Here is a 137,074-nt window from a genome sequence, read left to right on the forward strand (position 1 = left end):
GCCCATGGCAGGGGGTGGACTGGATGGTCGTTTAGGTTCCCTTCCAACTCAAACCATCCTCTGATTGCATGATTCTAGGAAAAGACCTTAAAGATCATCACATGCAACCATTTACAGAGACCTTTGGCAAAGGGACTTTTCCCAGTCCTGAATAGATCCAGCATTTTTGAGTTTTGTTTTGTTTTTTCTCAGAATAAAAAACATCAGGTACGACTTAGGCAAAGGGAATGCATTTTACTAAGAAAATAGAAGACTAGAACACACATTTCAATAGAGTTACAACGTTATAAAGTAGGAAGAAACCCCAACCACTTCACATTTTACATACAGTTTTAGTTTCAGCTGAGCAATGACCCTCCCAGGCACAGCCAACCCCGCACAGACCAGGCTGGAACTGTTCTCACAGGCGCCCCAGCAGGCTCACATTGATTTCCATAAGGTAGATATGTTTCAGATAGCAGTAAATGCAGGTTATTTCGCTTTGTTGACAAGGCAGCCATCTTTAGTAGTCCTAAGAGTATATTTATTCCTGTTAGGAAGGATCTGGCTGAAGAATGGATGAGCCGAAGCCGATGGCAGGCGGAGAGCTGAGCTCAGTCTGGGAGCACCAGCAGCCAGCAGGACACGGCGACAGAAGCTGCTCCTCCAGCCGCAGCCGTGGGGCCCCGGGTGAGTCCTGCCATCCCCACGGAGAGCCAGAGGCACGGGGAAGCGCTCGGAGCCGTGCTGGATCGTCCCAGGGAGCAGGCAGGGCAGGCAGGCCCACACACAGCGAGTCAGATGCGCCTTCAGCGGCGGCAGCTGAGCGGCTTGGCCCAAACCCAGCTGCCAGGCCAGCGCAGCAGAGCTTTGCTCTGCATCTCCTCCTGCCGTGCAGCACCGGTCCCTGCCCGCCGCCCCTGGCTGTGACGCGGCGGGGCAGCCCTCGGATCGCCCCGAGAGCAGCAACCACAGCGGCTTACCCAGAAATGACAGTGGCTTATCCAGTGAGACTGCAGCCCCGGCTGCTCTCACGCTGCTCTGAGAGCTGCAGAGGGGCTCAGCTCTGGGGGGTGGCAGAGGGGCTCAGCTGTGCCCCTCCGCAGCCAAACAAAACCAGCCGGGACCGCCGGGGCCGGAGTCAGCTGAACTGAAACCTGGGTGGGAGCTGTACAATAGTGATCCCCACTCTCCCACAGGAACAGTCACCACGCAGGGGAGGGCTGCTAACGAGAAACTAAAAGGTGTATCGTTCATCTGGGCAGGTACTACCAGAGGAGTGTGACAGAGTTACTTTATCCCCGTAAAACAGCGTGCTGGAAACAACAGTACAAGAGGAAGACACGCACCGACCACAGGAAACCTGTTACACACCACTCTGCAGGTAAAAAAGTGTCACTTGGTTTGAAGCTTGGAAAACAAACACAACAGATCAGGATGCATCACTGTCCACAAATGTAACTGAGAACTCGCACTGGGGGTTTAAAATGTATCAGACACAACATTTTAATCGTCTCCTTCTACATGTCACGTTGGCAGCTGGGCAGAGGGTTCAGGGACACACAAACCTTTGCAACAGCTTTGAACAAACCCACAGGTATTTTATAAAGAAAGGCTGTGCTTCATCAGACACCTTTACTCTCCCCTAAACACTCCTACACGTTGCTGCCAAGAGGCCCAGTCCTGCTGATTTTAAGGAAGCAAGGATTGGACAAATCCTGGAAGACTGGCCTCAGCCAAGCTCCTGATCCTCTCAGAAGGGTTCTGCATAGCCCAAGGAGACATGGAAGACAGTCCTTTACAAAATCATTTGGAGGGCAAGTCACGGGGGCTGTGTGACAAGCCACAACACTGGTGGTCCTTTAGGTGACATTTTTTTAACTTACACTATGTAACATGACAAAATGCATCCTGGTGACACCTGTTTCCCTTTGCATACTGTCTAAGAAAATTTTCTGTACAGATAAAGACCAGTAAATATTTTGAATAAACCAGCAAACAGAAAAAATCGTGTTAAGTAGAATATGAAAAAAGGAAACTGGTTCCTTGCTAGCCAGCAAGATTAGCAGTTGCAATTAGTTCAAGGATTAATTGTACCTGAAAGAAAACTGAACATGAATCTATGTATCTTAAAATCCTATGTATGAAAAAAAATTAATTCTGGAGAAGACGAAAGAGAGAGTGAAATGGACTTAAAACTCTGTGAGCTGACAGGTTACCTGCTGCCAACAGGAAACAAAGGCTGCGCATCGAAGGGAAACCCCACCATGTCCACAGTGCAAGCTGCAGGGGATGCTCAGGGCCTGGCACACAGGAACGGGATCTCCATCCCTCTGGGAATGGGATCTCCATCCCTCTGGGAGCAGGACGTCTCTCTGAGAATGGCATCTCCCTCCCTCTGGGAATGGCATCTCCATCCCTCTGGGAACGGGACCGCTCCTGCCCAAAGCAGGGCCCTGCAGCCTCCCCAAGCCACAGCTCCTCCTGAGCCACAGCTGCAACCCTTGGGAACAAACCATCAGCCTGAAGGGACATGGGATCGGTGCATTTTGTGTGCTTTTGTCACTCATGTGCCTAACTGGCTGCTGGCAGGACGGAGGAAGCTGTGTGTTCCCAGCACTCCGGAATCCAGTGGTGCAGAACTCCACTGGCACAGTACAACAGGCTTCAGATAGAGCTGGATTTTCAGAAGGCAAAAACAATTCATACATTGAATAAATAATTTCTTTCTCAGTAAGATCACTAATTTAAATACGATACAAACAAGGCATAGCAAAAATAGATGAAAAAAGCACTCTTTGTAAAAACATCCTACGTGTGTGTGTGTGTGTTGGTGTCTTTTGTACATTCACTTGCAAGTGCAAGCTCCTGCCCATGTGCATCTCAGCACTCAGCAGTGAAGCACTTCCAGCCCCACCACACAACACTTTACCACAGCTTGAACACCACAGTTTTTTCCCCACATCACTCTTTTCTGTGTTTATATAATCAGTCCTCTTTGCCCACGCAGGCAGCACCTTCCCAAAGTTTACTGTTCTTTGTGTGAATACAATTTTGGAGCCAGAGATCAGGCTGTAGGTGCCTGAGGGGGTGCTGAGACCATTTTCCCTGCTCTGTTCTGGCCTGTTCTGTGGAGACTGCATTTTCCTGTGTAGCTGAGGACACAGGAGCAGTGCTGGCCACGGGTAAATCCTGAGCAAGCTCTGCTTTATCTCTTTGGATGGCGTCTGCCAGTGCAGCACTGCTGGCACACCCATGTGTTTATTTACTCCTGCCCCTGTCCTGCCTTGCTGCAGCAAACTGGAGCAGCCTGGTATCTCTGTTTCTGCTCCTGGCAGGTGCCTGTTCTCGGGGCAGGGAGCACAATGGGGCAGCCACAGGCTGTGGCCACCCCTGCCTGTCCCTGCCTGTCCCCGTGCAGTGACCAGGGCCCTGCGGCCCCGCTCCAGGGGAATCGGTGAGTGTACACTGTGGCATCAGCAGCAAACCTGCAGCACTACCCTGGCAAGGAAAAACTCAGCTGGGACCTCCTGCTGTCACACGAGGACCCTGACAAACCGCGCCTGTAAGGGCAGGAAGCCGGAGGGATCAGTGCAGGGCTTGTAGCACTGCAGCTTTTGGGGCCAGGACTCACAGTGACAGAGCAGGCGGGACCGAGGCCGCAGGGAACATCCAGCAGACTCACTGGTGTGAACAGCATTCCTGCTCCAGCCCTGCCAGCACCTGGAACCAGCACTGCCTACCGAGTGCTGCCTCCAGCTGAGTCTGCTTTGGAGCTTTCGAGTCAGCAGCGTCATAAAGCATCACACACAAGTCTTGTTGTGAGAACGAGGGAGAAAACAATCCGGCTTAAATAAAACAGAAACTTGAAAAAATTAAAAAATTCAGTAAAGATCCTTTGGTAAACCACTTTGCAGTCCATTGCTTAAAATCTCCTAGTAAAATCTTTAAAAAGATTTCCATAAATTACTTCAGGTCCTACCTCTACCCAATAAAATTTAATCTGTGACAGCACGGCTTTGTTTTTAAAAGCTATTAAGTGATCAGTATTATTTTCAGGACTTCCCAAGGACAATTTGAACTAGCTCACATTTTTCCTGAGAACAGATTTCATGGAGTGATGAAAACAAAGCTGCAAACTTTGCTGCAGACGCCACACATGTACATCTCGCTGCTCCTCAAGGAGACAGCAGCCAATGCCACAAGGATGTCTGGACATGGGCATCTTTAAACACTAAACAAAACACAAGGCCCATCAGACTCTCTAAGTTGTCTTTAACTGCCCTTTTGTTTTTTCTAGGACAAGAGGTCTCCCTTGATGTCACAGCTAATGCAGTGTGACAAGACTAGGACAATTAGAAGACTGATTATTAAAGGCAGAAATAAGTAATTCTGGATATCAGCAGTGATGAGAGAGCTACAGTTTATCATCAAATGCATGTAGCTAAAATATCATTAATGGAATTTTTCGGTGTGGTGCTGGCTCTAAGCTAGAAATACAATGTTATTGTTTAAATTAATTCTGGAGGGCTCTCTCATCCCTGTGGCAGATGCCGTTTTCCGTACAGTTTACCAGGTACTTGGGAGAAATCAGGTGAAAAACAGGGCGTAAGGGGGGAAAACAAAAAAAAGGCAACGAAACGAGCACAAATAAATTAGAGGAGTGAAAGCTCATGATTGTAGTTGGTCTGAGGAGGGAGGGAGGGGATCCCTGCAGAGTGGCGGCGCTGCCTGAGGCGCGGCGCGGGGCTGGTCAGTGCACCTTGGACTCGGGCCAGTCGTACACGTCCGGCATGAAGGACTCGTACTCGTAGCTCCACACCTTGGAGCGGATGTAGCGGTTCTTGTCGGCCGGCTCGGGGTAGTGGAAGGCCATGTTGTTGGCGTACAGGAACTCCATCACCTGCGGAGGGGAACAGCACGGCTCGGAGCCCGCGGCACCGCGCGGCACGGCCGGGAAACGCACACTGCACAGACACAGCCTCGCGAGCAGAGAGGGGGCATCCCGGGCACGGAAAGGGACTGCAAGCACAGACAGGAGGCACAAAGCTGCTGACAGGCAAAGCGGTGCCAGCCCCAGTAAATGACGCTCACAGCTTCTGTCAATTGGATTAATAAAAAGATGCCTGCTTGCCTCGTGGGCAAAGCAGAGATACCAGTCTTAGATGCATGGACAAAGCAGAGCTACCCATCAAACAATGCATGGGCAAACAGAGCTACCAACCAAACAATGCATGGGCAAACAGAGCTACCAACCAAACCATGCATGGACAAACAGAGCTACCAACCAAACCATGCACGGGCAAACAGAGCTACCAACCAAACCATGCATGGACAAACAGAGCTACCAATGAAACCATGCATGGACAAACAGAGCTACCAACCAAACCATGCACAGACAAACAGAGCTACCAACCAAACCATGCACAGACAAACAGAGCTACCCATCAAACAATGCATGGACAAACAGAGCTACCCATCAAACAATGCATGGACAAACAGAGCTACCCATCAAACAATGCATGGACAAACAGAGCTACCCATCAAACAATGCATGGACAAACAGAGCTACCAACCAAACCATGCACAGACAAACAGAGCTACCAACCAAACCATGCAGGGACAAACAGAGCTACCAACCAAACCATGCAGGGACAAACAGAGCTACCAACCAAACCATGCACAGACAAACAGAGCTACCAACCAAACCATGCATGGGCAAACAGAGCTACCAACCAAACCATGCACAGACAAACAGAGCTACCAACCAAACCATGCAGGGACAAACAGAGCTACCAACCAAACCATGCATGGACAAACAGAGCTACCAACCAAACCATGCACAGACAAACAGAGCTACCCATCAAACCATGCATGGGCAAACAGAGCTACCAACCAAACCATGCAGGGACAAACAGAGCTACCCATCAAACCATGCATGGGCAAACAGAGCTACCAACCAAACCATGCATGGGCAAACAGAGCTACCAACCAAACCATGCACAGACAAACAGAGCTACCAACCAAACCATGCACAGACAAACAGAGCTACCAACCAAACCATGCACAGACAAACAGAGCTACCAACCAAACAATGCACGGGCAAACAGAGCTACCAACCAAACCATGCACAGACAAACAGAGCTACCAACCAAACCATGCACAGACAAACAGAGCTACCAACCAAACCATGCACAGACAAACAGAGCTACCAACCAAACCATGCAGGGACAAACAGAGCTACCAATGAAACCATGCATGGACAAACAGAGCTACCAACCAAACCATGCATGGACAAACAGAGCTACCAATGAAACCATGCATGGACAAACAGAGCTACCCATCAAACAATGCATGGACAAACAGAGCTACCCATCAAACAATGCATGGACAAACAGAGCTACCAACCAAACCATGCATGGACAAACAGAGCTACCAATGAAAAAAATTCTCATCTTGTGTAGGCCAAGATGAGAAGTAAATATAAACAATGTTTAGAAGCACAATAAACTGCTTTTGCTTAATTCACAGTGAATCATGCAGTGTCCTTTGTCGTCTCTCCTGAGCACCTCAGTGTCTTTACATCCCCACCGCCTTAGCTGGGATCTCTAAACTGAATTTCTGGAATCAGAGGGGATCAATTTTGGCCCATCGTGGCTGCCAAGCTGAAGCATCCAACAAAGGGAACGTTTTTATACATTTCTCTTATTGCAGGCACAAAGAACCGGGTGTTGCCCAAGCACCTCATATTCAAGGGTCACACTCTGTGCAACTCAGCAGGTTAATGTACACATAAACCACTTTTACTGCAGTGCAATTTTATATTTCATACTCACCTTGACAGCAATATAAATAGAAACTTCCCTGATATTGGACAGTGGAGGATAAAGTCTTCCTTGTGCAAGCTCTTCATCTGTCAACTGCTCTGCCAATGCCTGAGTCAGAGAAACAAACACTTTTCATTTACTAATGTGACTTTATTTACCAAATGTGACTAATAACGTGCCAGAACACCTGAGAGAACCAAGCTGCAGTGCTCTTAGCACAGTGCTCCCAAAGCACTGCAGCGAGGCACTCAGGATTTGAGGAACTGAGAATCAGCACACTCACTGCAAGCATTTAGCAAAACGAGCTCTGGAACTTTGGGGGATGAATCCCTCCCCCAGAGCCACAGAAAGCCCTGGCCACAGAGCCAGCTGCAGAACCCACGGCAGGGCAGGGGACAGCCCTGCTGCCACAGTAGCTCACACAGGACTTGCTACCTCATCACAACCACAATGGAACCTGATTCTTGCCAAAAAGCAACTTTGTTTGGTCAAAACAATTTTTTTTTCTCATTGTGGAGGGACAAGCCAACAGAATCCAAACAGGAAACCACTGTGTTTTACCAGGGTTTGAGAGGAGCGCCCATCAAGCCATCCCTGTCTGTCAGAAGCCACAGCCTGCTCTGCTGCCAGACTCACCTTGGCAGCCTCCAGGAAAACCTTATCACTGATGTGCCTGACGCTGCTGAGGATCACAGCCAGAGCCACGCCTGCAAGAAACCACTGCCAGTTAGGGACACTTCACTGTAAACGTGCACTTTAAATTGCAGCCTGCTGCCAGGAGCTGCCACTTATCCCAGTGTTATCCCTGAAAACCCTACTGCAGCTTTCTGCACACACTGGTGGCTCGGGCTGAAGATGACCGTGTCCCACCCCCTGCCCCACACTCACAGCACTGCTACCACCCACGGGAGCAGCCACGGCCACAGTAGGTGGCTTCTGGAAGGGCTGGAGCTTTGCAGCTCAGGGAGGGAAGGGCAAGGCACAGGAATACCCTCAGTGCTACTTTTCTACACCACTTGTGCAGATACAACTTCAAGAACTATTAACTCTGAGAGTTATTAACATAACTGCAAGTGCGTATCAACATTTATTTTCTCATTCCTCCCCAAACGAGCAGCAGCTCCCAAAGCCTTTAATAGCACCCTTCTGTTTTCTCAGCCACATCCAGCTGGGTTTGCTCCTTGTGGATGCATGTGCCCCACATCCAGCCCGGACTGCCTGTCTGCCATCCAGCCACTCATTCGCCCAAGCTCTCAAACGCTGGCACCACCTCTGCACGCTGCTTCACTGATGTGCCTCTGCAGCAAGGGAGCCCAAGGGTGACAGTTCCATTGATTACCTGGGAAGATGTAGGCGTTGTTTCCTTGGCCTGGTTTGAAGGTCCTCCCATCCCTCAGAGTGACCAGCTCAAAGGGGCTGCCGCTGGCAAACAGGCACCGGCCCTGGCAGGAGCAAGGGAGGGAGGGAGGAAGGGTCAGTGGGGCAGCTGGGCACAGACAGAGCCTGGAGCCAGCGGGAGCTGGGCACAGACAGAGCCTGGAGCCAGCAGGAGCTGGGCACCGACAGAGCCTGGAGCCAGCAGGAGCTGGGCACAGACAGAGCCTGGAGCCATCGGGAGCGGGGCACAGACAGAGCCTGGAGCCACCAGGAGCTGGGCACAGACAGAGCCTGGAGCCAGCAGGAGCTGGGCACAGACAGAGCCTGGAGCCAGCGGGAGCGGGGCACCGACAGAGCCTGGAGCCAGCAGGAGCGGGGCACAGACAGAGCCTGGAGCCATCGGGAGCGGGGCACAGACAGAGCCTGGAGCCACCAGGAGCTGGGCACAGACAGAGCCTGGAGCCACCAGGAGCTGGGCACAGACAGAGCCTGGAGCCAGCAGGAGCTGGGCACCGACAGAGCCTGGAGCCAGCAGGAGCTGGGCACGGACAGAGCCTGGAGCCACCAGGAGCTGGGCACAGACAGAGCCTGGAGCCAGCGGGAGCGGGGCACAGACAGAGCCTGGAGCCATCGGGAGCGGGGCACAGACAGAGCCTGGAGCCAGCAGGAGTGGGGCACAGACAGAGCCTGGAGCCAGCGGGAGCGGGGCACAGACAGAGCCTGGAGCCAGCAGGAGCGGGGCACAGACAGAGCCTGGAGCCAGCAGGAGCGGGGCACAGACAGAGCCTGGAGCCAGCAGGAGCTGGGCACAGACAGAGCCTGGAGCCACCAGGAGCTGGGCACAGACAGAGCCTGGAGCCATCGGGAGCCGGGCGCCACAGGGAACACGGGGCACTGATCACCCTGCCCTGAGCAGGACACGGGGCACTGATCACCCTGCCCTGAGCAGGGGACATCGGGCACAACCGGATGCTTGGAGGGACTGACACATGAAGCCCTGCTGTGTTAAGCCTTTCCAGCACCACTGCGGGGTGCCGCTGTGTTAACCCTTTCCAGCACCCTGCGCAGGATGCAGTGCTGCTGTGTTAACCCGTTCCAGCACCACTGCCGTGCTGCTGTGTTAACCCGTTCCAGCACCACAGCCACAGGGACTCTGCAATGAGCAATGGGCACTGCCAGAGCAGGCTGGAGCACAATAAAAGGTCACTTTCTTACTGGAGGGTGTGGGGTTAGAGGGAGGAACCGCTGTGTCAGACTGCTGCTGCTGCTGCTGCTGCTGAGAGCAATCAGAGCAGTGAATAACGTGGTTTGCTTATCCTTCCTTTGGAAACGATTTCAATGTGCACAAAATAGCAAAACGTCACCGAGTGTGAACCACACCCTCTAGACAAATGAGCCCCTTCTCAAGCAGTAAAGCCAGTGAAAGTAAAAAAAAAATCTTGACTTTCTTTTGAGTAACAGGTTTAGGAACATGAGTTTAAAACCTTTAAGGCTCTCAGGACTACTGTGTTTGAAAACAAATTACCAAAGAGGCTGGAGGCTCTGGAACTGCGTTTGGGTGTCAGGGCATACCCACGACAAGAGCCTTTTTGTGCAGGGAGCAAAGCAGATGGGTGCAGGAGGGGACAGGACCAAAAGAAAAAGCAATTAAAAGGCAGCAGAAGCCCTCAGAACACACAGGGGCATCGACAGCCTTTTACAGGTGCCATCTAGCGGGAAAAAACGAGGAAGGAAAGGTTAGGGGGGCGTCTTTGTTTCCTTGCTGCCTCTGGTGCAGCCTGAGACGCCCCCCAGGCAGGATGAGGCTGTCCCCGAGGCCTGGGGACACGCGGGGTGACAGCTCTGATCCCCGACAGCCTGACAGACTGCATTAGCTGCAGAGTTCCACAGAGCCACACAGCAGTCAGGGCTCTGGAGCCCGTTCCCAGGTAATCACTGCATCTCCAAGGGAAAACACATTCTGAGGGGCAAGCTGAGGGCATCTCAGAGAACCAAAGAGCACCGTGGAAACAGACAGCTGGGGGGGCTGCAGGAAAGATCAGAGACATAAACATTGCAGAATTTATGAGTAAGGACTGGAACAAAGCTACACCAGCTCGTTGACAGTGCTCAGTTGTCCAAATAACCCATATGCACAAGTAACTGGGAACACGGAAAATCATTAATAAAAGAGCATACAGATCCAATACAGGAAAAACCCAAACGTCTCCTCTCCACTGGGCTCAAAGTTTGCAAACAGCACTGTGCTCTTCCAGCTCCTGACTCAGGGAGCCCCTGCCCCTGACAGGGACAGCCAGGGTGAGGGCCAGCTCCTCAGGCACAGCACTCAGCATGGCACACTCTGCCTCCTGCCCTAAAACACCTCTTCATCTGCTGGTATTCCATCATAATGCAGGCAAAAACCAGGCTGGCTCCCCCTCTAACTGTGCTCCTGGCCTCCTGCAGCTAGAGATGGCAGCAGTTTTTACATTTATTTATGCCAACTGAAGTCTTGCCTGCACAACTAGCTCCTGTTTACCTTCTATCCAAGATACTGGAATTTATTTATTTACTGGAAACTGAAACACTGCCCAGCTCACTGCTCTGGTTAATTCAAGATATCTGAGAGATATTAAACCACCTTAATTTACAAGTGTGGCAGGGAACGGAGCTGGGAAGGGGCTGGAGCCCCAGGAGAGGCTGAGGGAGCTGGGCAGGGGCTGAGCCTGGAGCAAAGGAGGCTCAGGGGGGCCCTTGTGGCTCTGCACAGCTCCTGACAGGAGGGGACAGCCGGGGGGAACAGGGACAGGAGCAGAGGAACAGCCAGGGCAGGCTCAGGGTGGACAGTAGGGAAAATTTCTTTACCTAAAGCTCTGTCAATTCCTGGCCCAGCTGCCCAGGGCAGTGGTGCAGTCCCCCTCCCTGTAGGGGTTTAAAAGCCATGTGCATGTGGCACTTGGGGACATGGGACAGTGGTGGCCTTGGCCGAGCTGGGCAATGGTTGGACTCGATGGCCTTGGAGGGCTTTTCCAGCCCAGATGATCCTACTGATAAGAGATAAGATGCAGACTTTGCTCAGAGGCTGCTACAGCAGGGCTCCTGGAGCAGCAATTCCCTGAGCTGGCAGCCCCAGGAGTGCGGGACAGAGTCCGGGTGCCACACGGGGACAGCAGAGGGCCACCCTGGCAGGGGAACGCTGCCGCTGCCGGGGCTGCCTGTGACGCTGAGCCCCGTGGGCAGCGCAAGGCAGGAGCTCAGTCTGCAGCAGCAGACAAGGAGAGCTCTCCACCCACCCATTTTCACACACCACTCACTTGGTTTGGGGCTGCATCAAAATAAGAGAAAGAGAAAAGAATGAGAGCCCCCAGAAGCCGCAAGACAGGACCAGCACAGGGATCCCAGCAGCTGCTCAGAGCCCCAGGGTGCTGCTGTGTCTGCCCCACCTCCCTCCCCGTGGGCTCTCTGCAGAGCCTCCCAGCCTGGCACAAAAACCAAAATACTGGCTTCACAAGGCTGGGATGGGCTGTTGGGATAACGGTAGAGCTATTAAGGAAAAGCACCCCAAACCCCTGAGTGCCAGCCCTGCAGGATGCAGTGGCCCAGGGCAGGGTGCAGAACCAGGAGTGTTTGCTCCTGGCTGACTCATTCCAGCACCTGCTGGTGCCAGGGTGCCAGACACAGCCGCTGTGGCAGGGACACGGGCCACCCCTACCCGGGGACACGAGGGGACAGAGGCCACCCTGCCTGGGGACATGAGAGCCCCAGGGCCACTGCTGGTGGCACCTGCGGGACTGGTGCAAGCCCCACTCCTGCCCTGCTCCTTGTCCAAGGACTCTATCAGCCATTGCATGGCAAAGCTTGCACTGAGTCCCTACTGCGAGGCCAACAGGCTTCATTAAAACAAAAACTAATTAAAAATAGCCGTGAGAAACAAGAGTTAATTGATCACAGCCATGTAACAGTAACGATGCTCCTTCTCTAAAAAAAGCAGTAACAAGACTCAGGCTACTTTAAGCTTTGCAAAAGCTAAATACTACCTAAAAGTTACCTACAAATCCAGACCTCTTTTCCCACCAGCCCCATTGACTGTTGCCAGAAGGGGAGGAAGAGCTGCGTCCTCACAGCCCTGAGCCCAGGCAGCGAGAGAACAATGCAAGCCCTGGTGCTCAGGCAGTCCCCAGCAGGGCAATCCCAGCGGGGCAGAGCAGCCCCAGCCCGGGCTCACCCACCTCTGTCAGCGTGTAGGCCTCCTCTGCCGTGCACTCGGCCTTGGCCGTGGGGTTGCTCAGGGCAAATATGATGGGCCGCTCGTTGATGGAAGCCATGGCTTTGAGCACGTCCGGGGTGAAGAGACGCCCTGCCCCAGCCACGCCTGGGGAGAGGGGACACACAAAGCCACAGTCACGGCTGGCTGCCCCGGGCAGGGACAGCCAGCCCACCCCGCGCCCAGGGCAGCCCTCAGCCTCCCCCAGGCACAGCTGCTCTGGCACGGAGATGGAGCCAGGCACGGCTCCTGCCTGGCTGGCACCCACCATTTCCACAGCAACATCTCCTCAGTGTGCTCCAGAAGCCTACTTCACCCTATTTTTTGGTATTGATGACTACAAGGAACACGGTCCTGGATAAGCAAGAGGGAATTCCAGGTGCTGTGTGGATGATTCATCCCTGCAATGCACACCTGGAACCGGTGCTCCTGACCACACCCAAACCCAGAGGTACAAACACACAGCTATGATGTATTTGTGCACTGCCTAAAAACCCCTCTCCTTTTCCAAATAAATCACGTGCCAGGAAACTGCAGTCACAGCAGGAAATACCTGTAATCCTCTCTGCTCTCTGCAGATAGCCATAGCTGTGAATACCCACAGATGCCAGTGACCCCAGAGGTGCTGGTGATCTGCAGCATGGAACTGCTGCTTCCAGCTGAGCTGCTGGCAGAGCCTGACCACAGTGGGGACTGCAGAGGGTCAGAAAACACCCACACAACTCCAGTTAGGGAACTCCTGAGGGATGGTTGTGGCTGCTCTCTGTCACTAAGGACACAAGGCTCAGAAGGAGCACCACAGCCCAGTGTATGTTCAAGTAGAAAATTGACCTCACATTTCCATGTTTTTTACATCAGCAGAAATGCAGCTGGCTGTCACCAAGCTGCCCAGAACCCTGATAACAAATTAAAGGCAGTAAAAAGCCAGATTAGAGAAAACTAAGCTCACTCACCGATGATAGCTGAAGGCCGAAGTACATTCACTGCCTCTACAAATGTCTTTGGTATGGCTATGTCCTTTGGAGCCCTGTGGGCAAACGGCTCCTGGTGGGGATCCGCCTTCTGCTCCCGGCCCTGCAGGAGAGCAGAGGTTCCTCTGTGAGGGGAGGGCAAGGCAGGGCTCACCCGTGCTGGGCATCCCAGGCGTGCTGCAGCCCTACCTGCACCAGCAGGCCATGCTTGTCAAACATCCACACTCTCCTGGAGGCCTCCTCGTGGGAAACACCCCTTTCCATCATGGCCATCACAATGAGGTTGGCGATTCCCAGGGCGGCCTGGCGGCGAAAGGACTCGGGTTGGTGACAGGGCACACGAGAGGTCAGCCCTCAGAGCCCACAGAGCCCCTCGGGGAGCTGCTCCGAGGCACAGCAAGCGTCTCCCAGTGTGGGGCAGCCCCCTGGCAGCCCTGCAGGCAGGACAGCAGGCACAGCTCGCCCAGGGTGTGAGCTGTGCCGGCCCAGCCTGGCAGGGACAGGGTGCCCAGCCCTCCTGCCACCCTACCAACCCGTGCTGCGTGCCCCGTGCTCCCAGCCTGGCTCCTGCCCCTGGCAGGGCTGGCAGAGGGCAGCAGGAGGCTGGGCTGGCCCCCGTCCCCTCCCTGGCAGGAGAAATGAGGCACAGCAGGCCAATTACTGCCACCAGCGCCGTTCCCAGATGGAGAACTTCTCAGATAATTAAGTCATTTTGTCAGCACCACAGGAGCAATTGCGCTGATGCACCGAGAAGCACAGGGCTGCTCCTGGCACTGCAGCACCAGTAACTGGTGCCTGCTGCAATCTGAATCAATCACCTTGCTGAGAAGAACTCCCTGTACTTCCCTCCGGTGCTATAAAAATCAACAACATGGTCTCACCACACCATGATTTTATGGTGAGTTTCCCTTCAAATACACAGAATCCCTGGTGCTTCCTTCGAGGCCGTGCAGGGAAATGAAGAATGTGAGTCCCTGCAAACACCTTTCATACAGCCCTGTTTAGGGCTTTCTGCTAATGCATTTCAGCCGGCCTTGCATGAAAAGCTCTGCAATGGAGTTCAGAGAAGGCAAAACTCCATGATGAGAAAACACACATTTTAAATGTCTCTTGCTGCTCTGGGCCCTTAAGAGGACTCACCTCTCCTGCTCCAAGGAACAGCACTTTCTGGTCTGTGAGTGGTTTCCCAGTGGCTCTCTGGGCTGCCAGCAGTCCTGCCAAGGCCACTGAGGCTGTCCCTGTGAGAGCAGAGCAAATCTGAGGGCAGCTGAACACGCCTCCATGGCAGGCTGTGGCTCTGGGAAGAGTTCCTGCAGGGATGTTCGGGAACACAAACAAAGGGTGTACCTTGGATGTCGTCGTTGAAGGTGCAGTACTTCTCCCTGTACTTCCTCAGGAACCGGAAAGCATTGTGGTTTCCAAAGTCCTCAAACTGGATGAGCGTGTTCTGGCCATACCTACAGGGGATGGCAAACACCCCAACGCTGCACAGAGGCAGGGGAGAGCAGCAGGGCCCGCACGCCATCCCTTGTCCGCGCAGCAGGCTGTCCTCAGGAGAGCCCAGCAGCGCTGTCCCTGCTCCGTGCCTCGCACAGATAACCCAGGCAGCCCCAGGGTCACCGGGGAGGGACAGCCACACAGCAGGGACGGACACGCAGCCTGCCCCGGCCTCTGGTGGCTGACGAAGGACAGCTGCGAGGGCCGCTCTGTGCCCTACCTGTCCGTGATGGCCTCCATGAACTCGTCGATCAGGTCATCGTAGACCTGCGAGCGGTCCCTCTTCTGGTAGAGCCCCATGTAGAAGGGATCCTTCAGCAGGGTCTGCAGGAGCGAGCCAGGGAGAGGGCAGGTGAGTGCCCTCGCCAGGGCACAGCCAGCACAGCCCTCACCCGGGATGCTGCAGGCACACAGCACCACAGCAGGGCCCTGTGATCTCAGCCGGCTGCATCAATACTGTGAGCAATAAACTGCTTCAATAAATCTAATTCCCATTCCCAGCTTCTTAAAAGTCAGGTCAAAACTGACTGCCTATTTTGCAGCAGTGTTCCAGCACTCCAATTACTTCCAGATGCGCCCTTTCATGGACAAATCAATGGGCACTTTTAAATCACTGTACAGTGAACTCCAAACCTTTTACCCTTTGCATAAAATATTTGGGTTTATCTTAAGTAGCAATGCTCAAAAAAAAGAGAAAAACCCTAGAATCCTGTAACTCCCTTTTCCAGGAACTCTTCCACTGCACCCTTTTCTCCAGGCAGGGTTGGGCTGTGTTTGCCCCAATCCTGGGGTTCTCCTCCCTTTTTGGGGGCATTCCTTTTGAGCACATTCCTCAGTTATAGTAGGGAACTTTTTTAAAAAATACCCCATTTTCACAGAGGTAACTCACTGTGTTATCAGTCCCAACGTCGATGCACACAGGCAGGCATTTATCTGGGTGTATCCCTGCACAGGCTGTGTACAAACACAGCTTTCCCACTGGAATCCCCATCCCGTACACCCCCAGGTCTCCAAGACCCAATATTCTTTCTCCATCAGTGACCACAACAGCCTGATGGAAAAAAAAAGCAAAAAAAAAAAAAAAAAGGCAGGTCAAATCATACACGAACACTGAAATTTATGAAGATCAGATCAATAGCAGCTGTGTTTTTTCCCCAGGTGAAAATTGAGGTAAGTTTGCACAGTCAAACAAAGAACAGATCATGAGGAATATTTTCCTCAACCCATAAATCTCACATTTAGGGTGAAACATTTATCTTCAAGATGTGCATTACCTCAATGAGCTGCATTCTGCCAGCATCACTAAAGAGCCAGAATGCATTACTTAATATTTATGTTTCCATCAGATACTAGTAAATCTCAAAAGACTCAGCTGAGATGGAATAACAATTAGAAACTAAATCACACCATGACCGTACCTTGACGTCGTTCTCTGGCCAGTTGTTCACAATTGACCTTATGTGGCCTCTGTCTGAGATGGAAATAAATAATCCCCTGAAAGAAAAAAAAAAAAAAAAAAACACAAATCAGAAATATTTTGTGGGTGACAATTAGAAATATGACCTTGCTTTTGTAAAACTAAATACCAAACAGGACGATTTAAAATTCAAAGCCTTACAGCTGCTGAAATAAATGGCTCTAAGGACAATATCTGTTCCTGTCCCAGGGCAGGGACCTGAGGAACCCACCTGAAGCAGCCCTGCACAGCAGAGCTGAGGGTGATGTCCATAAAGCCCTTTCAATCTACACTCCCTTCCAGAGGCCCTGTCCTGACACACATCCTCAGAGCCACAGAAGGGACCCTGATAGCTGAAGAGATAACCCTGGAATTACAGAGCTGTGTGGCACTTGGAAGAGCTGGAAATGGTGCTGAAGCTCTGCACTTGGGAATATTTATGCGACCCATCTCCATGTCTGCTTCCAAACATTCTGTTTCTCAATACACACTGCGTCCTGAGATAGATTTTAGCAAACGTTTACTGCCCTGACGCGGCACTAGCTGCACCAGGATGAAAATGACACAAACCACTTCTAAGTCTCGGGTGAGAAGGCAGAGGAAAGGACAAAAGCAGCGTGTGTGGCCTCACTTTGGTCTCCTGAAGATGTGTCCGTACTGGGAGCAGGCCAGCCCCACGGTGGGCGTGTACACGATGGGCATCAGCCGCTCGATGTCGTCCTGCAGCACCCTGTAGAAGAGCTTCTCGTTCCTCTCCTGGATGCCCATGATGTAGATGTACCTGCAATTAACCAGCACAAGGAGAAACACCCCTGGCTGTGTCCCGCTCTGCGTTCCCTCAGAAAGGCCCTGTCCCGGAGTCAGGCTGGGAGCGCTAGGGGAAGCTGGGAAGAGAGCAGCAGCGAGATGGAGGCGCTGGAGGGACACCCTGTGTGTGTGCTGGCAAGGGAACAATGACAAATGTGACTAAACACAGAGCAGGGATTTACTGGATTTACTGCAGGGAGTCTCAGCACCCTTGTACACAAAATTACAGTGAAGTAATTTTCCATCCAGAAGATGTGAATCCCAGCACCAACACACACGTGCAGCAAACTGAGCCCTACCACAAGGCTCACTCTGAAGGACTTACGTGGGGGTGTAAATTAAATCTGAATTTCTGCAAGTTCACCCACCAATCTGCTGTGTATCAACCCATACCCTGTCCTGCTGACCCAACAACATGAAGATAATGAATTTGCAATCTGCCTCAGGCCACAGCAGCTGGGCACTCGGCCAATACACATGACAGGACTGCTTTGGACCAGCAAGCGACATGCTGTGGATTTAAGAGCCATCTCTCAGTTCTGATGAGAACAAAAGAGCTTTGATGTGGTCCAGCGAGCCCCAAGCCATCCCAGTTCTCCTCCTGCCTGTGGGAGACTGTATTTTCACAGGCAGAGATACACAAAGATTATGTGAAAACAGTAACGGGATGCTAAAAACATGGCATCCAAAAAATAAAACACAGTTCACCAAACCAGTGTGTTAAGTAATAAAATACATTAAAAAAATACACATTATGAGACTTAAAATTCTACTCTCGTAGTTCCCTTTTAGCAGTAACTACTGCGTATGTTAAACACTGTTTTTGGTATCTCAAACGCTCAGTTTACCTTCATTATCACATATTTTTACAGACTGGGCAGAATGCCACCTGCTGTGCTCTAACCACCTGCCACTCCATCTTACCCATCACAGAAATACGTGCGACAGGCTGCAGGCAGGTTTGCAGCTTTGTTACTGATTTTCACACGCTCTCTTTTGCTGCTTTACGAACATGGAATATTAAAAAAAAAAGGTAAAATAAAAAAAGCTTCCCAACCTCATTTGGCTGCGGGATGAAAGCAAATGAAAGCAACAGCCAAGAACTGAAACCCCAGCGGAGGCACTGGAAAGTTTGGTTACCCCCAGACAGTATTTTCCCATTTCCATCCCATTTCCAGCCCCTCGCTCGCACCACGGGACACAGCGCTTACTTCTCCAGGGGGTCAGTCATTTTTGCCAGGTTCTTGTGGAAGCGCAAGGCCTGGATGTCCTGTGTCTCTATCTTGGGAGGCAGGAGTCCCTGCAGGCCCAGCATCTGCCGCTCGTGCAGGGTGAAGGCCATGCCCTGGAAGGAGAGGCCAGCACAACCATCATTCCTGCCCAGGAGCGCCGACGCTGCCCCCTGCGCTGCCTGCCCCTCCTGGGGCTCTCCTCACCCTCGGGGCCACTCCTCTCCACCCACACTGCCACACCTTGCCAGATCTGAATCTGACTGTCCTCTGTGGGGCTGGAGAGCAGCACAGGGGTGCTGCTGCTAAGGGGTTAAAAGCGAAATAACAGCTGCTCTTGCAATTGTTCCACTGTCACCCAGGCTGGTCCCTGCAGTCACACACAGTTCCTGCAGCTCAGATTTTTATCTCAATTGCTCCATTTGCTGCTTTTCTCAGTAACACAGCCTGATGCCCAAGTCACCGAATTGCCCTAATGCTCCTATTAAGATCACAGTCCAACCCAAATACTTCATTTTCACTTAGGGGTGGATCTAATCCATTTGTCTGCTACCAAAAGCCTCATTGGTAGGAAATTAGAAGAGTTCACCTGCAAAAACCTCCCTCTCTTCTCCATTCGGGAGAGCGGTCAGAGTTTGAATTTATTGCTATTTAAATACTAATTCGAACTGTTTCTCAACCTTCAGATTCTAACTGCCAAGCTAAAAAAAAAAAAAAAAAAAAAAAAAAAAAAAGAGCTTTCTAAGGTTTATGCCTTGTAATTACACTCCAAATTCCTCCTGCCCTCAGAAAGGTCAGAGAATCAGATGATCCTTGTGGAGGGGTCCCACAAAGATCATCCGTGTTCAGCTCCTCAACTGACAAGAAATAAAAATCAGTACTTTTCCCTTGACAGTAAAGGCATTCATTCAGATTAGAATACAAATTTAGAATACAAATATTTTCACCTCTGCTTATATGAGAACCGACTCTTCACAGGTGTCTGTAGAACCCATACCCATTAACAAAAATTTCTAAAAATAGTCCAGTTGTAGTGTAATTCATCATAGCCAAATAGTTTCTAAACAAAACTCCTTAGAGAAAAAAACCCCATCGTTAAATAATTACTATTTTTACATTATTTTCCTCTTTCCTGTTTAGGTCATATTTAATATTGGTTGTTTTGACTACATTGACCAAAGCAATCCACCTGCTCTTCTGTACTGATTCTACACTATGCTCTACAGTAATAAAATACTTGAAGAGCTAGAAAGCAAGAAAAAACAACAACACAAACCCAAAACCTTCAGTGTTTTGCCCTCTTGCAGAAAATATCAAGTATTTAACCGTAAAATGAATCTGTTTTTCTCTGTATTTATTTTCATGTCTGCCAACCTTTCATGCAATAGATTTGACACTAAATACTGATTTCAATTTAACCCTTCACTACTAGAACAGCAGAGCTTTTCCACAAGTAGTCAGGAGTCACTTACAAACCACTGTTTTCTTTCCCAGTCTGTTATTCTTCAATATTCTTCCAATACTAAATACATTTCAGATGACGTTTCATTCTTTAAGTTTTTAACATTGCTGCTGGTTTTTTGATTTCTAATTTTGATTTCTAATTTTTGTTTGGTTGCTTATTTTTGGTGGGGCGCAGCTTTAGCCACTTCAGTGGTATTTTTTTTCCAAACACTGATCTGAACAACCCAACATTTCCACAAAGAACACAAGCATGTAAAGAGAGAGAAACTGTCACAAGAGAAGAACCCACAGAATCACACTCTGGGTGCCACAGAGGTTTTTCCTGTGTTGCAAAGGATTAGTTCCACTCCTGCGTCCTTCACGAGAAATATTTATTCTCTGCGAGCAGAAACGCAAGCTCCACACAAACTCCTCTCAGCCATCTTCCCTTTTCCTCGACAGCCCTGGCGTGCTGCCATCAGCAGTTTAATGCCTTTAAAAGCAGTTAAATGCCCCCAAAAGCAGCCCTTTCCCACACAAACTGCTGGCAGTGCCGGTGGCTCGGCCCCGAGGCCGAGCAGGGCTGGCAAACATTTGCAGGATGTTGACTTTTACTCTAGACAACACAGAAACACAAACGGTGCCAAACATTTACAGTGCTTAGAGGAAGAAGAAGAGGAAGGGAAGAAGGAGTTCAGTCTCTGGCCAGCAAGGCCACTGGGGTTTGCAGCCTGGGGAAGTGACCCTGGCTGCACTGACATCTCACTGTGACCCCAGAGAAACAGCTCACTGCCAAACCTACATGCTCCCCTGCAGAAAGCCTCGAGTCCTGAAAAACCACACCCACCAAAGCTACAATCTCTGCTATTACCACGACACCAGAATGTGGCTTTCCCCACTTCCCTGCAGAGGGGAACCCGTGTCCTTACAACACCTGGGCCCCCAGTAACGCCCGGGAGCCCTGAGCTTAGCTCCACGCAGAACAGAGACCCATCTTTATTCAGTTTATTCTCACTCTTTCCTGTCTGCAGGGATCTAGCTGGGCAATGTCTCTGGAGTTACAATAACATCAAACAGGATGAATTTTTAAGCGACACTAAGTACTTTCAGCTGTTGATTTACATGACAATTACATCTTACCATGCTGAAAGAGGCTTTAATTTCTGCCTAGGCCTAAATCAGGAATCAGAATGACATCAGCCTTCACACAGAAAATCAGCCCTTGCTCCAACTGCGTAAGAACAAGTTTAGTCCAGAGCAGAGAGATAAAACCCCTGAGTCCTTCTAACACTTGCAGTATCTTTGTCCATGACCATGAGCTTGTTTTGGACTTGGATTTGGATGTGGATTTGGGATTGCCCTGCAGCATCTCCCAGGATGGAGCTGCAATATCAAACACCCAGCAAAATTCCAGCCAGCCCCAAAAGATCAGGGGGCACAGCCAGACCCAAAAGATCAGGGGGCACAGCCCAGGGGATCAGGGGCACAGCCAGAGCCAGGGATCAGGGGGCACAGCCCAGGGGATCAGGGGCACAGCCCAGGGGATCAGGGGGCACAGCCCAGGGGATCAGGGGCACAGCCAGAGCCAGGGATCAGGGGCACAGCCCAGGGGATCAGGGGGCACAGCCAGAGCCAGGGATCAGGGGCACAGCCCAGGGGATCAGGGGCACAGCCAGAGCCAGGGGATCAGGGGGCACAGCCCAGGGGATCAGGGGCACAGCCCAGGGGATCAGGGGGCACAGCCCAGGGGATCAGGGGCACAGCCCAGGGGATCAGGGGGCACAGCCCAGGGGATCAGGGGCACAGCCCAGGGGATCAGGGGCACAGCCCAGGGGATCAGGGGACACAGCCCAGGGGATCAGGGGCACAGCCCAGGGGATCAGGGGGCACAGCCAGAGCCAGGGATCAGGGGCACAGCCCAGGGGATCAGGGGCACAGCCCAGGGGATCAGGGGACACAGCCCAGGGGATCAGGGGCACAGCCCAGGGGATCAGGGGACACAGCCCAGGGGATCAGGGGCACAGCCAGAGCCAGGGATCAGGGGCACAGCCCAGGGGATCAGGGGCACAGCCAGAGCCAGGGATCAGGGGGCACAGCCCAGGGGATCAGGGGCACAGCCCAGGGGATCAGGGGCACAGCCCAGGGGATCAGGGGGCACAGCCCAGGGGATCAGGGGGCACAGCCAGAGCCAGGGATCAGGGGCACAGGGGATCAGGAAGCACATCCAGAGCCAGGGATATGAGGGAGATGTCTCAGCCCAGGCAGCCGGCACCGATTGCTCAAAGGCACACAGGAACCCACACCTAAGGCCCAAGCTCACCCAGCTTTCCCCGGGATTAAGAGCTTAAGCACTCCCACAGTCTGGGTGTAAGCAGCAGGATCACTGTTTGCAGGCTGGTGTCCTCTCCCCAGGTGCTGCGTGCTGACTTTCACTGCCATCAGCCTCCTTAATCCCCTTCTCAGCTCAGGACAAGCAGGGGTCATCCCCAGGCCAGCACAGAGGAAGCAGGGAGCGCATCCAGGAGGGAGCCCAGCACTCCTCAAAGCCCACAGATTAATTAATTAACACTCCACGGACAAATTCACTGCCATGAAAACAACCTTCTGCTGGGAGGGGGAGTGAAAAATGCTACTGGAGTGAAACGTTGATGCTATTTTAGTTAAGACAAGCTCACGCTGAGCCACCATGAACTTCAGTCCACAAACTCTGGCACTGGGACTTCGCAGCAACTGGGCTCCATCACACAAAGCCCCTGCTGCTATAAATACCAGCACACACAAATGCCAGCTGCGTGCCTTGCCTGGAGCAGCCCGGATGCTGCAAGATGGATTTTTATAGCACCACTGAGTAAGTAATTCTGAGGGGTTTCCAAGCAGAGAAGTAGTAGTGGTGGTAAGTCTTCCCCGCCTGCAGTCTTGCAGCCACATCTATGAGAGTGTACTTTTAACCAACCATAAATGCCCTCACAGACAGCAAAAACCCCATCCAGGGATCCTGACAAAGATGTACATACAGTTTATATCCAAACACGGCACTGCCTGGAAAATTAGTTATTCATGAGATTTAAAAAATGCTTTCCTTGTAACTCCTAGTAATTGTTTGAACAGATTCAGCAGGGAGCCCAGCCTTTGAAGCAGCATCATAAACATCTTGAAAACAAAGTAGATCTTATGTTGGATTGTGAGCTGCTTCCCTTGACTTTGCTCCCTTGGGCTAAACACGAAGTTCACTATTGCACAAGATGCCTTTAGTGGAAATTAATAAAGTTCATTCATAAAGTTCATTGTATAAGAATCAAAGGTGTCTTTGCTATCTCTAGCAGAGAATAAAAGTTTATGAGAACAGAAAACCTCTCCTGATTCCTTTCCTCCTTCATTTTTAAACTGGATTCTCTCCCTTTGTCCTCCCAGAGCAGCAGTCTGTACCCCGGTGGGTGTCTGGCACAGCAGGGCAACGCACAGTGACACGGTGCAGATCCCATGGGATTGCCAGCACAGGCGCCACCAGGCAATGCACAGTGACAGTGACACGGTGCAGATCCCATGGCATCTCCAGGCACAGGTGCCACCAGGCAATGCCCTGTGACACAGTGCAGATCCCATGGCATCTCCAGGCACAGGCGCCACCAGGCAACGCACAGTGACACAGCCCGGATCCCATGGCATCTCCAGGCACAGGCGCCACCAGGCAATGCACAGTGACACAGCCTGGATCCCATGGGATTGCCAGCACAGGCGCCACCAGGCAATGCACAGTGACACAGCCCGGATCCCATGGCATCTCCAGGCACAGGTGCCACCAGGCAATGCACAGTGACACAGTGCAGATCCCATGGCATCTCCAGGCACAGGCGCCACCAGGCAATGCACAGTGACACAGCCTGGATCCCATGGCATCTCCAGGCACAGGTGCCACCAGGCAATGCACAGTGACACAGTGCAGATCCCATGGCATCTCCAGGCACAGGTGCCACCAGGCAATGCACAGTGACACAGTGCAGATCCCATGGCATCTCCAGGCACAGGCGCCACCAGGCAATGCACAGTGACACAGCCTGGATCCCATGGCATCTCCAGGCACAGGTGCCACCAGGCAATGCACAGTGACACAGTGCAGATCCCATGGCATCTCCAGGCACAGGTGCCACCAGGCAATGCACAGTGACACAGTGCAGATCCCATGGCATCTCCAGGCACAGGTGCCACCAGGCAATGCACAGTGACACAGTGCAGATCCCGTGGCATCTCCAAGCCTTTTCCCACCCCTTCTCTCCCCAGGCAAAGGTGGCCCCAGCTCCTGGACCCCTCTGCACGGCAGAACAGCCACCACTGCGGGCTGGCTGATGACCCACGCTGAGCCAGCCCACAGCAGCTGGGGCAGCTGGAAGCACTCCCCAGCAGGAGAGGGGAAAGCCAGGAGCAGACAGGCTCCACTCCCTGCCAAGGAAGGGGCCCAGCCCCTCCCGGAGCTGCCCACTGCAAGTCCTGAGCACTGTGATTGCAATGGCATCCCTGGGGACATCTCTTCAACTGCTGCTTTTCCAGCTGAGCAGATGTGGAGAGCTGCTCCTGCTCTCCCCAGGGCCATTGATCCCACAATGGTGTAACACCCCCGGGCAGTGCCCTTCCTCCATCCCCCAGCCCAGCACAACACCTGGGCCAAGGTAAATGAGGCTGGATATCCTCCCACCACCTTTGGCACCTGGTTACAGATTAAACAGCTCCGTGTGCCCAGGTGGAACTCCTCCTGACAGCACACAGATCTCAGGGGAGCTGATAAAACCTGCAGGTGCGTGCAGCCCCTCTGTATCCAAACCGCCTGGGCGGGACACAGACCTGCAGTGGGACTTTTGGGCTGGGGGCGTGTGCTCAGTTTCTGTCATTTTCCTGCCTTCTGGGGTCTTTCCTCCTCACTGATCACAAACTGACAGCAATGTACTGATAGCACTGCACTTCTTAGCAGCCATCACCATCTGCATTCCCTCCCCACATCCTGTTCATCCTGGCTTCTCCAGGAAGGCACAGGGGCGCTGCGTATTCCATGCCCCGGCTGCTCAACACAGCTGGATAAGCCAAAATCTAAAATGTATTAAAATAAATTAAATGTGTCAAACCAGCACGGTGAGAAAGGGCAGCGCAAGGGAGCATCTGCTTTTACATCTTCAAGCTCATACAATCCTTTGTTTACACTCTCTTGTGCTATCCTTTTTATTTTGTCAAAATAGCTTTGACTTTGGCTGAGTTTTTTTCTGTTTATTTTTTATTCTGAATTGGAAATGTACTGTTAGGGTATTTCCTACAAGTCAGTGAGGTGATGTTTACAAGTTTGCTAAAAAAAATCGTCTCCTTATGCAAAGGGAAATTTATCACAGTTTCTGGAAGTAGTCTGAAAGCCATGCACGAAAACAAATTGGGCTGAAAAAGCTGTGAATGAACACAGATGAAACTGTGAGCAAAATATAACATATGAGAAGATGACCACCTGCATGAAAGATAAGAAACTGGTAAAATTCCTCAGGATCAGTCTGGGATTATTAACCTGCCACCAGTGAATGTTTCTTTAATATTTATCATGCATTTTCATGTACATATCTATTGCCATTCCAGGCAGACACATGCACACAAATATGTGCACATATAAATCCTAAAGGTACCTGCTGAAGCCAGAATTGTGAGAGGCACTGTCGGTGCAGGGGGAGTTTTTGGACACCATCAGGAATTTCTCCATGGAAAGGGAGGTCAGGAACTGGAACTGCCCAGGGAGGGTTGGAGTGCCCATCCCTGGAGGTGCGCAAGGAGGGCCTGGACGAGGCACTGAGTGCTCTGGGCTGGGTGACAAGGTGGGGATCGGGTGACAGGCTGGACTCGATGGCTGGGAGGGCTTTTCCTACCCCAGGGATTCTGTGATAACCTAACAATCCCGAGGAAGAGTCACGGAAAACTGGGTAATGGGACCCACAGTACAAAATACCATCACCCTTCTTCACCAAAATAACCAACCGAAATAACCAACTGAAGTACAGAAAGTGTCGCCAACTATGCAGTGACAAATTTTCTGCGAGGCACAGAAAACAAACACACAGATAACATTACAGGTCATGTATTTCCAGTGGAGACAGGAACACTCTGACGGCACTCCACGTGGCAGAGCATGGAAGAACAAGCCCTGCCCCATCTGAAGCCCTGCACCATATCAGTAACGATTTAATTGCCCGCACTAAACCACGGAGATTGTCCTCACAGTGCTCCAAGCAAGCTGGAAATGCTGCCTGGGCACAGCAGGGACCCCCAGCAGAACTGAATACGCTGGAGCCAATTAACTGCACTGGGAACCCTGTCGGGGAGCAGCAGCCACACAGCACAGGGCTCTGATGCAGGAGCGTGCCACAGCAGCTGCTGGCCCAGAGATGCTGCTCACTGCCTCTCTGAGCCACCCTGGCAATCAACACCTCCAATCACCTTCAAACACCTTCAAACACCAAAACCCAAACCAGCTGGGGTGGCTGCGCGTCCACCTGCAACACACAGCCCAGGGTGGGCAAGAAAGGAAACACACACAGCCCAACACACAGCTCAACACACAGCCCAACACACAGCTCAGGGTGGGCAAGAAAGGAAACACACACAGCCCAACACACAGCTAAGGATGGGCAAGAAAGGAAACACACAGAGCCCAACACACAGCTCAACACACAGAGCCCAACACACAGCTCAGGGTGGACAAGAAAGGAAACACACACAGCTACACACACAGCTCAACACACAGCTCAGGGTGGGCAAGAAAGGAAACACACACAGCCCAACACACAGCTCAACACACAGCCCAACACACAGCCCAACACACAGCTCAGGGTGGGCAAGAAAGGAAACACACACAGCCCAACACACAGCTCAGGGTGGGCAAGAAAGGAAACACACACAGCTACACACACAGCTCAACACACAGCCCAACACATATCTCAGGGTGGGCAAGAAAAGAAAAGCACACAGCTCAACACACAGCTCCACACACAGCTCAGGGTGGGCAAGAAAGGAAACACACACAGAGCCCAACACACAGCTCCACACACAGCCCAACACACAGCTCAGGGTGGGCAAGAAAAGAAAAGCACGCAGCTCCACACACAGCCAAGGACTGGCAAGAAAAGAAAAACAATTGTAAGAGAAAAACCTGCTCCAGTGGCAAAGAGCAACAGATAAGTTTGCACAAGGGTGAGGGCTGGTTCCTGCCCCTGATGCTGTCCTTCTGCAGCTCTTGCTTTAGGGACACGTGCCTTAGGGGAGGCCAAACGTTCTGCAGGGTTGATAGAGGATGTAAAAATTAAATCTAATCAAGTAAAGCATGATAACCTCAACAAGCTGACAGCAAGAAATAACACCCTTTATCTGTTTCTGTACATAGATAATATATGTATCTATCTATACACAAGTGAGGCACAAGGGGTAAAGTACTCGGTGTGTTTAATAAATCATTTATATCTTTGCTGAATATCCAAAATGCATTTCCATACAGATACTGCATCCAGCAGTATCACTCAGTGAGCTTTCTGATCCATTCCAACAGGCGTCAGCAGGAAGGACAGGCTGACACAGCAGAGACAAACTAATGCAGAATGGGGTTCCCTCTCACCAGTGTAACTTCTTGGAGGCATTAAAATATTCACAAAATCAATTGCCATTAACCAGAAGCTCCCTACTCCCTTCTACTCCTCAAAAAAAATTGCATTGTGCTCAGTCCAGCTGAGAATTCCAGGGTTAAAAAAATGGAAGGATATTACCACTAGAAAAACAGTAAGAAATTACCTATTGTTCTTGTTTCAGAATACTATTGCATAATCAGCATTTGGAAAAGCTTACAGGGGTTGAAGTAATTTCCATGGCCATGTCAAAGTCTCCAGAGCTCAGAAAGTCTCAAGACAATCTGATCTTGACAAATCACCCCAATCTACTCTTTTCTCTTTCCCTGACACAGCAATCTCAACTTCAGTTTTGCAGTCAGCCAGTCTGCACCTTCCACAGCTCTCTGTCCCTCTCTAGGCAGCCTGGGTTCATGCAGGATTGAGGCATCTTGCACTCTGCTGTCCAGGGCAGAAAGGGAAGGGTAAAATAACCCAGCTCTGCTCAGAAAATGCCCTGAGTAGAGATAGGACAAATGTCAGATTCAGGCAGACTTGCCACCTTTCTTGACCACTTCAGACACCTTGGACAACCACCTCACCTGATTTCTTACCAGTGTTAATTTACACATTAATGGCTGCAAGATTCCTGAAGGCCACTACAACTCCAGTGGGGAAAAAAAAAAAGAGCTTGAGGATAGACTTGTGCAAACAGGAACAGTTTTGTGAAGGGAATAAAATGCTACTTTCTTAGAAGTCTGCCTAAAAGCACAGAATTAACGTGATACCTGTACCTCCCAGTCAGCTCCCATCAAGGTTTATTTTTAGATGCTCTTTCAGACTCTGCAGAGGGATATTCCCTAGGTGATGTGGCTCAGCCCTAGCTCTCGGTGTCCCAGGAAAGGGCCAGGGCTAGGACAGAGAGGCTAACACTTCCAATGGTTAACGAATTCAGAGTTAACTCTTGCAAACTCTCAGGTAAGATCCTCCTGTCCCTGCTAAGGCTCTCCCTGGGCTCAGCAGCCCCTTGAGTGCAGCAGTGGCAGTGAGGACAGAGCCAGGCTGGCCGGAGCAGCCAGGGCAGGAGCTGCTGCCTGCCTCGCCGCCCCGCCCTGGCTGTGTCAGAGCACGGGCTAGGACAGAGAGGCTGTGTCACAGCACGGGCTAGAATCCACTTCCTACGGTGAGTGAATTCAGAGTTAACTCTTGCTCACTCTCAGGTCAGTCCCTCCTCTCCCTGCTAAGGCTCTCCCTGGGCTCAGCAGCCCCTTGAGTGCCCAGGCAGCAGTGGCAGTGAGGACAGAGCCAGGCTGGCAGGGGCAGGAGCTGCTGCCAGCCCTGCCGCTCCGCTCTGGCTGTGTCAGAGCACAGGGGGCACAGGACCCTCAGCAGACACAGGTGAGACAGACAGACAGGACACGGACCCACCTTGTTGGTGCGCGGGTTGAGCATGAGCGGCTTGCCCTTCTCCTTGGTGTGCAGGCTGCGCCGCGCCATCGCGCAGGGCGCCGCGGCCACGCGCAGTCGGGACAGCATCCTCCTCCTCCTCCTCCTCCTCCGGAGCACCTGGAGAGGCAAAGGCAGCGCTGAGGCACCCACAGAGCCAGCAGAGCCCCCCACACACCCACAGCGGGCAAGGGCAGCACCCAGGCACACACAGAGCCAGCAGAGCCCCCCCCCACACACACCCAAGGGCAGCACTCGGGCACACACAGAGCCCCACACACCCAAGGGCAGCACTGAGGCACACAGAGCCCCACAGACACCCACAGTGGGCAGCACTGAGGCACCCAGAGAGCCCCACAGACACCCAAGGGCAGCACTGAGGCACACACAGAGCCCCACACACACCCAAGGGCAGCACTCGGGCACACACAGAGCCCCACACACACCCAAGGGCAGCACTCGGGCACACACAGAGCCCCACACACACCCAAGGGCAGCACTCGGGCACACACAGAGCCCCACACACACCCAAGGGCAGCACTCGGGCACACACAGAGCCCCACACACCCAAGGGCAGCACTGAGGCACACACAGAGCCCCACAGACACCCAAGGGCAGCACTGAGGCACACACAGAGCCCCACACACACCTACAGTGGGCAAGGGCAGCACTCGGGCACACACAGAGCCCCACACACACCCAAGGGCAGCGCTGAGGCACACACAGAGCCCCACACACACCCAAGGGCAGCACTGAGGCACCCACAGAGCCCCACACACACCCAAGGGCAGCACTGAGGCACACACAGAGCCCCCACACACACCTACAGTGGGCAAGGGCAGCACTCGGGCACACACAGAGCCCCACACACACCCAAGGGCAGCGCTGAGGCACACACAGAGCCCCACACACACCCAAGGGCAGCACTGAGGCACCCACAGAGCCCCACACACACCCAAGGGCAGCACTGAGGCACCCACAGAGCCCCACACACACCCAAGGGCAGCACTCGGGCACACACAGAGCCCCACACACACCCACAGTGGGCAAGGGCAGCACTGAGGCACACACAGAGCCCCACACACACCCACAGCGGGCAAGGGCAGCACTCGGGCACACACAGAGCCCCACACACCCACAGCAGGCTCCTGCTGCCACGGGGAAGCAGTGCAGCGTGAGACCCCTTTTAACACCATGAAGGAACAGCCCAAAAGCGCCAGGAGGAGGGAAGGGAAGGAAGGGCTTGGAGTGCTGAGAGCACAGAGCGCAGGGACGCAGGGATCCTCCGGCAGCACAGAAATGCCAGCAGGGAGCTCAGCTGTCCCTGGTGACCTGTGGAACCGGCACTGGCCCAAATGCCAGCCCGGACAGCACAGCCTGGGCAGGTCAGCCACAAAATCCCCACTGAGAGCCTCCGGAGCTCTCCAACAACGAGACCTCCTGGCCTGGACAACAGGAGATTCTCTCCTGGCCTGCAGAGAAACCGTGTCTGCCAGCATATTGAAACCCTGCTACAACAACATGTGGAATTAACATGGCCAAGAACTCCACTGATCTGTGGATTCCAGGCTTAGATTTTTACAATTCCAAACTTCAAAAATAGTTTTAAAAAAGTTTATTTTCAGAGAGACTATATCCTTTAAAGTAAAGGATGTTCCCCTAAAAGAATTAAAAAGTGTTAATATAACTCAAGTTCTAATCCTGACAGGCGTTAGCAACTCTTGAACTCACTTTACTCCGTTATTGATCACACGCTCTTTGGAGCAGAAATTACCATTTATCACGTGCTCATATACGGCGGGACCAGCAGGGAATGTGCAGTGGAGATCTCTGGAATCCCAAAGATTATTTCGCTGAGCCAGAGAGACAATGGAAGCAGGGCAGGACCTCCCCAGGACCAGGGTCTGTGTGGTGACACAGCGAGGGGACAGGAGAGGGGACCTGTCACCCCCAGCCCAGCTACACACAGCCCAGGCAGGCAGGGACAGTGAAACAGCACATGAGATATTTTTAAGGAATGAAATGATGCATGGCTTGCATTTTTGATTTCTTCCAGATGGGAGACAAAATTGAATTAAAGAACAAAACTTCATTATCTTAAATATCGCCTGAATACTTTAGAAGACCTGCTCTAATCAAATTCGCACATAATCAGCTTTTAAGATGGCAGACTGGTCTTACAAGTCACAATCTGAGGATTTTCTTGAAAATCTCTCCAAGCATTAAAAAAATACACAAACATCTAATATTTTTTATCAAAGTTTCTCTTCTACCCACTACCAAGCGTAGAGGGAAGCTGCTCTGCATGCAGAACCATCCCTTGCCCTCAACCTTCACTTGTTTGTTGAGGCCTGTGAACGACAAAACTCCCCTCAAACCCGCTGTGTTGGTTTGTTTTGGGGTAAAGACCATAAATTTGCTGTGTGGAGTGGGACAGGAGGCAGGGGAGGAAGCCCTGCCAGCAGCACAAACAAATGTAGCCTGAGACGCGCTCATTCCTCCCCAAACCTGCTGGTGGTGGAGCGAGCCCTCGCTCGGGAAATCAGGACCAGACTCGGGACATTAACTCTGAGCTGCAGAACACATTAACTGTGCTGCCCTTAGGATCACCAGATTCAGTTCTAGCCGGTTTCAGCTCTGGATGCTCACTGCCGTGCCCCCACGGCCGCAGGGGCATCTGCCCTTTGTGGCAGGGAGCCCAAACAGGGTCTGTGACTCCAGAGCCACAGCAAAGCCATCCCAGGGTCCCACCGGCCTGGGGCCACCGCGGCGTCAACCTGCCACCAGCAACGACCTTAAACAAGGAATTAAAAACTAGCACAGGCACCACACCCTACCACACTCTAATTACACTGAAATTACTTTGTTGCAATTAATGAGCATTTAAGAACCAAACAAGACTGCGGCCCAGATTCACCCGAACTTGTCAATTAACTCTAATCAAGCGGGCAGAGTGGAAAAAGCTTTTCAGAGGTGATACAAATCTTGTTTTCTTCCCGGACGTGTGAGAGAGGAGACTTGCTCCTCTCCAAGGTGTCACACCAGCACCTAAAATTATTCTCTTGATGGAAGTATCTGGATTCATAAAAGGGGAGAATCAAGCTTCATTTTCCACCGAGCCCTCTGTTTAGATCCAAGAGATATGATCCCAGTTAATTTATATCCATCACAAAACCTGACTGGCCACTCAGCTCTGAGCTCTCCCTGCCCTGCTCTTTTCATTGTTCCTTGTTTATTTCCTCTCCCATGCTGTACATCTCATCCAACTCCTTTTGTCACAGACTTCTGAATGTGGTTCAGCCAGGGCTTGCCTCCCAAACCCACCCTAACACGGCCTGCCCTGGCCCCACAAAGCAGGAAATCCTCTCCCATGCCCGTCCCTATTGCCGTGCAGGGCTGCCAGCAGCTCTGCCCGCATGGCCGCGGCCCCCTGTGACCCACCCAGCCCTGCCGGCCACCAGCCTCGCGCCCTGCTCCCTGGGGAAGCACACAGGGACACGGAGCCTCACGGCTGCTGGGGGGCCACAGGAACACGCCTGGGGAAAGGTCCCCAAAAGGTCCCGAGCCACCACCTGGTTTCAAGGAGATGGAAGGGCTGCACTGTGCTGCTGTCTGGGGAGGCTTTAACGTGGCTTGTGATGGGCTTGTAGGAGAGAGGCCTCAGAGGGCGGCAGTTAAACCATAAAAACAGGAGAGATCATTTTGGCAGTAGAGGCTGACAGAGAATCCCACAGTGGTTTGGGTGGGAAGAGACCTCAAAGCCCCTCCAGTGCCACCCCTGCCATGTGCAGGGACAGCTCCCACTGTCCCAGGCTGCTCCCAGCCCCATCCAGCCTGGCCTGGGGCACTGCCAGGGATCCAGGGGCAGCCACAGCTGCTCTGGGCACCCTGGGCCAGGGCCTGCCCACCCTCCCAGCCAGCAATTCCTAATTCCCAATGTGCCAGAATCTGTGCCTGCCCTCTGGCAGTGGGAGCCATTGCCTGGGTGCTGTCCCTGCCTGCCTTGTCCCCAGGGGCTGTGCAGCTCTCCTGGAGCCCCTGGAGGCCCTGGCAGGGGCTCTGAGGTGTCCCTGGAGCTTCTCTGGTGCAGCTGAACAGCCCCAGCTGGGCCAGGCTGGCTCCAGAGCAGAGGGGCTCCAGCCCTGGCAGCAGCTCCGTGGGGAAGGGATGAGAACTGGGGGAAAGAGCAGCACCTGCCCCGATGTGAAAAAACACGGAGAGGACTGAGGCTGTGCAATGTCCTGTGAGGAGGAATTAGGAGGAAAGCAGCAGAATGGAAAGAGGAATAAATTCCTGCCCAAACCTGTGTCAGCATAACCAGGATCTCAGCTCTCCCTTCAGTGCCTGACAGTGGTGAGAACTACACAAGACTGCGGAGCACCTCTAGGCTGAGTCCAGCGCAGCTGAGAATTTTTGAGTTGCTGTGTCACAAATTAAGGGGATTAAATCCTTCAGCACAGCAGAGGACAGCTCCCTGCTGTGCCTTATCAGGAGGCATCTGCCCAGGTCAAACTAATTACCAATATGCACAAGCGCCCTTATCTGGGAGCAAATGTTCTGCTGCTCCAATTATGGATTTGTTAAATGGCAAAACCTACTTTTAAGGGAAAGGTTCATCACGTTCTCAAAAGGCAGAATTAGGCTGGCCAGAGAGTCGGGAAGCTGAGAGCCAATTAAAGCAAAGCCAGCTTCAATTAGTGCCCGGGCTGCCTGACCTGTGGGTCTGCCCTCAGCACCAGCAGTGCCTGTCCCTGCCCGGCAGCTCCTGCCGCGTGACTCTGCACCTGCCTTCAGCTGGAGGCGTGGGGAAACACAAACGCATCTCCAGCGCTCCCAAAATCCCGTGTCAGGTTTGAGGCACGGGGAAACACAAATGCATCTCCAGTGCACCCAAAATCCTGTGTCAGGTTTGAGGCGTGGGGAAACACAAATGCATTTCCAGTGCTCCTGAAATCCTGTGTCAAGTTTTTGAGGGCTGGAGAAACACAAATGCACGTCCAGTGCACCCAAAATCCTGTGTCAAGTTTGAGGCATGGGGAAACACAAATGCATTTCCAGTGCCCCCGAAATCATGTGTCAGGTTTGAGGCGTGGGGAAACACAAATGCATTTCCAGTGCCCCTCAAATCCTGTGTCAGTGATTTTCCAGCCCGTCTTTCGTGTACAGAAACTGACCCGTGTTGAGGAGCTTTTCTGCACTGACAAGCTGAAATCATTAATTCAAGGCCATGGAGGCCCCACAGAATTTCCAATCTTTAGGGCCTCAACCATTTCTAAGCCAACAGACATTGTCTCCTGTGCCCCCACAGCCATCCTTCTGAGCCTGCACCACCACAGGGCTGGAGTGGATGCACCATACACTCCATTCTCTTTTATTATTTTTTTTTTCATTAATAAACAGCCCAGCCTGGCCCACCCAAGCATGACACAAACCAGGCACGCACTAGCTGGCTTCATCACCTCAGTAATGATAAAGCAGTCTAAAGTTATTACATCAGGCGAGCACGGGCTCTAAGCGTGTCTCCCCACGGACTTCCACCTAAAGAAAGCAGCTCTCCCTGCACCCACCACCCCTCAGCAGGACACGGAGACGCTTTTGCTCCAGAACAGGGGCATCCCAGGAGGAAGGAGCACGCGGCTCTGCACAGCAGCTCGGCACCTCTGCCTCCCCGAGCCGGCCAAGATGCTGCTGCTGAGGAAAGCCAGCAGCAAACAGCGGCAAAACTACCTCAGGCTCCCTCCAGCAAAGTCCTGGGCCACCACTCTAAAGGGCATTTCTAAGGCACCTTGAGATCTGCCGATTAACAGGAGCAGTCATGGGCAGAAATCACTAATGAAGCGTTTGGCAGAGGCAGGCGGGTTATTTTGGAAGCAGGTCTTTAGCATACTGGAATTGCTTTTCTTCCCGCTCGTTCTGAGGCAGCCAGTTCAACAGGAAGAGAAGTCAGGCGTGGAGCACTCAGGCAGAGCGAGCAAGCTCACCACTTGAGGCTGGAAACATTCCCTGAACAAAGCACACTTCTGTGAACTCGGATGGGAGCGATTTCAGAACTTTCCTAAAAAGAGTACTTGTCAATTACTGCAATTTACAATACCATCAGCCTTCTTGCAGCACGAGCAGAAAGCAGGCCTGAATTGTTTGGTATTGGGATCTTGGTTGGTAGCAGCTCTTACCAGACAACATTCTTATACACTTACTGACCTAAATATTCTGATTCTTAAGCACCAGAAAGTCCATTATCTTTTACTGTGGAAACTGCAGAAGCAGTATTTTTGGCCAGGTCTGACAAGATGTATTGACATCCTTGATTTATTTTAATTTGTGCAACTAGGAGGGCTGCTGGTGGTAAAGGTGAGGACAAAGACCTCATCCTGAACCCCCTCATAAATACTCCAGGAATAGCAGAAAGGTACCCATGCTCTGCTCTGGAGAGCTGGCACATCCCTCTGCTGGAGCAGCTCAACTCAGAAACACTGATACTGATTTTTTTTGGATACAGGCTGAGAGGTGGACAAGGATGTTCCCAACATCTGCTGCACTTACAAATGGGAGTTCTTCATGGGAAAGCAGCTCAGCCCCGAGCACAGAGAAGCCGAGCTGCTGGGAGATCCGTGCAGGTGAAGTGTACGCCCGCCAACCTCTTACAAACCTCAAAAAATAAACACCCCACCTAAACCACAGAAGAACCTGAGAACCATGCACCACGGGCTACCAGAGCTGCTTCAGCTGCAGGGAAGGCGCTGGCACCACCCGTGAAGATGAGCATTCAATTAGTGCTCACTCAACCACGGCGTTCCACCACGCACTTTGACAGCCTCTGCCTTAGTTTGCAGAGCAAAAAGCTCCAAATCTTGCCTGCGCTCAAGCTGCTGACTCACAAGCCACCGCACAGGATTATCAGAACTTCCCTCCTGTGACTGTAACACGCAGTTTCTTCTAAAATACAGGCTCGGGTTAAATTTCTACAGATGTTATAGCGTCTAATAGGGCATTAGACACTGCTGGCTGCGCACACACATGGGCCACCTGCAGAGCTGCACACTTCTGCCCAGCTCTTTCATTTGCCCATATGAAAATTACAGGTACATAGAAAACCTCCCTTTGATGTTCACTAATTTTTGGAATTACCAACACAAACACACCAAATAATCAGCACTTGGTGGTTTTGATCTTGCTTGGCTGCAAGACTGTCCTGTTTCACCAACCCTTTATCAATGTGCTGTACGTTTGGTTTGCTTTTTCTCCTGTTAATTATGCGATTCTTGCCATGACACAACACCCCGGGCTGCTCAGACAACTCCCCTTAGTCAGTATTTTTTAGCGGAGCGTGGAGCCAGCGACGGCGGCGTGTCAGCCACAGCCGCTCCGCCGAAGGAGCAGCCAGGAGGCCGAACCCGAACAGCGACTCCGGAGCGCCGGGCGGCGCTTCCTGCTCCAAGGCCGCGCCAGTTGCTCCGCTCCTTCCCAACTTTCACTCTCTAGGGCCACGGGGAAGTTGAGGGCAGGTCGGGCCCGGCGCGGGGGGGCGGCAGCAGCGGCTGGGCCCGCTCGGTGGGCGCTCCCCGGGCCTCGGGCAGCTCCCGGCGGGCGGGCTGGCAGCTCCATTTGTCACCGTCCTGACAGGGGTAAACACGCACGGGCGCAGCCGGGGCTGCTTCCCCCGGCTCCTCGCGGGCACCTCCGCACCTGCCGCAGGGCCCGGCGCTGCCTCCGCGGCAGGCCGAGTCGCGGGGCCTCGCACCGCCGTGCTGCTGCTTCGGCACTACCCCCCGCGGGGCCGGGCCGGGGACACGGAGCATCCCAGGCGGGCTCCATCCCCTCCCCGCGCCCGGGCGGCCTCCAGCCCCTCAGAACGCCCCGTAGACACGGGTTTATAAAGAGAGAGAGAGAGGCCTGTGGTGCGCCGCCGCAGTTGTATAATTGTTACCAGAACGGGATCTACCTCCTCCTGCGGCTGCTGCCCGCTGAGCGATGCCGGCCGAGGACCTGTTCCTACTGAGCGAGAACAGCGCCCGCCCGCCGGAGCTGCGTCCACCGCAGAACCCGCCACTGACTGAAGCCTACACCGAGGCGCCGGGGAGGGACACCCCGGGAGGCGGGTGTTGGCCGTGACTGGCAACTCAAGCAGCCAATAGAAGGGAAGGGAGCTCGCCGGCTGCCGTGCCGTTTGACCAATGAACGTTTTATCCCGCCCCGGCAGAGGGGAAAAGGGGACAGGCACGGCGAGGTGGGATCTGTCACAGGTTAATTGGACTGGCGAGACAGCCAATCAGCGCTGGGGGGCGGGGAGAGGGGCGGGGCTGGGGATGGGAGTGTGAGGGTCGGGGAACATGAGGGGAACGTGAGGGGACGGAAACGGCGATGGGGAACGGGGAACGTGAGGGGACGGCAATGGGGAACGGGGAACGTGAGGGAATGGGAATGGGAATGGGCAACAGGGAACGTGAGGGAATGGGAATGGGGATCAGGAAACGTGGAACGTGAGGGGACGGCAATGGCAATGGGGAACGGGGAACGTGGAACGTGAGGGGACAGCAATGGCAATGGGGAGCGGGGAATGTGAGGGGACGGGAATGGCTATGGCAGTGGGGAACGTGAGGGGATAGCAGTGGCAATGGAGAACGTGGAACGTGAGGGGACAGGAATGGCAATGGAGAACGGGGAACGTGAGGGGATGGCAATGGCAATCAGGGAATGTGAGGGGACGGGAATGGCAATGGGGAACGGGGAACATGAAGGGAACGTGAGGGAGCAGGAATGGCAATAGGGAACAGGGAATGCAAGGGAACGGGAAACATGAGGGGAGCATGAGGGGATGGGAATGGCAGTGGGGAATGGGGAATGTGAGGGGATGGCAATGGGGAATGTGAGGGGATGGGAATGGCAATGGGGTATGAAGAATGTGAGGGGATGGGAATGGCAATGGGGAATGGGGAATGTGAGGGAAATGTGAGGGAAATGTGAGGGAACAGGAATGGCAATGGGGAACGGGGAATGTGAGGGGAGCGCGAAGGGACAGGAATGGCAGCAGGGAATGGGGAATGCGAGGGCACGGGGATGGCAATGGCAGTGGGGAACAGGGAACGTGAGGGGATGGGAATGGGAACAGCAATGGCAATGGGGGACAGGAACGTGAGGCAATGGGAATGGTAATGGGAAACAGGTAACGTGAGGGGACGGGAATGGCAATGGGGAATGGGGAATGTGAGGGGATGGCAATGGGGAACCAGGAACCTGAGGGAATGGGAACAGGGACGGTAATGCCAAAGGTGAACGGGGAACCTGAAGGGATGGAAATAGGAACAGCAATGGCAATGGGGAATGGGGAATGTGAGGGAATGGGAATGGTAATGGGGAACCGGGAATGTGAGGGGATGGGAATGGGGAATGGGAAATGGGAAGGGATGAGAATGGTAATGAGGGATGTGAGGGAATGGGAATGGGGAATGGGAATAGGGAATGGGAGGGGATGGGCATGACAATGGCAATGTCAGTGGGAATGGGGAATGTGAGGGGATGGGGAATGGGGAACGTAAGGGCATGGGAAATGGTAACGGGGAACGTGAGGGGATAGGATCCATGAGGGATTGGAAGACATAAGAAGATGGAGATCTGTGAGGGGACGGGGCTGTGAGGAGCTGGGGTCCATGAGGGGACGGGGCTGTGAGGAGCTGGGGTCCATGAGGGGACGGGGCTGTGAGTGCCGTGTGGCCCCCAGCACGCTGGGGACCGTGGCTCCACAGGGGCATCCTGCTGTGGAGGAGGCTGAGGGGGAAGGGCAAAGCAGGAGGAAGGAGCAGAGAGCGGTGGCAGGGAATGTGTTCACTCCACACAGAGTTCCTTGTGGCTACATGGAAGCTGCTCCCCGTGGCCAGGGCCACCGTGCTGGATGCCCTGCATGGAACAGGGCTCTTCAAAACATGCAGGGCCACAGTGCTGAGGTAAGCCCTGCCTGGTCTGCTGCCTCACAGGGCCTGGAGGGCTGAGGAGCCTTGGACTCAAACAGAGGGCTTGGCAGAAGTCGTCGAAGCAGCTAATACTGCAGGTCAGCACTGAAATTGCAGGAGAAAAGAGCAAACCCATCACTTTTCACAATAACACTTGGCTGTTTGTCCACACAATGGTCGGTGGAAGTGACACCCATCCCCAGCTCAGCCTCCACAGAGTTTAGAGAGAGAAAGTACAGGGGTGTGAAACACAGCAGCTCAGCTCATCCCAGACTTTGTCTGCCTCCTCTCCAGCCCAAACTCAGATGTTTTCCAATGCTGCAGGTTTTGAGACTTAATCACAGAATCCAGGAATGGTTTGGGTTGGAAAGGACCTTAAATCTCACCCATGTGCAGGGACAGCTCCCACTGTCCCAGGCTGCTCCCAGCCCCATCCAGCCTGGCCTGGGGCACTGCCAGGGATCCAGGGGCAGCCACAGCTGCTCTGGGCACCCTGGGCCAGGGCCTGCCCACCCTCCCAGCCAGCAATTCCTAATTCCCAATAGCCCATCTCATGCTCCCCCTTTCAGTTAAAAAGAGAAATTTTTCTTTTAACAAGAACTTTTATTAAGTAAGAATTTTGATTCTCTGCCACCGGCACCGAACACGATTTGAATAGTTTGATGTACAAGGAGCACGGTGCAGTTAAAAGAAGCAGAGTCACTATAGTAACAGTATCAGATATGTAAACCTACTTAATCAAAGCCCCCTCTCCTAATTATGATTTTGAGGCCTGTCATGAGGAGCACATTCGGCTGCTTTCCCCCTCCTCCCCTCCCCGACAGCATGACTGTGGCAGGTATGAGACGTTTCTGAATAATGCTGCCCTGCTCCTATAAACAAAAGAGATTGCGAAAATAACCTGCAAGGTCATGCCTTTGTGCCAGGCTAAAAATAGCCCAAATTGGAGGCATTTAAAAACGCCTGGCTTCCTACCCAAATTGCACAAACCCCTTCTGCTGTAAACCCGTGGCCTGTGGAGGATATTCCCCAGGATCACCTAACGAGCAGCTGGGCCCTGCCGAAACACGCTGTGCGGCCCTTTGCTGTGGAAGAAGGGCAGCCTGCAGAGCCGGGCTGTGATCAGTCACACCGAGGAGGGAGAACCCGCGCCCCGGGGGCTGCGCTCTGCGGCCCAGAGCTCCCAGCAGCGGCGGGGCCGCAGGCAGGAGAGCTGCCAGCGCCAGGGAGCCCCGGCTGCCCTCCCGCCCCGCGGCACTGCTCTGGGTCACTCCCAAATCCAGGCTGCCAGCCTTCCCCGGGCACAGGTCACTGTGCAGAGGGGCCTGGCCTGTGCTCTGTGCCCCAGCACGGCGCCAGCTGCCTCGGGGGACAGCGGGACATGGAGCCACAGAGCCATTTGGGTTGGAAAAGCCCTCACACCCTCAGTCCAGCCACTCCCCCGGCACTGCCAGGGCCACCACTGACCCATGTCCCCAAGTGCCACATGCCCATCAGGGGATGGGGACTCAGCACTGCCCTGGGCACTGTGCCAGGGCTGGACAGCCCTTTCCATGGGGAAATTCCTGCTGTGCCCACCCTGAGCCTGCCCTGGCCCAGCCTGAGGCCGTTCCCTCTGCTCCTGTCCCTGTTCCCCCCGGCTGTCCCCTCCTGTCAGGAGCTGTGCAGAGCCACAAGGGCCCCCTGAGTCTCCTTTGCTCCAGGCTCAGCCCCTTCCCAGCTCCCTCAGCCTCTCCTGGGGCTCCATTCCCTTCCCAGCTCCAGCCCGTCAGTGTCTCTCTCGGTGAGCCTCAGAACCAGAGCAGCAGCTGCTCCTCCCTCCTCCGCAGGGCTTTTATCGCCGTATTTGGTGCTCTCTCGGAAGTTTCCCCGGGCACACGGAGCTCTGCCGCTCTGCCGCCGCCCGGAGAGCAGCCGTGAGCCCCGGAGCTCCCGGGCTCTGTGAATCCAGCCAGCTCCGAGCTGCCGCCCCGCCTGGAGCAGCCTCCGCGAGGGTCACGGCTCGCCCACTGCGGGGTGGGAATTCATTCAGAAATTCCAAATGCAGCAGATGGCTATTTCATGATCACTCCACATTTCTCGTGTGCACACAAGAATTGCATTTTACTGGGGTTCCCTTCCAGCGGGAGCCAGTGGTTTGTGCTAAATTAAAACTCCCCAAAATCGGCTCTGTTTGAAGGTAGTTCTCTTAAATCACACCAAGGTGGTTTCTCAAGTCACTTCCACCGTCCTAAAACTGTATTCTATTTCTCTTTGTGGTCTTCCTAGACTTCTGGTCATCTTCTGTTTGTTTTTTGTTGTTTTTTTTGTTTTTTGTTTTTTTTTTTTTCTTTGTTGGAAGAGAATTTCCTTTTTTTCTCCACTTTTCTCGTGATAAACCACAGCGGTTTTAACCACTTCATGCCTAATAAAGTACACAGAAGACTTTTGTTCCCCATCCTTGAGATAGTTTTGACTCTCCTTTCCATAACATTTTCAGCTTTTCAAGTATCTTATTTAAAGTATCACCACCAGCACTGGACCCTGTGTTCTTGTTTTTCCTGTCACTGATCCTTGATGCAAATAATTAAGCTAAAATAATCTGTTCTAGTTGCCTAGATCTGTCCTTCCATTCCTTCCACGGTGCCTCACTGTCACTCCCATAAACCCACTGATAATGTAGCTGTGTGTGTACAGCTGATACAGAACAAATAATTATTTAAGCAGTGATACTGGCTTTTATCTCACTCCAGTCTCACAAGGTTTTGCAGCGTGGACTAGCAGAACAAGCCATCCCTCAGAAGGCCCCCGTGGTTTGATGAAAACTGGCCTCTTGGCCTTCTGCTCTTTATTTCTGTTAAAAAGCAGTGCTGATTGTTCACTCTGACACGCCTGATGCAGAGAGATGACCCTGCTGACTCTTCACATTTACATGAGGAAGTAGAGATGAGGGCTGCCCCGAGGCAAGGTTTGTGAAGAAAAATAATGTCTTTTATTACACCAATTCCACTAAAAGATATTACTGCTCTCCACCAGCCTTGCCCCTTTTGCTTCTTTAGAGCAACAACAGGGCTAAGTGTGTTTACACTGTTTCCGTTCTTTGCATTCAGTTTCTGACTGCTAATTTCATTCTGTTTTAAAGCATTTCTGTGTAAAATTTCTCATTTAGCCTTTTTGGGTGCGCAGAAGAGTGTCAGGCCTTGAGACCAGCTCACATGGGAGCGGCCCACAGTGGTGCTGGGTGACAAATTCCTTTGTCAGTGACTCTCACTGTAGGTTAACAGGTTTGTCTTTTGCTGCTTTTCAATTTACGTTTCACTTTCTCTTCTTGTGACCCGCAGCCTCTTTTCAGGCCAGTCTGACCTCAGGACAGGCCTGATCTGCTGAAGTGCTGGACAGCCAGGTGAGAAATCCTGAGATGGGCTGATCAGGAGAAATTCAGGCTAGATAGAAGGACAAAGCTCTTTATGGTGAGGATGGTGAATTTAATGAGGTAAATGACGATGAGGGTGATGAGTTTGGCCTGGGTTGCCCAGAGGGGTGACAGATGTCCCGTCGCTGGAAGCATTCAGGGCCAGCTGTGTCGGGGCTCTGGAGGCGCCGCAGCGAGTGGCTCTGGCAGCGGGAGGCTGGGCCATTTCAGTGCTTTCATCCCCTAACAATCCTGCTTTTCTGCTGGGAATGGCGGTGAGCCCCTTCCCCTGGGAGCCGGCTGTACCCTCTGCACTGAGGGCAGGCGCGTTTGTTCATCGGCGCTGCGCCGCCGCAGACACACGGGGACCTCTCCCTACCCCGCCCTCATCACCGGGAGCCTCCTGCCTTAAGTCACCCCGCAGCAGCAGCGCCTCTGAGCCGTGTCCCCGGGCTCCGTGTGCCCCGTCTCGGCTGACGGGGGCCCGGGCGCGGCGTCCCTCCCGTCCCGAGCAGCGCCCCGGAGACGGAGCGGAGCGCGGAGCCGAGCGGAGCAGTGGGCCGGCACCGCCCTCTTCTGATCGCTCCGGGCGTGCCGAGCCGCGGCCGGCGGCCTTTGCCCGACCGCAGCGGGCTTGAAAAGCACCCAAACAGCGAATTTCACCGCGGGTTTGCGAGTCCGCAAGTCTCGCTGACCTCAGACACCTCAGGAGGGAGTCTAACCCCATCGCAGGGTCTGGTGACACTGCGCTCGGGTTTACAATCTTGAAATCAGCGCTTTTTTGTCTCTCTTACCTCACAGGCTGTGGATCTCGCTGCAGGATGAGGGTGGACTTGCAGAGACTGCTCAGAGCCAGAATGAGCTGGGGTGTGAAAGAATCAGTCCCGTCAGCCCATGCAAACTCGAGGAGCTGTTTCTGCCCTTGTCTGACGGACACCTCACTCTGAGCCTGGGCTCCCAGGCACTCAGTCTCTGCTGAGGACACTCTGCTTTTGTCTCCATGCCGCAGCAATTGACGAAAATAACAGGGAAACCTCCCAGAAAAGATCCATTAACCTTCACAGGTGTCAAATTGCACTGGCTGGAGACGCTATAAAGCGCGTTTTCTGTACTTGTTAGCACGGTGTCATAGAGTCAGCCCTGACTTTTCTGTGTCTAGCGAAGGATTGGCATCCCAACCACTGCAAAACGACTTCATTTCCTACAAAGTGAGGAGAGAGCTGATAGGCAGAGTGCCATCCTGGCAGTAGTGAGAAATGGCTTTTCTCTTTGAGTCATCATTCCCCCGCTGGGCTGCTGAAGCAGTGTCACAGCTGCTGGCCCACAGCGTTCCCTCTGTGTCCTGCTTGAACCCCTCGGGGTTTCATCCTACACATGCTCTCACGGGACATGTGCTGCTGGCTGAACCTTAAACTTCAGCTTCCCCCGTGGGAAAGGGCTGATGTTAGAACACTGAAACATTTAGGCTTTAGGAAAATACCTGATCGAGGGTATATCATGGTGAGTTTTTGTATCTCACACAAAGAGTAAAGGACAGAAATCCCTTACATCAATTGTACATTTTGTCACATCACAGAAGGCACAGATTTGGGACAGATCTGGGTTTGGGACAGTGTCAGATGTCTCAGTTATGAGGCATCTGGGTAGGGAGATATGAGAGTTACAAAAGCTCTGTTATAAGGTGAGCTTTGGCGCTTATTCAGAAGCCCTTCTGTAGTTTAAATTACAGAGAACCTAACTCAATCAAGAGTTCATCAACGATGTTGTGAAAGGAAGTCTCCAATTCCCGACAACTTCACAAACAGGATTTTTCTCTTTCCTGAGAGCAAGGGAACTTGAGCCTCTTAGAAATCCAGCCCTACTTAGCTAACTTGTTTTGTTTCTTTTTCCCCTCCTGGTTGAAGCTTGTTTTCCTCGCTGCAAGGATCGGGTGGGCTGAGGCTGAAGGGAACCAACACCTGAAGGTGTGTGAGGATTGAAGGGGCAGGACAGAGCTGCAGGAGGACCCATGGCCCTGCTCTGAGGTCTAAGGCAGGAAGCAAGCCACCAGACAGTGAATATTAGGAACAACTTACGCTCCCGTGCCTGTTCCTGACCCCTTCATGTTCCTGTTGTGAATAAGAAGCTTGACTAGGCCAATATTCAAGCAGCAATCAATTTATTATTTAATATGGTAAAGTATGAGCAATAATACAGCGCTGGGTACAGTGGGGGAAGTTTTCCCTCCAACTGCACACCGATACTTGAGGGTTACAGGTATTTATAGGGGTACTCATCAGTTTTTTCAGCAGTTTCTATTTCCAATCTTTTACTCATCAGCAATTTTTATTCCAAATTATTACATCACAATTCTATACACTATTGTGATTTTAATTTCTCAGGATGTATGTCAAAGGAGTATCCCCAGATGGTGACGGTCTAGTTTCCGAAAGAAGAAAGAGGAATCCCATCTGGTGGGGTCAAGCTCCCCAGATGTGTGTCCACCTTTTAATTGCAGAGACTCTAAATCTCCTAACAGTGATGTCCCGCTTCCCTTTGCTCGAAACCATAAACCCTTGAGGTGATGTTCATCTTCCTTTCTCAAGCTGTTTTTCTCTGCTTCAATAAGGCATGAGATAAGCATATTTCCTTTATATATATTCCAAAGCTACAGTTTCAAGGATACAAGTAATATTCTAAAATTATCCTTCAAAAGGTTCTTATTGCAGAGCTTTTTATGGATTAAATCAAGCAAAAAGCAACATCCTTAACACCTTAATTCCAATGCTCCTAAATCAACCAGGGTTAATTGCAAACAAAAGATAGGTTCAAAGGCCTTTTTCCATGCTTTATTCTCCTCAGTTATTATTAGAATTCACAGCTCTCCCATTGTCGGGGTCCACACATTTTGCATTCACAAGTACACACGTCGCCTGTTTGTGCCTGACACGAAACACAGCTGTGCATCTCACAGTCCCCAAAGCGTGTCCCAGGAAGATTTGCTGTTCCCTCTCCTTTGCAGCCCTCGGCTGAGGCTGTGTGCCTGGCAGGGTCGGTCACCCCTGCTGTCCCTGGGTGGGTTTTGGGCACTCCTGGCATCTCTGCTGCGATTGAACAGTGCTGGGCTCCCCATGGGACACTGCTAGCAGAGCCTGCGGGGGCTGCCACGACCCCCAGCCCCACCACGGCCACCCCTGAGCCCCCGGCGCGGCCAGGCCCTGCTGGAATCCAAAACGCAGGAGCTCTCCAAAGCCCAGAATCAAACACAGGATTTGATCTGGGACTCGGAAAAGCTCCCAAACTGAGGTGCAGGAAGCGAGAATGTGGATTTATGGTTTAAGGCAGAGACACGTAGATCTAAGTGGAGGAAAGTTTAGAGTTTTAGAGTTTAAGATATAGAAAAAATAGAAGTGGTTACAGAGGTGAACAAGGAGTTTAGGATGCAGTGCTGTAGGTAAGATATAGAAAAAATAAAAGTGGTTACAGAGGTGAACAAGGAGTTCAGGATGCAGTGCTGTAAGTAAGATACAGAAAAAATACAAATGGGCTCCTCAGAGTCCATCTATCACAGCTGATGGTGAATGGCCATTAAGCTAAAACAATTCACATGGAACAAATAAAAGAGGCACCTGTTGGTAAATGATCTCCAGACCACATCCCAAAGCAATCGGATAATTATTGTTTTCGCTATTTTCTGAGGCTTCTTAGCTTCCCAGGAGAAGAAATCCTGGCAAAGGGGTTTTTCAGAAAATACGACAGCGACACATCCCTTCTGCCACCCTTGTCAGAGGGGACACTGAACGAGCTGTCCAAGCTGAGGATGGGAACTTGTGTGTTTCAGCCTCACTGACACAACCCAGCAGGCCTGGCCAGTGTGGGCTGGGTCTCCAGAAACAGCAAAATTTCCTTTTCTGTTCTAGCACCTGCTGCCAAAATGCCAGCCCAAGCAAGCGCAGTGCGCAGCCTCTCGCAGGCAGGCCACAGAGCTGGCTCGAATGACCTTGCCCACCTTTCTGGGGATGGCGTGCTGAAATGCTTGGCTGGATGAAACCTGCCAGACACAATTCAGCAGGACCTAACGCCTCCTGGCTTTCTTATGGGAGCGGGGAGCCCTGCAAACCCAGGCCTACACCTGCTCCTCGCAGCTCACACCTATCCCAGCAGCTGTGATCCCATTATTTTTCCCAGCAGGGGGAAAAGCTTGGTGCGAAACCATGGACCAGCCCTGCACCTCCCTGGAAATTTTCTGCGCGTCACGGGCACTGGAAATGGAGATCTGCTGGAGGATGTGAGGTGAGAGCAGGGCTCTGGCCCTGGGGTGGCACAAGGTCGATCTGTGGGGATAACCCAGGCAGTGGATGGGGAAAGCCAGAACCCAAGTTCGATGAATTTCCCTGCAGAGGGCAGCCTGTCCTTGCCTAAGACGGCTCGCGGCCTCAAGAGCTGTGCGACTCTGAAATTAAAATCAAACATAAATCAAACTGTTTTAGGCAAGAAACACAGCTATTCCCACCTTCCAGCAGCTGGGGAAGAGCTGCCTTGCAGAGTGCCAGGCCTGCCCCGAGGGCATCGCCCAAAAGGAGAGTTTTGTCTGGCCGCAGTTCTGCACCCTGACACTCCAGCTGGAGAGAGGCTCCAGCTGGCACTCCTTGGGCTCACCACTCTGCTCTGCCATGGCTTCCCCCTGAGGGTTTCTCCCTTCCCCCGCTCTTTTCCCTGTCCTCAGAGAGCAGACCCTGGCTGTTCCATGGGGGTGGTGAGCAGGGAGCTCGGTGTGCCCAGAGCTGGTGAGCCGAGCAGCTGGAAGCAGTGGGCTCCGTGCCTGCCCTTCCCCGGACCAGCTGCTGTAGGTGGTGGGTGCCCGGCAGGCTGCCACTTGTTCTGACTTCAGTCCCCTGAGCCAGGCGCCCTCCCACCCAAACCATTCCATGTTCTGTAAAAGCTTCACCGTTGGAAAAGAAAACCAGATCACACCTCACTCTTTTAATCAGTCGGCCTCAAAGCATTTTTTTTTCACCCCCTCCCTGGTATTTTGCAAGTGAGATGGAGGACACGCACACAGAGCTCCGCAGACCTCAGGGAGGAGCAGGCTGCAGAGCAAGTCCCAGGGCAGCTCTGCCTGGCTGCAAATCACAGGCTGGGAGCCCCGGGGCTGGCTGACAGAGGCTGGGTGTGAGCACAGCGACGCTCCTGTGGAAATCCAGCAGCACAGAGAGACCCTGTCGCTCCTGGGGGAGCGGCTCAAAGTGGCAGACGAGAGGAGGGAGCAGCTTGGCCTTTACTGACAGCTCCTGTGCTCCAGGGATGCAGTTTGGAGCAACTGCTGTGGGAGCAGCCCCTTGCCCGGTGCAGAGGGGACAAACAGGTCTGCCCACGTCTGGCTCAGTGGGTGCGAAATGTCACTCGGTGCCTCTGGAGACACAGGGTCACAGCCACTGTGAAATGTCACTTGGTGCCTCTGGAGACACAGGAGTCACAGCCAGAGGAGGACACCAGGGCTCCTGCTGTTCAGCTCCTCTGCCAATGCCTCCCTGGTTAAATATTTCAGCGTGCTGCCCAGCAGCTCACAGGCTGGCATTTCTGCCACCGCGGCCTTTGGTTCCCCGTTAGTTTATCCATCAGAGGCTGAGGGACAGCACGGCCTGTCTGAGGAGGAAGAGGTGACACAGGGACTGCCACGCAGACACCACTGCCACATCCGTGTCCCCAGCAGGCCCCTGCTGCTGCCTGGGCCATGGGGCAGCTCCCCCAGGCTCCGGGGCACTCAGGGGGTGCTGGGGCACCGCTCTGGGGTGAGATGGACATGGCTCAGAAATGGCACGGGCCATGCAGAGGCAGCGAGAGCCTCTGATCTGCTAATAATTTTGGGCAGAAAAGCTGATTCCTCTGCATCCTTTGGAAGGAAGGCAGTGAGCTGTCTGGGCTGTGGGACACAGAGCAGGCTGAGTATGTGGCAGGAGCACCCCAGTGTGGGGCCTTGTTTTGCTGCAGTGACAGACTTCTGAGCCTGTAATGAATAAACATCATACCATCTTCTCTGGAGAGAGGATTTTCTTCTTCCTTCCTTTCACAGAGGACACTTCCACGGCACACACAAGGAAAATATGGAGGCCCCTCCAATTGGTGTTTAACTGCTCCCAGGAGGGTTCTCTCTGGTTTATGGACTCCCTGAGGTGCCTACAGCGGACAGACAGCAGCAGCACAAGCATCCCTCCTGCCTTGCCCAGCCCTGCCCAGCCCAGCTGTGCCCAAGGGCTGACTCTGGGGCCTGACGGGGTGCCCTCAGGTGAGGCTGTGCTGTGCCCTGCAGGGACTGCCCTGGGCACTGGGGAGTGCTCCTTGGTAGGACACTGTGCTGCACATCCACGCACATCCGTGCACCCAGCCCTGCAAAAACGGGGGCTGCTTGCTCAGGGGTGCAGTAACTCCAGCATCAACCACCTCCAGCAGGCTGGAAAAGCTGATGTCATGTGCGAGGAGAGCTGGGGTGCTCTGTGCGTTTCACCTGCAGTCTGCTGGCCTCTGCCAGTTGTACCCCTGCACCAGCACAGAGAAGTTAAGCTCTCCTGAGGGATGAATTCCCACCTCCTTGGGGGAAGGAGGGTGAGGAGGTGAGGCTGACCTTTGCCGTGAGAAGGCAAGGTGGAGCTGTGAGGTTGGAAACAAACACGTGTGTTTATGTGCACGCAAAACATGTGTGTTTATGTGCACTGGAAACACGTGTGTCTATGTGCACACAGAACACGTGTGTTTATAGGCACTGGAAACACGTGTTTATGTGCACACAGAACACGTGTGTTTATAGGCACTGGAAACACATCTGTTTATATGCACACGAAGCATGTGTGTTTACGTGCGCACGAAGCACATATATGTATGTGCACACGGAACACATGTGTTTATAAGCACATGGAACACGTGTGTTTATGTGCACTGGAAACACGTGTGTTTATGAGCACATGGAATACGTGTGTTTATGAGCACACGAAGCACGTGTGTTTATGAGCACATGGAACACATGTGTTTATGTGCACATGGAACATGTGTGTTTATGTGTACTGGAAACACATGTGTTTATGTGCACACAAAGCACATGTGTTTATAGGCACTGGAAGCACATGTGTTTATGTGCGCACAGAACACGTGTGTTTATGTGCACTGGAAACACGTGTGTTTATGTGCGCACAGAACACGTGTGTTTATGTGCACACGGAACACGTGTGTTTATGTGCACTGGAAACACATGTGTTTATGTGCACACAAAGCACATGTGTTTATGTGCACACGGAACACGTGTGTTTATGTGCACACAAAGCACATGTGTTTATGTGCACACGGAACACGTGTGTTTATGTGCACACGAAGCACATGTGTTTATGTGCACTGGGAACACGTGTGTTTATGTGCACACGGAACACGTGTGTTTATGTGCACACGAAGCACATGTGTTTATGTGCACACGGAACACGTGTGTTTATGTGCACAGGAAACGCGCATGTTTATGTGCACACAAAGCACATTTGTGTATGTGCACATGGAACACGTGTTTATGTGCACATGGAACACGTGTGTTTATGTGCACACAGAACACGTGTGTTTATGTGCACTGGGAACATGTGTGTTTATGTGCACACGAAGCACATGTCTTTATGTGCACACGAAGCACATGTGTTTATGTGCACTGGGAACATGTGTGTTTATGTGCACACGAAGCACATGTGTTTATGTGCACACGGAACACGTGTGTTTATGTGCACACGGAACACGTGTGTTTATGTGCAGAGGAAACACGTGTGTTTATGTGCACACAAAGCACATTTGTGTATGAGCACACGGAACACGTGTTTATGTGCACACAGAACATGTGTTTATGTGCACATGGAACACGTGTGTTTATGTGCACACAGAACACGTGTGTTTATGTGCACAAGGAACGCGTGTGTGTATGTGCACTGGAAACACGTGTGTTTATATGCACACGAAGCACGTGTGTTTATGTGCACAGGAAGAACATGTGTTTATATGCACAGTAAGCCCGTGTGTTTATGTGCTGAAGCTGCCCTTGCCACAGCCTGGCCAGGTGCAGGCTGTTCCTCTGGCCCCCTCTTCCCTCCTGAAACGCCTGATGGACGAGCAGGAATGTCCCAGGGGTTGGAAATCTCTGGTGGACACAAGCGCTTCATGTAGCATTGACATACGCAGGAATTAACTCTGTTTTTCAGAGTTAATTCCTGCGTATGTCAACAGGAATTTTTATGAAGCTTTGGAGAGGGTATACCCAAGGCCATCTTTGATAGCGCAGATGGCCTTGGGTATATTCTCAAAGATGGCTATCAAAGATGGCCTTGGGTATATTCTCTCCAAAGCTTCATAAAAATTCATATAAACGTCCTAAAACACCTAATTTTCACTGCAACATTAATGAAAGCAACCATTCAGAGACCCTTTTGTTACACCTTATTCTGCCACAACCCAAGACCAGGCAGCAAAGACGGTGTGAAAAGGTTGTGTTTGTTAAGGCAGAATATTTTTATTTTAACAAATAAAAACATACTCTGAATTTAGCAATATGATTGTATAAACCAGCTTCCCCAGTGCCTAGATGGCAGTTTGAAATACCGGGGTGAGCACAGCTTCAGAAAGTGAAGATGCTCTTTGAGAGGACTCCATTCACCCGGATATTGTACAGGATCAGACTCTGCCTTTCAAAATGTCAAAGGCAGCAGTTCACAAGCAAACACCATATGGTGTGTTTGTTCTCTTCAATTCCTCTTAGAACCAGCTGAAAGAGAAAGAACATTTCAGAGCTGAAATGTCTGCATGCCACACTGTACAGGGTTCTCACTGCAAGCTCTCAAAAACTGTAGATGATGGCATGAAATTGCTCCGAGGGACAGAACTGATCATTTGCAGTCCAGTCTCCAAAAAGCCCACTTGTAAAATGCACTGACACCATGTTGTGGCTTTGCTCTGGGATCTGGGAGGGACTTGCACAGGACAGAGCTCCCAGGATGTCCCCGAAGCCCCTTTGAAAGGCAGCTGAAGCGGGTGTTTCTGTCACTGCCGTGGTGGAGCTCTGAAGGCCTGGTTAGTGCAGCTCTGTGACGGTGTAACAGCTGCTGAGTCCCAGCACGATTAAAAATAAACTGCAGCAAAAATAGTCACAGATTTGTGACTGAGGAAGAACAACCACTGGGGCAGCACAGAACCATTGGAGGCATCCCTCTGACGTTTAAGGGGGTTTTTAAATCACATTCCTGACGGGTTCCCAGGCTGCAGCCCATGGCCAGTGGGCGGAGGAGCAGATGCTGGTGAGAGGCCACCAGGAGCAGCTCCTGCAGTTTCAGGGAGGGATTTTCTGCTCCCCCTGTTGCTCTTTAATTTAAACCCAGAACAGCTGGGGCCCACATCTCTGAGCCCAGGGTGTCACCCATCCCAGGGCCACGTGGGCTCGGGGGCCCCCGCAGTGTCACCAGTAACAGCAGTGCTCTGTGTTTCTTTCAATGAATGCCCTCTGCAAATTTACTGAAATACCCTGCGGGTGATCTTGTACCCATCAAGAAATGATTCTTTAAATTGCATGAGACACAGATGGTGACCAATCCTAAATTCCCTCCCTGCGACCCTGAGTGCTCAGACAGCCTGAACCTGCCAAAGCAAAGCTGGGTTAGAAGCATCCCAACACCAAAAATGCAAATATTCCTGTGGTGCAGGTCTTTGTGGTCACTCTTAAGCATGGTCACTCACTTTTCCAACCTGAGTGAATCCTATGATTTGCAGAATTCTGTGGATTTTTGCTTCAGTACTGGAGTAAACATTTCAGAATAAACATAATAATAATTTATAAAATAATTACACACAGCCACACAAGGAAGGCTCAGGCCTTACATTTTATTTCTGCAAATGAGAGACAAATCTGGCTTGTGATCAGCTAAGCACACTCAGGTAACAAATTAAAGCCATCCCTCTTATCCCCTTTTCCCAGCATGTGATGCTGAGGTTTTAGAACAACATTAAATAAGAGCTCACAAAGCGAGATGGAAAATCCAGAGTGGCAGCAACACGCTCTGTTTGCTTGCTACCGAGTCCGTTTTACACCTTAATTGTGGGCCCACAAGACAATACTCGAAAGCAAAACTGTTTCTTTCATGTCCACAATAAATAGTCCTGCAGGCCTCTGGAGGAGAAGAGACAGCCCATGGGAAATGGCTTCTGGTTCCAGGGGACGTGGCCGCTGCTGCCCGGCCGGGAGAGCGCGGTTTGTGCGGGCCGAGTCCTCGTGCTCAGAGGCCCCACGGCAGCACGGGCTGCTCCACCTCCAGAGGAGTTTCCAGGGTCACCGAGCTGCTCTCCTCCTGCGGCCCTGGCTCTGCTGGCCCTGGGTGCTGACCCCAGCTGGCTGCAGCTCCGTGCCTCTCCGTCCAGAACCCCGGGACACAGCTATCCTCAGGTGCTGACCCCAGCTGGCTGCAGCTCCGTGCCTCTCCGTCCAGAACCCCGGGACACAGCTATCCTCAGGTGCTGACCCCAGCTGGCCGCAGCTCCGTGCCTCTCCCACTGGGATGGGCTCCAGCCAGAGCCCCGGGACACAGCCGAGCCCCTCTGCCTGCTCCGAGCCCGGCAGGCCAGCTCCAAACTCTGCTGGCTGCTGCCAGTGCGGTGCCACAGGGCCCGGCTGCACCGAGGGCAGTGGGACATGGGCAGTGGGATTGTGGGCGGTGGAATATGGGGAGCAGGGCTGTGGGCAGTGGGACATGGGCAGTGGGATTGTGGGCAGTGGGATATGGGGAATGGGACTGTAGGCAATGGGACCATGGGCAGTAGGACATGGGGAGCAGGGCTGTGGGCAGTGGGACTGTGGGCAGTGGGACACGGGGAGTGGGACTGTGAGGAGCAGGACCGTGGACAGTGGGACAGTGAACAGTGGAACTGTAGGGAGCAGGACTGTGGGCAGTGGGACTGTGGGCAGTGGGACTGTGGGCAGTGGGACTGTGGTCACCCAGCCATGGTCACCCAGCTATGGTCAGCCAGCTGTGGTCAGCCAGCTGTGACTGCCAGGCTGGTTGGATCTGCTCCAGCTTGGGGGCAGCTGCTCCTGGCGTTGGAATGTCCCCCCACCAGCAGTGAAAGTGCTGAGCTTTAGTTGAGGTATATCAATCATCTGCAACACACCAGAAACCAAACCTCTGTCTCTGTCCTGTTTCCCCTTTCTAAACCACTCTGGGGGATGTCCAAACACCCAAAGCAAAGACCAGAAACAAATGGCTTTGCCTTTCTGAGCCCTTCTCCATCAGCTTCGCCTTCCAAATGCCTTCCCCACCCCTGCACCCGGGCTGGCAGCCCATCCCATCCTGGCAGCTGGCTGCCTTCACACCAGTGCTGCTGACTGGCTGCAGCAGTGGCGTTTCCATCACCCCAGTGTGAGATCTTCACAGTAGGAACACGATTTTGGGCTTGTCAAGGCCTGCTGCAGCTAAACCTGCTCCTGGTCCCAGCAAGGACAGACCCCAGGGCTAATACAGGAAACACTGTTGTTAGGTATCTGAGCCTCACACCAGCTTCTTCACAGCTCAGAGCATTTAGCAGGTTGCTTGTTAAAAGGGTGGAAATAATGAATATGGGAGTAGTTAAATATGGGCCTGGCAGTACTAAATACAGCAGTTTCTGTTGTACAGATGCAAGCAGCGCCGCTGTGCCGGGCAGCAGAGCAGCAGGACGCTGAGGAAAGCAGAGGCTGTCTCGTGTGGCACTATTTACACATCTCCATTTAAAAAGCTGCCGAGTTGGGTTAAATATAAGTATAGAACATTTCTTCCATATACAAACTCTTGTTAGCTGATTAATCATTAAGGTGCTCAGAAGTGTGGATGAAAACAGAAGGTACAGTAGATCAGCTGTGTCTTCACCTATGTACACACAGTTGCCTGCTGGCACCAGCCTCTCCCACAGAAGCTGGGAGCCAAGCGGCCGGTCACGAATCGCGAGCCACAGGAGCTGTTGTTCTCTTCATGAGATCTTTGTCGGGAGGACAGCCAGTGGTGCTGTGGTTCCTCGCTCACAGCAGAGTGTCTGGGAGCCCTTGCTGGTCGGCGTGGCTGGCGGTGCCGGGCGGTGTCACCCGTGGGACGCGCCGCTCCCAGCCCTCCCTGCTGGGATGCTGCTGGTCTCGTGGCAGCTCTCCGAGGCAGGACCCACCGGGGTGCGTCCCGCAGGCCCTCCCGAGTGCTCGGAAAGCTCAGATCCCCGTGCATCCCCTGCTGCGCCCCGTGCAGCCACAGGGGAGATTTTGGCGTGAGAAACCACAAACCAGCAAAATGCACTTAGCAAAAATTTTGTCTTCTCCTCAGAAAAAAATAAAACAAATCCCCAATGGCCCATACTTTGTAGGTCAAATTTCTTGTCCATTAACACTCTCAGAGAGTTTTTTGTTTTTTGTCTGATGGCCAAACTCTACCTGTAGTTCCATTCAGTGCTGACTGATGGCTGGCATCACTTTATTCCATACCTGTGCTCACACAGGCGCCCTCAGAGAGACTCAAAGTTTGGCATTTTGGGAACCTGTCCAAACAGGAGGGTATGTGACCACACTGAAAATGTTAATTTTTGTCCTTGTCCTTTCAAGTTACCATACAAAAAGAGAGGAAAAGAAGTCTATTTCACTACTGTTTGCAAACCTACCATGTACCGTCGTTCTCCCCCTCGTACATTTAAGTTTCAAACAGGTCCCAGAGATCGCAAGGCAAGATTGTTAAGGCAGTGTAAGGAACTCAGTATTTCACTCGCACCTCTCGATCCCCTTAGAAGCACTTCTAAGGCATCCAGGGGGGCGTGTGGTTTGTGCTTGCCTTTCCTGGCAAAGGCGTTTGGTACGGCGCGGGCAGGGGACGCGGCGGGGCTGGGGCCCTCACCACCGCTCCTTCTGGAACACCTCTGCCTGCACCATGTCCCCGGGGTGCTCCGAGATGCACGCCCCGTTGATCTCGTTGAGCTTGTTGTCGGGCAGGTCCTCGGGCTTTGTGCAAAGCTTCAGCGCCCTGGAGATGAAGACGTCCAGGTCGAAGTCGGGGTTGGCGTCGCCGCTGACGGCAGCGGGCTCCTTGTGCAGGCGGTGAGGAGAGGAGGGCAGGCTCCGCTCCTGCATCTCGGGCAGGGAGCCGGGGCACTCCAGCCCCACCTGAGTGCTCTTCACCCACTGCGCAATCTCCAGGAACAGGTTGGAGGGCTCCTCTTCCAGCGACAGCTCAGCCGCGGGCGCTATGGTGGCCCTTTTCCAGTGGGATAAATCCAGGATGAGCTTGGGCTCTGAGTAGTGGTGGGGCTTGCTGTCCCTCCACAGCAGCTTGTCCAGGTAGGAGGGCGATCCCACCTTGTAATCGCACGACTTCCCGCAGTCGGCATCGAACACGCGGTCCATGGAGGAGTGGGAGAGCTCCAGGAAGCGCTCCGAGCTGCTCTGCGAGTACTTCCGTGGGTCCACCTGCGCCTCCTCCGCCGCGGGCTCCGAGCCCGCCCGCGGGTCCCGCTGCACCTCGTCCATGTCGTGCTGCTTGTCGTGCCTCCAGTCCAGGTCGGAGGAGAGGCTGATGTGGTACCTGCCAAAGACACGCTGCTGTCAGACACGGGCAGCAGCACGGCCCGAGCCGCCCGAGTGCTCCTGCGGCTCCTTGCCCTTCTGCTAGCTGGGTTAACCTCTTACTGGCAGCACAGAGAGCCTTCCTCTGCCTCAAAATGCCAGGGGACCAGTAATTGTTATTTATCAACAGCCTGAGATGCAGGAAATAGAGCCCAACAACCAAACCGAGTGGTCCCTTCCTTTAGATATTGATCACCTCCCCTCCACTTGGGACTAAAACATGATTAACAGCAATAATTACCAATCTGCCCCTCCACTCAGGACTAAAACATGATTAACAGCAATAATTACCAATCTGCCCCTCAGCCAACAGACAGGAACCTCAGCTGTGCCCTTCCTGTTTGGTGACAGAACAGTAAAAGACATGAATTAAAACTGACCGAACCAGAGGACACAGTCTCAAGCCACGCCAAGGGAAATGTAGGTTGGATATTAGGAAAAAGTTTTTCACAGAGAGAATTATAAAGTTCTGGAATGGCCTGTCTGAGGAGGTGGTGGAGTCCCCATCCCTGGGTGTGTTTAACAAAGCCTGGATGTGGCACTGGGTGCCAGGGTTCAGTTGAGGTGCTGGGGCTGGGTTGGACTCGACGGTCTTGAAGGTCTCTTCCAACCCAGTGATTCTGTGAATTCTGTGAATTCTGTGAACAACCCCACTGAGGCTGGGCATCACCAGTTTGCTCTGATGTCAAGGGCCCAGAGCATCCCTGGAGGGTCACCTTGCTCAGTGACAGCTTCTCCTGAAGTCCTGACAGCACCCAGGGCTCTCCCAGTGCCCCCTGATTCCCTGGCTCCTGGCTGAGCTGCCTGTGGAATGTGCTATCCCAGCCGCTGGGGCCCTGCCACAGCACCCAGCCGCTCCTCAGGTGTCCCACAGCACACAGCCAAAGTCACCCGCTGTCCCCAGAACGGCTGGCTCGTGCTGCAGAGCCCCCAGCCTGGCATGGGTGTCCCCACCTGGGGGCAGGACAGCCTCAGCCCCTTGTGTCACAGCAAGGAGAAGGTGACAGGGAGCCTCCAGCCCTGAGCTGCTGCTCTGGGGCAGGGATGCTGGGGCTGTGGGTGTAAGAGCTGAAATGAGAGATGTGGGGCTCCAGGGGCTCTCCAAAATGCAGTTTATTGTATCCAAGAGGTCACAGCAGCCCCGGGTAGTGGGTGACAGAGCTGTGCCTACAGCTGTCAGCTCCAGCTGCAGGCAGGCCTGGAGCCCCTTTGGTTTTGGTTACACTGCATTATAGACTTTTCTTTGCTGAGCATCTTAATAGAGTAGAACCAATCTATACCTGAACTGTTATCTATAGCCCATCATAACTACTGTAATTACCATATTCATGTTACTGTTCTCCAATCACTCAAAGTTAGTACATTACTTCTAGTTTAAGCTAGAAGTTGTTTTTCAGTTTTCTTTCAATGGAAAATTCTGAGACCTTTTTTCTCCTTGCCACATTTGCTGCCTTGTTTGTCTGTGCCATCTTTCTGCTTGGTAAAAACATCTTCTTGTTTGGGGTGGGTTTATCCATTGCTCTAAGCCATAAAAACCCCTTCTAACTAACACACCCTTTGCCTCCTTGGTTATCCAGTAAGACTGACTCAGCAATTCTTTTCTTTTATATCAAAACTTGCTTCCATCTCTATTCCTTCACCAGACTCCACATTTAAAAATCTTTCTGCCAAGCATCCATATCTGTGAGACTTTCTTGTCAAACTTTCGTCCTTCCCAACGTGTGGGGATGCACTGAGGGTGGGTATCCTGCTGCCAGCCCTCCTCCCCGCCTGAGTGAGCCCCCAGACCCCACTCTGATGACCTTGCCCTGGCTGTCTCCCACATCTGCTCGCTCAGGCACAGACACTGCAGGCCAGGGGAGGGAGGGGTGCCTTCAGGTAATTTTTCAGTGCTGGTGGAACCCAGTGAATCAGTAGGGTGAGGAGATTTAACTGCTCTGCAGAGGGGAGAAATGTTAGAGCATCCTCAGCCAGTTCGTCCCCCACAGCCTGAAGGGGCTGTAGAGAAAACTGAACCTTTTAAATTAATTCTTATCTGCTTATTTTGTCCTGCCTGTCCCAGTGCTGGGACTGGCCCAGTGACTGGGGTAATCACCTGGAATGTGAGAGACCTCAGCTCAAGGCTTGGAGCCGTTCTAAACTTCCAGTGCAGCTTCCAGCAAGCCATTTAAACGTCAGCTCAACTCAGGGTTTTGTACAAGGCCCCCAGATATGTGTTCTTTGGGGTGATGCACCTTGAAAAGTGGTGAATATAGCACTCCAAATCAGGCCCTGTGCCCAAAAGGTACAAGAATCAAATTATTTTGTACCTGTACTGCAGGGACAGAGGGCAGAGGAAGGGGCTGCAGAGCCACTTTGACCCACATGAAGACAACCTAGGCTGAAAATCAAGAGCAGAAAGGCACTCAGTGATGTACAGGGATGTGCAGGCTCAGCTTCTGGTCCCTGTGGAATCCAGGAGGAGCCTCTGGGCAGCTTCAGCGAGGCTCCAGCTTGGGCTGGAATTATAGCATGGCACAAAGAGGGAAAAGCAGGCATCTTTCAGGGGTGAACAGGCATGGTGGAACGCAGCCACACCAGAGGCGTTGGGGAAGGTGAAACAGGAAAGCCTTATCAATATGATTGCTTGGCAAAAGATTTTGAGAATAGGGAAAGTGAGATTGAAATGAAATCAAGCTTTGAGATCCCTCAGTTACTGAACAACTGCAAAACAATGGTGTGGCTGGCTGAAGGTAATCCCCTTTTGATGGAACAACACCCTCTGCTTGCAGACAGGCCCAAGGGGCAGAGCAGACCCTACAGCTTGGCAGAAGGGGCCCAAAGAGGAGTTTTTAGGGTTTAAAATGTAACAGAGTATGGTAATGTAATGATTCCTATAGGCTGTTTGTAAATGCCATAGGATTTGCATGTTGTACTAGATTGATTAGTGAGAATTAGAATATTCAGCACAGAAGAAGATTTATTGTATTGTAACGGGAACCTCACTCTCTTATTCTCTTATCCTCTTATCCTTTCTCTCTCTCACATCCTCTTTATCACTCTCTTTACTTCTCTCAGGCCTGCTCTGAGCTGTGGCTGGCAGCTCCCAGCAGGGCCCTGCACCCAGGCCCTTTGCAATAAACCCCAAATCCCAGCAGGCCCCTGCACCCAGGCCCTTGGCAATAAACCCCAAATCCCAGCAGGGCCCTGCACCCAGGCCCTTGGCGATAAACCCCAAATCCCAGCAGGGCCCTGCACCCAGGCCCTGTGCAATAAACCCCAAATCCCAGCAGGGCCCTGCACCCAGGCCCTGTGCAATGAACCCCAAATCCCAGCAGGGCCCTGCACCCAGGCCCTGTGCAATAAACCCCAAATCCCAGCAGGGCCCTGCACCCAGGCCCTGTGCAATAAACCCCAAATCCCAGCAGGGCCCTGCACCCAGGCCCTGTGCAATAAACCCCAAATCCCAGCAGGGCTCTGCACCCAGGCCCTGTGCAATAAACCCCAAATCCCAGCAGGGTCCTGCACCCAGGCCCTGTGCAGTAAACCCCAAATCCCAGCAGGGCCCTGCACCCAGGCCCTGTGCAGTAAACCCCAAATCCCAGCAGGGTCCTGCACCCAGGCCCTTTGCAATAAACCCCAAATTCCAAATGGCCCCTGCAACCAAACCCTTTGCAATAAACCCCAAATCCCAAAAGGCCCCTGCACCCAGGCCCTGTGCAATAAACCACAAGTTCCAAAAGGCCTCGGCAGCCCAGCCCAGCCGTGGTACCTGTCCCAGTTGGACATCTGGCTCTGGTTGGCCTCCATGAGCAGGATGTCATCGATCTCATCCTCGATGCGGAACGGGTGCTGCGACACCGGCTCATCCTCGGGGCAGGAGTAGGGGCTCATGTAGGGGTGCTGCAGGCCCATCTCGGCCGTCAGCCGGTCCATGGGGTTAAATGTCAGAATTTTCTCCAGAAAATCAATGGCTGTGAGGCAGAGACACACAAGCTCACCATTCCTCAAAAGCAAAAACAGTTCTCTTGCCAGGACGAGCCTCGCAGAGCCCCCTGGCAAATCCCCGTGGACCCAAACGAGGCACTTCTGTCCTTGCTGGGGTCCCCTGCCCCTCACAGAGCTGTGAGCTTGCAGGGGAGCCACCTGCAGCCCCCAGGTGTCACCTCCTGTCACCTCCTGCAGCATGGCCAGGGAATGACTGCGAGAGCACCCTCGGAGCTGTGCAGGGGTCACACACACAGAGCTACAGCCCCAGATCTCAGCACAGAGCTGAGATAACATCCCAGCCCAGCACAGAGCTGAGATCCCAGCCCAGCACAGAGCTGAGATCCCAGCACAGAGCTGGCACCCCAAACCAGCACAGAGCTGAGATACCACCCCAAAAAGGCCTTTGGAAGGTGCTGGGATCTGACTCCACACCCTCAGATACACTTGACAAGCACACTGTGTTTCAGACAGCTGATTTCACCTCTTAGGCCCCACTGGAGTGGATTAGATTTACTGCAACTTTTAAAAGCCTTTGGTGTGACCGATGCCATGAAATTATTTTACCCATTAATGTTTGAAGAATTCTGAGTGGCTAAAATAATTTTAGGAAGACTGTGCTGCATGCACTCTTTCTGTGATGAATTTTAAGTGCAATTAAACCCAAACGTAGAGGGCTGGCTATGATTGATTTGGTGATTCCACTTACTGAGGTTATGTGAAAAGGTAAAATCCTGCCACTGAAGTTGTTGCTTATCCAGTTGATCCTTTCATGGGAAAGTCCCTTTGAGTTCAGGCAACAAAAATAGGAATAATGCCTTTCTTCAGATACAGCTTCGTACTGAAACTTCCAGGAACATCCCACTGAAGGTGCAATTGTGTGAATGGGATGGTTTCTGTAGAGGCAGAACCCCTCAGCAGGAAGGACAGCCACACGTGTTGCCCCAGAGCTCAAACATTAACCAATTTCTGGCTGTCTCCCGTGAGATTACCTCATGGCTCAGACTAATTAAGCAGGAAGGAGTCAATTGCTCTGTAAGGTCACAAAAACCCATTATGGGTTATATATTGTGATGCACCACGGGTCAGAGAGGCAGGGAAATGACAGTGAATAATGTGAGGGGCAGGGCTGACCTTTCCTCCTGCAGCCACGGCAGGGAATAAATCTGCTGCTGCTCGCTGGAGGCTGACACAGCCCTGGGCCCATGGATATTGTGTCACCAAGGCCAGGCTCGGCGCCTCTCACACGGAGAGTCACTCCTGAACATGAGATGAGCCTGCTCCTGAGCTCTTCCCAAAAGCAGGCCTGGTTTAACCCTCAGAAGGAGCTCAGGGGAGCACTGGTCAGCTCCTGTCTGTAACATCTATCTCAGGAGTGGGGTGTTTGTGAGGAAAGCCTGTCCTGCAGTGCTGCACAGCTGTGCTCAGGCCAGAGGCATGGGGCTGGGAAAGAGCCTCTGGGCTGAGCCAGGCCTGGCACCTCTCACATGGAGAGTCACTCCAGGATGTGAGCTGGGCCTGCTCCTGAGCTCTTCCCAAAAGCAGGCCTGGTTTAACCCTCAGAAGGAGCTCAGGGAAGCACTGATTCATATTCCTGTCTGTAACACCTATCTCAGGAGTGGGATGTTTGTGAGGAAGAGCCTGTCCCTCGCTGTGCTGCACAGCTGCAGACTGGAAAAGAGCCTCTGGGCTGAGCCCTCGCTCACAGCTCGGGGAGACACATGGGATGTACCCCCAAAGGGCCCTGGAAGTGTGTTTTACCCTTAGGAGACACCTGTGAGCAAGCCACAGCATCACAGCCCGGGGACAGGCCACCTGTGAGGGGACAGCACTGGGGACAGCATCTGAGCTACAGCCAGGACCCCCGGGGATGTGCATCCCCTTCCCCAGAGCTCAGGCCCTGGGCCTTGCAGGGCAGCAACCCTGGCACCCCAGAAGCAGCTCTGGGGACACGGCTGGTGTAGTGTGTGGTTTTATTTGTCATGTTTACTGTTTAATTTCTGGTTCATAATCCCTCTGTATTTTTCTCCCCCTGTCTTTGGTGTGGCACAGACTTGCTTTTTGATAATTCAGTTTAGTTAAGTGTGGTTTCTCTGTAACCTAGTTACTCCCTGCCAAGTTTCAAACCCCCTCCCATATCCAGGTGTTAACCTCTACTGTCCCAAGCCATTCCCCTCCCTTGAAATCCTCCATTGGCTTGCACGTTGTATTCCCTGCCTTCTGTTCCACCCCCAGCTCTCCTGATTACCTTGAGACTGTAAGAATTCCCCCAGTTTAAGAGCTGTTGTTTTCCCTCAGTTCAGGGCCTGGGACCCTGGGATCGGGGAGTTTTACCATCAAATAAAGTTACCCCAGTTCCACCCCTGGCCTGTGCTGCTGCCTTTGTTTCTGTGCCGGTTTCTGTGAACCTCCCTGGTAACTGGGATTCTGCAGAGCTCAAAAGGGGGGTCTGTCACGCCCCTGTATCACCTGGCCAGGACTAACACACACCACAGCAGTTTTGGGGCGCACAGCAGCCGGGGAAGCCCCGGGGGCACCGCGGTACCTTCACTGTCCACCTCGGGCAGCAGCTTGCGCAGCGGCTTCCGCACCTCCCACGTGCTGTTGATGAACATGGGCATCACCTTCAGCAGCTCCTCCTTGTCCTCCTGGTGGATCACGGGGATGGTCTCCAGGATCAGCTGCATCTGCTCCAGCTCGTGGCCCCCTGAGCAGGGAGAAGAAGGAGAGAGCAGTGAGACCAGGGGTCCCCAGGCTCCACCTCTAAAGGATTGCAGGTGTCCAACCCCAAGAGGAAAGGTGTTTTCTGACCATATTCCAGGCACCAAGTCATGGCTCTGGTGGTGGCAATGCCCACGGCTGCCCTGTGCCATTTCATGTTCTCAGTCCTTTTCCCTCAGGACATATTTATCCATAAAACCCCAAGCCCCGCTCAGGGCTGGCTGCCCGTCACTGAGAGGAGAGCAGCAGCAGAGCCAAGCAGAGCACCCCATCAGTGAGCACCATTCCCACTCTCCACGCTCTCCTGGATGCCACCAAGAGGTGACATCCGTGGGGATTTCCAGCCTTCCGTGCAGGCAGAGGAGCCTGGCAGGAATGTGGAGCTGCGCCACTGGATTTCTGCCTGCCAGGAATGGTTAGAAAATTCATATAGTTAGGAATGGTCAGAAATGCCCTGTCCACAGAGGCAGGACCAGCACGGAGCAGCCTGGGGCAGCCAAAACAATAAGCATTTTCAGGTGTCCTAGGTTGACTACATCAGGCTACCAAGCCCCTGCTGGCCCAGCCGTGGATTTCAGTGGTGAGCAGTGCCCATCCCATCCACAAGGAGAGCCAGCCCCAGGGATGGGCAGCACTGCTGATCAGCCAGCAGGGAGGGAAGGGAGGCCCCTCTCATGACAGGGGGACTGAATGCCCTGAGGCAGCCCTGTTCCTGTGGAGGTCCCTGGCATTTGCAGGGTCCCCCCTCCACAGCCCAGAGCTCCAGTAGATCAGCACGAGTTTTCCAGACTCACACCCGTGGAGCTTGCTGGAACGCAGGACACAGGAAATATTTCTCTGCCTGCTCTGTGGGGTCCTGACCCCCAGGGAAGCACTGCCTCAACCTTCGCCCATGGAGAAGGCTCCCAAGGCTTTGGATGGATTGGTGTCCAAAAGTGTGTGAAACAGACAATAGTGTAGTTTATCACAGGGTGAGAAATTTAGAGTTTTGGGGTTTTAGTATAGAGGTAGATAGGAGGCAAGATGGAGGATCTTGGCTGTTGTCTGAGCTCCTTCTCCTTCTCCTTCTCCTCCTCCTCCTCCTCCTTATTCCTCTGCAGTGCTGGTGGCACAGGGTGATTGGGTGAGGGAAGCCTCAGTGCAGAGGTTACGTGGACAGATGAAGGATTAGTGATGGTAGAAAGGTGGAAATAAAGTATGTTTTAAGAGTTTATTAGATAAAACAGCTTTAGAAGACCTTGAAACTGCACATCTTGTGACCAGTTTTGCTGAACTTTCTTGCGCGCTAAGTCTGGTGCAGACGGTGTGTTGGACTTCTGATAAGATAACAATTAACAGCAACCTGAAGACCAAAAAAAGTCTCTCAATCCTGGCACAGAGCTGTTGAAAGGAGGTTTTCCCCCATCAGGGGGCCCAACGAGAGCAGCACACACAGCGCTGACCCCAGCACAGCCCCTTGGGGACAGTCAGTGATGTTGGCAGACTCTCTCCCATCCAGCCCAGAGAGGTGGCCACGGCCACAGCCAGGCCACATGGCACAGCTCAGTGGCACAGCAGTGACCTCAGCAGCCCCAAATGCTGCTGACAGAGCCCAGCTGGTCACCACCACCACACACAGCTGCTCAATCAGCGAGGCAGAGCAAGGGGAAAAGCAGAGGAGACAAAGGGAGGGACGCCCTTGCCCTGTCAGTCCTGGCAGATTAATCCACTTTCCTACACAAGGACTAATTTTAGGTCACTCAGAGATTCGCAGCGTGACTCCAGGGGAAACTGAAGATATCTAGCAGGAAATGAGCACCTTGTTAGCCAGGCTAATTCCCCAGCTGTGATCCAAATTACAGGGTGATAAAAGTCACAAAGCCTCAGCGGCTTTTCCCTCAGCGCAGCCCCAGCCGAAGATACCTGGCAGCCAAGAGACACCGCGTTCAGTCACACAAAGGAGCTGCTAATGCAGCGCTGGAAGCCTTGAATTATGGCTCCCAAGAAACCCCATTCTCTTACATTATCCTCTATTTATGGAATTCCCAGGGACCTTTTTCTGAAGGTATTAACTCCTGAAAAGGAGAACACGAATCAGGGGCAGAATAAAGGCAGCAGGCTGTGGTTACCCAGGGAGAGAAGGAGCTCTGCACCACATCTTGAGGAGAGAGCCTTCTCCAGGGAGCACCCAAGCCCTGGCAGTGAGCCCTGATCCCACGGGAAAAGCCCCTGTGCCATCTCTGGCTCTTGGCCACAGCACAGCCCCACTGGTGAACCCCACGGAGATTTGCAAGGACAGATCTCTTTTCCTTTTTCCTCCTTTTTCCCCTCTTTTTTTTTCCTTTTTTCTCCTCTTTTCTCCTTTTCCCTCCTTTTTTCTCTTTTTTCCTCCTCTTTCCCCATTTACTGCTGCTTCCACGGCTGCTGCTTTGGGTGGAAGGGACACTGGAGGGAGCTGCAGCTCCTCAGCCAGGGACACTTTTCCCCGTTTTCTGTGCTGCGGCAGGGGAGCTCTGCCAGGCCTGCAATCCAGGCTCCAGCTGCTGGGAATGTCCTGCTCTCCATGAGCTGTGACACAGCCAGAAAATCCCTGTGGGAGAATGGAAGCAGTGAGCGACATCTACCCCGAATCACCAATCACCTTCGCTTACCTGCCTTGCTCAAGCACCGCGGATAGACTGCCGAGTTAATTATATTGATTTATGCTAAGCACTCAATTTAAACTGCACTCTCTGGAAACCATTTACCCAGGGCAAGGCGCTGCTGCAGGATGGAGCTTCCTCGGGACCACACTGCTCTCATTTCTCCCATTTCTCATTTCTGCCCACCCAGGGCTCTGCGCAGGGCTCGCCCTGCAGGCAGTGTGAAAAGTGCATATTGTATGGCTCTATGCAGATATTTACTATGTGTATTTTGATGTATTGATTAGTAGTGCTGTATTAACATTTTAATAATATGATAAACGGAATCTCGTAGTTAAAAGGTAACTTTTGTAGTTAAAATAAGTGGGATATATTTTTTTTAAGAAAGGAATGAGGCACTCGCAGCAGATAGCAGCCCCAGGACACCTCAGTCTTTCAGAGAAAAAGAATCTACTGCTCTCTTATCAGAAGAAATGAACTTCTTCCTGCCTCGAAGGTGCTGTTAAGATTAAGAGGAAGAAGTTAACACTGCCCAGACAGAATCCTGTATTTGAATGGAATTTATGCATCATGGATGAGCTGTATGAATATGCAACAGGCTGTTGTTTTAAGGGTTAATCCTTTGTTAACGGGTGGTTTTTTTTGGGTTCATGCTGCCCAGAAAAAGGTACCCAGACATCCATAACTCTTTGTCTCTATTGTCTCATATTGTCCTAATTCAAATTGTCAAAATTATTATTACTCTAATTATATTACTATTTTATAACCATTTGATTAATATTAAACTTTTAAAATCCTAAAAAGAAGTGACTGGAGTTTTTCACAGGGAGGGAAGGGAGGCTGCAGCTCTGGGATGGTCTCACCCCGCAGGAACAGAGGCTGCAGCTGGCTGCTCTGAGCTCCTTCTCCCCAGCCAAGAGCAGCAGAGCTGCAGCAAAGGCAAATCCTTTTGGTGTTTGTGAGTTTTATCTGCTCTGGGGCTGGGCTTTGCTCTCCTCCAGCAGCAGATGAAGGACCCCAGGGCACCCTGTGCCAGCCCTGCCCTGGCACTGCTCTGCTGGCACAGGAGGAGGCAGGAAAAAGGGGCAGGGGGCCAGAGCCTCCCAGGACAATGACATATCTTCAAAGCCACCCAAAAGGAGCTGGTATTTTGAGCTTGGTTTTGATCCCCACCCACTAACCAAGCACCCTGGGGATTATTGAGAGATTTCATTGGGCTGGGAGGCAGAGAACAAGGGATGCACACAGCGTGTGCCCAGCCTGTGGTGTGACAAACCCCTCCTCTGGTCACCAAATCACCTCAAATCACCCCAAATGAATCACCTCTGGTCTGCACCTGCTGGGGGCTCGCAGGATCCAGCCCGGGGAGGCTCGTGTGTGGCTGCTCTGCTCAGCTCACCCAGACAGAGGACACATCCATCACATCCCAGGGCTACTTCTGCCCCTGCCTTACCACAAAACGAGCTTAAAGCACCACCTTGGAAACCTCAGTGGTGCCAGGCAATGTCACTTATACCCTGGGATCCACAAAGAGCAAAAAGGAACCCAGGCTGGGGCTGAGAGAGGGGTCAAGCACAGCGTGAAGAGCCAGAAACGCTTGGCAGCTGTGCTGGGTGGCCAGGGCAGCTCAACAGGCAGCTCTTGTTTTGCTGTTTGACCTGAGGAGTGAGAGACGGCAGCACCTCCCAGCAAGATCAGACAATGCCCTGCCCCTAGAACGTATCCCAAGGAAGCACCAGGAGCAGACAGGTTAAAGGCACAATTTTCACAGCTGAAACCTCTGGACTGGAAAGCTTTGGAGAAATTGAGGAAGAAAATAAGGAAGGAAAGGGAGGCAATTTAAATGATCTCCTCTGAAGGGTACTGACTGCTTATTTTTAAGCTTCCACAAAAGAATTATGGAAGCTGTGAGCAGGAGTGGGGAGGCAGCAGCAGAGCAGCTGCAGCTGAGGCTGTGGAGCTCAGTGGTGCCGAGATACCCGAGAGGGAAACCTCCTCCTGCTCCGTTATTAATGGGGCTGGTTATTTATTTACACAACTCTGCGAGCAGCTGCTCACCAAATGTGTTAAACCTCATCACCCAGAGAACAGACAGGCACGAGAGACAGCCCAGGGGAGCTGTGCTGTGCCGTGCTGGGCTGGGCTGGGCTGGACTGTGCTGTGCTGTGCTGTGCTGTGCTGTGCTGTGCTGTGTGTGCTGGGCTGTGCTGGGCTGTGCTGTGCTGTGCTGGGCTGTGCTGTGCTGTGCCGTGCTGGGCTGTGTGTGCTGTGTGTGCTGTGTGTGCTGTGTGTGCTGTGCTGTGCTGTGTGTGCTGTGTGTGCTGTGTGTGCTGTGTGTGCTGTGCTGTGTGTGCTGTGCTGTGTGTGCTGGGCTGTGTGTGCTGTGTGTGCTGTGTGTGCTGTGTGTGTTGTGCTGTGTGTGCTGTGCTGTGTGTGCTGTGTGTGCTGTGCTGTGTGTGCTGTGCTGTGTGTGCTGTGCTGTGTGTGCTGTGTGTGCTGTGTGTGCTGTGTGTGCTGTGCTGTGCTGTGTGTGCTGTGTGTGCTGTGCTGTGTGTGCTGTGTGTGCTGTGTGTGCTGTGTGTGTTGTGCTGTGTGTGCTGTGCTGTGTGTGCTGTGTGTGTTGTGCTGTGTGTGCTGTGTGTGCTGTGCTGTGTGTGCTGTGTGTGCTGTGTGTGCTGTGTGTGCTGTGCTGTGTGTGCTGTGTGTGCTGTGTGTGCTGTGTGTGCTGTGCTGTGTGTGCTGTGCTGTGTGTGCTGTGCTGTGTGTGTTGTGCTGTGTGTGCTGTGTGTGCTGTGCTGTGTGTGCTGTGTGTGCTGTGTGTGCTGTGTGTGCTGTGTGTGCTGTGCTGTGCTGTGTGTGCTGTGTGTGCTGTGCTGTGTGTGCTGTGTGTGCTGGGCTGTGCTGTGCTGTGTGTGCTGTGTGTGCTGTGCTGTGTGTGCTGTGCTGTGTGTGCTGTGTGTGCTGTGTGTGCTGTGCTGTGTGTGCTGTGTGTGCTGTGCTGTGCTGTGCTGTGTGTGCTGTGTGTGCTGTGCTGTGTGTGCTGTGTGTGCTGTGCTGTGTGTGCTGTGTGTGCTGTGTGTGCTGTGTGTGCTGTGCTGTGTGTGCTGTGTGTGCTGTGTGTGCTGTGTGTGCTGTGTGTGCTGTGCTGTGTGTGCTGTGTGTGCTGTGTGTGCTGTGCTGTGTGTGCTGTGTGTGCTGTGTGTGCTGTGTGTGCTGTGCTGTGTGTGCTGTGCTGTGTGTGCTGTGCTGTGCTGGGCTGTGCTGTGTGTGCTGTGTGTGCTGTGTGTGCTGTGTGTGCTGTGTGTGCTGTGCTGTGTGTGCTGTGCTGTGTGTGCTGTGCTGTGCTGTGTGTGCTGTGCTGTGCTGTGCTGTGTGTGCTGTGCTGTGTGTGCTGTGCTGTGTGTGCTGTGTGTGCTGTGTGTGCTGTGCTGTGTGTGCTGTGCTGTGTGTGCTGTATGTGCTGTGTGTGCTGTGTGTGCTGTGTGTGCTGTGCTGTGTGTGCTGTGTGTGCTGTGCTGTGTGTGCTGTGTGTGCTGTGCTGTGCTGTGTGTGCTGTGTGTGCTGTGCTGTGTGTGCTGTGTGTGCTGTGTGTGCTGTGCTGTGCTGTGCTGTGCTGTGTGTGCTGTGCTGTGTGTGCTGTGCTGTGCTGTGTGTGCTGTGCTGTGCGTGCTGTGTGTGCTGTGTGTGCTGTGCTGTGTGTGCTGTGTGTGCTGTGTGTGCTGTGTGTGCTGTGTGTGCTGTGCTGTGTGTGCTGTGCTGTGTGTGCTGTGTGTGCTGTGCTGTGCTGTGTGTGCTGTGCTGTGTGTGCTGTGCTGTGCTGTGCTGTGTGTGCTGTGCTGTGTGTGCTGTGTGTGCTGTGCTGTGTGTGCTGTGCTGTGCTGTGTGTGCTGTGTGTGCTGTGTGTGCTGTGTGTGCTGTGCTGGGCTGTGCTGTGTGTGCTGTGCTGTGTGTGCTGTGTGTGCTGTGCTGTGTGTGCTGTGCTGTGTGTGCTGTGCTGTGTGTGCTGTGTGTGCTGTGTGTGCTGTGTGTGCTGTGCTGTGTGTGCTGTGTGTGCTGTGTGTGCTGTGTGTGCTGTGCTGTGCTGTGCTGTGCTGTGCTGGGCTGTGCTGTGCTGTGTGTGCTGTGTGTGCTGTTCTGTGTGTGCTGTGCTGTGCTGTGTGTGCTGTGCTGTGTGTGCTGTGTGTGCTGTGTGTGCTGTGCTGTGCTGTGCTGTGCTGTGTGTGCTGTGTGTGCTGTGTGTGCTGTGCTGTGCTGTGTGTGCTGTGCTGTGTGTGCTGTGCTGTGCTGTGCTGTGTGTGCTGTGCTGTGTGTGCTGTGTGTGCTGTGCTGTGTGTGCTGTGCTGTGCTGTGTGTGCTGTGTGTGCTGTGTGTGCTGTGTGTGCTGTGCTGGGCTGTGCTGTGTGTGCTGTGCTGTGTGTGCTGTGTGTGCTGTGCTGTGTGTGCTGTGCTGTGTGTGCTGTGCTGTGTGTGCTGTGTGTGCTGTGTGTGCTGTGTGTGCTGTGCTGTGTGTGCTGTGTGTGCTGTGTGTGCTGTGTGTGCTGTGCTGTGCTGTGCTGTGCTGTGCTGGGCTGTGCTGTGCTGTGTGTGCTGTGCTGTGCTGTGCTGTGTGTGCTGTGTGTGCTGTGTGTGCTGTGCTGTGTGTGCTGTGTGTGCTGTGCTGTGCTGTGCTGTGCTGTGTGTGCTGTGCTGTGTGTGCTGTGTGTGCTGTGCTGTGTGTGCTGTGCTGTGCTGTACTGTGTGTGCTGTGCTGTGCTGTGTGTGCTGGGCTGTGCTGTGTGTGCTGTGTGTGCTGTGTGTGCTGTGTGTGCTGTGTGTGCTGTGCTGTGTGTGCTGTGCTCTGTGTGCTGTGCTGTGCTGTGTGTGCTGTGTGTGCTGTGTGTGCTGTGTGTGCTGTGCTGTGTGTGCTGTGCTGTGTGTGCTGTGTGCTGTGCTGTGTGTGCTGTTCTGTGTGTGCTGTGTGTGCTGTGTGTGCTGTGTGTGCTGTGTGTGCTGTGTGTGCTGTGCTGTGTGTGCTGTGTGTGCTGTGTGTGCTGTGCTGTGTGTGCTGTGTGTGCTGTGCTGTGTGTGCTGTGTGTGCTGTGCTGTGTGTGCTGTGCTGTGCTGTGCTGTGTGTGCTGTGTGTGCTGTGCTGTGTGTGCTGTGCTGTGCTGTGTGTGCTGTGCTGTGCTGTGCTGTGTGTGCTGTGTGTGCTGTGCTGTGCTGTGTGTGCTGTGCTGTGCTGTGTGTGCTGTGTGTGCTGTGCTGTGTGTGCTGTGTGTGCTGTGCTGTGTGTGCTGTGTGTGCTGTGCTGTGTGTGCTGTGTGTGCTGTGCTGTGCTGTGTGTGCTGTGCTGTGCTGTGTGTGCTGTGTGTGCTGTGCTGTGTGTGCTGTGTGTGCTGTGCTGTGCTGTGTGTGCTGTGCTGTGTGTGCTGTGTGTGCTGTGTGTGCTGTGCTGTGTGTGCTGTGTGTGCTGTGTGTGCTGTGTGTGCTGTGTGTGCTGTGTGTGCTGTGTGTGCTGTGTGTGCTGTGCTGTGTGTGCTGTGCTGTGCTGTGTGTGCTGTGTGTGCTGTGCTGTGTGTGCTGTGCTGTGCTGTGTGTGCTGTGCTGTGCTGTGTGTGCTGTGCTGTGCTGGGCTGTGCTGTGTGTGCTGGGCTGTGCTGTGTGTGCTGTGTGTGCTGTGCTGTGTGTGCTGTGCTGTGTGTGCTGTGTGTGCTGTGTGTGCTGTGTGTGCTGTGCTGTGCTGTGCTGGGCTGGGCTGGGCTGGGCTGTGCTGTGCTGGGCTGTGCTCGGCTGTGCTGTGTGTGCTGTGTGTGCTGTGCTGGGCTGTGCTGTGCTGTGCTGGGCTGTATTGTGCTGCCCTGCCAGGGCTGCAGCTCCTGCAGCAGGCACAGGGCAGCTGTGCCCCAGCTTGGGAATCAGCACAGCTTACCTCCCAATACAGCATTTTAGGACTCTATTAAATACATATTTTCTTATCAATAGCATCAGAGCTCAGCTTCAAATGCTGCACTGATAACTCCTTGCTGTGCCTGTGTTGTCTTCTCTTCTTGCACATCACTTTTGCAGTGGCAATTCGTGCTTACAGGTAAATCCTAAAGATGGGTGGTGGCATTCATGTCCTCCCTCAAAGGAAAGAAACAGCTTGGAGACAGCAATCACGATCCAAATCCACGGCATGGAGCACAAACCTCCTGGGACAGGGCACGAGCATCTCCCCTCCTCGCACAGGGGAATTCCCTCGGCCGGGCTAGAATGCCTGGGAATGGGTAGCAAGGAAAGGGGAAGGAGAACAGGGAATCAACGTGAGACAGAAACCTACCAGCGAAGAGCATCCTCCCGGTCAGCATCTCGGCCAGGATGCAGCCGGCTGCCCACATGTCGATGGCTTTGGTGTAGTTGTTGGGAGACAGCAGGAGGCGCGGGGAGCGGTACCACTTGGTCACCAGGCCTTCGGAGAGGTACCCCTGGAACGGCAGGGACAGGGATCAGGACAGGGATCAGGACAGGAACAGAGCTCCTCCAGTGTGAACAGGGACAGGGAGCAGGACAGGGAACAGGACAGGAACAGAGCTCCTTCAGCCCGGGCAGGGACGGGGATCAGGACAGGGAACAGGACAGGAACAGAGCTCCTCCAGTGTGGGCAGGGACAGGGAGCAGGACGGGGAACAGAGCTCCTCCAGCCTGGGCAGAGACAGGGAGCAGCACAGGGAGCAGGACAGGAAGAGAGCTCCTCCAGCCTGGGCAGGGACAGGGATCAGGACAGGGAACAGGCAGCAGAGAGGGCTCAGGACAGGAACAGGCAGCAGAGCTCCTCTGCCTGTCCTGGTCCATCCCGGCTGCAGCCCCACCTCAGGCATCCTGCCGCCATGCCCTCCTGCTGCTGTGGCTGGCTGGAGCTGCCTGCCCCTCGGCAAAGAGGGATCTGGGTCACACCAGGGGGGACAGAGGCACCCCAGGGCTCCGCCAGGGAGGGCACTCGCTGTTTGTCACTGCTTGTCACCATGGTACTGCAGCACCGCCGGCCAAGGACAGATGGCTCCGGCAGCACAGACCTGCGGATCACACCTGCCCGAGGCACTCCAGGTCAGCGCTGGAGGGCTTGGATGTATCCCGCAGATCCCAGTCCCTCTTCACGAGAGACCTTGCCCAGGAGAACACAAGGGTCAGGGAGGATTGCTGGCACGGCGTGGAAGGAAAGCCTCCCGCACCAGCGGCTGCGTGCTTGCGGAGCAGAGCTGCCAAGGGCTCTCAGCCAAGGCTCCTAAAACAGGATCCCATGGGAAACGTGGGAATGCCCTTCTGGGAACACCTAGCTGAGGCAGGGATGGGAAACCCTGCTCTTCCTGCCTGAGCCTGACTGAGCCTTGGCCAACAAATCACCTGTGTCCCCTGTCACAGGCTGCTGGGGGCTGGCATGGCCAGGGCAGCTCCTCGCCCCATCCCAGTGAGGATGATGAGGGGCAGCTCCTCACCCCAGCCCCACTCTGTCACGCTGAGGATGATGAAGGGCAGCTCCTCACCCCACCCCGCTGTGCTCACACTGAGGATGATGAAGGGCAGCTCCTCAGCCCATCCCACTGTGCTCACACTGAGGATGATGAAGGGCAGCTCCTCACCCCAGCCCCACTCTGTCACACTGAGGATGATGAAGGACAGCTCCTCACCCCATCCCACTGTGCTCACACTGAGGATGATGAAGGGCAGCTCCTCACCCCATCCCACTGTGCTGGCAGTGAGGATGATGAGGGGCAGCTCCTCAGCCCATCCCACTGTGCTCACACTGAGGATGATGAGGGGCAGCTCCTCACCCCATCCCACTGTGCTCACACTGAGGATGATGAGGGGCAGCTCCTCAGCCCATCCCACTGTGCTCACACTGAGGATGATGAGGGGCAGCTCCTCACCCCAGCCCCACTCTGTCACACTGAGGATGATGAGGGGCAGCTCCTCACCCCACCCCGCTGTGCTCACACTGAGGATGATGAGGGGCAGCTCCTCACCCCACCCCACTGTGCTCACACTGAGGATGATGAAGGGCAGCTCCTCACCCCAGCCCCACTCTGTCACGCTGAGGATGTCATTTGGGATGCTTTACCTGGTTCCACAGAAGCTCTCAGCATTTTCTGTGGGACAAAGGCCATCACCTCCCTGCAGCAGGGCCCTCCTGCTCCTGAGCCCACCAGCAGATCTGTCACCAGAGCCAGGTGCTCACGGCCCTGCTGTGTCCCAGCAGCCTGGGAATGACCCTGGCACCTCCAGGGACCCCTCACTGCCACACAGGCTGGGCATGGATGGTTATTGCACCGGGATAACGTTGGAATATTCATAAGCAGACCTTTCTATATTAAATATAACACATTAACAGAAGGAGTTAGATGGAAATGCAGCAGGAGCAGCAAAATAAAATTAAATTATAAAGCCGAATTGCATTTAAATGCCACAAAGCATTTGGAGAATGTAAAAATGCAATGACAGTGTGAACACAGTTCACATAAAAGTGTATTTGAGAGCTCCATCCCTGCTGATTCAGTTCCAGAGATCATTTTCAGCTGCACTGTAGCTGGAGTGGTGCTGTGCAGCATCTCCTGGGATGCTGTAGGATGCATCTCTCCCCCAAACACGAGAGCAGTGCACACCACAAACACCACGAGGCTGATCACTCATCACACTCCTCCTCTTCCCCCAGCTCCCAAATGTGCGAGTCACCAAGCTTTTAACCATGAAGGGCTTGCTCTTAAAAGAACGTTTTAATTTTGGCCTCCTCGCGGTAAGTTGTAACGGAGACTGATTAGCTGAGAAGTTTCCTTTAATGCTGTTGCATTTCTGCTAATGCTGCTCAATCAGAACCAGCACAAAAGCCCGCAGGCATTATCCCATCAAACCAACACTTCTCAGCTACTGCAATTATTCCCAGCAATGGAGACCATGGTGTTTACTGGAGAATCCCAGGAAAATGAGCTCTGAGGGTAGCGATCCAGGGCAGTTCTTATCTGGAGCCCTCTCCTCCCTCTCCTGGGGAAGGAGTGCCACCCTCCTGGTGGATGTGACACTGCTCATGAGTTTCTCCTCCCTGACAGCAAGGAGGATCCGAGTTCTCGGGGGTGTCTGCACCATGCAGGACGCATGAGCAATACCCTGCAAATATCTCAAAGTCACAACAACCCAAACATTTTCCTCCCCTCACATCTTGGAGAAAATTCCCTGCAAAGCTCGCCAAATGGACACATCTGTGACCTTCCTGCTGCCATGTGAGGCTCCTGGTGGTGGTGGTTCATCCTCACCGTGCTCCCCTCTCCTGCTGCCCTCACCCCAGGTGTGACTGCCATCTCCCTGATCCATCTGCTGGGAAACCTTGGATCGCCCCAGCGCGCCCAGGAAGGACCCACAGGGAGGAGGAACCTGCAGCTGCTCTGCGTCCTTCACTCATGGTCCTTGGAGCTAAAACCCCCAGCACTGAGGTTTCCACCTCATGGATCCCAGCACTGAGTCCCCACCTGATGGACCCCACCATGGAGGTCCTCACCTCGTGCACCCCATCATGAAAGTTCCCACCTCATGCACTCCACCACTGAGGTCCCCACCTCATGCACCCCACCATAGAGGTTCCCACCTCATGGATCCCACCAGTGAGGTCCCCACCTCATGCACCCCACCATTGGGGTCCCCACCTTGTGGACCCACCACTGAGGTCCCCATCTCATGAACCCCAGCATGGAGGTCCCCATCTCACGGACCCCAGCACTGAGGTCCCCACCTCATGCACCCCACCATAGAGGTTCCCACCTCATGGATCCCACCATGAAGGTCCTCACCTCGTAGACCCCACCATTGAGGTCCTCACCTCACACACCCCACCATGGAGGCCCCCATGTCATGGACCCCACCATTGGGGTCCCCACCCTGTGGACCCCAGCATGGAGGTCCCCATCTCATGCACCCCACCAATGAAGTCCCCACCTCATGGACCCCACCAATGAGGTCCCCTCCTTGTCGACCCCTAGCACTGAGGTCCCCTCCTCATGGATCCCACCATGGAGGTCCTCACCTCGTGCATCCCATCATGAAAGTCCGCACCTCACGGACCCCAGCATTGAGGTCCCCACCTCATAGACTCCACCACTGAGGTCCCCACCTTGTGGACCCCACCATGGAGGTCCCCACCATGTGCACCCCACCACTGATGCCCCCACCACTGAGTTCCCCACCTGATGGACCCACCATGGAGGTATGCACCTCACGGACCCCACCACGGAGGTCTCCACCTGATGGACCCCAGCACTGCCTCCTGGGGCATTCCACACCAGGCTCTGCGTTATCGCTCCCCTTCCTCAGGTGGGGAACACAGGGAGGAGCAATTGGAGGTTTGGGAATCCAGACTTTTCCGACCTGGCTCGAGGTCCTGCCATGGGCAGCACAGCCTCGAGCAGCTGATAGAGCCCCAGCACCTTCCCCTGGCTAAAACCTGGGCTAGATCCCTCGGTGTTTCAGAGGATACCAAGCTCCTGTCCTGCTGCCTGGAGGAAGGCACTGCCGTGCCCTGGACTAAGAGGCGCTATCATCTCTGAATGATGGATGGATGGATGGATGGATGGATGGATGGATGGATGGATGGATGGATGGATGGATGGGGGATGGATGGATGGATGGATGATGGATGGATGGATGATGGATGGATGATGGATGGATGGATGGATGGATGGATGGAGGGATGGATGGATGGATGGATGGATGGATGATGGATGGATGGATGGATGATGGATGGATGAATGGATGGATGATGGATGGAGAAATGGCACGGCAGCTCTGGGATGCAGGACCATGAAGTCACTGCCATGGGACCTGAGCAGGGACTCAGCCCCAGCCTGAGGGGCCAGGCTGGGGAGCCCAGGCTGTGCTGAGGCTCCAGCACAAGGATTTCACTGTTTATGCAGATTCAACCTGACAGAACGACCGAGAGCCGAAGCATATTAATTAGTTCTAATTAAGATGGAACATACATCTTTGTGACAATATTCTGTGGATTCAGCACTGAAGAATCTCTTTAAGAAGAAAGATAATGGAGTTAATTGAAAAATGGAAGGAGTTTCAAGCCTAAGCCCTTCCATGCTATATTTTGGTTTTTTCCTTGCGATTTTCAAGTATCTTTTTCCTGCTTCTCCTCTTGTCCCCCTGCATGTGTGGCAACAGCTCAGGCAATCTATAAAGGTGATGAATTCACTACAGGTAGGATAAGCATCAAGTGGTCTCTACGAGCGCAGCAAGGGAACTGGAAAGCAAAGGGAAATGGATGTTTTGTCAAATTCTTTACACAACACATATTTTAAACACCAGAAGGAGAAACAATTCTGGGCAGGTGCGGGTGCACCCAGTGTGGCCCTGGGGACAGCACACTGAACCCGCCCTCCAGGGCACAGCAGGGCAGCACATGGGGGGCACAGAGCTGCTGGTGATGCACAGCCACCTCCATCCACCCCTGGTGCTCCACAGCCACCTTCATCCAACCCCGGTGATCCACAGCCACCTCCATCCAACCCCGGTGCTCCACAGCCACCTCCATCCACCCCTGGGGCTCCAGGATCACCTCCATCCACCCCCGGGGCTCCACAGCCACCTCCATCCAACCCCGGGGCTCCACAACCACCTCCATCCACTCCCAGGGCTCCACAGCCACCTCCATCCACCCCCGGGGCTCCACAACCACCTCCATCCAACCCCGGGGCTCCACAACCACCTCCATCCAACCCCGGGGCTCCACAACCACCTCCATCCACTCCCAGGGCTCCACAGCCACCTCCATCCACCCCCGGGGCTCCACAACCACCTCCATCCAACCCCGGTGCTCCACAGCCACCTCCATCCACCCCTGGGGCTCCAGGATCACCTCCATCCACCCCCGGGGCTCCACAGCCACCTCCATCCAACCCCGGGGCTCCACAGCCACCTCCATCCACCCCTGGGGCTCCACAACCACCTCCATCCAACCCCGGGGCTCCACAGCCACCTCCATCCACCCCTGGGGCTCCAGGATCACCTCCATCCAACCCCAGGACTCCAGGATCACCTCCATCCACCCCTGGGGCTCCACAGCCACCTCCATCCACCCCTGGGGCTCCAGGATCACCTCCATCCAACCCCAGGGCTCCAGGATCACCTCCATCCACTCCCAGGGCTCCACCCAGAGCTGAAGGAATCCAGGAACCGTGGGAGTTCAGGATTCACCTGCTGCAAACTGAGCATCCCCCACGCCACAGCCCAGGGATTCTACAGGTGTGTTCCACACCAGAATCCGCCTTCCTGCAGCCAGAAATCTGCAGAGGTGCAGACCAGGTGCTCTCAAGCTGGAGATCCATCAAGATCCAAGCACAGCCTGTGCCTCCAGCCACAAACACGGTGGGGATTTCTGCTGCTGCACCCGTGGGTGCCGGATCAGCTCCTGGTGCAGAAGGGGGGCTCAAAATAGCAACAAGCCCAAGCTTTTGGAATAATCCAGGAGCAGCAGCAAGCATCTGCCTGCTCACAGCAGGGTTTTTAACCTCATTTTATAAAATGCAGGTCGGGCAGCTCTAGGAGGGGCTGTGGGAGATGCTGGGTTTGTGGGAATGTTGCTCCACAGGAGAACAGCAGATGGGCTGTGGTTCGTGCCACAGCAAGGTGACAGCTCTGTTTTGGGAGGGCAGAGGGCGTTCATCCAGGATCATGGGGCTCATCACAGGCAAGGGCAGGACAAACGAGCTGGGCTCACAGCAGGGAGGTCAGGAGGGTGGCCGCACAGGCTGGACACGGAGGGTGGTCCTGGCCACAGGTGCACACAGCCCCACAGCCTCAGCTCCTCTGAACTCCTCCCCACCACCCGAACTGGGAATTCTGTCTTTCCACTGGATGGACTGGAAGCTATTATGCTTGTGCTGAATGGCAAGTACGGAACTAAAGGAGGACTTCAAAGCTTTGAGGATGGTCTGTGAAGTATTTCCCACAGTAACTCCCCCAAAAGGGCTGACACGCCTCCATGGGGTGGAGTTTCTGCTAGTAAATGGTGTAATGAATGCTGCCGACAGGCAGAGGGCGAGCAGGTCCTTTGGGAGCACCGTGCTGACGTCCCCAGGTGCTTTTGGGCACTCAGAAGGGACAATCTCTCTTGCACAACACAGGGAGGGTGAGGGTTGTTTTGGTCCATGGCCGTGTCAGCCAGGGATGACGAGTCTCTGTGTCCCTGTCAGCAGGAATGTTCTGTCCTTCCCAAACAGGACCAACCCGGTGCTGGGGATCCAACTCCCCATGCGGGATGCACTGCTGGGGATGGGCCTGCCCTGCAAAACATTGATAAGCCTGCCCTACAAAGCATTAATTATTTTACACTCCTGACCTCCACTAGCTGTTCGTGCCAATATTTAATGTGTGACTCTGCTGTGTCCCTGCTATGCCACGAGCCGAGGGAGCTCAGGAGGGGAGAGCAGAGATAGAGCATCTCCCTTGTACAGCTCTGCCCTGCCAGACCGGGAACAGAGGGATCTGAGCTAGCCTGGAGAGCCCAGGGAGATTATCCAGGCAGGAATGGTGGGGATGGATGGGTGGATGGATGGATGGATGGATGGATGGATGGATGGATGGATGGATGGATGGATGGATGGATGGATGGATGGATGGATGGATGAGGGATGGATGGATGGATGGATGGATGGATGGATGGATGGATGGATGGATGGATGGATGAGGGATGGATGGATGGATGGATGGATGGATGGATGGATGGATGGATGGATGGAGGGATGGAGGGATGGATGGATGATGGATGGATGGATGGATGGATGGATGGATGGATGGATGGATGGATGGATGGATGGATGGATGGATGGATGGATGGACGGACAGATGGATGGATGGATGGATGGATGGATGGATGGATGGATGGATGGATGGATGGATGGATGGATGGATGGATGGATGGATGGATGATGGATGGATGATGGATGGATGATGGATGGATGGATGGATGGATGGATGGATGGATGGATGGATGGATGGATGGATGGATGGACGGATGGATGGATGGGAGATGGGCAGCAGTCCCAGGAGCCTCTGCAGATGCACAGGCTGGGACAGACAGAGTTTCAGACACAGAGATGCTACTGTCCCCTTACTTCTCTTTACACGAAGAAAGGTACGAGCAGCAAAAACAGACAAATGGTGGGAAAGAGAGAGCCAAAGCTGCTCTGCTTCACATCTGGGGAGGGCAGCCCCTCAGTGTGCCTCAGGGCATCCCCCGGGGCTGGGGAGCTCTCCCCTTCCACCACGTTATTCCAGCTCAGCATCCCCAGGGCTGGGGAGCTCTCCCAATCATCTATTCCCAGTTCAGCATCCCCCAGGGCTGGGGAACTCTCCCCTTCCACCATGTTATCCCAGCTCAATATCCCCCAGGGCTGGGCAGCTCTCCCCTTCCACCACCTTATCCCAGTTCAGCATTTCCCAGGGCTGGGGAGCTCTCCCAACCATGTATTCCCAATTCAGCATCCTCCAGGACTGGGGAGCTCTCCCCTTCCACCACATTATCCCAACTCAGCATCCCTGGGGTTGGGGAGCTCTCCTCACCACATTATCCCAGTCCAGCATCCCCAGGGCTGGGGAGCTCTCCCCACCACATTATCCCAATCCAGCATCCCCGGGGCTGGGGAGCTCTCCCTTTCCCACCACGTTATCCCAACTCAGTGTCTGGCTGAGCAAAGTCACATAAACAAGACACCCTGCCAGGCAAGGGCTCTTTGTCAGGTGGTATGTGTATTCCAGGCTGTGTTTAAAATTCTGCTCACAATCCAGCGTGGCTCCTATTTGCCATTTTAACACTCAGCAAGGCAGTTTGGGGTTTGAGAAACATCAGGTCAGAAGAGATGTGACCTTTGAGACAAATAAGACCACAACCTGCAATTGTTTGTGTTAGCAGAGCCCTGCCATTAGTGTAAGCGTATTCCAGACACACAAAACATGCTAAGAGGAAAAAAATCCATGTGCTCAAGACAACAAGGAGCTCTCAGGAAAGGCTCTCAGGAAACCATGAGGACAGAGCTGGTTTAGACAGAGGTTTGGATCTGCTGGGCCTTTGGGGTGGTTAACTGCCCAAAGAGTGCAGATTGCCCTCAGGCAGGGCTGTGAGGGTCCCTGCTTTGCTCAGGCCGATGCCTTGGGGTGCCTGCCTGGAACAGAGGCTAGGCAAGACTGAGAGAATAAAGTGGGGGTTTATTAAAGGCCCTCCCAGAGGCCTCACCCAAGGTGGATGAGGGTGACATCATGGTTTTTCACACAATTATAAGTTTTGTCTATTTACATATCAGGGGTTAATCCCACAATTACAGCTTCAGGTAATGAAGTCACACACCCCCAGTTTGCTCCCCTCCCCCAGTTTACTTTTGTTTGTACTTTTCAGGCCCTGAGCCTGTAGGGCATCCTTGGATCTCAGGGCAGAGGGATTGTTCTGCCTGCCCAAAATGTGAAGCCAGCACCTAACACTGTATGGAGTTTAGAGCAATGCACTAAAGCAGTATAGGATTTGAAAAATATAAAAGATAAAATCCTGGGGCATCAGGGGGGCCCCGGGGTGGAGGCCCCAGAGCCTCAGACTCGGGATGCTCCACTGCTCTGCCTCCTGCTGCTGCCTCCTGCCAGAGCACGGAGCTCATCAATCTGAGGAAACCTTGTGGGAGAGAGGAGCTTGAAAGAGAAGCAGCGAAGGAATTGATTTCTCTGAGCCATTTCTGAAGCGCTGGACATCAAAGGCAGGGCTGACCCACACCCCATCCTGCTGCAGCCCGGCCTCTGTGGGCCCTGGCACACCCAGCCCTGCCACTGCAGGGATCCCCAAGAGCTGACATTATTGCTGCTCCCTGAGCAGCATCCAGCTTGCTCTGCACACTCAGATGGGCTTCTTTGCACTGATGCTCCAGCCTCCCACCCGTGAGGAACTGGAGATGCAGTGGCATCTGGCAGAGTTAAACACCAACACGGAGCTGCAGCCCTTGACAGCTCCTTCCACTGCACTGGCTGCTATTGAGGCAACAGGGAATTGCTTAGAAATAACAATAATTCTGCAGCAGACACAAACAGATGACTCCTACCCTGATCCCACAGTCCTTGACAGCACCATGTTCCTTAAATCAGAGACTTCCTGTGTTCATGTAGCCTGCCTCCTTTGCAGGAGTTTTCTCCGGGAGTTACCTGACTTTAAACAAACAAATCACACATTTGAAGCGCCGGGAGCCTCTTCCTGAGCTGGGCCATAAATAATGAGTGAGGAAGGGAGCACAGAAAGGGCAGGCAGAATGAGAGGGACTCTGAGCTTGCTTCCTGCAGCCTCATTCCTTCTCCCCAGGCTCTGTTTCTCCCCACAGCCCAGACTGATATCCAGAATAAATCAGCTCAGGATCACAGGATTGTCTTTTTGCCATTCTCTGCTGCCTCCCCTTCCACACCTCCCATCCCAGAGCGACGGGCAGGAGCCCACTGGGAACTGCAAAGTGCATTTAAACCTGTTAAATCTGCTGTACAACAACAGATCCATGGGGCCCACGGACACATCCAGCTCTAGAAAACAGATTCTGTCTCATCTCACCACACCACACAGTGGCTTTAACCAGAATCCAGCTGCAGACCACACCGTGGTTTTGTGTTCTCCCAGGCTGATGGAGGCTCCCCCACGTTCCTGCACTGGTCAGGAGCTCCAGCCTGGAGGGCAACCTGCCCTTCACATCTGCAGCTCTGTTCAGGATCCACAGGCACCAGGGCTGTGTGTCACAGAGCCTTCTCACCCCTTATCCCTCCCTCCCTCCCTTGCACACTGTCAGCACTGCCCCGGCTGCTCATGTTATTGTTCCTCCCTGATACACTGAGTGCCAAACAGCAGAGAACTCCGTGTGTCATTTGGATCCAGACCTCAGATAAAGGGTTTGGCTGAGCCTCAAAGACCCACTGCTCTCCCTCTATGTTAAATGAATGTAATTCAAAGGAAATTGGGTTTTTGAGAAGCTGGTTGGTACTGAAGCGAGGACAGAGCCCAGCAGAGTGGGGGTGGACGTGCCAGGTCCCCTCTCCGTGTGCTCCCACCAGCTTGTGCTTTTCAGCAGCAGCAGAGCAAGAAACACAGAGCTTAGTCACTTGGGTAAAGCAAGCAAACACACGCCTCCCCACAGTCCACTGCTGAGACAGAGCAAAGTACCTGAGCTTGTGTTTGATACACACAGAATAATGCAATGCAAGGCAGCTGAGGGCACCCAAACCCTTCCTGTGCCCTCTTCGCAGAGCCCTGGGCACTCTGGCAGAGCTCAGCACATGGTCTGTGTCCAGAAAACACAGAATGCCAGGCTGGACAGGTCTCTGAGCAACCCCTTCCAGTGGAAGGTGTCCCTGCTCATTGCTGGGGGTTGGACTGAATGAGTTTTAAAAGTCCCTTCCCACCCAAACTGTGACTCCCTGGACACGTGTCATGGCTCAGGGCAGAGTGGCCAGCAGCAGTGATCACCCAGCAGGCCTCACAGCTGCCCAAGGAGGCTCCAGGACCAGTTCCCCTGGAGGATCCAACACAGCCCAGCCATGTCACCCCACAGGTGCTGCCCCCTGCCCTGGCCAGCCCTGCGCTGCCCACCTTGTGCGAGTAGTGCTGATCCACGATCCTGGCCAGGCCGAAGTCGCCGATCTTCAGCACCAGGTCCTCAGTGCTGATGAAGATGTTGGCCGGCTTGAGGTCGCGGTGCAGCACGTTGGCCGAGTGGATGTACTTGAGCCCGCGCAGCAGCTGGTACATGAAGAGCTTGGCGTGCTCCTCGGCCAGCTTGCCCTGCTCCAGCAGCCGCGCCAGGTCCGTCTCCATGTACTCCTGCACGATGTACACCACGTTGAACTTGAAGAAGTCGCCGCGCAGGCGGGCGCCCTTGGGGCCCAGCACCTCGTAGACCTTGACGATGTTGTCGTGCTCGAGGCGGCGGATGATCTTGATCTCACGGAAGGCGTGCTTCACGCTGCGCGCGTCGCCCAGCGTCAGCTTCTTGACGGCCACCTTGCGGCAGCTGCGGCTGTCCAGCGCCGACAGCACCAGCCCGTTGGCCCCGAAGCCCAGCGGGCGGAAGTTGACGAAGCGGCAGCCCAGGTCGTAGCCGTACATGCTGGCCAGGCAGTCGCACTTCTCGGCCATCGCGCTCCTCCCGCTCCTCTGCCCCTGTCACTGGAAAAGCCGGGAATGCCCCAGGGGCTCCGGGTTGGAAACGCGGCTTTGGGAGACCAGGCGCCTCATGGTTACCCACTGGAGACCGGGGAGGGGGCTCGCTCTGAGCCCGGTGCTTCAGCACGACACAGGGTGGAAATAAACCTGAGGACACAGAGAGAGAGAGAGAATGAAATATTTTAAACGGGTTGAGAAATCAGTGGACTTTCCAAGAGGGCTTGCTCTGAGCTTCAAAATGACACAAGGAGGAAATAAACCTCAGGGCACAAACAGACGGAGAAATGAAATGTTTTAAATGGGGTGAGAAGTCAATGGACTTTCCAAGGGGGTCAGAAATCAACAGACTTTCCAAGGGGGCTCCCTCTGAGCCCAGCGCTTCAGCACAACACAGGGTGGAAATAAACCTGGCCTGGTGCTTCAACACAACACAGGGTGGAAATAAACCTGAGGACACACACAGACGGAGAAATAAAATTGTGGATTCCATGGGACAGAGAGAGAGAAACGGCAAAAGTGTTTCTCACAGCGGCTTGTGAGGAAGATGTGATAACCTGTTGACTATAAACAATTTGCAGGTGGTGTTTTTCTACTTTATTTTTCTGTTCCTCTCAAGGACAGCGTGCAAGAAAGATAATTCTGTTAGTTAGCCAACATCCTGCCTCTCGCCTGTTCCTGCCTTGACCCTGGTGCACGGATGACATAAAATGTTTTAAACTGGGTGAGAAATCAACAGACTTTCTAAGAGGACTCGCTCTGAGTCTGGCGCTTCAGCACAACACAGGGTGGAAATAAACCTGAGGATGAAATAAAATACAGACGGAGAAATAAAATGTTTTAAACAGGCTGAGAAATCAATGCCTTTCCAAGCAGCATAGAGAAGCACAGCCCAGAGATGTCTATCAAAGCAGAAGGGCTTTTTTTCTTGAGATTAAAAAATTATCACTGCTACATTTTTCAGCCCCTGCCTCGCTTCCTTTCCACAGCATCCTGAGACAATGCTGAAGGGCAGGGCTGGTGGCACTGCCCCGTGTCCCCTGCTGTCCCAGCACCAGGACAGGCTGTGGGGCAGAGCCTGAGTGCCCCACGGCCCTGCCCTGCCCCACACCTGCCAGAGGAGAGGAGAGGAGAGGAGAGGAGAGGAGAGGAGAGGAGAGGAGAGGAGAGGAGAGGAGAGGAGAGGAGAGGAGAGGAGAGGAGAGGAGAGGAGAGGAGAGGAGAGGAGAGGAGAGGAGAGGAGAGGAGAGGAGAGGAGAGGAGAGGAGAGGAGAGGAGAGGAGAGGAGAGGAGAGGAGAGGAGAGGAGAGGAGAGGAGAGGAGAGGAGAGGAGAGGAGAGGAGAGGAGAGGAGAGGAGAGGATCTATTTGATGCCGGTGCTGCCCGTGCCTTGCCCACGTAACAGCTTACTGAAGGCTGATCATGAGCGAAACTGTGACCTTTCAGAGGATCATCAGTTATCCCCTCCCAAGGCACGCAGCACCACCAGCATTTTTCAGCTGCTTAATTTTCCCTTTTCCATTTGTAAGACATAGAGAGCTGTACCTTTTCCCCCTTTGCCCCATTTTTTTTCTTTTAAAGGATTTTCTTGAAAACATTACGGAGCAATTTGCAGTGGCTGTACAGCGTGTTGCATCAGTGATTGCCCAGGTAAAGCACACAGCAAAACCAGCAGAGAAACGAGGGTGCAAACCCTCCCTGACAGGCAGCTGAGAGAGCCACGGAGCTTTCCAGGGTATAGCAACCAGAGTTATACCCTTTCCAGGGCATAACAACCAGAGCTGCTCAGGCAAAAAGGATTTTTGCAAAAGTGTCACGGACACTTCAGAAGTGTCCGTGAGGATGTGGCACCCCCTGAATTTGGGTCGCACAGCAAATGCTGGCAGCAGCCCCAGGATGCCATCCTGGGCTCCCTGAAATTACAGCTGACCAGGTAAATATACATATTTACATATGAAGGATATAAAGTTTGTATTCTCCCCCACTAAGGCATTAAGAACCTGTAACTAGTGCGTGTGGACCCAAGAGCAGCTGGGTGAGCAGTGGCAGCAGGCTGAGCCATCTCCGGAGCCCAGATCCCAGATCGCAGAGCTCCCTGGAGCCCAGGCCCAGATCCCAGAGCTCTCTGGAGCCCAGATCCCGGAGCTCCCTGGAGCCCAGGCCCAGATCCCAGAGCTCTCTGGAGCCCAGATCCCGGAGCTCCCTGGAGCCCAGGCCCAGATCCCAGAGCTCTCTGGAGCCCAGATCCCAGAGCTCCCTGGAGCCCAGGCCCAGATCCCAGAGCTCTCTGGAGCCCAGATCCCAGAGCTCCCTGGAGCCCAGGCCCAGATCCCAGAGCTCTCTGGAGCCCAGATCCCAGAGCTCCCTGGAGCCCAGGCCCAGATCCCAGAGCTCTCTGGAGCCCAGATCCCAGAGCTCTCTGGAGCCCAGATCCCAGAGCTCCCTGGAGCCCAGGCCCAGATCCCAGAGCTCTCTGGAGCTCAGATCCCAGATCCCAGATCTCTCTGGAGCTCAGATCCCAGAGCTCTCTGGAGCCCAGGCCCAGATCCCAGATCCCAGATCCCAGAGCTCTCTGGAGCCCAGGCCCAGATCCCAGATCCCAGAGCTCTCTGGAGCCCAGGCCCAGATCCCAGAGCTTTCTGGAGCCCAGGCCCAGATCCCAGATCTCAGATCCCAGAGCTCTCTGGAGCCCAGGGCCAGCCCCCAGAGCTCTCTGGAGCTCAGATCCCAGATCCCAGATCTCTCTGGAGCTCAGATCCCAGAGCTCTCTGGAGCCCAGGCCCAGCTCCCAGAGCTCTCTGGAGCTCAGCTCCCAGCTCCCACATCCCAGAGCTCTCTGCCCTTGGGCTGTGCCCACAGCTCCCTGAGCAGCCCCAGAGGAGTCCCTCAGGAGCTTCAGGGGCTCAGGAAGGAGCTGCTGGCAGCTCGGAGGGGCAGAGCCTCGTCTCTGTGGGCAAAACACTGCTGGGCCCAGGGTGTGCCCCAGCCAGAGGAGCCCAGTGCTGGGCATCTCCCTGACAGTGTCCTTGTCTGGCGGCAGGTGGCCGTGCAGAGGAGACCATGGCCAAGGGACCATTTCTCACAGCTGCTCCAGCTGGGGAATGACAGCTCAGGGACCTCAAAGCACTTCAGTTTCCCACTGTGGTTTTCACCTCATTTGGGAGCAGAACGGAACAAAAGGTCTGAAGCAGGAGGGAACAGCCAGGCTGATCCTCCCAGATATCAGCACAGGGTTCTCAGTGCACTCAGTCTCCCTGAGGCTGTTGGTGAGTCTAGAGGAGCAAGGACACTTCTCCTGCCCGAGCCTGGCCCCCATCCTGCCCTCAACACCCCTGACCCCTTGATGCACCCCATTTTCACCCTTGTGCCACCCCCTGAGGGTCCTTCCAGGCCAGGGGGACCTGTGGGACCACCCGGCTGCACAGGGGCCATGACCTTGCACAGGGAGGCCCCAGGTTACCCGCTGGGCCCAGCACTGCACAGAGGAGGAACACTGAAATAAATAAAATAAAATAAAATAAAATAAAATAAAATAAAATAAAATAAAATAAAATAAAATAAAATAAAATAAAATAAAATAAAATAAAATAAAATAAAACAATTAAAATGAAAAAATAGCATAAAATAATAATTTAAATGAAATAAATTTTAAAAATTTATAAAGTAAATTAAAATAAAAAATAAATTAAACAAAAAATTAAAATAACATAATAATTACAATTAAATTATAAAATAAAATAAAATAAAAATAAAATAAAAAAGTAATAATTAAGACAAAACAAATTAAAATATAATAATTAAAATGAAATAATAAATCAAAATAAAATAAAGTAAAATACAATAAAGTAAAAATTAAAACAAACCCAAAACCAAAATAGAAATAAAAATTAAAAAAAATCATTAAAATGAAATAATAGTATAAAATAATAGTTAAATTAAATTAAAATAAAATAAATAATGTAAATTAAAACAAAAGAAATTAAAATAAGATAATAATGAAAATGAAATAGTAAAATAAAAAATTAAAACAAAATAAATAAAAATAAAATAATAATTAAAATCAAATAATAGTACAAAATAATAATTAAAATTAAATAAAGTAAAATAAAACAACTGTGGATCTGCTCGCGTTGTGTTCTTCATGCCAGAACGATGTCTCTGATAGAGCCCCTGATCAGCAGAGCTGCTCCATTGACCTGGCAGAGGGTTCACAGCCTGGTCCTGTGCCCTGTGCTCCCCAGGCAGCACTGCTGGGACCCTCCTGCTCCCTGGCAGAAGTCACCAGGAACAACAAAATAGCAGGGAAAAGACTGAATAAAGAAATAGCAGGGAAAAGATTGAAGGCTGAGCAATCACCCTTTGCTGAGGGCGGATGAGAACGGCGGCGCTGCAGGGCAGCAGCGCTGAGGGGATGAGGGGAGGGAGCCAGCTCGCAGCTGAAGCGAAGGCACAGCAGAGGGAGGATGTGGGCAGGGCAGGGATACCCTCCGAGAGCATCTGCCAGCAGCTACCGAGCCGCTTGGCAAGCGCTGCCTGCTCCTCCAGTCGGGAAACAGAAATAATTACAGCCTCTGTGCAACCCAGCAATTATCCAATGCTGGCTTTGGCATGCAAGGACCGAGCAGGGAGAGCTGCTGGTGCTGTCAGGGAGCGGGGCAGGCACCAGAGGGGCAAACCAGGAGGCAGAACCGGGTGAGGAGCAAGGGGAGGAAGGGAATAGGGACGCGGACAAATCCTGGGGCTCTGCAAGGAAGGAGCAGGAAGGTGCCCCAGTGTGGGGCCCCAGCTGTGAGGCCATGGAAAAGGAGCAGGTGCTGCTGAAGCCACTGGACATGCTGGGGGCTCTGAGGATCACAGCAAGGCTCAAGGGCAGCCTAGGACCCGCTGAGCAATCAGGGGCAGCAGCAACACTGGGGCTTTTCTCCTGCACTGCAGACCTGGGTCTCTGCAGAACTCTCTGGGAGAGAGCCCTATGAGAAAAAAAAACAAATAAAAGTAACCAAAACCAATGAAAGTAACCAAAATCTGCTGATGGCAAGGGGAACTATGTGAAATAGGGCTGGGATTGGTGTGCTTTAATATGGTGCCATGGTGGCTGTGAGAGCCATCTTGGCACCTCACGGTGGTACAACATCCAGCCCACAGCCCCAGCCCCAGCATCAAAACTCAGCCTGAGCCCCAAAACTCAGCCCCAGCACCCAGCCCCAAAACCCAGCCCAAGCCCCAAAACTCAGTCCCAACCCCAAAAACCCAGCCCCAGCCCCAAAACCCAGCTGCCTGCTCAGCTTTCTGCTACTCCAGGCTCATGGTGGTGGGACTGGATGGTCCCGGGGACCCTTTCCATCAAACCCTCTGCTCAGCTCCCTGCCACTCAGTCTCATGGGAAGTGGGGCTGGGTGGTCCTGGGGACCCTTCCCAGCCAACCCTGCTGTGGTTCTGCCAGCAGAAAACCCCCGGGGTGCTGAGCCCAGGTGGGGCTGGGCAGGACCCAGGGCGAGCTCCCACGCCGAGCTCCTTGGCTCACTGCAGACGCAGTGGAAAGAAACCAAGTTCTGCCTCGTCAGCCTAATTATTAATAATTAGTACAGCTCTCGAAGCGTTGGAAGGGAAAACGCAACATATGAGGGGGAGAAAAGAGAAGAAAGAGCCCTGTTTTTCCTCACAAGAAGAGCGAGGGCCTTTGTGGTGCTCCGGGCTGTGCCTCATCCCCGAGCTGAGCCAGGATCCTACAAGATCCCATGGGATGGGAGAGAGGCAGGAAAAGGGAGGGGATCCTGCCCCTGTGTCCCTGTGCTCAGGTGAGAGCCCACCTGCAGAGCTGCCCCAGCCCCGGCTCCAGCAGCACAAGGAGCTGGAGCTGCTGCAGCCAGTGCAGAGGAGGCCACGGAGCTGCTGCCAGGGCTGGAGCCCCTCTGCTCTGGAGCCAGCCTGGCACAGCTGGGGCTGCTCAGCTGCACCAGAGAAGCTCCAGAGACACCTCAGAGCCCCTGCCAGGGCCTCCAGGGGCTCCAGGAGAGCTGCACAGCCCCTGGGGACAAGGCAGGCAGGGACAGCACCCAGGCAATGGCTCCCACTGCCAGAGGGCAGGCACAGATTCTGGCACATTGGGAATTAGGAATTGCTGGCTGGGAGGGTGGGCAGGCCCTGGCCCAGGGTGCCCAGAGCAGCTGTGGCTGCCCCTGGATCCCTGGCAGTGCCCCAGGCCAGGCTGGATGGGGCTGGGAGCAGCCTGGGACAGTGGGAGCTGTCCCTGCCCATGGCAGGGGGTGGGATAAGATGACCCTAAAGTCCCTTCCTACCCAATCCTGAGACTCAGTGACCTCTGCCTGCATCAGTTCTTATCTCTGCTTCCTCCCCACCCGAGACAGCAGCAAACCCCTCAGACCAGGCAGAGCAGCCCCCTGGGAAGGCCACAGAGGTGGCTTCCCTGCCTTCCCCATTCTCCCGAGCACACCTGGCTCCTGACTGTCCTCAGCAGCCCCAGGGAAATGCCACCAGCAGCCCCATCTCTGCTGTGCTGGCCCTGGCTGCTCTAATGAACAAGCGTTAATTTCCTAATGAGCACTGCTGCCGCTCCCAGCCGTGCTCGGTGTGGCACGGGGAAGGTGTTGAGCTGCTGTGGGGCTGCAGAGCCCAGGGAAAGGGCTCGGCTCCAGTGGGGCTGTAGAGCAGAGCCCAGGAGCTGTCAGGCTGCTCAGCCCGGGCTCTGGTATCCACCCAGGGAGCCAGATCCAGCGGGAGCCTCCGGGGAGCTGCAGCGGAGCAGGGCCAGCAGCTCCTGCAGCACAGCGGGCAGGGAGACAGCACTGACAGGGTGTGGGAGCACCAGAGGGGTGTGCAGGGAGCAAACCCAGCCTGGTGACACAAACCCAGGCTGCTCTGTGTGCCCCACAGAGGGACAGCAGGGATCAAATTCGACCTGCTCACACCCAGCCTGCTCACACACTGAGCCCGCTCTCTCTGCTCCACAGGGACAGCGAAGAGAGACCCAACACAGGGACACCAGCTCCAGGGATCAAACCCCAACCCAACCTGCCCTCTGTGCTCCAGAGGGACAGCAGAACACAGGGACACCAGCTCCAGGCATCAAACCTGACCTGCTGACACCAACCCAGCCTGCTCTGTGTGTCCCACAGAGGGACAGCAGAACAAAGGGACGCCAGGGATCAAACCCATCCTCCTCACACACCCATCCTGCTGACACAAACCCAGGCTGCTCTGTGTGCCACAGAGAGAGCAGAACACAGGGACACCAGGGAACAAACTCACCCTGCTCACACCAACCCAGCCTGCCCTGTGTGCCCCACGGGGACAGCAAAGAGAGACCCAGCAAAGGGACACCAGCTCCAGGAATCAAACCCACCCTGTTCACTCACATCCAGGCTGCTCCGTGCCCCACAGGGACAGCAGAACACAGGAATACCAGCTCCAGGGATCTAACCCACCCTGCTCACACAAACCCACCCTGCTCTGTGTGCCCCAGAGGGACAGCAGAACACAGGGACACCAGGGATAAAACCCAGCCTGCTAACACCCAGCCTACTCTGTGTGCCCCACAGGGGCAGCAAAGAGAGACCCAACACAGGGACACCAGGGATCAAACCCACCCTGCTCACTCACACCCAGGCTGCTCTGTGCACTCCACAGGGACAGCAGAGCAAAGGGACACAAGCCCCAGGGATCAAACTCCACCTCCTGCTGACACCAACCCAGCCTGCTCTCTGTGCCACAGAGGGACAGGAGAACACAGGGACACCAGGGATCAAATTCAACCTGCTCACACCCAGCCTGCTCACCAACCCAGTCTGCGCTGTGTGGCACAGAGGGACAGCAGAGACCAAACACAGGGACACCAGCTCCAGGGAACAAACCCACCCTGCTCAGACAAACCCAGCCTGCTCTGTGTGCCACACAGGGACAGCAGAACGCAGGCACCCCAGCTCCAGGGCTCTGAGGGAGTGCTTGCTTCACTCGCAGCCCCTGTCCCAGCTGCTGTCAGTCCCAGCTGGAAGAGAGGGAGGTTCTGGTTGCCCCCAGGAGGCTCACACCAACGGTGCAGGCCATGGATCCCCTGATTAATAAATAAATAAATTATTATATAAATATCTGTGATGGCCATCACCAAACCACAGCTGAGGGAACTGAGCCCCGTGGTGCCAGCACCTGCCCTGCAGCCACCAGGCACGAGGGGACACGGCAGGGACCAGGAGAGGATGGGCGAGAGTTAAACCACCCAATTTAAACACCAAACCACTCTGCATTTGAGAATAATGCAGAGATGTGGAGCTGTTCCCCCCAAATGAGCACACAGTGCATTTCACAGGTTCAATTCACCCCTCACTCGCTTTTTCACTTTTTCAGCTCCAGCAGCTGCCACAGAGGCAGAGATCTGATGATGAGTACCCTTATTTCCATGAAATACAGACATGGGAGAAGAATTTAGAACTTTTCTTCCATTCTTCCATCCTTCCTGTCTCTCTCCTGTGCGCCAGGGCAGCGTTTGCTCTGATGGTGCTGCTGAGGCTTGGGGGCCTCTGGGTGCCCTCACAGGGCTCTGGGTGCCCTCACAGGGCTCTGGGTGCCCTTGGTGGGGCTCTGGGGCTGTGTCAGAGCCAGCTGTGCCCTGCAAACAGCCCCCAGGCTGCCCAGGGGGATGGTGCTCCTGCTCCCCTGAAAACACCACTTATCAAAATGCCTTTGCTGCCAGAAGCCACACAGGAAATCATCAGCAGAACGAGCTGCCAGCCAAAAGCCAGCTTCTGGATCAAGCAGCACTGTCACAGGAGGGCAAAATCCTCATTTCGGGGGAAAAGGGATACTCCCAAACCCAAGGGAAACAGCACAAAACCACCCCAAATCCTGGCGTGACCAGCAGTGAAACACACGTGGGAAACCATGCACTGAACAAGCATCACCCAGCCCTGCAAAGCCAGCTCTGCTGCCCAAACCTGACTCAGGGAAACAGGAATTCTCCCCCTCCTGAACAGCCAGGGCAATTGTGGGCAGGCCAAAATACACTGAGAGGAAAAAAAATAAAAGGAGAAGGGAAAATCAGAGAATGCTCATTAGCTCAGTGAAAGAACAGAAAACAAAGGAGAACTTGCTGACACTCGCAGGGGCCTGGGGCAGTGTGGGAAAGCCATTGCTGTGTCCCGAGCAGGGGCCAGCCTGGCCACTGAGCCGTGCAGGGCCGAGCAGGGCCAGGACAGGGACAGGCCCTGCTGCCTGTGGGGCACAGCACTGAGGCTGCAGACAGACACACGGACGGACAGAGCCTGAACAAACACAGCCAGGCCTGCCCGGGGACAGCGGGGCTGCCCCACTGCCCCTGGCCATGGGGCACCCACTGTGCCACAGACACAGCTGCACGGCCCTGTGGCTCTCACACAGACCCTGGGCACACACAGACCCTGCCCCTGTGGCTCACACACAGACCCTGGGCACACACAGACCCTGCCCCTGGTCACACAGACCCTGGGCACACACAGACCCTGCCCCTGGTCAGCCTTAGTCCCTTGGCAGGTCCTGTCCCTCTCCCTGGTCAGCCCCAGCCCCAATCTCTCATCATTCCCAGCCCCAGTCCCTGGTCAGTCTCAGCTCTGAGTCAGTCCCAGTCTCAGTCCCTTGTCAGACCCACACCCTTATCCCTGGTCAGCCCCAGCCCCTGGTCAGTCCCAGCCCCAGCTCCAGTCTCTGGTCAGCCCTGGCCCCAGTCCCTGTCTCTGGTCATGCCCAGCCCCAGTCCCTGGTCATCCCCTGCCCCAGTCTCTGGTCAGCCCCAGTCCTTGTCTCTGGTCAGTTCCTGTCCCTGGTCATCCCCGGCCCCAGTCCTTGATCATCCCTGTCCCTAGTAAGCCCCAGTCCCTGTCCCTGGTCAGCTCCAGCCCCAATCCCTGAGCAGCCCCAGTTCCTGGGCAGCCCCAGCCCCAATCCATGGTCAGCTCCAGTCTCTGCCCCTGGTCAGCCCCAGTTCCTGGTCAGCCCCAGCCCCAGTCCCTGGTCAGCCCCAGGCCCTGGTCAGTCCCTGTCTCTGATGATTCCCTGTCCCTGGTCAGTCCCAGTCCCTATCTCTGTTCAGTCCCAATCCCCGGTCAGCCCCTGTCCCTGTCCCTGGTCAGTCCCAGACCAGGGTCAGTCCCACTCCCTCATCAGTCCCTGTCCCTTGTCCCTGGTCAGCCCCACTCCCTGTCCCTGGTCAATCCCCGTTCCTGTCCTTGGTCAGCCCCAGCCCCTGGTCAGCCCCAGCACCATCCCAGCTCCTGGTCAGCACCAGTCCCTTGGCAGCCCCATTCTCTCTCCCTGGTCAGTCTCAGCCCCAGCCCCAGTCCCAGGTCAACCCCAGCCCCAGTCCCGGGTCTGTCCCTGTCTGTGGTCAGCCCCAATCCCTGTCCCTGGTCAGTCCTTGTCCCTGGTAATCCCCTAGCCCCAGTCGCTGGTCAGTCCCAGCCCCTGTCTCTGGTCAGTCAGAGTCCCCGACCCCAGCCCCAGTGCCTGGTCAGTCCCTGTCCCCTGTCACACCTAGTCCCTGTCCCTGGTCAGTCCCAGCCCCAGTACCTCATCAGTCCCAATCCCTGATCATTCCCAGTCCCAGTCCCTGGTCAGTCCCTGTCCCTGGTCATCCCCAATCTCTGATCATTCCCAGTCCCAGTCCCTGGTCATTCCCAGCCTCAGTCCCTGTCCCTGGTCATCCCCAATCCCTGATCATTCCCAGTCCCAATCCCTGATCATTCCCAGTCCCAGTCCCTGGTTATTCCCAGCCTCAGTCCCTGTCCCTGGTCATCCCCAATCCCTGATCATTCCCAGTCCCTGTCCCTGGTCAGCCGCAGCCCTGCCAGCTGTGGTTCCCATCCCACACTTTTGCTGACTGACACCACATTGATTAAAAACCAGCAGAATTATCTCCGTTACCAAAATAAAGCAGTTCCTGGAACGGATGACTCAGAAGCCTCTCCCCTTGCCATAATTCAGAGCAGAAACATGATACCTCACGGGGGCAAATCACTTTGCCCTTTTGGTTTGGCACCTACAGCCTTTTCTTCTAGAAAAAAAGAGATTAAAATCCACTCTGAGCCGGCGCTGTGTCAGAGAGCTGAGCCTTTCCTCCCCAGGATGCCACGGTCAGGGCTGAGCCTCTGTTATCACTGGAGGGGCTGGACCAAGATAAGCAAAAGCAGGATGGATATTAAAAAAATAATTTTTTGAAAAACACACAGAAACAGCCCTAGAGGGTTTTCTTACTGTCTCTGAGAAGCCTGTGTGAGGAATTTGCCCCAGAGGAGGTATGTGCAGCATGTGCCAGCAAGGCAGAGCCATGGCAGAGCGGTTCCTCCAACCCTCCATGGGCCCCAGAGATAGGTATCTGTGCAGAGAGAGCTCTGTCCTCTCCAAACACGGCTCTGGGATTGCTCAGGAGCCCTGCACCGCCGGGCTGTGCCTCCCGTCTAATCCTGCTGGCTGACAAATTTCACCCAGCTTGCTCCAGGGCTCTTTGCTCACAGATCTGCATGCTCAGTGTGGGCAAACAGGAAAGAGGGGCTTCAGGGAGAGGGGGACAACACACATTTGTCTGCTCAAACTGTCTGGAAAAGGGGTTCCACCCTGCTGCTTGTTGTGGTGTGATTGCAAGGTTTACCCCTGAACCTGGGTCCCTACCCTGAAGATTCCCCCCGGGTGTGTCAGTCACCTCTCCTTTCCCCTCCCAGCACTGTCTATCAGTCCTGGAATTCCAGAAGGGCATTGAGTGATTGCAGATTCAAAGGATGCCCTCTACCCCTGGGGGCCATTGGGCCATCCAGGTGTCCTTTGTCCCTCTGTCCCTCCCCTCCTGTCCCTGCTTGGTGGCTCCCTGCCCCTTCCCTGCCCCTCTCCCCGGGTTCAAAGGAGCAGCAACCACGGGCTCAGGGAGTTCTGTTATGGTGGTGCTGCATTCAGAGGCCTGTGGGCCAGAATAAAGCTCTGCATCCAAACCCTCCATCAGAACCGACTCCTTTCCTTCACCATCACCTTAAAGCTTCTCTGCCAGCGGGAAACCTGAGGAGCAGCCCCTGTTATGGGGGGAAGCTCCATCCCAGCCCCACCAGAGCTCCTGCAGGCCTGGACTTGTCCCCATGGGCCCAACTGCAGCACCCAGCCAGCCCAAAGTGTCTGTGGGGTGAAACACCAACACCCAGGCAGCCCAAAGTGTCTGTGGGGTGAAACACCACACACCCAGCTGGCCAAAAGTGTCTGTGGGGTGAAACACCACACACCCACCAGCCCAAAGTGTCTGTGGGGTGAAACACCACACACCCAGGCAGCCCAAAGTGTCTGTGGGGTGAAACACCACACACCCAGCCAGCCAAAGTGTTTGTGGGGTGAAACACCACACACCCACAGCCCAAAGTGTCTGTGGGGTGAAACACCACACACCCACAGCCCAAAGTGTCTGTGGGGTGAAACACCACACACCCAGCCGGCCAAAAATGTCTGTGGGGTGAAACACCACACACCCAGGCAGCCCAAAGTGTCTGTGGGGTGAAACACCACACACCCAGCCAGCCCAAAGTGTCTGTGGGGTGAAACACCACACACCCAGCCAGCCCAAAGTGTCTGTGGGGTGAAACACCACACACCTACCAGCCCAAAGTGTCTGTGGATGAAACACCACACACCCAGGCAGCCCAAAGTGTCTGTGGGGTGAAACACCACACACCCAGCCAGCCCAAAGTGTCTGTGGGGTGAAACACCACACACCTACCAGCCCAAAGTGTCTGTGGATGAAACACCACACACCCAGGCAGCCCAAAGTGTCTGTGGGGTGAAACACCACACACCCAGAGCCCAAAGTGTCTGTGGGCTGAAACACCACACACCCAGGCAGCCCAAAGTGTCTGTGGGGTGAAACACCACACACCCAGGCAGCCCAAAGTGTCTGTGGGGTGAAACACCACACACCCAGCCGGCCCAAAGTGTCTGTGGGGTGAAACACCACGCATCCTGATCAGACACTGATCTGCCTTCAGGGGTGACAGGGACAGGACCCAGGGCACGGCTGGAGCTGTTCCAGGAGGTTTAGGTTGGATCTCAGGGAAAGGCTGTTCCCCAGAGGGTGCTGGCCCTGCCCAGGCTCCCCAGGGATGGGCACAGCCCCGAGGCTGCCAGAGCTCCAGGAGCCTTTGGACAGCGCTGCCAGGGATGCACAGGGTGGGATTGCTGGGGGTCTGTGCAGGGCAGGGGCTGGACCTCCTGTCCAGCTGGTGATCCAGCTCATTGTTCCTCCACAGGGAAAAATGAGCTTCCCAAACTTTGGGATGGGCACAGGCACCAACCCAGGCTCCTCCACAGGGAACAATGAGCTTCCCAAAGCTCATTGCTGTGGCGTTCTCCTCCCTGTCTACTCGGCCACGGCGCTGATCCACACCCAAGGGTGATCCTGTTGGGTCCCTTCCAGCTCAGGGTATTCTGTGATTTGATGATGATGGGGCAAGGGCACCAAGCAGAACCAGAACCAAGCACAGCCAGACCCAAGCACAGCCAGAACCAAGCAGAACATGAACCAAGCAGAGCCAGACACAAGCAGAGCCAGAACCGAGCAGAACCAGAACTCAGCAGAGCCAGAACCCAGCAGAGGCAGAACCCAGCAGAGGCAGACCCAAGAACAGCCAGAACCAAGCAGAGCCAGAACCGAGCACAGCCAGACCCAAGCACAGCCAGAACCAAGAACAGCCAGAACCAAGAACAGCCAGAACCGAGCAGAGGCAGAACCGAGCAGAACCAGACCCAAGCAGAGCCAGCACCAAGCAGAGCCAGAACCAAGCAGAGCCAGGACTGAGCAGAATCAGACCCAAGCAGAGCCAGACCAAGTAGAGCCAGAACCAAGCAAAGCCAGACCCAAGGAGAGTCAGCACCAAGCAGAGCCAGAACCAAGCAGAGCCAGAACCAAGCAGAGCCTGACCCAAGCAGAATCAGACCTAAGCACAGCCAGACCCAAGCAGAGCCAGGACCAAGCACAGCCAGCACCAAGCAGAGCCAGACCCAAGCAGAACCAGCACCAAGCAGAGCCAGAACAAAGCACAGCCCAGGACCAAGCAGAGCCAGAGCCAAGCAGAGCCAGGACTGAGCAGAATCAGAGCCAAGCAGAGCCAGCACAGAGAACACAGAGCCCTGCACCCCACGCTGCCCAGCCAAGGCTGCCCAGGCCCTGGGGAGCATCAGCAGGACCCCAGCACTGCCCAGATGCAGCAGGCACAGGAAGAACAGCAGGGCTTGGCAACTTCAGCTAGCCCTTGACCTGAGCACATGGAGCCTCTCCTGGGATGTGCCCTCTCCCTGGAGCCGCCTTCCCAGCCCAGACTCCTGCTGCTCCTCACTCTACACAGCCAGCTTTCTACACATCCAGCCTGCCTGGTGAGGCTGGGCAGGTCCTCCCATTGTGGGGAGGCATCACTCAGCACCCCAAAATCCACCTTTTCCTCGGGCTGACTCCCTAGGGAGAGGGGCTGCACACACAGCTGGAATCCCACAGCACACGTGGCAAAGCTCCCCCTCATGTACTCTGCTGCCAGAAACCATCCCTGCTGCTTTAATGCTGCCCAGTGATTTTGGGAGACCCTGCTACACACCCCTGGGGTGCCAGCAGCCAGCAAGGCTGAGGAACAGGGGCAAAAACATGCTGGCACCATCACAAACAACACAGGACATCTCCTAGGGAATCAAAACAAAAATATTGCAGGTCCTGCCCCTAAAATACACCGACCAAACCCAAAACATGCTCCCAGCGACTTTTAGCCACCCACAGAACAGACAGGGAATAAAGGGCTTTGCTGGAGCACTGCTAAGGCTTGCTGTCAGTATAATCACCTACTACTATAATGGGATTACATGGATTAGCTGCATTTTAAGGAAACATCAATGAGCCAGGCTGCCTTTCTAGGCAGGATCTTGGGGCTGCACGGGATAATACCGGAAAAACCAGGAGCTGGCTGGTTTTAGAAAGCATTTCTCCAAATAACCTGGGAGGGGGGATCACAAGGCAGCAGAGGTGTGTTAATGCGGGCGGGAGCTGAATGAATGGACTCTGCAGAGGGAAACAGACCAACCCCTGGCCTCCCTTGGCTGAGCTGCACCAGGAATTCATTGAGGCCTGCATTTCCCCCGTGCTGAGCTGCAGGATGGGCTCAGGGCTGGAGGGGAGCGGGAGCACAGGATGCACTGTGGAAGGGATGCCAAAGCCAGGCTGACCCGGGATAAACAGCCTGTGCTGGGTCCCCATTGGGGCACCTGCACTCCCAAGCCCTCTCTCTGCCTGCACACAGGAAAATGTCCCCAAAAACAAGTCTGAAATCAGACTTCTGGCCCCCATCACAGGGTGGGACCTGCAGCTCTGTTCCACGGAGGGCAGGGGTGCCAGCCTTCACCTGGAGGGACAGAGCTCCAGGAAAATGTCCCCAAAAACAAGTCTGGAATTAGACTTCCTGGCCCCATCCATTGCCAGGTGGGATCTGTGGCTCTGTCCCACGCAGAGCAGGGTGCCAGCCTGCACCTGGAGGGACAGGGCTGCTCTGCAGGCATCACATCCTCACCCAGGACATCCCACACCCTCACACCCACCCTCATCTTCTCCCAGCAGCCCTCAGGATTTGAGAGGAACTCTCAGGCAAGCAGGTTTATTTTTGATTGCTTTTTGCCCTTGGACCATCCAAAACAAACTGTGCACTTCATTTTCCAAAGTCCTGTACTCTTCCTCTCCAGGATGGATCCAGCCTGGAAGCCTTGGGGAGCTGCAGCCTGGACATTTTGCGCCCCATGTTCCATCCAGCACCTTCTCCCTCTCGTTGTGCCTCAGCCAGGGCTGGTGAATAAAACCCAATTAGGGATCACACATCAGAGCAGCACAGCAAAGGGATGGTCCCTACCCTAGGCAGCGCACAGCCTGGGATCTTCAGCTCCCACCATGGGGAAGCGACAAAAATAACCCATTAAAAAGCCACTTTAATTGCCTTGCCAGCGGTTTGCACAAACTCCAGCTAAAGCTGGAGGTAAAAATGAATTAAAAGCTTTAAATAGAAAATTCTCTTTCACTACTCCCACTTTAACCCTTAAATTTTAATGGGGTCGTGGTGAGGGAGGAAGCACACCCAGCCAGTCCTCCAGCTCCCCTGCAACAGGGACCAGGCTGGGCTCTGCTGGGTTTGGTCCACCACAGGGTCTTGTGCAGGCACCCAGCCTGTCCTGGGACAGACCGACAGGCTGTCCTAAACACCCAGGCTTTCCTGGGATAGACACCCAGGCTCTTCTAAACACCCAGGCTGCTTTGGGACACCCAGGCTGCTACCAGGCACAGCTCAGGCCGCCCTCAAGCTCACATTCCTCAGGCCAAGAGAGCCTTAAAACCAGGACAACAAAATTCAGAGGGTGACCCCCGCACCAGAGTCCCCCAGAGCCCTGGAGTTCTGTCCCACTGTGGTTTGTGCTCCTCAGCCACTGCCAGGGCAGAATCCCAGCAGGTGAGGGGCTAATGTGCATGTCCCAAACACCAACCACTGCATGGTGTGGAGCCAACCAAGGGTTTTTGGGAATTACAAGCAAGGACTTGGCAGAAACACACCAGAGGAAGACCAGGATGTGGCTGGAGAAGGGGCCATGTGGGAGCAGGGCAGCATTTTAGGGACAAACCTCCTGGTTGTGGCTCCTGCAGGAAAGCACAGCCTGGCACAGGGACAGGGCCAGAAGGGCCGGGCACTGCAGGGGGAACTCTGAGCCCATCCAAGGGCCCAAAGCCCCAAACCATCTCCAGAAAGGCCTGAAGGAACCACTGTGAATGAGAACTGACTTGCTCAAAAGGTGGGAAACTTCTCCCCAGCGAGTGGAAGATTTAAATGTGCCCCACAAAGCCCAGGGCCCCAGGACATCCCATCAGCTGGATCCACACTGGAGTCAGGACTGGTGATCTCTCTCTTTTCTTCTTTAATCCATCTCTTTGTTTCTCTCTTCCCTTCACCCAAGCCCCTCTGCTGTGTGCTTGCACTGGAGATCAAGTCCTAGCACACCAATTCCCACGCTGAGGGTGCAACCCACCAAAAATCTCTGCCAGCTTCTGCCGCTGCTTTCAGCCTGTCAGTCCCAGGTGCTCCCTCACTCCTGCACACACAGCACTGCGTGTCCGGGCCGCATCAGGTGGAAAAGCATTCCACCACAACCCTTTTGGTGAAGAGCAGGAGCCAAGCATGAGGTGGGCAGAGGTCTCAGAGCCCAAAGATCCCTCAGGGAATCATAGCCCAGTGTTGGGGAAGATGGAACAGGAAATTCTTATAAATATGATTGTCTGGCAAAAGATTTTGAGAATATGGAAACTATGAGTGAGATTGAAATGAAGGCAAGCTTTGAGATCCCTCAGTTACTGAACAACTGGAAAACAATGGTGTGGCCAGCTGAAGGTAATCCCCTTTTGATGGAACAACACCCTCTGCTTGCAGACAGGCCCAAGGGTCAGAGCAGACCCTACAGCTTGGCAGAAGGGGCCCAAAGAGGAGTTTTTAGGGTCTGAAATGTAACAGAGTATGGTAATGTAGTGATTCTTATAGGCTGTATGCTATAGGATTTGTATCTTGTACTAGATTGGTTAGTGAGAATCAGAATGTTCCACACAGAAGATGATTTATTGTACTGTAACAGGAACTTCACTCTCTTACTTTTCTATGCTCTTAGCTCTTACCTCTTGTCTCTTACCTCTTGCCTTTTACTCTTACCCCTTTTACTCCTACTCTCTCACCCTCTCACCCTCTCTCCCCCTCTCTTCTCTCAGGCCTGCTCTGAGCTGTGGCTCCCAGCAGGGCCCTGCATCCAGGCCCTTGGCAATGAACCCCAAATCCCAGCAGGGCCCTGCATCCAGGCCCTTGGCAATGAACCCCAAATCCCAGCAGGGCCCTGCACCCAGGCCCTTGGCAATGAACCCCAAATCCCAGCAGGGCCCTGCACCCAGGCCCTTTGCAATAAACCCCAAATCCCAGCAGGGCCCTGCACCCAGGCCCTGTGCAATAAACCCCAAATCCCAGCAGGGCCCTGCACCCAGGCCCTTTGCAATAAACCCCAAATCCCAGCAGGGCCCTGCACCCAGGCCCTTTGCAATAAACCCCAAATCCCAGCAGGGCCCTGCACCCAGGCCCTGTGCAATGAACCCCAAATCCCAGCAGGGCCCTGCACCCAGGCCCTTTGCAATAAACCCCAAATCCCAGCCCTGGCTTCAGAGATCTCTCGTGTCCATCTGTCCTGACCATCCTGCCCCCATTGCTCCTACAGTCCAGCACTGCGTGCCCGCTGCCAGCCTCACCAGGATCACCTGAGCCAGGTGTGATCCCACTGCAGCCCAGACTGCAGCCCAGAAGGGAGGATGGAGGGGGCAGCACTCACAGCACAGCTGGGAGGGAGCTGCTGGAGGTTTTTTTTGGGAGCTGCTCTGCTCCCAAACCCAGTGGTTTAATTGCAGGCTTGGAGCATGGCCTCGCCGAGAGCAATGCAATCAGGCTCCAGACCCCACGGTGCCCAGCATTTATTTAGCTAAATATTGCCCTGAAATGTCCCTTCTGCTCTGCCCAGGACTGTGACAGAGGCATCAGGACGGAGCAGTCTCACAGTTTTAATCCCTTCCTTCCCATTTGGCTCCAGTGGGCAGCAGCAAGGCCATTTTGCAAAAGGAATCAAGCCAGGGAAATCTGGCTGAGGGGTTTGGTTTCTAAGTCCCAGAGACTCACATTTTCCCCCCTCCCCTTTCAATCTCTGTTTCTCAAAAAAGTCCTCATGTTTCCAAAGCATTTTGCAGCTCTTACAGCACTTTTCTGGGATGAGGAAAAGCTGACACACATATCACAGCAGCAGCAAAGATTATTTTTGCTGTCTGAGTAGTAGCAGGCACGTGAGATTTATTCGGATAAAGGAGGTCAGAGTCGGAAATGAGCTTGGATTCCAGGCTGTGAGGCAAAACCCTTGGGAGATTTGGGGTCTCCAGGGAGAGCCCAAGGTGGTGTCCTGTGTCAGCATCACCCCACAGCCTCTGTGGGGTCAGTGGGACTGCCTGGCACCCTCAGCCTCAGGAGAAAGGTGGGATGGGCACGAGTACCAGCCCAGGCTCCTCCACAGGGAAAAATGAGCTTCCCAAACTTTGGGATGAGTACAGGCACCAACCCAGACTTGTCCAAAGAGGAAAACGAGCTTCCTGAACTTTGTGATGAGTACAAACATACCAGCCCAGGCTCCTCCACGGGGAAAAATCTTCCCAAACTCTGGGATGAGTACAAACACACCAGCCTAGGCTCCTCCACAGGGAAAAATGAGCTTCCCAAACTTTGGGATGAACACAAACACCAACCCAGGCTCCCCCACAGGGAGCAACAAGATTCCTAAACTTTGGGATGAGCATGAGCACTAACCCAGGCTCCTCCACAGGGAGCAATGAGCTTCCCAAACTTTGCTGTGGCGTTCTCCTCCCACTCTGCTCAGCCACAGCATGGATCCTGGCAGATCCTGGGATCTGCTGGGACACACAGCACCCTCATGTCCTGAAATGATCCTGTGAGTGTTATTACAATCGGGAATTCCTCCCAGCTGCTTCTCTTTTCTACAACACGGCCTGTGTTTGAAGCAGACAGCAATTTGCTTTCCAGCTCAGAGATTTGTGATTTTTTTTAACCTTAGACCCATATTTAGCAGAAGAGATTGGGGAGGGTGCTGCTAATGACTCAGAGAGACAAAGACTCAAATGCCTTTCCAGAGAGCAGGATAACACAGGAGATAAAGAGCTGCTGGAGTGCTGTGATCCAGCTGGGATTTTGGGAGCAGGTGTGGCCAGCAGGGATTTTGGGGGCAGGGATTTTGGGGGCAGGTGAGGCTGCCTTCTCACCCTTGGTGATTTTGTGTCCTTGTCAAACAGGTGGGACAAGCCTCTGACTGACAAGGTTCAGAATCCCTCAGTCAGGAAAATAAAAAATGGCATTTTCTGGCAAGTGTAAAGCCCATCAAGATGCCCTTTGTGACTTCCCTGCCCCTTGTTCAATCAGAATGGAGATGACCCAGAGACGGCACCGTGCTCATCCCGATCCCTTCATGGCCACCACCGATCACCCCAACTTTGTTTTCCCAAAGGAATCTCACCCAATTTCACATTTCCTTGGCTCTCCCACCAAAGCACCCAAAGCTGGCATCAGCTGTAGAGTGAGCCCGGGGGAGAAAAAGGAGAAATGACAATTTTGCACTGAAATGTAGCTCACTGGAGTTCAGGATTTGGTGGCACAGGGGTGAGGGAGAGAGGAGCACACCCCAGCCCTGTGCTAGCACAGCTGGACACACAGCTGCAGCACAGCTGGACACACTTCAGCACAATTGCATGCACAGCAGCAGCACAGCTGGATGCACAGCTAGATGTACAGCTGGCCCCAGAGCTTCAGCACAGCTGGATGCACAGCTGGCCCCAGAGCCGCAGCACAGCTGGACACAAAGCCAGCCCCAAAGCTGCAGCACGGCTGGATACACAACTGGACACACAGCTGGATGCACAGCTGTGCCCAGAGCCCCTTTCAGCCCAGCAGTGACTCCAGGAGCCACAGGACCCCTCTCCATCCCACAGGCATTCCTGCTTCCCAGGAGTTCCCTCTCTGGTTCCCCCAGGAACGGCTCCCTGGCCACCATTCCTGGCTCCCAGCTCTCCTGGGCACGAGGACAGCCCTTGCCTGCTCACTGCCTCTCTCAGAACATGTCATTATTTCTAATTTATTGTATTTCTGTACTCGGCCTGGGAGGTTGTGTGGAAGGGAGCTAAGCCTGGCCTGCTCATTGCAAGCTCTGCATAAAGCCTTTCTCAAGCTGATACAACCTCGCACTGAAAAAAATAAAAATAAAAAAAAAAAAAAGCCAAACGAAAAACTACGGAGAAAGGAGAATTCCCAGAGAGCAAAGAACTGCAGTTCTAAAACGATCTGAAAAATAGTCTCCTGGGTACAGGTGCCTGAACACAGGTCAGATCCAATGCTTGAAAGAGAAATGCAAACCAGTGACAGAATTCCAGAATGGCTTAGGGTGGAACAGACCTCAAAGCTCATCCTGTTCCAGGCCCTGCCATGGCAGGGACACCTCCCACTGTCCCAGGCTGCTCCCAGCCCCATCCAGCCTGGCCTGGGACACTGCCAGGGATCCAGGGGCAGCCACAGCTGCTCTGGGCACCCTGGGCCAGGGCCTGCCCACCCTCCCAGCCAGCAATTCCTAATTCCCAATGTGCCAGAATCTGTGCCTGCCCTCTGGCAGTGGGAGCCATTGCCTGGGTGCTGTCCCTGCCTGCCTTGTCCCCAGGGGCTGTGCAGCTCTCCTGGAGCCCCTGGAGGCCCTGGCAGGGGCTCTGAGGTGTCCCTGGAGCTTCTCTGGTGCAGTTGAACAGCCCCAGCTGGGCCAGCCATCCTCTGGCCAGCATTCCCCCTGGCTCAGGCCCGAGGAGCTCCAGCACATCCATGACCTGGTGAATTTCACTGGCCCAGGGGCCCAGCTCAGGTCCCAGGACCACAGCTCTGACCCCCAGAGGTGCAGCCCCTTCCTCACCCGCCCATCCCAGCACCACTCCTGGGATGCAGGGTGGGAATTACATCAACCTGGAGCAAACCAACCTTTCTGGGCATCGTGGGGAGTGGGAGAGGAGCCCAGCACTGAGCCCAGCCCAAGGCTTCACGCTGCAATCCCCACAGAAACGCACAGATATCTGCCTGTTTTTTCCCTCGTCCCATTCTCCTTGATCTCATTTTAGCTGGAAGCGGTCCCAGATGGATCCCATCCCAAGGAGCCCAGCACCTACCCTCTGTCCTTGCAGTCATTTTGAGCCGGGACCTATTTCCACGCCAGCATTCCCAGCCCTGCCACCTCGCAGCAGGGAAAGGGTTTAATTTACCTTTAATTTACCTTTACCCAAAGGCACTTTGAGATGATGGCTCAGGACTTCCCGTGCCCACTCAGTGGAGCACAGAGCGTGCTGACACAGCACAGGGGCATTTCCAGCCTGGCTCAAACCTGGTCCTGCCCCCAGAGCACCCGACCAGGGCTGGGAACACCCCTGGGCATCACACCAGAGCCAAAGGTGGGCAGGGGGAGCAGCCTTGTCCCAAAGGCTCAGCCTCCCTTGCTAATTGCTGCATTCCCCAGCCCCATTTCAAGGCGCAGCCTCCCTGGCTCATTCCCTCATTCCCCAGGCCCATTTCGCTCATTTCACAGAGGAACAAGCTTCAATTGGGGCTGGGAACACCCCCAGGCATCACAGAGGTGGGCAGGGGGTGCAGCCTTGTCCCCAAGGCTCAGCCTCCCTGAACATTGCAGCATTCCCGTTTCGCTCATTTCACAGAGGAACAAGCCTCGCTCGGGGCTGGAGATGACCTGCAGAGCCTCCTCTGGGGAGGGATTTCCAAAGGGCTCAGGAAGCCTCCAGCTGGAAGCAGCCTGCACGCCAAACCATGAAATTTGATTGGCCTTTTATCTCGGTTTACATAGCTAATTGTTGCAGGTGTATCAGTTGCCATGAAATTAATCCCGTTGTAAAACCAGGTGTAGCCAAGAATTAAATTGTGCAAATAACCCAGACCGCTGTAACAGATGGACACCAACACAGGGCTCAGCTCGGGGAGGGGGGGTTGGTTTTCTGCTCCCCGAATCCAGAGGGGATGTAAGGTGATGCTGAAAGACGGCCAAGCCACTCCCACGGGAGACCACAGGGACCTGGAGTGCCCGTGGAGCAGAGCCAGGCTTGGGCAGCTGGAGATTGGTGTTCACCTGGTGGTTCAGGGCAGGTGAGGCTCGGGGCTGGGGGCAGCAGGAGCTGTGTGTTCACCTGGCGGGTCAGGGCAGGTGAGGCGAGGCAGGGTGGCCTCAGGACACAAGGGCAGCGTGTGTGACACACGGTGGCCGGTCCAGGAGGGGACAGCCGTGCCCCGAGGAGCGTGGGGCACACACGAGGCACTCTGCAGAGCTCCCTGCTCCCTCCTGCCTCCGGGAACGCCCCGGGAGCCGGGAAGAGCCGGGAAGAGCTCCGGGCTGCGGCAGCGGCGTGGGCTGCCCGGCCTCCTACGGAGATGAGCGCTGTGTATGGAAATATAGAAACCGAGCTGCCTGTTCCAAGCACAACCACGCCGGCTGCTTTTTAAAGACAGGCTGGGCTCGCGTGGAAAGTGCTGCAGGAAGGAGCGGCGTTAGTTCCCCCCGCAGCCTCCCTGCCAGGGGAAGCTCTCAGTGGAGAGCTGGTCCCGCTCCTGATGCAGCCCCGGGGACAGGGAGTGATGGCAAGGTCACCCTGGCACCTTTCAGCCGGGCTGAAATCGGCTCCTGTAAATCCTCCCTGCCTGGAAAGCCCTGGAAGGTGATCAGTGTTTAATCTCAGCCCGGCGCTGGGCAGGGGGAGCCCTCAGTGGGCCCAGCCCGGGCTGCACCGCCAGCACCACAGCCTGCCTGGCAGCACCTGGCCAGGTCTGAGGGGTGCCATGGTCACCCGGGAGAGCAGCAGGAGGCGCAAATTAAGAGTTCAGCATGCCAAAATATTTCTACCGCGTGGAGGATGTGATTTCCCTCCTCAGCGGTGTCAGACACTCAAACACCACAAGCACCGAGTTTCACTTGTCTCCGTGCACAGGGACACCTTGCCACCATCCATCACATCCACACAACCAAGGGGTGCAAATAAAAATGCCACCATGCAAACAACCATGTGAGCAACCGCTACCAGGCCCAGAGAGCTCACAAATCTTTGGGATGAGAAGTGGCTGCCGGCACAAGGAGCGGGTCACGTTCCAGCGTTAATTGCCCATGGAGTGGCAGCAGGTCTGCGTGACAGGGACGAGGCCAAAATGAACTGCCATGCCTAATGCAAGTCTTCTTCTATTATAGTTTCTCTCTGCTTCTCTGCTGCTCACGGGAACAGCGAGCCCAAAATAACGGCGGCAGCGTATGACTTTAAAAGGGCAAATTTTAAAAAGCCCAGAGCAGTCACTGGCATCAGTGAAAGCAAGGAACCTGCTTAAAGCTTCTACCAAAGACCCCAAAAGTCACAAACCTGGAAAAGCAGCAGGATTTAAATAATGAAAAAGCCATCCTGGCAAGAATGAGACGTGGAAAATGCGTGGGAACGTGATCTTTCTAGGCACAGGGAAGGAGAGAGGAACGGCACTGGAAAAGAAACGTCCGGTGTCGGTGACTGATGGGGACCTCTAAAGGAATCCATTAAATCCGTACAGCTAACAGAATTAATTGAAAAATAAGGCACTTTTTAAGCATGCCAGGAATAGAGAATTGGATATCTGCCAGATTCACTATTAGGTACCGTCAGTAAAACTGATGGAACAGCTGCCAAAGAGGAGCAGGGGAGCCCCCAGACCAAGCACCATGTGCACCCCCTGTGCCAAGGCAGGGCTTTTCCACCAACCCCCTGTGCAGCCTCTTTAAAACCCCTCAATGACCCCTTAAGGCCCCTTGATGACAGAAATTTCAGTATTGCCAGACATCTGCCAAAATAAAGCATTTTCAGACCAACTGGTGGAACTCGGAAACTTTGTGCAGTCAGAGTATTTGGGTAAAAGGCAGGAGCAGCAGGCAACCCGGGGTCAGCTCCAGCTAGAACAGCAGGACAGAAATCTCAGGTAAATACACGAACCAGAGACTAAAAATACAATTCCAATCAGCCAGCTGAGTTTCCTGGAATTAGATCTATTTAGGAGCCTTATTATCTACCCAAAGACATTATTGTTGCCTCAACGCAGTGTTTGCCTACATTTCTCCAGAGCACAGAATACCCCGAGGATGGATCTCACAGCAGGTGCAACCAACTCCACACAGCATCAGGTGTGGCTGCTCCCTGTGCAGAAACGACATCCCAGCACCTTCCTCGGGGATTTGTGTCACTGCCTATCCCATCCCCATCCCATACATTATATCAAATGTACATCTCTAACACGGAAAGCCGCAGTAACTCATGGATGGATGGTTGGTTTGTTGGTTGGTTGGTTGGTTGGTGGCCCAGATCACCTCAGAGAGGTCACAGTGGGACAGAGCACGGGGTTGTGTGGCAGGGAGATGGACAGAGAGCTCTGTCAGGGCCAGGAAAGGTTTGGGATGAGCACGGAGCCTCTCCCGCCTAAGGCACAGCACAAAGCATGCGTTCCCTGAGGGGACAGTGGGAACGCGTCCCTAAGGATCAGAAAAGCGAGCTCACACCCACGGCTGCACCCAGATGGGCACCTGGCCACACAGCCACGTCCCCAGGGTGCCACATGAGAGGGGACAGCACCCTGGGGCTCCGGAGCAGCGGGGATGGAGGGGACAAGGAGCAGGCAGTGACCTCTGCGATAAGGACACGGCAGCATCCCCCACCTTGCAAGTCAAAACTAGATAAGTTCAACCTTGAAATGAGATAGCGTCTCTCCAGAGTGAGAGCAATTAAATGTTGGCACAAGGTAGGGAGGAAGGGGGTGGCGGAGGGAGGCGGGGGGACTCGGCGTTGCTCAGAGCCATTAACACAAAATTAACAGGCTGCTTGTTTAACCCGGGCTTCTGCAAGGAGGATGAGCTGCAAATGCTTCCCTGCAGTTGCATTTCTGCAACACCTCCCACCTGGGGGGGGTGGAAACTTTCAGAAGCATTTTCTGTGCCTGGGAAGAGTCCTGAGCGGTAGGAGAACAGCAGGGTCGTGCTAAAAAAAGGAAAGATCAAGGCGAAAAGTCTGAAAAGCAAGGTTTGCAAGCACCGGGTGAGATTCATCTCGCTTAAATTTAGACCTTTCAAGCTCAGCTATCCAAATCAGAACCAGCATCCTGAAAGGCATTTGCCTGGTCTGCATGCGAGGCTTTCCGAGGAGGGAAACAAGCCTCATTTGGAAGCGCCTGTCCCCCCTTTTTGTTGGGGGACAGCTCGGAACAGACCCTTTTAGGGCCCTCAGCAAGGGCAAACAAACAGCATCCACTAGAGCAGCTCCAAGTGCAAGCGAGGTGGGTCCCGCAGCCTGCAGATCTGAGGGGTAATTCCAGCCCTGAATGCCCGCTCTAGAGATTTTGGCAGCCCAGGGGGCAGGAGCGGGGCAGGAGCTAATCCAGCTCCTTCAGGACTCTGTTCTGGGCAGAAGGAAGGGACAAACACGACCCTCTGCCTGGAGGACTCGGCCTGCAGAGCGGAATGTTCCCAGATCATTGTCGTTCTTTGCAAACACGGGTCATTGGATTGCGATTGCAGGTTTTATCAGTCCTTGCTAACAGCCAGGGCTCAGCTGCAGGAGGGAAAGGACTGCGATGAATCACAACCAGAGGCTCGTTTAGGTTGGAAAAGCCCTCCAAGATCACCGACCATTAACCCCGCGCTGATGAACCCACCTCTGACTCCTGTCCTCAAGTGAGCCCGACTCCGCTCGGCTGTGCCTCCAAGGGGTACGCACTGACTGACGGCTCTCCCAAGCACAAGGGCATCAGTGGAACAGGGATTATTATCGTGTCCCTTTGCCCCCTCCTCTTCTGTAGGGATGGGGAATGCTGATGCTCCCCGTCTGGGTGTAACATTTATCCACAAAAGTCCAGCTCTGGTCCTTATTCCTGCAATATCCTCATTACAGTCCTGACCTCGGTCTCCCTGCAAACCTTCACGGGGTTTGTCACCTTCCCCCTGACTGCCACCTGTCCAGCCCTGCAAGGTGAGGGCACTGCAGGTCTGAGCTGCCACCCCTGATCACATCCACGGGGCTCCAAACGATGTCCCTGTCCCCAGGCCCCGCTCTGCCCGAGGCTGGGATCCTGCTCAGACCAGGACAGGGAAAAGCACTCTGGTTTACTGGGACGTTCCCAGCGCCAGACAGGATTAGTCGTGTCTAATTAACTGTGAGCAGCACAGAGCTGGCTGCAGAGACCCCATCCCTCAGCAGCAGCCAGGCTCTGTGTGTCCACTACCGAGCCAGCTGCTTGGACAGGGGGACCCTGCACATCCCCTCCTGTGGGCACCATGTCCCAAGGCACGCAGCCAGGCTGGCAGAGGTGCCCCAGCACCTCTGACACCCAGCAAAGGCCCAGCTCTGAGCTCTGCAGCCCGGGGAGCCTCTCCCCTGCCCGCCCCAAGCCTCGGGGAGGAGGGAGGGATCCTCTGTGTGGGGACAGCCCAGCAGAGCCACTGCCACACCAGGGTCGGGTCTGCCTCCCTCTTTCTGCTCCTCACAGCACAGCAGCCCGGGATGAATGTCCCCAGCCAAACTCGCCTTCCCCACACGCCAGGCATGTCCCAGTGCCATCAAACCTGGACTGTCACCACCTGCCACCTGCCCCCGAGGCTCCGGCCCAGGTGAGAGGAGATAAACCTGACCCAGAGCAAACGCAGCCTGCCCTGGAGCAGGGCAGAGGGAGAGGAGCAACCTTCTCTCTCTGGACACAGGGAAGGGCTCCAGGGACCCACCAGGCAGTGACAGCGGGTTTGTCTGGGTGAACACACGGGTGTGCACAGAGGGGCACACGTGGCACGAGTGGGAAACTCATGGGACCTGCACAGAGGGGCACACGTGGCACGAGTGGGACACACGAGACCTGCACGAGTGGCACACATGGGACGTGCACAGCCATGGGGCACAAGTGGGACACACAGGACCTGCACAGAGGGGCACACGTGGCACGACTGGGACACCCATGGGACCTGCACAGCCATGGGGCACGGGTGGCACACACAGAGCCCGTTCACAGGGCACGAGTGGGCACACGGGGCGGGTACAGCCCATTACGGCACCCATGGATGGACGGATACAGCTCACAGGAACACCCCGGGGCACGCACGGACTCACAGGGCAGGTACAGAGCCATGGATGGATGGATACAGCTCAGGGCACACGCAGGGACGCACAGGGCAGGTACGGACCCATGGGGACCGTGGGCACACACAGCACGCGTGGGCTCGGGGAGCACGTACGGACACACAGGGACCGTGTGAGCAAATGGGGCACGTACGGACACACACTGCCCGGACAGACAGACAGACAGACAGGCACATACAGACACACACACCGCCTGGACAGACAGACAGGGCACACACGGACAGACAGACAGGGCACATTCAGACACACACCGCCCAGACTGACAGACAGACAGGGCACATAGAGACATACATGGCCAGGACAGACAGACAGGGCACATACAGACACACATGGCCAGGACAGACAGGGCGCGCACACGAACACGGACAGACCGGCGGGCACGGACAGACAGACCGACAAGGCACACACAGACACACACAGAGCCCGAACAGACAGACAGACAGACAGACAGGGCACACACAGACACACACAGAGCCCGAACAGACAGACAGACAGACAGACAGTCAGACAGGGCACACACAGACACTCGGGCACGGACAGAGCCGCGAGGCACGGACACACAGACAGGGCACGGCGCCCGAACGAGCCCACAGGGCACACAAAGACGCACCGAGCCCGTGTGGAACGGCGGAGCAGCAATGCCGGTGTCTCCGCTCGCCCTCGCAGGCAGCCCGCCGGCGCTCCCGGCGGTTCCGATCCCTCCGTTCCGGGCGGGGGGCTCCGGGGCACGGGAAGGACGAGGCGACACCGGCACCGCTCCCAGGGACGCTCCCGCGGGCGGTCCCGCACGGGGCACGGACGCACGGACACGGAAACACGGACACGGACCCGGACCCGCCCGGCCCCGCTCAGCGGCAGCGCCCGCCGGGGCTCGGGGGCAGCGCCGGGGCCGCCGCACTCACCGGGGCCGCCGCGCTCGGCTCCGCCATGGCCCGACCGGCACCGGCACCGCGCCCGCCCCGCCTGACGTCACCCCCGGCCCCGCCGCTCCGGCACCTGCGGGGGGCGGGGCCGCCGCCGCCAGCCCCCGGCCCCGGAGGCACCGCCGCGCTCCGGGCATCCCTCGCCGCGCCCGCGGAACGACGCTGCGGAGCTCGGCGCCCCCCCCGCCATCCGCGGCAGGAGCCGCCCGGGGGTCCCCTCCTCCCCCGCCGTGCCTGCGAAAAGCCGCCCCCGCATCGGGAACCCCCACCCGTTCCGGGGAGGGACCGCCCGGGGTCCGGCCATCGCTCGCCATGCACAGGAAAAGCCGCCGGAGGGGAGCGAGCCCTTCTCGCCATCCCCGGGAGGAGCCACCCCGGGGTCCCTCTGGTCATCCCTCGCCATCCCCGGGAGGAACCACCCAGGGGTCCGCTCACCCCGCTCTCCCCTCGCCATCCCCCGGTAAAGCTGCCCCAGGGGTCCGCTCTCCCCTCGCCATCCCCGGGGGGAGCGGCACGGAGAGGTCCGATCCCCCTCACTATGGCCGGAGAGAGCCCGGTAATCCCGAGCATCCCTCGCCATCCCCGGGAGGAGCCCGGTGAGCCCAGCATCCCTCGCCATCCCCGGGAGGAGCCCGGTGAGCCCAGCATCCCTCCCCATCCCCGAGAGAGCCCGGTGAGCCCAGCATCCCTCGCCATCCCCGGGAGGAGCCCGGTGAGCCCAGCATCCCTCCCCATCCCCGAGAGAGCCCGGTGAGCCCAGCATCCCTCCCCATCCCCGAGAGAGCCCGGTGAGCCCAGCATCCCTCGCCATCCCCGGGAGGAGCCCGGTGAGCCCAGCATCCCTCGCCATCCCCGGGAGGAGCCCGGTGAGCCCAGCATCCCTCCCCATCCCCGAGAGAGCCCGGTAATCCCGAACATCCCTCCCCATCCCCGGGAGGAGCCCGGTGAGCCCAGCATCCCTCGCCATCCCCGAGAGGGCCCGGTGAGCCCAGCATCCCTCGCCATCCCCGAGAGAGCCCGGTGAGCCCAGCATCCCTCGCCATCCCCGGGAGGAGCCCGGTGAGCCCAGCATCCCTCGCCATCCCCGGGAGGAGCCCGGTGAGCCCGAGCATCCCTCGCCATCTAAGACAGAAGCCGCCCAGGGGATCCGCTCCCCGTTCCCTGGAGGCGCCCCCGGTGCGGATCTGGTTTCCCGCTTGTGCCCCAGCCGCTGCGAGGAGCCGAGGGAGGGGGATCCCGCCTGGCCCCCGCCTCGGGGCATCCCTCGCAGCGGAGGGTGCGGAGCAGCCGGACCCTCCAGGCTGGGCGTTCTGCCCTTTCCCCTGCCCGTGCCCAACGTGCACTCGCTTATCTGTTTTAACCTGTGCGTTTCTGGGTCTGCCCCGAGCCATCGTCCCCGTGGGACCCGTTCTGGGGCCGCTGTGTCCCCGGGGGCTTGGCAGTGTCCCCTCGAGTCCCTGCCCTCCGGGGGTGTTCCCTGCGGGGAAGGTGTGATGGATCACAGGTGAGGCAGCTGAGCTCTTCCTACCCGCGGGTGCCTTCACCCACTGAGCGGCCTCAAAGGGGAAAAAAAATCACCGTGCGCTGTATTTACAGCGTGAAAGAGCAATTAAAGGAAGCTGCTTCAACAGTCTAAGTGGAGGAAGCGTGATAGCTCAATAGTTATTGATCCCCTCCAGACAGGCGTGCTGCTTTGTTGGAGCTGAAGGAACCTGCCTGATGCAAGGGAAGTGGTGAGAAAAAATAAAAAATGGTCCCGTAAATTAAAACTCCCAGGGAATTACATGGGAGGAAACGAAGGTGTATAAGCAATTTCTGGTGGCATAGTAATCTGTAACTCTACTGTTTTGCTGTCTAGGATTAAAATGAATGTTCCCATCCAGTTTCCCCGTGAGCAGGAAGGTATTCAATAGAAGCTTGAGCCTGTGCATGGAAGGGTGGAAACAGAGAGCAGAAAGAGGAATAGGAGCATGAGCAGTTATAGTTAAAGCCTCCCAGGGAACCTGCCCCTGTGTGCTCTCTGTGCAAAATGTGGAGGTTATTTGGCCCCAGGTGACAAACACACAGCCAGGGACACTTAAGGGCATCCTGGGGCCCTCCTGGCAAAGCCCAGTGCTGAAATATGGGGGTGTTTGGGTGAGGGTGTTCTCAGGCAGGGCTGTTGTGTGGCAGCGTGCTCCAAAATGTCACTGCAGCAAACACACGGTGCCATGCCTGGCTCCAGCACCGTGACCCTGGTCTGGCCCTCAGCACAGGGGTTCCAGCCCTGGAGTGGCCAGCAAAGGGCAGAGTGGGAGCAGGAGATGATAACTGGCCACCCCAGCCTGCGGATGAGACTGAAGCACACAAACCCTGTGCCATGGGAGTGTTCCTGGCACCTGCCCTGCTGGGGTGAGGCAGCAGCTGAGGGCTCTCCCCCTACAGCTCCAGCCCTTCAGCTTGAGGCACTGGCACAGCCAGTGTCTGAACACCTGGGCCAGTGAGATCTGGAATCAGAGAATCACAGAATCAGAGAATCACAGAATAATGAGGTTGGAAGAGACCTCTAAGATCATAGAGTCCAGCTTATGCCCTAATACCTCAACTAGACTACAGCACCAAATGCCATATCCAGCCTTTTTAAAAACACATCCAGAGATGGTGCTTCCATCACCTCCCTGGGAAGAGCATTCCAGTGCTTTATTACTCTTTTGGTGAAAATTTTTTTTCCCAATATCCAACCTCTACCTTCCCTGACATAGAGGAGGTCACCAAGAGGATGAGAGGGCTGGAGCACTCCTCCTATGAGGAAAGGCTGAAACAATTGGGATTGCTCAGTCTGGAGAGGAGAAGATTTGGGATGACCTGATTGTGGCCCTCCAGGACCTGAAGGGGCTGACAAGAAGGATGGAGAGAGAGATCATTTACAAGGGATGGAGTGACAGAACAACAGGAATGGGTTCAAACTGAAAGAGGGCTGGGTTAGATGGGATATTGGGAAGGAATTCCTCTTTGTGAGGGTGGGCAGGCCCTGGCCCAGGGTGCCCAGAACAGCTGTGGCTGCCCCTGGATCCCTGGAATTGTCCAAGGCCAGGTTGGATGGATGGGACAGTGGAAGGTGTCCCTGCCCATGGCAGGGGATGAAGAAGAGGCTCTTCAAGGTGCATTCTGTGACTCCATGATTCCCTCTCAAAATTAATAATAGCACTGAAACCCATTCATATTTTCTTCTCAGGGGGTAGGCATTGGTTTGGTTGGTAGGAGCTTGGTTTGGGCGAAGAGCCGTGGTATTTGGGTGTTTGTCACCGGCGCTGCAGGAAACCAGGGCAGCACCTCGCGGGACCTTGGCAGCGTCCCCGGCGCGGGGAGCAACAAACGCTGGCAGCGCCCCGGGCTCCCACACCGCCCGGCAACAGCAGCGAGGCTTGGCAGGGTCAGCGCCCAGCGCCCAGCACAAAGGGGCTCTGTGCGGAGCGGGGATTAACCCCTCATCTCCGCGGAGCCGTCATTAACCCTTCATCCCGCGGAGCACCCCGTGCGGAGCGGGGATTAACCCCTCATCCCCGGGAGCATCCTCCCGCAGGCTCCGGCACCCCGGAGCCCCTCAGGCAGCAGGAGCCGCCGCTCCCGGCCCGCGCTGGGTGCCAGGGCGCGTTTCCAGGCGGGATGGAGACCGACAGCACCACAAACAACTTAATTAAACACCGCGGAGCCTGACGAGATAGTCGCGGCCCCTGACTGGATAATCTGCGCGGCATCCTCAAGCGCGAGGGATGGTGTGCGTCTCTTTTCGAGCAGGGGAAGGAAAGCTCTCAGAAAGCTGCCGGAGTGTTTACATCAATTTCCCGGTGATTGCTGGGGAGGGCTCTGGCACGCTCGATCAGAGCCGGCGGTGCCTGGCGTGGGTGTGGGTAGCGGGAGCCGTGACCATCTCTTTTCTCACCCTGGCGCTGTGGTTTTTAATCCAGGCTCTCTCTCTCCGCGGTGAGAGACAGCCACGAGCACAGGTAGGGCAAAGGCAGCGAGGCGCGGCTTTAGTCCTGCCTTGCCAGGCGTGGGCTGCCGGATGCTGCCTTCAGGGAGAGGATGCTTATCTCCATCTCCAACACTTACTGTCGTGGGCTGAGGGAGCATTTTCGTGACCCAGCCACAGCCCCACAGCCCGAGATCCACCCCCGTCACAGGCGGAGGAGCCAAGAGGCACAGGAGGGATGCTCAGGCTGCTCTGGGAGCCTGTGCCCTGTTCGGGGCTGGATTTCACCTTGCTTGTATAAAAGGGCTGTCACACTCACTGCAAAGTGCTTGTCTTGCACAATATCCCTCTGTCTCCCATCACAGGATGCATTCAGCCTCTTTCAGGGGTTAAATCGCTGGCTGCTGAAATAAAAGGGACTGGAGTGTCTCGTCAGGAGCAAGTTTCAGACATCCCCTGCCAGATCCGGGCGTGCTGACATCGGTGAAGTGACACCAGTCAGGCTGGCACTGTCGCTGCCCGCTGGGTACAGCACACTCGGCACATCCTCCTCGGCAGCCGCGGCACCACCTTTTCCAGACACATCCCTGGAGCTCCACCAGCCCTTGGAGCGCCGTGCAGAGCTGGTGCAGCACACCCTGGGGTCAATCTTTAACGCCTTGGACGAACCCTACCTGCAGCAGCACACCCTGGGGTCAATCTTTAACGCCTTGGACGAACCCTACCTGCAGCAGCACACCTTGGGGTCAATCTTTAACGCCTTGGACGAACCCTACCTGCAGCAGCACACCCTGGGGTCAATCTTTAACGCCTTGGATGAACCCTACCTGCAGCAGCACACCTTGGGGTGAATCTTTAACACCTTGGATGAACCCTACCTGCAGCAGCACACCTTGGGATGAATCTTTAATGCCTTGGATGAACCCTACCTGCAGCAGCACACCTTGGGATGAATCTTTAATGCCTTGGATGAATCCTACCTGCAGCAGCACACCTTGGGGTGAATCTTTAACGCCTTGGATGAACCCTACCTGCAGCAGCACACCTTGGGATGAATCTTTAATGCCTTGGATGAACCCTACCTGCAGCAGCACACTTTAGGGTGAATCTTTAATGCCTTGGATGAATCCTACCTGCAGCAGCACACTTTAGGGTGAATCTTTAATGCCTTGGATGAACCCTACCTGCAGCAGCACACCTTGGGATGAATCTTTAATGCCTTGGATGAATCCTACCTGCAGCAGCACACTTTAGGGTGAATCTTTAATGCCTTGGATGAATCCTACCTGCAGCAGCACACTTTGGGGTGAATCTTTAATGCCTTGGATGAATCCTACCTGCAGCAGCACACTTTGGGGTGAATCTTTAACGCCTTCACAGGCCCAGACACAACAGACAGAGAGCAAAGGCAGAGTTCTTTTTTCCAGAACAAAGGCAGAGTTCTTTTTTTTTCAGAACAAAGGCAGAGCTCTTTTCTTCATAACAAATACCATAAATGAAGAACCAGTGTGAAACCAGCTGCATTTCCAGAGGTGCTAAAGCCTGTCTGCTGGGCAACATCTCAATGCCCTTGGGGGAAAAACCACATTATAAATCAACACTGAGTGGGTTGCCTTCTCTCTGTGTGGATGCAGAACCCTTAGGAATTGCTCTCCTCGGATCAGTTTCCTTACAGGCTTCTCCAGTGGAGTGCTGACCATCTCCGAGCCGGGCAGGGTACGGGGAAGGGGATTTGTGAGCCAGGGATTGTGTGTAAGGCAGCCAAAAAAGCAAACAGTGTTTCTGGCCTCGGCAGCCTCCTCTGCCAGCTGCAGGCTGCCTACCCCACATCCACACACTGCTCACTAAATTTTAGCTTTCCTCAGCACTTCGAGCTCGCAACCCAATTTTGTTCTGTCAGCTGTATTATTAATCAGCAAGCTGCAAATTATGTTGCTGTAACCCACGTACTTTTTATATTTTAAATTGAAAATGAAATAAATTGGTGCATAGTAAACAAATCCCAGCTCCCTGGGAGCAGCAGGCAGCTGAGCCGGGGAGCTGTGGGGGATCTGGGGCCAGCACAGATGGGAGCCCATGGAGAGCCACCCCATCCAGGCTGGAAAGGCATGGAGGGGCTGGAGCTCCAGGGAACGGAGCTGGGAAGGGGCTGGAGCCCCAGGAGAGGCTGAGGGAGCTGGGAAGGGGCTGGGCCTGGAGCAAAGGAGGCTCAGGGGGGCCCTTGTGGCTCTGCACAGCTCCTGACAGGAGGGGACAGCTGGGGGGTCGGGCTGTGCTCCAGGGAACAGGGACAGGAGCAGAGGGAACGGCCTCAGGCTGGGCCATGGGAGGTTTAGATCAAATATTGGGAAAAATTCCTCTATGGAAAGGCTTATCCAGCCCTGGCACAGCTGCCCAGGGCAGTGGTGGAGTCTGCATCCCTGGAGGGCTTTAAAAGCTGCGTGGATGTGGCAGCTGGGGACATGGGATAGTGGTAATGGTGGCCTTGGCAGTGCTGGGGATGGTTGGACTCCATGGCCTTGGAGGGCTTTTCCAACCTAAAGGATTCTGTGATGCTTTGATTTCAGCCCAGCTGCCTCACAGAGAGCTGGGTACAGCACTTGCCTGAATCACTGCCTCAGCCTCACACTGCTCTGAGCAAGCAGCTCTCCAAACAGGGAGGAAAGGACAGCATGAAACATTTAAAAAGCTCTTTTGACTTCCTAACCTTTCGTGCAGGAGCGCCAAAGGAGAGGCTGATTGATGGCCAGGCCAGAGCGAGCCTCCCATGCCCATGTTTCATATTCAGGCCCTCATAAAGGTCAGTTTGTATTGCCAGCACACAGAACAAAAATGCCATTTAATAATGCATGCACCTTTTTTGCCCTGCCTGTTGCTCAGAGGTGCCTTGCTTGGCAGGGCTCTGGCACAGCTTTGGTGTGGTTTGCACATTGTTGTAAAGCTTCACTGGAGTAGTCCAGGTGCCCTAGCCCTGGGTTACTCACACCTCTGAAACTGCTCTGCCTTCCCACTGCTGCCACCAGGAAAAGATTAATTCCCCAGGGAAATGTGTGATCAACTGCCCCAGAGTAGTATTAATGTAGTAGAATAAAGTGGAAATTAAAAACAGCAGGACAGGAAAGTGCTGTGAGTGTCAATCTGAGGAAATAAAACTGCTGCGGCTCGCTGTGTGCTCTGCTCAATCCTTCTCACGCACTCTCATCTCTCCCCTGGGTGTTATAAATCAGATTGATACCCAAATATCAGTGTCTAGGAAGCAGCTGTGCAGGTGGGCAGCTGTGCATGGAGTGCAGCAGCCCCACCCTGCGCCCGCGGGGTCACGGTGCTGCAGCACCAGTGCTGGTGCAGCTCTAGGTCAGTTAATGGAACAGAAGGAAAAGGAAACATCCCAGGAAGCTGGTGCTAAACTGGTGACAGTCTGGGAAATCAAAGGTTGGCTCTTGGCTAGTTCTGCTGCCAGTGAGGTGGAAGGAGCAGGCCAGGATCCCTCACAGCCGGTCAGTGCCAATGCTCACCACCCTGGCTTGGGGGTAGGTGGGTGCCCCAATACCAGCATTAAATCAAGTGTGATGTGATGGGGAGAGAAGATGCTATTGTTCTATTTGTCCTTACTTTTCTACTTCTTACATAATTTTTCTGCTGACCTATCTCATGGCTGCTGCTTAGCTCTAATTGCAGTTCTGCTGTCTCTAAAGCCTGCCTTTTACAGCTTTCCCCAAACCCTCTAATTATATAAATTCCCACACTAACTGGTGACAGTTCGGGAAATCCGAAGCTTGGCTCTTGGCTAGTTCTGCTGCCAGTGAGGTGGAAGGAGCAGGCTGGGGAGGGCTCTGGGGTCCCACTGGGGCTGAGGACATCACCACGAACACCAGCCTTTGGGGCAGGCATCCCCTCCCTCTGCCTCCTCACCTTTGGGGCAGCTCAGTGAGCAAGTCTGTGCCTCTCAGAAGTGAGTCTGGCTCACCTGGGGCGGGTGGAGCAAAGCTGGCAGTGTGTCAGGGCCTCCTGCCCTGCCCGCAGCTCTGGGCTCAGACCACTGTGGGACACCAGGACACGGGCCAAGGCACTCCCAGGGGTGTCCTCTGGGGAAACAGCTCCCACCAGAGTCTGCCTCCTGGAAATGGGAATGCTTTGAAGGAGGAGATGTCAGAGCTGCCTTGGAGCAGCCCTGGATGCAGGGCTGGGTGGTGTGGCAGAGCACAGCACAGAGCAGCTGGTGTGACAGTGATGGAGTGATGAGCAGAGATGATGTCCAGACATGGAGTCCCTGGGGCTGGGTCTGTGTGGAGAAAGTGAAATCACAGCACAACCCATCTACTTCTTATTTATTGCCAGTTCTTGTTCACGCTCTGCGCCCGCACTGTCTGTCCCTGTGCCCTCCTTCCTGCCCCACAGCTGCACCCAGGCCCCCTGGCATCCTGAAATGACAGTTTATTCACTCCTCCCTCCATCTTCTCACATCACATTTGATTTAATGCTGGTATCAGGGCACCCACCCGGCACCAGGACAAGAGCGGTGAGCATTGGCACTGACCAGCTGTGAGGGATCCCAGCCTGCTTCTTCCACCTCACAGGTAGCAGAACTAGACAAGAGCCAAACTCCTGGTTTCTCGAACTGTCACCAGTTTAGTGTGGGAATTTATAAAATTAGAGTGTTTTGGGAAAGCTGCAAAAGGCAGGCTTTAGAGACAGCAGAACTGCAATTAGAGCTAAGCAGCAGCCATGAGATAGGTCAGCAGAAAAATTATGTAAGAAGTAGAAAAGTCAAGACAAATAGAACAATAGTACCTTCTCTCCCCATCACATCACACTTGATTTAATGCTGGTATTGGGGCACCCACCTACCCCCAAGCCAGGGTGGTGAGCATTGGCACTGACCAGGTGCGAAGGATCCCAGCCTGCTCCTTCCACCTCACTGGCAGCAGAACTAGCCAAGAGCCAAGCTTCTGATTTCCCAGACTGTCACCAGTTTAGCACCAGCTTCCTGGGATGTTTCCTTTTCCTTCTGTTCCATTAAACTGACCTAAAACTGCCAATGCAAAGAAAAAAGATGAAGCCTCTCTCACGTTGTAGGCAGGATTTACCTTTGTAAATCCTTGGGATTGTCACAACTTCCGGGCACTGGGGGAGCTTCTCGCTGCCCACCCACATCCCCACCACTTCTCACCTCCTGCTGCTGTATTTTAGGTGCTCTGTGAGCACCCAGAGCACGCTGGAGAGGAGGCAGGACACAGGACACCCCTGAGGTGACAGCTCCAGGTGCACCATCCAGGGATGGAGAAGACTTTGCCACAGCCCCTATCCCAGCCCAGACAGTGCTGGTGCATTTTGTACTGGGCAGCAGGAGCTCCCTCACACCACAGCACCTCCTGCCTTGCCCAGCATCCTTCCTGCTGGCCACAGAGCCCATTTATGCTGGCACTTTGCTCATTAATAAAGGCTCTAATTGAAAGCACAGCCTCTGCCAGCTCATAGGCCCCACAGCTTCTGGACACAGACATCATGGACAGGGAGAGCCCAGGCACAGCAGGAAGGCCCCAGAGGGATTGTGGGGTGCAGATTTGCCATTTGGGGAGAGCCCAGGCACAGTAGGAAGGCCCCACAGGGATTGTGGGGTGCAGATTTGCAGCTCTGGGAGAGCCCAGGCACAGCAGGAAGGCCCCACACTGACTGTGGGGTGCAGATTTACAGCTGTGGGAGAGCCCAGGCACAGCAGGAAGGCCCCACACTGACTGTGGGGTGCAGATTTGCAGCTCTGAGAGAGCCCAGGCACAGCAGGAAGGCCCCACACTGACTGTGGGGCGCAGATTTACAGTTCTGGGAGAGCCCAGGCACAGCAGGAAGGCCCCATACTGACTGTGGGGTGCAGATTTGCCATTCGGAGAGAGCCCAGGCACAGCAGAAAGGCCCCACACTGACTGTGGGGTGCAGATTTACAGCTGTGGGAGAGCCCAGGCACAGCAGGAAGGCCCCATACTGACTGTGGGGCGCAGATTTACAGTTCTGGGAGAGCCCAGGCACAGCAGGAAGTCTCCACATGGATTGTGGGGTGCAGATTTGCAATTCTAGGAGAGACCAGGCGCAACAGGAAGGCCCCACAGGGATTGTGGGGTGCAGATTTGCCATTCAGGGAGAGCCCAGCACAGCAGGAAGGCTCCACAGGGATTGTGGAGTGCAGATTTACAGTTCTGGGAGAGCCCAGGACAGCAGGAAGGCCCCAGAGGGATTGTGGGGTGCAGATTTACAACTCTGGGAGAGCCCAGGCACAGCAGGAAGGCCCCATACTGACTGTGGGGTGCAGATTTGGAGTTCTGGGAGAGCCCAGGCACAGCAGGAAGGCCCCAGAGGGATTGTGGGGTGCAGATTTGCCATTCAGGGAGAGCCCAGGACAGCAGGAAGGCCCCACAGGGATTGTGGGGTGCAGATTTACAGCTGTGGGAGAGCCCAGATCTGCTGCATTCCTGACCCTACCCACAGCAGAAATCCAGCCACAAGAGGTAAAATGGATGGCATTATTTCAAAAATGGTGGTTTTCCTTCTGAAAGCAGAGGCCTTTCTTTTGTCATGGCTGTCCCCACAGTGTCAGATGGAGGTGATGCCCAGGTGAAACAGCACTACCTCAAATCTTCTACTCCCCCACCCTTTGGAGTAAATCCCTTCCAATACCTGGATCCCAGCTGAGCATTAAGAGAGGAGCTATCCCAGGAACAACTCACCTCCCCACCTGGTTATCCCTGAGCTTTGCCAGCTCCCAGCACTTGCATTCCTGGCTGTTTGCAGGACTGAGCCTGCAGAAAACAAGCAGCCAGGTTATCCATTGCATGGACTTTCACCAGGCATTGCTCCAAATTATCTGGGAAAAGCACGGGAAGCAGAAGAGAAATAAAAATGAGACTTAGTCATGGTCTTCCTATTTATTCACAGATGATTTTTCCTGTTAATTATAAGAGAGCATGCTTCAGAAGGGGAGCTGCCTCCCTGAGGTTCCAATTAAGCAGGATGGCTCTGCAGCAGCCCTGGTGGTGTCTGAGGGGCTGGGGCAGGGGGCTGATGGATGGCGCTGATGAAGGAGCTGTCTGGACCCTCTCCAGTGGCCTGTGTGCCAGGAGATGCTCTCTCCTGCAGGGACAGCCCACCTGAGGCATCCTCCATGTTGAAGATTGCAATCAAGATGTTTTCCATTACCATCTCTATGGCAGATTACCTTTGTCAAGTGGGCAGTTTGCCTTATTTCTCTCTCTGAGTGACCACATTCACACCTCCCTCGGGAGGGGACATTGCTGATAACAGCTATTGAATGTCACTACATGGCTGATAAGAACTATAACATCCCATTGTGAGATGCTCCACCCAGAGGGAGGAGCCAAGCATTGCTACCCAGATATAATCCAGAGGTTTTTAGACACCAGCACGGCTTTCTCCACTGGATTCCCCACAGGAACAGCAGCTGTCTCTTCTTCCCCTGGATCTTTAGAGAAAGAATACATCCTTCTCTACATACTCTGCATATTCCCCTTACTCCAACAGAGCCACACCTGACACTCCAGGAGGGCTGAGCCACATTTCCAATGGGACTGCCACCAACACCCTGACCCACAGGGTGTCAGATTGGGTTCTGAGTCTGTCAATGTTGTCTAGTGTACTGCACTGTTTATTTTATCCTTTTTAAAATTTATAGCAATTCGGAGGGGTGGGGAGGGTTTACATTTTCCATTTCAGGGAAGGCTCCTGCCTTCCTTAGCAGATTCCTGTCTTTCCAAACCAAGAAACTCCAGCCCTCTGTGCTTCAGATCCAGCGCCTTGGGAGAGTTCCAGCCTCAGAAACCACCACCATGCCAAGTGCACACCAAGATAACTTTTTATTTTTTTAAACTCTCCCAAGCCTGGCCATTTTCCTGCACTGCTGTTCTCATTGCAAATAGTGGTTTAGAAGTTTAAGAACCTGTTTTGGAGGTGATGGAAGCTGCCCAGCCTCCCTGATCCCAGGACACACTGAAGCTGAGCAGTGTCCATCTGTGTCGGCCTTCCCATAGGGGGGAATTCACACCTGAACCCCAAACACTCTACATCTGGGAATGCAAAGGGCTCCAGGAGCTGGCACTGACTCCCTGCAGAGAAACTTCCCAGCCAGCACTGCCAGCAGCATCCGAGAGTCTCATGGGGAGAACACTTGAGATAATGCCCAAGGCAGCTTTTAATTAACACTGCTGAGCCTTTTCTAGAGGTTCTTAGCTGGGAGTTCACAAGGGCAAGGCAGGCAGCGAGGCAGAGCTGCTCTCCTCCACACCAAGCTGAGCACATGGAAACACCCCACATCCAGTCCTATCTCTTTATCCAAGCCACACTGCTGTGTGCTTACTGTGGGAGACTAACAATTCCCGTGCCAAGTCTGTAATTTACAAATAAAACTTTGGGAGTTCTTGTGGATTTTCTGATGTTGCAACTGCTTCCAACCACGAGCATTTACCAGCCTTGGGTGTTCCCTTCCAGCAGCTCGCCCTTCCAGGAGGTCCAGCAGCCCCAGGATGGGATGCAGGCAGTGATGCTGTGGATTGCTGGCACATGTGGCAGCACCCCCAGCAGCACAGGAAAATTTGGCTGCTGCTGAGATGGTAATGATGGCAGAGCTGGGAGCCTGCCCTTCCCACCAGCTGGGGCTCACCAGCCACATGGGCCTGGGCAAGGCTGGCAAGGCCATCCCTGGGGGGCTTGAGCCCCAAAATCAGGCAGGAAACACAGGGCAGGGCTGGGCTGAGCATCCCCAGCTCCCCAGTCACCTCTTCACAGGTCTCTGGAGCTGGATTGTGCTGGAGCTGTCCAAAAGGCACAGGAGGCAACTGCTCACTCCTCCTGCCTGTCTTCTCTTGGTGGAGGCACCTGCCCACACGTCCTGGCTGTCTTCTCCTGGTGGAGGCACCTGCCTACACCTCCTGGCTGTCTTCTCCTGGTGGAGGTACCTGCTCACACCTCCTGGCTGTGTTCTCCTGGTGGCTCCAGGCGCTGCTTTTGTGCCTGAACAAGCCAGGAAGCCTCGTGTGTCCCCACGGGTCCTTGCAGGAGTGCTCTGCTGTGTGGGACACGTGGGCTGCTCCTCCCAGGCTCTCTTTTCCTGGGTGTCTGCAGCAGAATGTCACTGTCCTGGGGCTCAGCTGATGTGGTGTCAGAACTCAGCGCATCCCTCCGGGTGTCCAGAGCTGCTGAGGACCCTGCTGGGGGGCTCAGAGACCCTGGCACACAGCCCAGAGCACCTGGGGATTTGATTTTGATCCCTGGAGCAAGTTGCCAACTTTGTATGAGGACGTGAAAGTCACATAGGTTTCAATAGTGTAATAACAAAATGATCACAGGGTGATAATGCAGATTTTGGGATTTTTGGTATGGGGGTTGTGGGGACAAGATGGAGGAACCTGGGTGTGTCCAGCCTTTCTCCTTCTTCTTCTTGTTCTCCATTTTCTGCAGTGATGTTGGCACTTTGGGATTGCTTTAGAGTAGAAGTGCACTGTCTAACACAGGTGATAGGTACTGGGAATTAAGTGTAAATATGATATACATAATTTGTAGTATAAAGGGACAACACCCCCTCGGGGGCGGTCAGAGTGCTTGTGGCTGCCTTGCTGAGCAGATCTCGGCTGGGCAGAAAGAAAACTTTATAGATGAGAACTAATAAACAACCTCAAGACCGAAAAGTGAAGAGTCCAGGCTCGTTCTTCAGTTGCGCGGGCCAAAGCAGAGACATCCTGCACATCTCGGGGATGTGGGGCTGTGCCCCTCAGCCTGGGGCTCCCAGTTGCAGGGGGCACAGCTGATGTTGGGTCCCTCAGCCCGTGGCTGCCCCTTTTCCTCTCCGTGCCCCCAAAAACAGGCAAGCATAGTCCGGTTTCATCATGGAAAGGATGCGGTTTGTCCCTGGGAAAGGGTCTGGATCAGCCAGAGCTGCTTTGGTGAGGGCTGAGGGCAGCATCAGTCCCAGCTCACACTGACACACAGAGCCCTGCACGCTTTTGCCGCGCTGGTTTCACCTCTCTGGTCCTTCCCAGATGCTTCCAGCTGAAGAACAAACCAGAATTACCAGCTGGGCCACTGGTGCCAGGCAGAGCCTTTGGTGTGGAGGAGGCTCCAGCTGCCAGAGCCAGTCCTTGGACAGCCAGGGGAGCCTGGCCAGGCTGCTGTGGAAGAAGCAGGACAGCCTGCAGAAGACCCCGAGCACCTCACCTTGGTGACACCTTTGCTGTCACCAAAGGCCAGTGACAGCACCGGTGACAAGGCCTGAGGAGCAGGAAGGCACTCCAGGATTTTTTTGTGTGCAACAAATTAATCTGTAACTTGATGTTTTCAGCCAGAGAAATCCTACCTCATCTGAGGAACTCTATTTGTATATTCTCTGTGTGTTTGTGGGCTGCTGCTAGCACCAGTTAAGGCTAAAGCCTGGCCTCAGCAGAGGAGAATAAGATGTTGGAAAAGCTCCCATGAAAAGCACGAGCAGGCTGAGGAGCTTTGTGTCTGGGTGCTGTCATTAATCAAGCTAATTCACATAAGTGAGCCATTCAAGTAATATTAGGCCCAGCAAGAGCAGACAGAGAAAATTAATTAAGGTTTTGGGAGAATAAAGGAGACTCCTGAATACACAGATCAGATTTCTGATGGTTTCTGTGGGCTCATGTAGGAAGCCAGAAAACCATGAAGGACCCGGGTCCTGGATGCACTTGGGGGTCAGAGCACAGAGGATTTGGTGGCCACACCAAGCAGGAGGGACCCTCCAGTAGCTGGATCTGGGTGCAGATTGGTGCATTTTTAAAAAATAAGTAGTTCAGCTGGAGATTTCTAAGCACACTAAGAACCCTCCCTGCAGCCACCAGTGCCACCACTGCCCAGGTGCCCTCCCAGGCATCATCCCCCAGATGTGGGCACAGAGAGGAGCCAGAGCTTCAGCCCCTTTCCTCACTGCCTTTGGGATGAGAAGACGTTCGGTAGACCATTTGTGTCACCCCACATCAGGGTTAGGTGTTAGGAATCAAGCCAGACGAAATCAAAGGATAAAAAGGGAAAATAAAGGATGGCTGCTCAGGCCATTTCATAATTTCTTTGTCACCTCCCTCTGTGCTCTTTGTGCCTTGCAGTGGCACTTTGTAGAGGTGAAAAAAATGGGAATTGTCTTCCCCAGCCACCAGGGCAAGAACTCCCTGCCTGGGCTCCCCATCCATCACGGGAGGCAGCCCGGTGCTCCCATTCTGCAGAAAAGGCAGGACCTCAGCTCTGGCTGGGTGAAAATACCCCTGCTGAAGGCAGATGAAAGGAAACACCAAATCCAGCACCAGAATATCTTGCAGCAGCCCTGAACTGGGCTGAGCCTTCCAAAGCTTGTGCCTTAAGCTTGATTTGCTCCAAAAGCTGAGCCTCCAAAGCCTGTGCCTTAAGCTTGATCTGCTCCAGAAGCTGGCTCTACAAAGCTCTGCACGTTTGAGTCCCACCCCCACCTCTATGTGCTTCCAGCTTCCAAAAGAAAGGCTGGTTTGCTGGTTCCTGATGCTTCTGATAACTTTCTGCAGAACATCTCTCCCCTGCTCTGCTGCCAGGAGCTCTTCCCAAGGCTTGTAAAAAATCCAACCGTGGGGCTGCAAAGCAACATTCAAGGGTGCAAATCTGAAGCTTGGATGGGAGAGGTAGAGAGGCACGTGGCTGCTCTTGGGGAAGAGCTCCTGCAGCAGCACCTGCATGGGATTTGGAGGCAAGGAGCCCCAGAGATGGTGGAATTTCCCATTTTTCACCTGCTTCCCATCTCTTCCCTACGCTTCTGGGCACAGACACCTCAAAACCACCATCAAGAAGAACCAGAGGAGCAGTACAAATATGGAGAAAACCCGCAAATCACAGAAGATGCACATCCTGCATGTTCAGGTGAGGACCCAAATTAATAGTTGCAAACCATTAGTAAGGGAACAATTCTGGTGGGAAATTCTCCCCTTTCAGCCTGGTGTCCCTGGCCATGAGTGGGTTTGCAATGCTTGGCCCAACAAATGGTGGCACCAAAATCTGCCAAGCAAAGTGGGAAGGGACATTCCTGCCAATTCCTGGCCGCAGCATCCCTGGCTGGGGGGACACCAGGACAAGGAAGGAGAGCAGGTCTGGCTTAGAGAAGAGGGAGAGGTGCAGGGCCAGAGCTCACACTAAGCAGCTCCAAGGCCAGGCACAAGGGTGAGAGGTTTTCCTCAGCCATGGCTGGATTTAAGCTGAATACTGGGAGAGGTTTTTCCCTGTTAAGGCAGAAACATCAGGGCTTCCCGAGCTGAAGGGGCAAAGGTGCAGTCAAGTGGTTTTAATGTGGAGCTTGCCAAGTTCATGAGCAAAAATCATCACTCCTCAGGCAGGGATCTGCAAGGCTGGAGCTCGGGGGAACGTGGGGAGGTGGCAGCCGGGGACAAAAGGCTTTGTGTGCAGCCTCAACCACCTGCTCCTGCTGTGGCCTTGGGAAGTACTTAAATGCCTTAACAACTCATCTTCCTTTTGCGCAACAGGGATCCTCCCAGGGCTGCTGAGAGGACAGCTAGGATAGTTAAGAGCGTAAGGTCTAGTGAGGCTGAGGTTATGTAGAGTAGCACGACTGGGGGAGTTTTATGACAGTGGATAGGAGGAGGCCGGTGGTGAGAGGAGAGCCTTGAGTGCTTCTGGGGAGCAGAAGTGGAACGGTACTAGTGCTAGTTTTATCATGATTGCTGAAGTGAGGATCAGGCAGGATGCTGGGTGGGTAAGTTGGGTGATGTCCCATTGTGTGGTATGTCATGCATTGGTTATGCTGGAGAATAAGAAAAGGGCAGAAGCAGCTGCTTGGGTCAGGAAGTATTTAGTGGCAGCTCCAGTGGCTCGTGAACAACTCATCTTCCTTTTGCACAGCACCTAGGAACCACTGGGGACATTGAGGCATAGTCACAAGGGAATCCCTCCTGCTTCCCACTGCAGCACGGAGCATCAGCAACCCGGACTGAGCCAAACCATTTGTGACAGTTTGGGGCTGGGACCTGTGGAGCCTCTGGCTCAGGTGCTCGACAGAGAGCTCAGCTCACACCCACACAGGCAGAAACTCCAGGAGTGCATCCCGGCAGGTGATGGAGCTGCTGGAGCGCCTCAGTCCTGCAGGAGGGAAGGGCAGCGGCCGCGGGGCAGGCAGGGCCCAGCAGCACAGAGACCCCTCAACGCCCCTCAGTTTTATCCACAAACAGGGTCCCGCCCCATGGGCTCACTCCTGGCACCTGAATTAAATGTTAATTGGCGTGTGCTGGTACCCGCGGCGCTCCTGCCCGTGGTGCTGCCACGTGTGAAAAACGCCAATCACTTGTTTTTAAAATTTTAAAAGTTTCATAGTAATAAAATGGTTATAAAAATAGTAATACAACTAGAGTAATAATAATCTGGACAATTTGAATTAGGACAATGTGAGACAACAAATACAAAGAGTTACGGATGTCTGGGTACCTTTCCTGGGCAGCATGAGCCTGGAAAAGGACACCCGTTAAGAAAGGATTAACCCTTAAAAGCAATAGCCTGCTGCATATTCATACACTTCATACATGATGTATAAATTCTATTCAAATACAGAATTCTCTCTGGTCATCGTCAACTTCTTCCTCCTAATCTTAACAGCGCCTGAGAGGTGGGAAGAAGTTAGTTTCTTCCGATAAGAGGGCAATAAATTCTTTTTCTCCAAAAGATTCAGGTGTCCTGTGGCTGCTATCTCACTGCAAGCCCTTTCTTTAAAGGAAAGCATCCTACGTAGCATCGTTTCTATTTTAACAATTTTTATAACCTAAAACTATATTTAACACAGTACTTAAGAAAATTAATACAGCATTACTTCCTAACACAACACATATAATATTCATTTTAATATTTGCCAAAATCCAATCATAAAATACATGCATTTTTCACTCCATGGCACCTCCAGGCTCTGCCCCACACAGTGTGGGGTGAAATGGGATGCGCTTGTCCTCCCTGGGTTTGCAGCACTCCCTGGAACCTGCTGCTCTCTGGCCTGATGGCTCGCTTCATTATCAGCAGGGGAAAGCTGTCAGAACTCAGTGCATCCCTCTGGGTGCCCAGAGTTGCTGGGACCCCTGCCAGGGGGCTCACAGACTCTGGCACACAGCCCTGAACACCTGTGGGTTTGATTATGACCCGTGGAGCAAAATACCAGCTTTGGATGAAGACCTGAAAGCCACAGAAAAACTTCTGTGTAATAATAAATAGTATCATAATAATAAAATTATCACTAGGTGAAAAAGTAGATTTTGGGGTTTTCGGAATGGGGGTTTTGGGGACAGGATGGAGGGACTTGGGTGTGTCCAGCCTTCTCCTTCTCCTTCTCCTTCTCCTTCTCCTTCTCCTTCTCCTTCTCCTTCTCCTTCTCCTTCTCCTTCTCCTTCTCCTTCTCCTTCTCCTTCTCCTTCTCCTTCTCCTTCTCCTTCTCCTTCTCCTTCTCCTTCTCCTCTGTGCTGTTGGCACTTTTGGATTGGCTTGGAGTGGAAGCTCACTGTTTGGCATAGGTGGTGGGTATCGGAAAGTAATTGTAAACATGTTATACGTATTTTGTAGTATAGAGATGGCACCGCTCCGGGGGCAGGCAGAGTGCCTGGGACTTTCCTCCTTGACTGACCTTGGTGGGGTAGGAGAAAAATCTTTATAGATAAGATACAGTAAACAACTCTGAGACAGAAAGCTGAAGAGCTCCAACTCATTCTTTGAACATGCGGGCCGAAACAGAGACTTTTCACACGTCTCAGGGCTGCAATAAACTGCAAGCATCTCAGGGAAAGATTCCTAAATTTCCCGTCTGGCCAGGAGAGCCCCGGTGCTGGGCTGGGATGGATCCGTGACAGGACCCGCAGGGCCAGCACCTGCCCAGCTGCTCACAGGAGCATTTCCCTCGCCCATCCTCAGCGTGCAGCCTGTGGGCAGCTCCGGGGCTGCTTCCCCGCGGGGAGAAATTCCCGAGCCTTTCTCTCCTCAAGCAACTGAGTGACAACCAGAAGGAAACACCGCTGCAAAGAATAAACACAAAACACAAAGTATTTCCAGCTTGCAACAGCCAGCATATTATTTAATTAAAAACCCCTATTAAGATCACTGTGCTTTCCCAGAGGGAGAACATATCTAAATTATTTCAGCAGCTGATGCTCGCTGCTGCTGAGGCAGGGAGACAGCTCTGCCCCAGACACCCTCTGCACCAAGGAGTGATGAGAGCAGGAATATCTTTAATGCCATTTCTTTGTGCAGTCAGGTTACAGGGCCACCTTTGTGTTTGTGAGTCTTCCCAAGCAGCAGCACGGGCTGAGAATTCACAACCCATTTATTCAGACATGCTTAAACAAGTAACCTCAACCCAAGGGGTTTTTTTGAGTTTAGAAGGATATTGCAGGAATACATTACCAGGCATTGCTAAAGAGCTAGAAAAATGAAATTTTGATTTAAGCTCATCTAAATGCAGATAACTGCAGCACCTAGAAGAGCAGTTTTCCTTACAAGCTTTCCTGGAGCTCTGACCAGGCAGGACACACCATCCCAAATTATTCCAATTAAATAAACCTGCTTTATCCACCATAAAAGATGCGGGTCTTGAGCAGAGTATTATACAGAAATGAGAAACTCCTATGGCAGCAGGAGGGGACCTAGGGGTCCCATTAATGGATTAATTTCATTTATTTCCTTCCTCTTTAGCAAGGGTGCAGGACGGGCTCGTTAGACCTTCGATCCGGGCTGCCAAGACAACTAGCACAACCATGCTCTTCCCAGATGGAAGCAGACAAGAGACTAGCAACAAACCTGCTCTTAATTAAACATTTGTCTTGCAATTACATACTTCTGTGTAATTATCGCCATCAAGGCAAACACCAACTGGATTGCAGCTAGAAAAGACAGACAGCAAAGGTTAATGGGCCTTTTTCTCCCTTTGCAGTTATTGCCCAGGTCTGGTAGAGGGAAGGGCAGGACGTCCGGGATGCCGCTGCTGCTGCAAGGGAGGAACAAGCCCGTTCCAGGAGCAATTAGCCTGAGCTAGCAGACTCTGAAATTACATGTCTGAGAGGATGGATGATGAGTTCTTTGAGGTCTTGCTGCAGGCTTGGTGTAACTGAGAGCGTGGCCAGCCGCAGTGCTCCTGCATCATTCCCCTGCACTCACACCTTCCCATGATTTTTACCACCCTCCAGGACACACCACTGAGGGTTCTGCGTCTCTCTCCACGCCAAATGAGCCCAATTCCTTGCTTTTCGCTTTCATCCCTTCCTAGCCATCACTACTATCTCACAGCTTCTCTTGAATTTCTCCTACCAGGAGCCAGGACCTCACAGAGAGAGTCCAAGCCCAGTCCTCTCTGTAATTGGGATGTTGACTGACTGCTTTCCTTTTCTAACAGTTTGGGAGACCAGATCCTATCTGCATTTACTGGCTCACTTTGCCATAGCCACACCAATGGATTCCTGCTTTAATCTGTGGTCTGCTGTGGCCATCAGGTCTCCTCTGACCTACCTCTGCTGGCCAGCTCATTCCCAGCCTCTGGAGTGACTCATCCCCAACCTGCAAAGCTTCTCTTTCCCATGGGTATCTCTGCCTCCCATCACCCGGGATGTGGCACCAGGAGAAGGGGAGGCAGCGTTAGATGCCTGAGGTAGGGAAGCAGGGATGTCTGGATGCTGGATTTTAACAAATTTCACCGACACAGCACCTTGAGCACCTGGATAATTCATTGCACCTGCTTGTAATTGAGAACAAGAGGATGCCCAGATGAAGCCCAGGAGTAACTAGACTGGGATTTAGCACTCTGATGCTCCCACAGTGAGTCCTGTAGCAAGCCTCACCCTTACTGACGTCCCTGCATACTTGTGACACAGCTGAAAGCACCACAGAAAACCAGACTACTAAAACAACAGGGATAATGTGGATTATTAAACCAAACATCTGACTGGTCTGAATAAATCTCAGACTTGCACAACAACCAAATCACGCTTAGCTGGGGCCGTTGCTGTGAAATGAACCCCCCAGATGGACGGTGCAGGTCTCTCCCTGCTCAGAAAGAAGGGTTTTGCTGCTGTAAGAACAAAGGTTGCACGTAGCAGCAGCCTTGGTGTGTTCCCAAAGGTTCACCCGACGTGCTGAGCCACAGCTGAATTATTTATGGGCAGGGAGAGGCAGTTTGTGCTGAGGAAGGAGCACACAGGTAGCGACCACCAGGCCAGCAAAGCCTGCTGGCAGCACAGCTCACATCCCCCAGGCTGCTCCTCCAGCTCCTGCTCGGGCCACAGGGAAATTTAATTATTTAGGTTTCTCAGCTGCTGCATAAATATCAGACATAAGGCATTAGCTCATAGCTGGAGTGCTGCTGCTCAGCACAGGGCAGGAGGAGCTGCATCAGCAGGGATGAGCGAGCTGAGGCTGGCCAGGACAAAAAAGGAGATGGGAACAGGCACTGGGCTTCTGCTGGGAATGAATTCCCCCTGAAATCTGGGAAAAAGGGAAATAAAAAGGGGGAAGTTTTGGGAAATTTAGGTGAATAGAGACTGGAAAAGTACAAAGCTGTGGCTAATTCCAAGTCCTGCACCTGCAAAGATAGTGTGTCCTTGGGCCTAGCTGTAGTACGATAACAAATAGAGAAAGAGACATGAGAAAAGAGAGATGTAACCCCTAAGGAATGAGGAAGAGTTCATGGTATAGTTTAACCAATAGATTGCTTGGCTTACAGGATATTCATAAGCTTATTATTTGCTGTATAAGTGTTTGATACTTTCTTCAATAAACTGGACCTGTGATGAGCCAGCTGGTGTCCTGGTCTCCTTCCTACGACAGGGAAGAAAGGGCAGACCTTGGAATTGGATCAAGCCATAAAATTTGCCTTAAACAGCCTTAAAACAATGCCAGGAGAGTCCAAACAGCTTTGGTTCAGGAATCGATGAAAAGACCTGGACTCCTCATCACTTAGCAGCCTCACATCAATTAAATAAGACACACTAGTCAACTGGAACAGACAAAAAATTGTGCTGCTATTCAGCACTATGATATTCCACCGATTTTTCTGCATTCTTTAAATTCATGATGAACAGAGGAAGTGGGAAAACCAATTTTCCTCTTGCAATTCTCCATCCATGGAAACTGAGACTTCCACCTGATACGCTGAAATACAAATACACCTAATTGGTTTTGATCCCAGCTTTCCAAAATACTGAGTTTTATCCAGCTTTGGAAGCAACACATGCAGAAGTAAACTTTTTCCATGTTTCTGTCTGTACATAAAATGTTAAAGTACCTCTGCCTGCACATAAACCCCAGTGTGTTTAAAGCTGCTTTGTTTAAACAAGTTTTCCTGCATCTTAACTGCATCCCAATTCCCAGGAAATTCTGTGTCACACCAAAGTTAGATTAAAAAAAAAAAAGCCACTTAAGAAGGGAGCACCGTTTTAATGTGGAGAATGGTTAGCCTAATTATGGGATATTAATCTTTGCAAGAGCTTAACTGTATATTATCCTGGTTGTGACACACGCAGATCCCAAATTCAACACGCAGAGCAAGGCAAACAGATCTTTGATGGCAATCACTGTGGTTTGCCTGGATTATTCAGTCCCACGAGGCACACCATGCACCATCCTGGACAAAAGGTTTTGTACTTTTTAATTTATTATATATTTTTTTTAATTAAGAGAAAAATGTGATAAAAATTTGATAAAAAATGGGGGAGACACCTTTTCCAGCTCAGGGACTGCTCTGTGATATTCCTCAGTATCCAGGAGCTTCTTTACCCAGTTCCCTCACGCAGCTCTTGCCAGCCCTGCTCAGCATCAGCTCCCTGCAAGCGGGGATCCATGAATGACATGAAATGCTGCTTTTCTCTCCCTCCTCACGGGCTCAGTGAAAGGGAACATGTGCTCTCACAGATGGAAATCGCTGCCTCCCGAAACCGCACGCAGCATAAATACTCAGGGGTACGAGCTGCTCCCAGCATTGATTTCTGCAGATAATTATTTCCATTAGTGCCTCCTCAGAAGAGGAGTTAAGGAGAACAAAAAATTATTTATTTTTAATTTTTTTTTTTTTTTTCTTAACAGGCAAAGCAACAAAGCAGCAGGAACAAAGAGCATTTTAAAAACCAGCTTGGTTTTGTCTCAACTTTTTGGAGGCGTGCACGGGTTTCTGACGGGGAGGAAAGCCAGCTCCCCGGGGGTGTGTGGTGCCTCTTTTGCCGCAAGCAGCCCAGCCTGGCAGCTCCTGAGCCCTGCTGCTGCCGGCAGTGCTGCTCCCTCCCTCGGCACAGCATCCCTGCCCTCCCCGGCCCCTCCCCGCACAGCACCGGTGGGATTCCCCACTGTGAAAAATGCATTTTATGATCGGCTTTGAGCAAATATTAAAATTAATATAGTATGTGTTGCGTCAGAAAGTTATGCTGCATTAATAGGTAGTGTGTTAAATACAGTTTTAGGTTATAACATAAGGTTAAAATAGAAACTATGTTATGTAAGATACTTTTTTTAAAGAAAGGACTCGCAGTGAGAGAACAGCCCCAGGACACCTAAATCTTTCAGAGAAAGAGAATTTATTGCTCCATTATCAGAAGAAATGAACTTCTGCCTGCCTTGCTCAGGTCTGAAGATGCCATTAGGATTAAGAGAAAGAAGTTGACACTTACCAGAGAGAATTCTGTGTTTGAATGGGATTTATGCATCATGTATGAGGTAGATGAATATGCAACAGGCTGTTGCTTTTAAGGGTTAATCCTCTGTTAACGTGGGTGCTTTTTGGGGCTTATTTTGCCCAGAAAAGGTCCATAACTCTTTGTTTCTATTGTCTCCTCACATTGTCCTAATCCAAATTGTCCAAATTTTTATTACTCTAATTATATTGTTATTTTTAAAACCATTTTATTACTATTAAACTTTTAAAATTTTAAAAACAAGTGATGGGCGTTTTTCACGCTGACCATCCTGGCAGGATTCAGCAGCCACTTCTGCCATCTCTGCCGGGACACCCACCACATCAGGATGTCGCCAGCACTGTCACCCTGTTTATCTAGGCCAGCCCAGACTGGTCCCCAAATGCATATACTCGATGGCTTTGCTCCCAAATGCATGTTCAACATTCATCACCCCCGCTCTCTCCCGCTGCCCGGGGGCGCAGAGCCGCGGGGGTGAAAGCACGAGCGGAGCCCAGGGGATTGAGGCTGTGGGATGATCAGAGCTCCCTCCTGGTTCATGGCTACACCAGGCAATTAAATCGGCGTTGCCTCTGCCCCGTCCCCTTGTTTTCGGCAGCTGCCGCCAGCAGTGAGTGAGCACACGGGCTGTGCTTTCAGGGGTTTTAAATTAAACCATCTGGCAGGTTTGTGCCTTCTGTCTGCTGGTGAGTGGTTCAGGGAGCACTGGACAGGCAGGAATCAGAGCACATCCTGCAGAATACAGCAGCTTTTTAAGGCAAGTTTGCTGCCACTCGCCCTGGCAGACAGTGGGGTGCCAAGCTGGAAATTGGCAAACTTTGCTGGATTTCTCCAATACTAAAGCTGCCAGCAACTCTGAGCCTGCAAGTCCTTAGTGCCCCAAAAGCCACCTCCTTGCTAATAGCCAGACCCAGGCAGCTCCTGGAGGTGAATTTGTCCCCAGAATGCCTTGGACACAGCAAAAAGCTCATCCAAGACAGGAGAGAGACAGGTGCTCACCAGGGACGCCAGGGAATTGCTCTTTTCCAGCTCCCTGGCCAGAGTGAGCTTTTGGAGGAAGAAAAGTGGAAGGGCACAATAGGTGACCACAATCCATGGGCAGAGCTCCTTGGGAGAAGGAAAACACAGCATTAGGACAGGGAATTAAAATAATGAGCACATTTGTGAGAATCTGCCCGAGGGAAAATAGTTCAGAAAATTAAAAACTCCATAGTAACAGACCGAAAGCTGTTAACCAACATCTAATTAAGCAAAAACTGCAATCCCCACAACAAAACAAGAAAAGGAGGGGAAAAAAAAAATCATGCAGCAACCAAGCTTACCCAGACCAAAACAAGTACTAAGGAAATAAAAATAAAAAAACA

At 53.8% G+C, this 137,074-nt stretch overlaps 2 protein-coding genes across 3 annotated transcripts; both read right to left on the minus strand.

Annotated features, from left to right (window-relative positions):
• Positions 1-214: 214 nt before the first annotated feature.
• Positions 215-36,945, minus strand: ME2 (malic enzyme 2). The gene is made up of 16 exons (XM_063181134.1): positions 36,834-36,945; positions 28,874-29,011; positions 18,369-18,502; positions 16,982-17,131; positions 16,313-16,388; positions 15,784-15,945; positions 15,115-15,218; positions 14,745-14,854; positions 14,538-14,635; positions 13,587-13,700; positions 13,380-13,500; positions 12,392-12,534; positions 8,146-8,248; positions 7,443-7,513; positions 6,816-6,914; positions 215-4,882 (listed from the first exon to the last, which is right to left on the minus strand). The coding sequence occupies exons 2-16, from the start codon at positions 28,979-28,981 to the stop codon at positions 4,733-4,735; spliced, it is 1,743 nt and encodes a 580-aa protein (XP_063037204.1). The 5' UTR covers positions 28,982-29,011; positions 36,834-36,945; the 3' UTR covers positions 215-4,732.
• A 15,134-nt stretch (positions 36,946-52,079) lies between these two features.
• MAPK4 (mitogen-activated protein kinase 4) lies at positions 52,080-112,104 on the minus strand. 2 transcript variants are annotated; one of them, XM_063180274.1, is made up of 6 exons: positions 112,050-112,104; positions 82,755-83,474; positions 71,448-71,592; positions 62,353-62,514; positions 59,593-59,794; positions 52,080-55,800 (listed from the first exon to the last, which is right to left on the minus strand). In XM_063180274.1, exons 2-6 carry the CDS (start codon positions 83,298-83,300, stop codon positions 55,113-55,115), a joined length of 1,743 nt encoding a protein of 580 aa, XP_063036344.1. In that variant the 5' UTR covers positions 83,301-83,474; positions 112,050-112,104; the 3' UTR covers positions 52,080-55,112. The 2 variants fall into 2 exon arrangements, with proteins under 2 accessions (XP_063036344.1, XP_063036343.1); XM_063180273.1 differs by lacking the exon at positions 112,050-112,104 and adding an exon at positions 111,758-111,958.
• Positions 112,105-137,074: the final 24,970 nt, after the last annotated feature.

The sequence above is a fragment of the Melospiza melodia genome, chromosome Z (assembly GCF_035770615.1).
Source record: "Melospiza melodia melodia isolate bMelMel2 chromosome Z, bMelMel2.pri, whole genome shotgun sequence".
In the NCBI taxonomy this organism is placed as follows: domain Eukaryota; kingdom Metazoa; phylum Chordata; class Aves; order Passeriformes; family Passerellidae; genus Melospiza; species Melospiza melodia.

What these genes read in the sequence shown, in the direction of transcription:
- ME2 (XM_063181134.1), bottom strand. Translation starts at nt 28,981, where the DNA reads ATGCTGTCCCGACTGCGCGTGGCCGCGGCGCCCTGCGCGATGGCGCGG. An exon ending in TCAACCCGCGCACCAACAAG is followed by an intron (nt 18,503 to 28,873) that starts GTGGGTCCGTGT and finishes CTCTCCTTCCAG; the next exon opens with GGCATGGCCTTCACCCTGCA. An exon ending in AGGCCTACACGCTGACAGAG is followed by an intron (nt 8,249 to 12,391) that starts GTGGGTGAGCCC and finishes TGCTCCTGCCAG; the next exon opens with GGCCGGTGCCTGTTTGCCAG.
- MAPK4 (XM_063180274.1), bottom strand. Translation starts at nt 83,300, where the DNA reads ATGGCCGAGAAGTGCGACTGCCTGGCCAGCATGTACGGCTACGACCTG. An exon ending in CGGGAGGATGCTCTTCGCTG is followed by an intron (nt 62,515 to 71,447) that starts GTAGGTTTCTGT and finishes CTCCCTGCTCAG; the next exon opens with GGGGCCACGAGCTGGAGCAG. An exon ending in CAGATGTCCAACTGGGACAG is followed by an intron (nt 55,801 to 59,592) that starts GTACCACGGCTG and finishes TGTCTTTGGCAG; the next exon opens with GTACCACATCAGCCTCTCCT.